Genomic DNA, 140762 nt, shown 5'->3' with positions numbered 1-140762 from the left:
GTCCACCATTTCACAGGCCCTCACCAGCCGCGGCGCCGTCGTCTGCTTCAAAGCCTCAAATTAATGGCCAACAAAATAGTGTGTCTCTGACCGTCCCATGCGGGGCCCGACCCACCAAGAGTTATCATTAAAGTCAAGCAATAATGAAAAAATGAAGGAAGGGGGGAAAAGAAGAAGGGCAGAGGAAGCGTGGAAGTGGAGGGTGCTGGGTGTGGGGTGGGGGGGTTTAAATCCCAGGCAGTTTGACAACAAACCTCATCTGGTAATGACCCTCAGTGATTGTGTTTTCACCCAAAGTGCACAGTGTGTGTGTGTGTGTGTGTGCGCGTGTGTCTGCCTGCATGTGCAGCCTACCTATGTGCTGATGTGCTCTCTTCTCTTTCTCTCCTGCACTTCTCCCTCCTCCTCTCTATCTCTCCTGCCACCTTTTCTCCTCCTCCCTGTCCTCCCCTCCCTCCTCCTTCCCTCCCCTCCCTCCCAGCCTGTCAGATGAGCGGAGCGGTAGCTAGCGAGTGAGCGGTGGAAGGCAGCGTGGCGGCGGCTTCTATTTGAAGTTGTAATGGTGTCAAAAAGTCAGGGCTGACTGACAGACGTCAGTCCCACAGGGCCTCATTAAAAACAGACCCACTTGACAAGGAAATAATTGAGCGCCGGCGACAACTCGGGGGCCCCTCCGTGTTTTTAGATGTTTTTATTTTCTTTTCATTATTAGCACCGAGCTATTATGTTCATTAAGAAATGGCATTAAAACAAGTTTTTTAAAAAAAAAAAAAAAACGGGAGAGGGAGGGAGCAGAGAGGCAGGATGCATGGAGGTGGGAGATAACGATTTGTTTAGAGCCCCGGTTCTGTTTTATTATTTAAACATGTGATACCTTGGCAGACGTTGGCTATCATCTCTCCCTTCTTTCTCCTTTCCTCCCTTTTTCCCTCCTTCTCTCCTCTGTACTCATCCCTCACTTTCCCCCAAGCTTTTATCTTCCCCTCCTCTGTCTCTCTCTCGCACTCTTTCTCCACCTGCTTGTCTCTCTCTATCCCTTTTCTTTCTCTCCCTGTGAGCGGCGGGTGTCATTGGAATATGAACTAGATTATTCATCAGTCCCCCCCCCAAATGCCCCACGCCCCACTACCACTCCCTCCAATCGCTGATTTGGTTTTCGACAAGCGTCTCACCGCAGAAGGCTGAGGATGAAAACTTGTCAAAAATAGGTTATATCTTATTCCAAGGGGCAACAATAGCAGCAGGTACAGACACCATTTAATATTTAATTTAGACGGGTGTTAACCCTCCTTAAGTGACTGGAGCTGCGTCTTCCATACAGACGCCAGGAGAGAAAACGCGAGAGGGGAGCAAGAGGGGGAGAGCAATTAATTATTTGATGTCTGAAAAGTGATTTTGAAGCTCCTGTTCTCCTGTTTGCCAGAAAAAGGATCGAGTCTTTGGGTGTCCCGGTTCGTTTTCTACACACGTCCTCATCTTGGCCGCCCTTCGAGAGCCGAAACATTTCCACTTGAATCATGTTTAGATCCTCGTGCTGCGTCGCATCATACAGGAATGATAATTGTTCATATAGTAAAGGTTTTGGTCTCTTGTGCTATCTGTGGAAATGATTTTTTTACCGCGCTATCTTTGCGTCAACTCTGTCTCTCCAACTTCCCTCGTGCGCCCGCCTCAGCAGTCATTCCTATCCTCCCCAGTCCTCTCTATCCTCTCTACATGGTTTACATAAAAGTTATAAAAGGAGGGTTCCTCAACAAGGAACCTGTGTGATGCACCACCATTACAAAAAGCCCGATGTTTGTCAGCCATTTAAGACGACAAGGGATTGTGACAAGCCTCGTTTGAGCTGTCTGTCCCCCAGCGAAGGGCGGGCCTTAAACGGTATAAACAGCGCCAGTGGTGGGATCGCAACGGGAGGGTGGGCGCTTCATCTTCAGGAGTGTCCACGATGCTGTCACCGACCACACACACACACACACAAACACATCTACACATGCATTCGTGTATGTTAAGAGAGGCCCAGCAAGAACAGCTACCCAAGAAAAAGCAGAAAATCACAATGGCACTGTTTGAGGACTACAATGAATATTCTTCTGTTTGATTCAGCAGGCACGCACGCACGAGTGCACACACACACTGCCGCACGTACCGTCCCACTAAAGAGAGACACACACACGCTCTAGTGTGGAGCTGTTAGAAGAGGAGCCATGGTCTCCATTTGTACACGCCACCAGTTCCAGCAGAATGGCTTTCTTTCTCTCATCAGCCCATTATCTATCCTTTTTCGCCCCATCAGCGCTGTCAACCATTTTATTAGTGTTTGTGCTCACAATGAAATGACAAAGGCCCCCATTATTTGAGGAAGTCGCAGGGGCTGCGGCCATACATGCATACGTACATGGATGTCTGTGTGCTTGTGGCTGCTGTAAGAGGTGATGCTGAATTGTCCACATGCACAAGTGTCTGTCTCGAGTTCGTGTTCCCTTCAGTTCAACCAATCAGACTCCAAGCTGATCCCGTCTTGTAAAGCCGACGTTTGTGATCTCTGTCAGTGTCTGTGTTTGACATCTGTGATTAAAGCGGTTCTGAATCTTTGTAACCAAGACGCTGTGTCGTAACTTGCACACAAACACTTAGTGGGGTCCCCGACTGACTCCACAGGAACGAGTACGGAGGTGCACCAAAAAAAAAAACAAGAGCTGACATTTACAAACCGAATGCAGCGCCGTGTGCTTCCTTTCATATTTTAAAGGCGAACCAAGCCGTGTGCTGAAAATCCTCTAAGACGTTCTGCCGTGGAGACAACAGAAACGCAGAGAGCCAGGTCAGGGCTATGCAGAGCCAGACCAGCCCCCCCCCCCATCCTTTCCTCCTTACTCTTCCTTTCCTCTATCTCCATCACATCTCTCCTGGTAGAGACAACCTTTGAACTGAAATTAACACTTTCCACTACAAAGACAGCTGTAATCTTCAGTGTCATTTGCATGAAAATGAGGTTATGTAGAAAATGGAGCTGTCAGTGGCCTTTTTTCCCCCACTTTTTATGCTTTTTGCCCCTTTAACATCCTTACAGTGACTGCCAGTATGTTACAGTGTGTCCAAGTAGATATTTTATGACATGCTTGAGATGATTTATTTTTTCCTTTTGTTACATGGATTTCTATGTTTGCACTTAAGCAGTATGAATGAGCACATTCTGTGACTGCTGTGCTTTTGTCTTGTGTAGTTTCTCTTGTGTTGCTGTCCATTTTAAAAGACAAATCATAGAAAGAGAAAAGAACATAAAAGAAAAGTGGGAATGAGTGCAAAGGAGCCCAGGTTGCCTGGGAGGCACTCAGTGGCCTGGACGTTCTGAGAGAGGAGGGTTTAGTTGAGCTCGCCCTTGTACAGTAATTTACTTTGCATATGGTGTCTTAGCAGACACGATTCTAAATTTCCAACTGGGAGGCATCAGTGGAGGAATCACTGTCTTCAAAAGACGGCCTGCCAGTCACGCTCCTCCTGTAGCTAGAGATCTGAGCATGCGGTGATAACCCGCGACATCTTTCTGGAAAAACGGGGAGTCGATCAGCTTTGATGGAGCACATCCGCCATGACAGGCTACTGAGGAGCTCGCTAATGAACTGGGGAAGGGGGGTGGGCATCGCTTAGGGTAAGAGCACAGAGGAGAAGGGTGGTTGAGTGGGGGATGGATGGATGGATGGATGGATGGATAGATTGAGAAGGTGTACTTGATAGTTATGAGGCAGACTCTGCTTTAAGATATTCAAGTGGATGGAAGAGTGCCCAGGTGAGAGAAAACTAGAATTGTGTTTGTTTAGAAGAAACAACCCCCCCCTCCAATACATCAACCCATTACCCACCCCTCCAGCACCAAGGGTGGGGAGGTTTATATGTCTGTTTTGGGGGGGTAAATATTCATAAGAAGGAGCCCAATCCCAGAACTCTCCAGCCAGTTTTCTCCACAAAAACCAGGAAGTAGAATTTGGTTCTTTGAAACGGGGACTACCACAGATTCGTGTGCTGGGGTCAACTGCATTAGAAGTCCAGTGGTAACTCAGAAAATGATGACACATTACTGTAATCACATTATATCTAACATATTAGTTCCTGAATTATCAAATTACAGTTTACACAAATTACTCAGTTTGTGTGAAAAAGAGGACAAAAATAATATACCTGGATAGAAGAACACATTATGGAACACTTATCAGTCATAGATTGGCTTCCCTGGAGCTCAGACCTGAACGTTATTGACATGTGGGACATTCGACATCCAAAGAAGAGGTTTGAATATCCTTCAAGAAGCCTGGAGAACTATGCCTGAAGACTACTTAAAGAAATGACAAGAAAGCTGCCAAAGAGAGTTCAGGATGTGTTGAAGAATAAAGGTGGTCATACCAAATATTGACTTTCAAGCTTGCTAGAATTGTACAAACTCTATTTTTGCCTTATATACTACATTTCCATGTTTATTTGCACATTTCAATAAATTACTGAACCTATTTTCCATTTTACTAGCAAAATACAAAGAAATGAGGGGTGACTCAAGACTTTTGCACAGCACTGCATGTGATAACAGTGCAGGTTGCCTCACCTGAGTACAGCCTGTATATTATGAGCCAGGCCTTCCCTCAAATACCTCATGCACATGCTGTTCTCAACACAAACAGCCTTGCAGACAGGCTTCCTCTTCTCACACAGACACACACACTCAGTTTTACACACAAACATACACCTCTCTATTGAGACATATGGATGTGGCAACAAAATGCACAACTTTTTGTTCATCTCAAGGACTTGTGAGGGCCCAAGTGAACTGAGAGGCCATATTGATTTTCCCTCTTTTCATGCTGTGACTCGGGGATTACCCATTTTCTCATTCATTTTTAAAGACAACTCGTGAGAGTCTTCCTTCCCTTTTCCCTCTCTATTTTTTCCTTTTTCCATCACTTCCCCCTTCCCAACGTACACACACATACACACTCTTCCCCCACCTGCGCAGCCACTCGTACCCACCCCTTTTCCACAACCACAAGTCCCTCCTTGACCCTGAAAATTGTAATTCAGCCATAGATCACAGCTGCTGAATATTAGGGCTTACAAAAGCAGTTAAATAAAATATGTTGAAATCATCCAATCCCAGAGGCCACGGCAGAAATTCTAATCAGGTGAGAGAAAGGGGAAGGAATCAGCGAGGGGATTATGGGTAAGGAGAATCGTCTGGATCTACCAAAGAGCAGACGGAGAGTCGGGGTTGAACTAAAATCATAGCAATCATAACGTTATGTCATGAAAGTTTTTTGCAGGCATGTGAACTCTATCCTAATTGTAATTCTCTAAAACAAAGAAATCGCACAAAAGGAATAAAAATCAGTCCTACAGATGGTCCAAACTTAACAACCTGAGTTAGTTTTAGGCCTGATTTCCTTCTTTTTTTTTTTATTAGAACTAAAAAACAAAACAAAACATGAAGATACAAAATTTCTTTCTGTGTGTTAAGTTACCCCAAAGACAGCATTTTGAATGCACATGTAACTTCTACTCATCCATGCCATACTGTTGTCCATAATTAGTGCCAAAGACAGCACTGCCTCAAGCTAAAGGTCTTCAAAGTTGGCAGCTTCTCGTAACCTGCAGTGTCAACCAAACTATTTGTAAAATAATTGAGTCTCCCGGTATTAATGCACTCATTTTATGCTAAACAGGCCAACAGCACTTTTGGCCTATAGGCCTTCCTTTGACCAGGCGTAGGAGGGGGGGGGGGGGGGGGGGCAAAACATATTAATTATTCTGTTGGTGTGCTTGTTAAAGTGAACCACAAAGGTTAATCCAACTGAGAGCAATGCATGGGACAGTGCTGCTTGAGATGGTCAGATTTCAGAGCAGTTTGAGTGAATTGTGAAAAATTCTCGTATAAACTGCTTGGTGTTTTCTGTTTTTCTTTTTTTTTTAAGGTACACATGCAATAAATTTCCCTTTAAGTAAATGTCGTGCCACGTTGGGTGTGATGAGAAAATCATAAACCAGCCTCAAACACGAGCTTGTCACGAGCCGAAAAACCTTCTCTTCATCTTTCCCACCGTCGAGCGGCTCAGACTCAGCCGCACGTAAAATGACCGGACGGTCCGGAGAGAGGTCTGATTGATGGCGCTTCAATCCCTCGGCGGTTCTCCAAACAAGGAGACGCTCAATTACGTTCCAGGATCAAAATGCTGAATTCACACACTCCACTCCAGAGAAGGAGAACTGAAAGGTCCAGAGACCTTCACGAGGCAGATTCTGCACACCACTTTGTGCTTTATCTCTCGTGACCAAGTAATGCATTCACTTTCCCTGAGTTGGTACAAAACAGCAGGAAAGCACACCAGGCCCTTATATTGCAAGTAAAACAAACGCAAATGAGCATTTACTTTCCTCAACACCTATCGTCAGTTGTGTTTGCATAGATAAAGGATTGTGAGTACTTCTCCATCTGTCTACGAGGGAGCTGACCACTTTCAAATGAGGCCAGTCGTGGTAGTTTCAGGTAGAGGAAACTGCACAAAGCAAGACACCACCTCTTCTTCTTCTTCTGAACATTTGGTGTACAGAATGATTGACAACAATCAGTTTTCTTCTGGAACACCTACACGGACTTGCATCAAGATAAGAGTAAGAACTACTGGATGGCATGCCTCAGCTAAAGGGCTGATGTAAAGCAGTGTTAAATGTTAAGAGTGTACATTTCACTTACATTATGTATTTATTTATTTAGAATATTTCATGTGCTATCAGTGGTTCAGAGGCTTTTTTTTTTCATGCATGTCATAACTGCCTTTTAAGGTAGATTTAAAGATCAATCAAATGTTTGGCCAGACGTTTTAACGACATGAATTTATCTTTTGTTTCTTAGATATTGTGAACTGATTAAGGAACAAAAGCTTTTCAAGCCAAGTCAAACGCTTTCTGTGATGTCTCTTAAGAAAGGATTTTTACTTAGACTTTGATGGTCGAACAAACCAAATACAGACTGTTTCTTCCTGGCTGTTGAATTCTAATTTGGTCCTGCTGTGGAAAACTTTAAATGTCATGCTGGAAAATCATTAAATCCCATAAGAATAATTTAAAAAAAATCAAAATATTTGTATAATCTATAGGTCATAAATCTTTAATGTTGGATTTCTATGGAGGTTTTGTCAGGGGCTTAGTGTGGATATGGGGACTCATGGGTCATGGGGGGGGTATTCATCCCTGTGGATGCAATAGTAGCACAAGTGGTCAATGCAGAAGCACTGCAGTGTTTTTGAAATGCACAGCTCAAAGAAATAATACCACTGGATACAAATAAAATATCTCTTCATGGTTTGAATAAGGCAAGCTACTTATTCAACCCTGCTGCTGCTTCCACCCATTGAAATCTAATGTAATCGTCTTGTATTTGAGCTGATGGCACTGGTTGAAGGACAAGCCATTTAGAAAAAAGAAGGATCTTATAGTTGCACATGAGTAGTGCCTTAGAATGAACGCTCAGAATTGTGCTCATTCAAAGACAGAATGCTTTCTCAAGTGGTTCATCTTCTGCTAAAATGGGACAGAAGTAAGTAAAAGGAGAACATGGCACAACTAAGATCTTATTGTATTCGGAAGTCAATAAAAGATTCGGGAAGGTCAGCAGCTTGGAGACACGCATCTTCAGAGGAGTGTAGTGCTTTGTGATTGCGCTTTGACCTTGCATTCCTATTGGCGCAGAGTCTTGACCTACTATCAGGTAGCATCATTTCCCCATCTCTCTTACAGAAACACGTTGGCCCGTGCTGTCATCAGCAACTAAAAAAAAAGTAAAACCTGTAACAGTGCTGCTTGTTGTCATTTAGGCACGTTAAAACGATGTCATGAGGGTCTGCTTCCTCTTATTTTCATTTAACATAATAGATCTTTTCTGTTAAAATGCAGTTGTGCGCTGAACCTTGTTCCTGTCGCTGAAGGGTTTGCTAGACTGAACCTAGACACCATTGTGAAGTAGTCTGGCTTGTCTGGGCCTCGCTAAGGCTACAGTTGAAAGACGTTATTAGAACGTGACCCTCCTTTTGCGACCTAGAAATCTCAGGATAATTGGAAGGCCCATAAAATAAAATCCTTCTTTTCTAAAATCCATTTTAGTGCTCCTCCCCTGATCTTGCTTTTGTCATTTTGTCATAACTAAAATGAATGAGCTCACATACATATTTTCTCTGATCTGGAAACACAGCAAAAATCATTAAAAGTCCATCAGGGCAAAAAGTGCGAGTAGACCAGCAGATAGAGTGTTAATATGCAATAGATTAGCCAGAATAAAATAACTTTATTGGAAGGTAAAACCAAAACTATAATATTTTATTGTGCAATTCCTCATCGGACAGTGAGGAAAGGCCTCCATTTAGCTATAATAAGAGGCCTTTGATTTCTCTACTATGTAGCCAAGTGGGAATATTGCTTAAAAATGAATAACTAAATATATTCCCAAATTTCAGCCATTAATTTAGAGATATTTAACTGTCCAACTCGCTTAACTGTTTCTTTCTGCTCTGTGCCAAGTTAGCATTCAAAACGATGCAATTTTATTCAAATTTTTGGTAGAGCCACAGCAAATGGATACCTTCATCACCATCCAGGTTAAGGTCATATGACTGACTGTTGTTCAAAAATACTGTGTGTGTTCTCTCTGAATGTACCAAAAGAGCCTATATAGGTATTAAAAAAAATTCTGATTTTACCTGTTGCATTTATCAAAACTTCTGTGAATGTGTTTTTGACAGAAGATGAAGGTAGCAGTACTGATGAAACATACAGCATCCTTCTTCATCCTTACTGAAGAGATAGTGAAATTCAAAAAAAGGGAAGCTTAGAAGGCATCAAAATGGTAGCAGCTTCCTCCAACGGGAATGTGCGCACTGGCATCCAGTGATAAGTAGGTTGCTATGAAGTATAGACAATTACTGGCTACTTTGCTCATTGGCACATCTGTTTAATTGCTCATTAATGCAAATATATAATCAGCCCATCACATGGCAGCAACTCAGTGCATTTAGGCATGCAGACATGGTCAAGATGACCTGCTGGTGAATATCAGAATGAGAGGAGAAAGGTGATTTATGAAACTCTAAATCTAGCATGGTTGTTGGAGTATTATTTCAGAAAAGTATTTCTGAAACTGCTGACCTCCTGGGATTTTCCCACATGCCCATCTCTAGGGTTTAGAAGACTGGGAAAACGTGGCCTGGTCTGATGAGTCGATTTCTGCAAAAGGAGGTCCACCTCTGTATTAGTAAGGTGTACCTAACAAAGTGGCTGGTGAGTGTATTTTACTGTTTGGTATAGCACTATGGCATTCTGGCATTTTGAAATTTTTAAAAGAAGCAATTAAATGGTTGACGTAGCAAGCTAAACATGTGGCTAACATATGAAATTGTTAGCTAATAGGTGAACAAAATTGTGATAAACAGTTGAAATTGTTACCTAAATGTATGCATTAAGAAATACAGTAGTTAGATGCATATTATAAATAAACTCTTGAAATAGCTACAGATTAATTAGCTAAAAGTAGCCTAATTAACAGTTAAATAGTTAGCTAACAGTACTTAAATCAGATAGCTAAACAATAGAAGCCGGACGCTAAGTGCAATGTATTGAATAGCTAATAAATGTAGTAGCAGGGTTTCAAGATATCTGAAAATACTGTGTTGTAGCAATAAATTAATAAAATAAGCATCTGTACATTCATATTATCTTTCATTTATCTGAAATTGTGTCATGTTGGTGATAAAATAATCAAGTAAAACATTATTTTAAATTCATGTTACTGATGTTTCTCCCCCAGACATCAGGAATATTAGTGTTCTTTAATAACAAAAGATGCGTGTTAGTTGAGGGTTGTGTGAGTAAGCAGAGAAAAATGGCCAGGGGAGGTCAGTTTTAGTTTAGCTGTCAGGATGTCTCCATAGGTGTCTGTCAGATGTATAACTCCACAGGTTATGACATACAGGCTGATGGGTGAGGGCTAGTCACCAGAGTAGACACCATCCAAGGAATACCAGAGATATGGACAAAGACAAGCAGAGCATGGTCATGGTCTGAAGAATTTGCTTCAAAGAACAAGAAAGAGGAAATCATCTGAACTCCGAGAAGGTAAAAGGTCAGTGAAAATCTGCAATGCACAGTTTTTAATTCTTTACTGAGATGCATCATCTTGTAGTCTTTGATTCTTAGGTATCAAGTCCATCCAATCAGGCTTGGCAGGACAGGTTGTTTTAGAGTTCCTTTAGCCTAAAATAAATCCTTTACAAAGTGGAGGTCTCGTAATATTCAGTTGAATGGTGACATGAAACTGATTTTTGTCATAACCAAATGATGGTGGACACAAAAACATGCAAGTCACTTTGTTTAGAGACCGTGTGTTACATGCTGGTCAGGCTGGTTCAGCACCATGGACAGATTCAGCAAGTTTCAGAGTGAAGTCAGTCAATTATTCAGGTTTGATGCCTAAATAATTATAATAATCAGTGGCTTAATGATTATTGCTAAAGAAAATCTGTTGTCTCTTACTGTATACTGCGAACTCGTCATCACTACAGCTTCTTGATGAATTTCCTCCTATGCTGAGATGCAGAGGGAGCTAGAGACTGAGCTTCTTCATTGTAACACTTATGAGCAGAAATATGGCCATATAACTGCCAAATTCATAAAGAATGAATCCAAAACCTGGATGTTCTAAATCTTGTGTTAACAGTGTAGGTAATTTTGATCAGACTGGATGTTTGTCACAAAAAACCCCCCTCTTAGACATGCTTCTACCTTTACATTGTTATGTACACAGACTTCCTCCTATGACTTATTGATCAAAGAATCCAATTTTTTTGAAACATGACTGCTCGAGTTTTTCAGTGATAATTGAACTTGTAAAGTTTGGTGTTCTTCATTTTTTTGTGAACAGAGAGGACAGAAGGTATCAAATCAGCTGTAAAGGGTACAGAAAAGTGCTCCATTATCATTGAGAAACCAAAGTAATACAATGTTTCATGGCCAGAGATGAAATAGTTGTTTTACATGTGACGCACACTGATAGAGACAGGGTGGTGATGAAGCAGAGGCCCTCCCGGTTACACTGCGTCTCCTTAAAAACAAAAATCCCCCGGCGTAGCTTCAGCTTCAAACTGATGTGCTATAGGGAGCTGAGGTCACTGGTTCATCCGTCAGAGAGGCTCCTCGCTGATGGATGGCACTCAGAGCAACGCGCGCCCAATCCGCTGTAGCCCTAACCGCCGAGAAAAGGCCTTTGCAGGCAGAGAAATAAATAAATAAACAGCAACATCAAAGGGATGTTCAAAAGAAAAACAAAGCCTGCACACGTTCGTTTGCAAACACAAACACACACACACACAGGCGTGCATTGGCTCTCTCGCACACATCCGGCGAGAGAGAAAAGGGAGGCGGAGGGAAAAAAAATACAAAGGACTGAAAGCATACACATAGTTTACTCTCCAATGACACTCGGCTTGAAGAAAATCCAGACAAAACAAGGCAGAGTGGTGAAAATTGGAGCGTTTGATGGTTCGATATTCATTCTGAACAGACTCAAAACAAATATCAGGCCAAAAACTGTATACAGCTTCACATTTGTTTGTTTGTTTGTTTTTTCTATAAAATCTACAAACACCTTCAGTGATCTGTATGCTGAGTTTTCTGGTGTCTTGTTGAGGGGATTAACTGATACCTTCACCTAGTGGACATCCAGCTGAGGCTCACCGGTCATCAGTAAAACATATCTGTGGGATGTATAGTCTAGAAAACCTTTTTATACATTCTCCTAATGACTGTTAAAGAATACAGTTGTAATGTTTTTCTCATTGTCAGAAAAGCCCAAGAAAAGATAAGTTGTTCCTACTAACATGTACTCTCTGTGAAGCCTGATACTGTAGCTCATTCCTCTACACCATGGAGCACAATTTTGCTATGATTACACAAGTATTTTTGAATTGGGCAACATTCAGCACTGAAAAATGAAGTCAAAGTGGAAGTGCCAAAAACTGTAGTTCCTCAAATAGCCAAGTGAATCTTGCTACAAAAGCAAATCAATCCCCATAAAATGCCCACTTTACAGGTTTTTGTCTCTATAGCTAAAATAAGCCATCATAACAATTGCACGGGTGTTTTATAACTGGTCAGCGACCCCCAGCCAATCTTCATCACTAGGGAAAAATGTGTATTCCCAGACTGGTTGGTGAGTGGTTGCTGGAGGTTTCTGGCTGATGCTGGGTGTCGCAAATAGGGTACTGTGCCAAAAACCTCCCTGTGATTGCTTCGATTGCCAGTGTGCATAGTTTGCATGGCAGATGGCAACTTGTCTGCAAACACTTGGCAACTGCTTGCTAAACAATAAGGAAACTGTAAAGAGTGCAATGCAAACTGGAAACTGTGAATTTCAAAGTAAAAGTAGTGCCGTACCCCTGAAGCTGACATGTTTCAAAAAGACGCAACTTTTATTTTGAAGGTGAAGCAATCACAACGAGCTTTTCAGTGCAGTACTGTACACTTCTTTGTGACCAGTTTCTCCTAGCAACAGCAAGCTACTTCCCAAAACTGATGTCAATAAAGTTGAGGTTATTCAGTGTCATGGAGTAATGTTTTTTGTTTTTTTTTAAGTGGCAGAGGGAAAACACTCCCAGAGATAGAGAAAGATGTAAGAAGCAGAGAACATAATTTTTTTTTTAATTTATCCTTTATTTAAACAGGTAGTCCCATTGAGACTCAGTGGCTCATTTGCAAGAGAGACCTGTTTCGAGAAACAGGTGCAACTGGTTAGTTTGCAGCATTGTGGTGAAGTTTACAGTAACGGTGCAGAGCTGGCTGTGGGGTTCATAGTCAATGTTAGGTTACATCAAATGTTACTGACATCAGTTTATATTTAAGCTGATTATACTCATTAAAGTCACTCACTGAATTCCCCCTTTTATACCAACTTCATATTGTCTAGACATATAGCGTGTGTAACATCTGCTTATATCTTGCTGTATTCCGATGGCTAAATCCACAAAGCTCAGTGAATATCGGAGTAGCAGCAGTATACACAAAGAAAAATGTGCTGGAGCTCACAAAACAAATTGGTATGTGACTTATTTCTAAGTCATTCTTTACCCCATGCTCCACCCGCCAAATCCCACTTTAACCCCTGCCTATGGCTGAGAGTAACATTTGCCTGACAGTAACACAAAACAGAATATCATCAGCTATATCCTTTAAGCAAGAAAGAAATATCTGCCATTTGGTGAGTCCCAGTTAGGATCATCTCCAGTTGCTCAGGTGGTTGTGCCGTCCTCTACCATTGCAACCCGCACAGAATCTGAAAAATGTAAGAGCCTTTTGTTTGAATGTGTCAGATGTTCTACTCAAGCTCTGTTTCTGGACAGAAATCTGTCTGCCAGGATTTTAGAGGAGCACAAACAGGTCAGAATGGAGGCAACAAAACTCCCCCCAAAAAGTTGAAGAATCCTGTATGAGGTAACTTAAAGCAATCATTTGAAAAACAAGTTTGAATTTGGGAACTTTTACCTCTTTAAGAGCCTTAGGGTGCTTTTAAAGATGTGGCTACTTATTGTATTCCAAGTCAGCCTTTGAAAATGTGTTGATGTTGCTTTGTGATACCGGTTAACACATTTTCCTTCGCTTCTTTTCATTTAGAGACACTCTCAAAAGCGATAACATTTACATTTATAGCACTCATCACAGATGCACTGTGTTCTTTGTCTTCTTGAACCAATTCCTGGGAACTGGAGCTAAATGTTATTGTTTCCACAATTGTGAATATTGGCAACCGGGAACCTCAGCAGATTGTGAGCGCTTTGGTCGGTTAGGGAGCCTTGCTTGCATGGCCTTGAGTTAGTCAGCATGGGCTCATCCCATGAAATATTGAGGAAGCTGGAAGGGCTGGGCTGGGGCCTCACGTTGGGTGTGTGTGTGTGTACGCACGTGTGTGTCTGTGTGTGTGTGTTTTTGTGTGATGGGGAATGCCTGACGGTGGAAACAGTGGATGTTGTGTCAGTTCCCCCAAACCAAAACAAACTCCTATAGCCCCCCAGTGTACTAAAATCAGAAAAGTGGATTGCAATATACGTTCCATTGAAAATATACCACTCTCTCTCTTGTTTTCGCACCCGACTCCCCCTCCTGCTCATCCCCTCCCTCCTTTCTGTCTTACACACTCACACACCAGCCTGACTCTCCCCCTAGATTTAATCTCATCCTTATTCCTGTACCCTTAATCTTTTTGTTTCTTTACATCTCCATTTCCTCATGCAAATCAGCACCTCTCATCTCTCAGATTATCCTCCTTCAGTTTCTGCTCTTTCTCTTTCTCTCTGTTTTCCAATCAGCCCAGAGTTGCTGCTCTATGTGTGCGTGTGTGTGTGCGCGCGCGCGCACATATGCGTGTGTCTAGTCAGTCAGTGAGCTGAGCTACTGTACAGACAGTTTAGTACAGTTGAAAGAGCACATCAGACTTCTGCCCTGCTCTCTCTGAGGGCTGATAATATGGGCCCTTCTTACCTGTTAGGAGCTAGTGAGCCGCTGCTCCTCCCTTTAAATGAACTTCAGAGGGGGAATCAGATTGACAGGAACACAGAGAGGGCTGCCTCGTTTGACTGGCGGTCCTGTCAAGGTGAACCCAAGGTGCTGTCTCGGGCCCATATTGCTTTCCACAAGGCTGCTCTGGTGAGCTGATTGGGTCTTAATGGTACAGTAATGACCCAAACAAGCTCTCACACACTTATGCACACACACCGCCTCACTATTGTCTCGGCCAAGGGCACGTTATCGCAAAAGATTTTTGGAAACTTAAAGGTCCAAGCCAGCTAATTTAGCAAGTTAACATCAGTTGAGCTTCCCTATTAATCTTTGTTTCAAAGTATGCGAGAGAATTTAAGGCTGAGAGTAGTAAGTGTTTGAGAAACCATTAAGAGTGCGTGGTCTCGTTTTTCTCCCCTGACAGATTCTGCATAGTAATAAAGGCGAGGGGAAGCCTCTCTTTAAGCCTCAGCACCTTAATAGCCTGTATGATGACACTTTATCTATAGTTTGTGCATATAATCACCAAACTAAAGGGGGTGACCTCAGGGCGTGGGTTCACCTGCTGACATTTGACATCTTTATAATTAACTGGGAAGGTCTAATCTCTGCCTTCAAATGACGCATGGCCACATTCCATTTAATATGCTTATAAGCACTATGTATTATTCAAATATGCTGATGAGGCTCCGTTACAAAACAGACTTTTTGACACAGGTTTTTCTCTCCCGTCGTGGTGGGGTACGGGGCCACTAATGGACGTGCGGGGATCGGAGAGCAACAGCCCTTCTGAAATTTTCATTCCCCGAGAATGGCGACAAAGTTTTCTTCTAAATCTTCTTTGTGTAGGCTCATGTTTGAATTTAAGCAACTCCAGAGCCACAGAAGTGAAATGAATGGTTTTGCAATGCTCTTTTTTTTTTTTAAAGGTGCAAACAAACCAAAAACTTCTTAAAAGCGAATTCTTTCTGCAGCATTAAGCCCTCATTAGTATTAGGACAGGGACTGCTTGTGCGAATTTATCTGAAGAGTTTTAATAGTTTTGGCCAGAGATGTTTGGAAGAATCAGCCATCTTTAGACTGAGTGAACCAGCAGAGCTTTTTATGGATGCAGGCTCTAACAGGGCTGGAAGAAAGAGCCTCTTATGTTCACTTTTGGCTTGAGTTACTTTTGAGAGGTTGGTGGTCGCTGGGTCAGAGGCTTCAGTGAGCCGGTAACCACTACACGAAGCCCTCAGTCCTCACCGGAGCTTTTCAGCTGCAGCAGAGCCTCACCACATTCCCAACCTTCCATCCTCTCAGTGTAAGGAAGGAATGAAGCTAGACTCATTGGCAGTGTATCTTAAATGCTATCAATGTTTTTGCCTTTTTCCCTTCAATCCATATTCATGAATCTCTTAGAAATTAAAAAATCAATATTAGACCACAATTAGACTGTGTTGAGGTCATGCGGTCCTGTTTTTTGGAAATCATACAAGCAACCACACAATAGATACTATAAAACCAATGCAAAATTATTTTAATGAATGCACTGCAATAGAAGGTCATTACAAACTAGAATATTAATTACATCTTTTGTCTTTTGAAACCTAATTTTTGCACTAAATGTTGGCGATCTACAAATTTAAGCGTGCTTATGATGTTTACGAAGTCTTTTAACTTTAAATTCATGGCAGATTCGGAGTAATTAAGAAAACGAGGCAAACCACTTTTTTCATTAATTTCACCATTATATTTGCTGAAGCAGATATACAGTCCCCGGATGCAGCAACTGCAACCTTTTTGTAGCTGTGCATCATCTCCAAGTTTTTGTTTCTATGATCTGGTCTTCTCAGTCTGAGTGGTTGGGGAGGTTCAATAAAATATCCCCCTTTTTTAAGAGGCTGTGTTATTTAAACGACATAGGGGACATTTTTTATGCTTTTATATGCTTAATTGTTCACGTCTTCAAAAATTTGATATCCAAAAAATGTGAAAAATCAGTTTGTTTAAAAACAAAAAGCCCACGTCTGGTGCATATTCCCTCTGTTTCAGGTTTATTCCCAGTCTGCTCTTTGGTTGTTACAGGGTTGATATTGAACAGCATCGAATCACCTACTTTTTTTTTTTTTGTTCCTTAAAGGTTTGTAAAAATTTGTAAATGAGTGCTTGCATTTGTTGAAGGCATATTTTCTCCCCGGTGTCCATGGGGGGTTTATTGAGTGTGCTGTTGTTGATCCTGGGCCATGAATCCTTCCCTGCCCTCTCCTCTGCCTGGAGCCTGCCCCCAGCCTCCCCACAACCTCCCACCGAGCTCCCTCCGTTTCAGGCTTCAGCTCTGACTCTTCCGTCTACGCAGCTCACCATCGCACCTCCCGCCTCCTGTCTCGTGTCCCTTTTAACTAAACTGTTTTCTCTCTTCTTTCTGAGTCTTACGTCGCGTGTGTACCTGAGTTTTATGACCCGCAAACTAGTCCCTTTTAAAACCCTCGCAGGTGTTTTTCACCTTCTCTCAGCCCACGTGTACACTTCACCTGCCTGGGTCTCTTTCAGAAACGACTAAACAACAAAATGCTTGAAGCTTAATTTGACTTTGGGTTTACGTAACAGCTGCTGTGTTAATTGGAGACACAGTGTTGCAGATCCAATGTTTCTTTAACTTGTTGGTAAGAAATCACACCTTTGCAGTTATACAGCTGTAAAAAGTAATAAGCTGAACACTTTTGAGTGGATGATAATGATTTTGGCCTGGTTGTAAATTACCGATTAACATAGTATATGTGGTTTGTTTGTTTGGCGCTGAAGAACAGTCAAAAAAGTCACCATAGAAAAGCATAAAATACAATAAAAGAAGTTTTTTGTTAGCTTTAGAAAGAGCCAGACTGTACTGTGAGAACTCTGTCAAACTACAGTACTGTCAGCTAGATTTGCCAGCACTAAAATGGCATTGTACTGTAAAGCATATCAGGCAGACAGATAGTATAATGCTGTCAGCTGTTTAGCTGCTATTTTACTCTTATTTTAGTGCTCTCTATTCTGCCTTATAGCTGCATGTCCACACCCTGAATTCAGTTTGTTGTCATTGTTGACGGGGTATCATCTTTGTGACGATTCCCTACTTCTAGGATTACTGGAATGCTGCTACATATAACATTTTTACAAAGGTCTTGGTTGATGATTTAAATCTGAGCATTTACAGTCACATGACCTTGTATATAGAACCCTATCACATCCGCCTGATCACGTGCCTGTGTGTGCCAATCACAGTTGGGGGACCAATTTAGAATCAACAACTAACCTAACCCCACTAAGTGCATGGCTTTGGACTGTGGGAGGAAACCGGAGTACCCGGAGAAACCCCACAGAAACACGGGGATAACATGCAGACTTCACACAGGAAGGCCCCGGACGAGTTGGAATCAAACCAGGACCTTCTTGCTGTGAGGCGGCAGTGCTAACCACCACAACACCGTGCTGCATCATCTGTTGTTTGGAAATACTTTGGACTTAGGACAAGTGACGTTAACCAACAGCAACTAACAAAATATTTGCAAGCAATGCTTTAAAATTGTATCTGCTCTGCAAAGAAACACAACTCACTTATTTAGCTGCCTGAAAACACACTACGAACGGCAGTATAATTAATGCATGAAGGCCAAGGAAAACTATGTTTATGGGGTTTTTTCCCCCAAGGGATCATTTTAGCCATAATCATGCAGCCCTAAGTCTGTCACAGGGCTAACATGGACCCGGCACTCCCACATCCACACCTAGATTAAATTGCCAATTTATTGCTGTCTTTGAACTTTCACCACGCCACCATTTTTAAAAGGTAGATTTTGTGTTTCGTAATTTAAATGTTACCAGCACGCTTGTGTTTTTCTCGCTCTTCTTTATCGCCGAACGCTTTCATTTTGTAAGGGAAGGCTTAAAGAAGGCACATTTCTCATTACCTACCTGTGTTCAGATATCCCATAGCATATAACATGAGCCAAGCCTCGTGCCAAAGGTGCAGTATAGACATGAGCAGCATCTATGAGAATTTTATAAAGAAATTCCAGACAGAAAATGATGCGCTGCACAAATATGCGTGGGATGCACATAACATCTTGTGCATCTGTTCAGAGTGCATGTCCGCCAACGATTCTTTGCAGACGCATTAAAAAAAAAAACAGTGAAGGCAACTGGCCTGTTGGCAGCCATATTGGCTGACTGATTTATTACTTTTCTCACATCCACCTGTTGTTTTTCATAGGGCCTAATTAGAAGCCTACTGTGTGTGTCATATTGCATCGCCTGTCAAACAAACACGGAGGCAGTTGTGCAAAATTTGCTTATGCCCAAAATAAACATGGTAAGAAATATTTGCTGTCTTCGGCCGTGTGAGGTCAAAGTGCCAAAAGGCTTCAGCTATTTTAGCATCGCAGGACTGCATCGCACAACAAAGATAAAAGGCTTATTCTCGCTTTTTAATGTCCTAAATTTACCAAGCAAGATACTTCCCTTTTTTTCCCCCTCTTTTCTCCCACTGTCCTCCATCTCGAACAACCTATCTTTATCGTTTCAACACATCTCTCTTCCTTTCCTTCTCTCCTTCTCTAGGCCCCGCAGATTGTCACTGTTATTTACCAAATATAGTCTGACAAAGAAGAAGTGGGATTTTTTACTGATTGAAGATCAAAGTAGCAAAGTCTCCTCCTCGAAGCCCGCCCCTTCTATTAGCCGCCCTTAAGAACAGAGGAAAACATCAATTTCTCGCACATCAATGGCGGCTTCATAATCAATTGAAAAAGACACTTGTATGGGGATGCAAATCTTATCTTTGTCTTATTAGAGCTTTTAGAAGATGCATGTCGGGATTTAATGTTATGAAATAAAAGGGGGTCGCTTTTTTTAATCTAAAGATGCAGAGGCGTTAGTAATGGTCGAAATCAAAGCCTGGAGACTGTGGTAATTACTGGAGGAGTTTGGCTATCCTTATTAATATTGATCAAATATTACTGTGATCTGATCTCTGGGCTTATGATGAATTTGGAAGGTGGTTAACGAGCACAAAAAGGAACGTGGCACAACAACCAAGAGCAGATGTCCATTTTTTTTTTTTTTTTTTTTTTTGGGGGGGGTTGAGATTTTGACCGTAAAAAGTAGAAAGACCAACAGGAAAAAGCTTGTTTTTATTTTTTGTTGTTGTTGCTGGGTTTTTTTTTTTAAGTGAAATTATTCTCACTCACATCTTTCTCTCATTCCTCTGTTTCTCCATTTTTGCCTTAAGTTGTAACAAGGTGATGCACGCTCAGGCTGGTTTGAAAACTGGAAAAAGACAGTTGTGTCAAAGGGAATTCAAGGTTGCTTTTTCATTGACCTGATGATGATGTGCAGAGTTTTCAAATGGCCCTAAATAAGCTGATGTCCTCTAGGCAAACAGGATGCACAAAACACACTGATTCATCCACCAGCGATGAACGCAGATGATCACAGAATGTTAAAAGATCCTCATTTTGAAGTGTAAATAAGGCCGGCTCAAAAGTGTTGCCGGTAAGGGCACAGTTTCTACCAAATATATCCCAATTTTAGTAAGCTTTTTAGCGTTAAGTCATACTTAAGTGGAAACCAAAGACATGATTTCATGCCCTGGAATATACATTGTATCTCGCAGGGGACTGCAAAAGGTGGAAAACTCATTAATGTTTATTTCATTTAAATTCATATATCGAAATCCTCCAGCTATGAACACATAAACAAAAGAGTGAAGGGGCTTTGGAGCCACCCATGTGGAAAGCATTGATTGCTGCCCGCTTGAAGCCTTCAGGAGTCTATTGGACATAAAACTTGAGGCCAATTGATTTTTCTGCATAATTTCTCAATTAGGATCTTCGAAGAAGACCACGAGGGCTGCAGCCAAAACACTCCAGTTGAGGGCTGCAGCGCGAAGCTTTGGGGCCTTGTTGTTGTGGATGTGTGTGTGTGTTGTGTGTGTTGACACTGTATCTAATGTACCTACCACAGAACTATCTGTGTGATTATGAAGGATTTGGGGAATCAATTTTCAGGAAAAATGAATACCTGAGAGGTAATCAATATTTGAACCAACTGTGCCCTCAAACATCATACACTCACATCCCTCCATCAGAGTCAAACGTTAAAACAAAAAGACCGACAGACCTTTAAGAGCAGCTGTGAGCGTACAGTATGTGTCATATTGACAACAAGAGCATTTAAACAAAGAGAGAAATATGTATTTTGGTGTATTTGGTTGCCCTCGTTTCTTTTTTACCTTCTGCTGTCTGCAAACTAACAAACTGTTGAATTATGTGTAGGGCTTAACAATCAGGGATTTTGTAAAGCATCCCTTTTGACTAATACAATGAGGTCATGGTAAGTTAACAAACAAACAAGAAATCAGAGAGATGTAGAACGTGAGGGGTTTTTCTAAATGTACTTGTGTCCTTTGCAATTAATTTGAGATTTTTTAGATTTTACTTATGTGTGTTTAAAGCTGAGAACCAGATGGTTCCTGCTTTAACCACAGCAGTGTTAAACTGAACCTGCGGGAGCTGGTACTCGAGTACTGTACTTTGAAGCACAAAAGTGTTGAACTGACCCTCATTTCTTTATATTTTGGTGGGAATGTGGGAAATAGGTGTGTCAGTTGTTGAAACGTGTGCAAACATAGATGGAAATCTCGTATATAAGGGGGGAAAACAGTTGACACAGTTCTGATGAGTCGATGGTACTTTTCTGTGTTCATGATTCCATCGATTTTGACAAGATCCCCGACACCACTGGCTGAAATGCAGCCCCAGACCTCACAACTCTCTCCTGAGGAGGTCAGAAGAGAGTTGTACCTGTTTGATAATGATTTTTACCAGAAATTTCAGATTTGGATTCATCACTTCATAAGACCTGTTGCCACTGATTTTCAGCCCAGTTATTGTGTAATTTGGCATACCTTTTCACCCTGTTTCCCTTCCTTAAGAATGGCTCTTGACAGCCACCCTTCCACTGAGAGCATTTCTGATGAGGCTTCAGTGAACAGTAGATGGATCAACTGAAGAGCCAGATGCAGCTCTCAGGTCCCGCGTCAGGGCTTTGCTGGATTTTCTCTATTTCTTAAGGACACGACTTTTCAGATACTGTTCATCTGCTTGGTAGATAGTTTTAGACCTGCCACTCCTTCGTCTGTCCTCTGCTATTCCCGTTTCCTCAGATTTTGCAGAGACACGCCAAGTTTTCGACTAATAGCTCTTTGGCAATCACGTTGTTGGTGCAAAATACATTTTTTAGGCCTGTCAAACTGTGTTATCTTGGCATTTTTCATAGATTCACCGACAGGACATGGGAACAAATGATGTTTTTTGGAAGGCTGCTAGTAACACAGTGCCTAAAGATAAAGCCTAAAGCCTTTTTTTTTTTAATCCTTGAAAGATTCATGTGTCAGGGTTAAATGGCTTAGCAAAAAACCTTCCTCTTGAAAATGTTCAGGTAAAAGGAGTGGACTCAAACTTTGATATACCTCCCAGAAAGCCTGGAGAACTGTTGCTCAGCACCATTTAAAAAAAAAAATTAGAAGAAAGTCTGGCTCCTTGGAAGCAAAAACTAAAGAAATGAGGGGTGACTCCAGACTTTTGAACAGTACTGTATCTGTTATCTAAATAAAGATATTTTGTGACAGCGTAGTGGTGCCAGCGGTAAGCACTGACGCCTCACATTAAGAAGGTTTCTTGATTTGAAGCTGCTGGACAGCTGGGGGCTTTCTGTGTGGACCTGGTGGCTACATGGTTTTTTTCCTCAGGCGCTCCGGTTTCCTCCCGTGTAACCTGTCTCTGGCAGTTGGGCAGCTGCCCTACAACTCTTGCTGGATAAGCAGTTAAGAAAATGGGTGGAAAAAATGAGTCTTTAATCCAATTTTATGACAATTTACAAATATATATGACAGCAGTAGTTTCTATGCAGATAAAGACAAACACAATATATGGTAATGATCAGTTTACTAATTCAAAATATTAACATTATAATATGGCAAACCCCCTGAAAAGTTTTGCATAATGAGTGCTTTTACTTTTTAATTGCTCAGATGCTCATAAAAAACAGTTTTACATTATGCTACTTATAATCCCCCAGAGTAAGGGCCTAAATGCTTAATGCCATTGTCTGGCTTATGTCTTTAGGCACCGGCATACATAATATAAGGCTCTAAAGTGCTGTTTGTGTATATAAGATATAAATTAAAGAAGGATTCTTATAAATCAGACTGAAAAAAATGTTGTTCCAGTTGTTAAATAGGGCAGAAAGTTTTCCAGTGTAATTATATACAGACTAGTTTTAAAATGGTAGTAGTCTGTACAACAGGTTGCTGATTACATTCCCACCCTCTACTTATCATTTACTTACAATTGTAAACAATCTAATAAAGGCACATATATTTTACAAAGGAGATCCAACCTTAAGTGAACAAAAGGGTTTGTATACACGGCGGACAGAATTTTGGCTCCCCCTTTTACGTGATATCGTTATAGTTCTCCTTTTTGCGTAGATATCGACAGCAATATCAACAGACACACACACAAAAAAGATATAAGCCTCTGCATCAGCTATAACCTGCTCACAACTTAACCTTGGATGATGTTTAGCTTTCTTTTTGACTTGTATTGCACAAAGAATGCAGACTGATGTCTCATTAAGCAGCTCATCTTCCACTCTGTTAATGAAAACATAGCCAAATGAACAAGACGCAGCTCTGATTTATACTGAGAGGCGACTCATTTCACACAAGGTCATGTCTCCATTGTGTCGCTCGTTAATAACTGCGCACGTTAAAGATGCAATTGGTTCTCTGTACTAAAGCTTTTTCCAAGAATTTATAGCAGTGAAAGAAAAACCGCCGCTTCTTCATAACTCGGCAAATGAGCAGTAATGTCAAGTTCAAATGAGCCCTCTTTATGTTTGAAACGATTTCTCAGATTCCTTTCTGTGGTTTGGTTTTCTGTAAAGACAATTAGGTAATGTGCGCAAGAGCACTTGCTACCAAAACTTTTTCTTCAATAAGCATAAATGCCTTGGATATCTTAAAAATAGCAGGTAGACACAAGACAACAAAAGCACACAAAACTTTGCTGAAAACCTGCGCACTGTCTCACAAAGCCAACCTGCTTCCATCATTTACATAATGACTTTATTCAGACCCCAAAAGGTCAACTTGCCCTTACTGTGATTTTAATTAACGTCCCATTGTAGGGAACACGAAGAAGGCAGAGTTCCTTCTTTTTGCGCCTCTTACAATAAGGCCCTGTGCTTCCGGTTTGAGGAAGCACCTTGTATGAGATGCTCCCTCTTTTAACTAACAATCAGAAAGCGTTTCTACTCAAAAACAAAAAAAAAGTGCAGAGATGTCGAAGGTCCTGCTTACAGTGCCGTTAAAGAAGAGGGAGAGTTCCAGTTTTCTTCACAGGCAACAAAGCAGGGCTCAGCAGGAAGATCCCTTCTCCACGTTTGTCCTGCTTTACTTTTTCTTCTGTGGTGAAAAACATGAAGGTCGGAGGTTAAATTTTCAGGCTGACTTTTGCTATTGTAGCTCATCAGCTGACGAACTGAGCACCTCAAATTCATCAGGATTTTGCCATCCTGACTGTTTATATGTATCTCTTCAAGGAGGGCCATGCTTTTAAGAAGCGTGCCAATGGGGTTTATCCAGCTCTGATTCCTTTTTGCTGTCTGCCTGTGATTGTCTCTGTGATAAAGCCTGCTATATCTTTAATCATGCAGGAATACAGACAACTGGACTTTGCTTTGCATTGCGTCTAAACTGAATTCACAGGATATCTAATAGCAAACACATGAATCAACCTTTGGCTACCTTGATGCTTGATGTGTTCACCATATATCCAGTGTGAAAATATTACTAAACCACCAACATATTGGCTTAAGCACTGCTGACCTTTAAGTAACATTTACCAGCCAGCAGAGGCTTGGCTTGCCTCTTCCTGTGAGATGCTGCCCTGACGGACAGGTGACCGTGTGTGTGTGTGTGTGTGTGTGTGTGTGTGTGTGTGTGTGTGTGTGTGTGTGTGTGTGCGCGCGTGCGTGTGCTGTGCTCTGTAGATCTGCAGCAGTAGAGTACATAAGTTACCTCGTCTCCCGGGTGGATTCCATGTTTAGAGAGTTCAGGACCTGCCTCAGACCTTGATTAATGGCTATCGCGTCCATTTCTGAAAATCGCTTGGCTGTTTGTTTTGGAGGCGACGGGAGACAGCTCACGTAGCCGGCCTGATATGGTTCCCACGATGCTGCACAGATGAGTTCTGGAGACACTCAGCCCCTGCTTGAGTCCAGTTCCTCCAGTGATATGAAAAGCAGTGTGCCTACATTCATCACATGTGTCCAGACTGTTTGCAAGAAACTCCTCATCCAAATTTTTTTTTTTTTTTTTCTGGCTAAAAAAAACATAAGACTTTGTATCCTGAGATTTGATCTGTTCTGATTATTGGTTCACAAACTTTTAACCCAATGAAAGGCTCGTTGAGCTGTTTGTTTTATTAGTCTCGTTTGGGGTAATATTGATTTAGATGAGTGCAGAGTCACAGGCAACTTCATTATGCTATTATTCTTATTCTCCGCTGTCATCATTGAGATTTGTATTTTGAATTGTAAACACAGACAGAAATTGAATGCATTAAAAAAATGTATAATTTTTAGCCATTGCGCTTTTAATACTAAATGCTCCTGCAAAATAAGTCTCTCAGACATGGTTGACCTTCAGTGAGCAGACACACTGGATTTCGTCTTTCTATATTGAAACAGGTCTCTCTGTGGAAAAGACAAACAAATCAGTGCTTAAAGCTTTGGTCAATAGAACTCTGAGCATTTTCCTTCTTAAAATAATTTCTGAAGGCTTCATGAATGGAATTCCTGTATACACAGCTTTTATTTTCAAATGAATTGTCCCATTGTGTCAAATGATTAGAGTGCTGAGGGGCAAGGGAGCAGAGAAACTCCTTTTGTACACGTACAATAAGAGAGAAAATAAATAAATATATATATACTGTATATGCATTGTACACATGAAATGACTTTGTTTTCAAGAAAGCAGCTCTTTCTCATCATTTGCCACGTTTTGATGTATAGAATATAAACCCCCCCCATCCAGTGAGTAATTGAAAGACACAGAAATGCTTAGACAACAGGGATGTGCTCAATCTGGTGAGCACAATGAGAAGAATGCTGCTCAAGAAAGCGGGCTTAACCATTTACACACAAATGCAAGCACAAACTAGATATTTGTTGTCTGATTTGGCTTTTAGCCTAAAATAATATACAGCATTAGACATGCTTTTCATAATCAGGTAAAACAGACATCTATTTCTCCATCCTGTCCATTCTTAAAAAAAAAAAAATGATTAGGACTATTAGTGTAGATGTAATTACGGCTAACTGGGGTATTATCCTGGTGAAAGAATTTGTGAGGCAAATGCCAAAATGTTCAGCAGCATCACTCCCAACAATAGAGGAAATTTGCAAATGCAACTGAAGTTAAATGTTAAGTTTCGCCTATTAACAAGTAAACAAACCTTTGTTGCAGGAATAAATAAGTTACCATAAAAACAGGCCCCCTTTTTTGTGCAGAGAAAGGGAGAAAATGTCCAGCAGTAATATGTTAATCAGCAGCGAGAGACCTTTTAGTGGCTGCGGTGGCAAAGAATGCATGCATGACGGGAAATTAACTGTTTGAGGGCACGGAGCGTATTCGCCGCACGTTGCTCGAAAGCAGGTGACTTTTTTTGTCTTTGTGTCTGAGGATTCGAGCACTCTGAATTTATTTAACCCTCCTTCCATTGTGTTTTTTTTTTAAGGCAGCTGTAGACAAATTTATTTAGCTGCGTACCTGCGAACACAAAATCTGTGGGATATTTTTGTCTATGCAGGCTGTACATAAACTAGTACAGCCTAAACATATGTCAGCTTACTTGTGCGCTTTGTTTGCTTACACAAGCATAAAGCATATGTGTGATGGTGGTGGTGGTGGTGGTGGTGGGCTTTGAGTAGAATTATGAGATTATATTAAACAGTAACTCTCTTCATGAAAGCTGTCGTCACCACAAGAGTGTTTGACTGGATAGCCATTTAATTATTCAGACCTTATATGAAAACAAAAGACAATTAAATCCAGAATGTGTACTATGTAAAGGCTCTTGCATGTGTATAATAAATATTGCTACATGCATGTATATTTCAAAGCAAATGGATTTTACAGTTTATGTTTTGTTTCTGATCTTGCATTAAATAGGTAGGATAGAGCTAAAAAGAGCAAATAAATGAATGTAGGGGTAAAAAAAAATTAAGCATGTATTTAATATTTATTCTATTAATATATATATATATATATTATATATAAAGCTGAAAGCTTTTATTTTACATTTAATTATCTTAAATTTGTATGAGGGAGAATCAGTGTAATTAAATCTGGTCCAAGTTTCATTTCCAAAAATGGCAATTCAAGGTAAGGTCAGCGTCAGTGGGGCTGATGAGGACTAAAGTGGTCATGTGATTAGGCACAGGTGACGCTTCTGACTTCCTCCGCGCACTCAGCCAAAGGAGGATGGCAGTCTCGCCCTGTACCACAACCACGCGGAGAGCGGTGAACATGTAAAAGCCACAACGAAAAAATAACGCCAACACAACACCGGGGCGTGCTCCCGCTCCATCATTCAAAGCACAGCGGCGGCCAGCAGCAGCATAGCCTATCATTATGATATTAAAGGGTCCTGTAGATTAGAATCACCAGGGCGGCATCAGAGGCAGGTGTCCCCACGGCACGCAGCGATAACATGCCAGCCCCCAGTAAAACATCTCAGGTACCGCTGAGGCAATCCGGGGAGAGGCCAGCTTGGATCTCTCGCTTTGGTCTGGTCTGTGTGGGCTCGGGTTTGGAGGGCCCCGAGCGGCGGGGTGCCTCTTCTTCCACCGGCTGCCTAAACACAGACACTGGATGAGAACCAGAGACGACAGTGCCTTCCCCTTTCCTCATTGCTCCCTAACACTGCTGGCGGGGCTGCAGCCAGCTGACACAAAACAGCTTTCACCGCATTCAGATAAGGCACATCAGTGATCACCGAGCGCAATTGTCTGCTTTCATGGTGTTGCCTGGTCTAGGTGAGTTAGGTAGGCAGATTCACAGCACTGTGGTGCTACGCTCTGTGCACATATATTCCCCATCAGCTCCTTTTGACAACACTGCTGAGAGCAGATACAGAGGAATTAGCGTCATAATATTTGTTTTATATGTCTAATAGATGATGACAAGAAACATATTTTTTTTTAATCAGCAGTTCTGTGGCTTGTTTTTTTTTTTGATCTTACACTGCTTTATTTTGCCTGATAGGAGCCATGTTGCAACAGAGTGTAAGTGTCACCTGGATATATGCTTCAACTCTATTTCTTGCAGCTACATTTAAAAATTAATTGTTGGGTTTGTGTGTGTGTGTGTGTGTGTGTGTGTGTGTTGTGTGTCTGTGTGTGCGTGCGTGTGGGATTACTCCATCAAATATTGGCTGTAAGGGAAACTGCATTTCCTGCCTGATGAGATTCAACTATGATCAGTCTCTGACATATACACACTAATGTAACATCCCCCTTTTAAAGGGGGAAAAGCTTCAGGCTCTCCCCTCCTACTGATTTACTAATGTGCATTTTAGGAGAGCAACATTATAATTTTTTTTCTTTTTTTTTGCTTTCATGTAGATCCTTAATTAATCTGTTTTATTTAGATTGAATAAAATAAATAATTTACATTTTGGAATTTTTTCTTTGTTCCATTTAAAAAATGGATTTTAGATTCATTACAATTTTTTATTATATGTGGTAACATTATAAGCAATTCTCTCACCATTTTTTCCTATTAACTGTGAACCTAGAGTCTACAGTCATATATAGCTGATTTTCTACAAAATAAGACCCAGAATTGGAGCATCTAAATCTGCATCAGTTGTTTGTGTCCAGCCTGGCTGCTAAAAGAGAAGAGAGGAAAAAAAGAAATATATATATATAAAAATCCAAGTCAGTCTGTGCTGCCAGTGAGGAATTCAGGTTAGTCCCAAAGGACATCACACCTGTCAAGAAAGCAGGATGCAATAACACCCTCCATCCCAAAAAATAGATCTGAGGAAACATTATCTAATATGATGAAAAATAGATCTAAGGAACTGACAAAGCAGATAAAATAGGAAAACAAGGTCGGGGTAATAGCTTTTATTCTGCCTTGATAGGCCTCTGGTATTTAGTATGCAAACTAAGGACAGATCCAAAAGTAGGTTAGAGAATCTGAATGTGAAAGGATAGGATTTGAAAAAAATAAAATAAAATAAAACTTTAATTTCAGCTATAATGTTAACTTTATTTGGCCCTAGTGTGACAGACTGGTCGGGAACAGAGGAGTCAAACTGGTTGCAAACAGCCTGAGGAAGTACCTCTTTTCATTTTTTTCCTCTCTCATTCCTCTGGGAGACCGCCCATATGTGCGTTTAATCCACATTTGCAAGCAACTCCTATCTTCCTCCTATTTTACCATCACTGTCCTGCTCCCAAACTGCCTTTTTCCTCCTCACATGCTTTTCACCGCAGTCGTCCGCCGGCTTCCTCCAGCCTCCCTCTCTCTTTCTCTCTCTCTCCCCCCTCTCTCTCTCTCTCCTTTTCTTTTTCCTCCTATTTATGAAAACGTCACTTCAAGTCCCTCCCTGTTTGAATCTCATTAGTTTCTTGTGTGTTTCTCCCTGTCAATAATCCTGAATCCAGACTCTCTCTATTTCCATCCCTCTCTATCTGTCAATCAGCGCCGCCTTTGAACTGAAAACCACTCCGACCAACTTCAACTCACTCAATCCGAGCGGCTCGGCTCCTTCTCCGGCTTCCTTTTTCTGCCAAGATTCCCTTCTTTTTTAGTTTTGTACCAACCGCCAGAGCTTTGGAAAACGCCAATACAGACCCCAAACTTAAACTCGGACTTTCTAGATCACCGAGATCAAGGGTTTAAAAACTTTGTGTTTTTTTTTTGCCCCCCTCTCTAAAAAAAGAAAGAAAAAAAAAAAAACAGAAAAGATTTTTGCTCGGGAAAAATGCCGCAGCTCAACGGCGGGAGGGGACGATCTGGGCGCAAACGATGAAATGATTTCCTTCAAAGACGAAGGGGAGCAGGAAGAGAAAATTTCGGAGAACTCCTCGGCAGAAAGGGATTTAGCAGATGTCAAATCTTCTCTTGTAAACGAGTCGGAAACAAATCAGAACAGCTCGTCGGATTCAGAGGTAAGTTTGATTTTTTCGGGGGGTGGTGGCATGCTAAAAAAATACGGGGATCGATCGTCCCCGGCGCTGTTTTAAGTTTAGGGGCCTACATTTACTTATACTGTAACAGCGGTAGACTTGGAAAGAAAGTTAACTATCGCCCTTCATCGTCCGCTGTGTTAACTTTAACGCAATTGTTGTGTTTCATTGCATTTCAAGGCGGAAAGACGGCCTGCGCCTAGATCTGAAACTTTCAGAGACAAAACAAGGGAAAGTTTAGAGGAGGGTGAGTTTCTGCTTTATTGTTCACTTGTTTTTTTTTTTCATGCAGCATGACATTATGTGTGCCTGACGGAGGCGACCTCCTCCGCTTTGTTACTCAAATGCAATTTTGAGGCAAAAAAAAAAAAAACTTCTCAAGGCCACTTTATAAAAAAAAGTTTTCTTCTTTCCCACCCCCCCCCTCCTCCCCCCCGCCATGTTAGCTGCGAAAAGGCAAGATGGAGGGCTGTTCAAGAGCCCACCGTACCCGGGCTATCCATTTATAATGATCCCCGATCTCACAAGCCCCTACCTTCCCAATGGATCACTTTCTCCAACAGCACGCACAGCAGTAAGTTCATTTATTTACAGCTTTGTATGTGCACACACACGCGCACGCACACACTCCTCACACACACGCGTACACACACGGACTCCCCGGGTAGGCACGGAGGCGAGGCAGGAGCGGAGTGTTGTCACCCAGAAGTGCAGCCGATAAAAGTGCAAAGCCAAGTTTTGCAACTCCCCATGAAGTGTACAGTACAATGGCACGCACGCACGCACGCATGCATGCATGCGGCTCCTAGCCTTTGCCATGGACTGAAGCTAGCATGCTAACAGTGCTAAGCGCTGCAGTGGAAAAAGGACATTATGGTTATATGGCTGCTTCATGTGCACGGCATTTTATATATATATATATATATATATATGTATAAACTTTAAATGAATGCATGAGCCTTATGAAAGTTATTTTAATTATTTAAATATTAATTAGGATTATGACATTATTACTACCAGGGGTCTGCATATTCCAGGCTACAAGACATGTTTTTAATCTCCTGAATAATGCAATGGCTTGTGTTTGCACAGCCTCATCAAAAATGACCTTTTTTTCTAAAGCAACATGCATGAGCATTCAGACCTTTTATAGCGGCTTCTGTACACCCTGTAAGCAGGGGAAAGCAATGTAAACCACACAAATAAAATCAGCATGCACATTCGTTTCTTTTTCAAAGTGATTTGCATGTGTCAAACGTGTAAAAACACTATGTGAAACGGTGCATGCTTGATGATTTTTTTTTTCCCCCTGAAACATAAGCAATGCAGATTTTTAAAATTTTTTAGTCTTGCTAATTATTAAGTAATATACACACAGACATACACACACACCACACACACACACACACCACATATATATGTATGGTGTGATTTATTGATAGGAAATGTGAGACGTGTGCTGTTTTTGCATGTGCACCGTCCTTTGCTCCACCAGCGAGGAATCCATGGCAAACATGTGCATGCAGTAAACCCATTTATAAATAAATTCATGTTATTTATTTAAACACAATCAGGCATGCTTAATTATGCCCACTACTCATTTGCTCAGCACCTCGCCGGTCCCACGGGCAATGGCAATCCTTAAGCAGCATAATTTTCTCAACCACGGGTTGTTGTTTTTTTTTTTCTTGCCCCCCTATTTTAAACGGTTGCAATTAAAGTCTGTGCTTTAGGACCTGTAATCTCATTTTACAAGGTTAAGGCAAGACCAGGCATTGGAAATGTGACCCTACCCGCAACCACCACCACCACCACCACCTCAGCTCTGCCTAACGAAAACTGATATTTGTTACCTCTTTTTTCATTTTCTTTTTTTTTTTTTTTTTTGTGCTGTGCGCACACCTTGGAAATAAACGCACATCTGACACATAATCCTTCTTTTGTGTTTGACACATTTCTGCTTTTGAGTTCAACATGATCACCCATGGTTTCACGTGAAATATTTTCTTTATTTTGCTGCTTACACAAGTTCTTTCTATGTGTGTGTTTTTGCACATAGGAGAACATTTTGCCATTTCATTCCCTCTTAGTAGCCAGCCTTGTTACCGTGCTGGCTGGTATGGAATTAGTCACTCATTATTCTCATCAGCACTGACACAAACACACATTCACAGCAACACGCATGATTTGAACTGAAGCACTTCCTTGTTTCGGTGGCAGAGTTTTGTAGTTTTTCTATCACAGCACTGTGTCCTGGAGTGTGTGGTGTGTGTGTGTGTGTGTGGAGCGCTCATTTCCTTGTGCTATGCAGCAGTTAGGAAAGCAGTTAAATTGTGTGGTTGTGGTTCTGGAGGATGCTTGCGGCGAGATGGTATTGACCTTTGCTCCCTTAATGATGCCCCTTAAATGCTATTCTCAGACATAATTGAGAAAGGAAGAGTTTTACATTTTTTTTTATAATATATGCTCCTATATATATTTTTTTTCTCCTTTTAAGTTAAAGGCATTACAAAGTCTAAAAGGATGTTGCTGTCGTTAGGAGATGTGAGCAAACCGTTATTACAGCTTAACCCACTGATTGCACCTGAACTGGTTTTTGACTTATTGGTGGTCTTCCTACGTACTGCCATCGGCCCCCTCTTGTTGCAGCGAGCTGTGTTGTCAGCCATTAGGCTTTGAAGTCAGCGGTCGCTGTAATATAAATCTATTAGACTTAAAGCTGGCATAAATAATTCAGTGGACATTGATTAGCTGTCTTGCTCCCTAACATGTCTGTAAGGCCCTGAATATGACTGCTAGTATTATTAGAATGAGACTTTCTCCCGTTCATGGCATGAAAGGCTTGATTCTCGCTGCTTTTTCCCTCCTATCTTTTTCTCCTCTCACTTTCTGGTGATGCTCGTGTATATTATTTGGCTGTGTTTTCTTTTTCCTTTTTTTTTTTTCTCTTTGTATTGTGTATAATTATTTAAATAATTTTCAATTGATTTGAAATCGTTCAGGCTAAATTCTGATGGGTTTAAATGTTTCCCATCAGCTGGCGCTGATTCTGATCTCTCTGGACATCTTAACTTGCTTCACTTATTTAGTGTTTGCATGACTTAAGGAGGGGTGGGGGTGGGGGGGTTTCTTGCATGTGGCTATTACGATAGTTTGTCTGACCTCTGGGAGTCATAACCAGTGAGAATTTGTTTTTCCTACCACCTAACCCCAAGGAGGCTCACAATTTAGTATCATTTAGCAATTTGACATGACGCTGTGCCCGGGTTTTAAAAGCCTTCTTGCCCTTGTCTCCTCCTTTCCTCTCCCTGCCGTCTCCCTCCTCCCTAAACCTCACACAAAGGCCTGCTGGATCACTCGGTGCAGGTTGAATTGCAGAAGTGGCCTGGCTAGTTCACCCTGGGTTTTCTATCTCCTTTCCCCCTTCTCCTTTTGCTCTCTCCCTTTCTCCCTCTCTCCCTTTTGTTTCCTGCCGATGCTAACACTGGGCTTTTTAAAAAAGGCGGCGGGTTAACTCCGGTGCTGTGTGCTAACATCACACCTCAACAGGTCTGGAGATGCTGAGGGAGGGAGAATGGGATCTGGGCGGCCAGTTCCCCTGCATCGGGGCTGCTGGGCCGTAAATCCACTGGCTTTATTTACTGCCTCGCGGACTTATGAATGTTAAGATATTTGACGCCACCCCTGGCCCCATAATTCTCCAGGCCTGGAGACTTTTGGCGGAGGTTTTGAGTTTCGACGTATAATTACGAGCTGTTTTAAAAAAGGACGAGAAAGTGCAAGGGGTGGGGAGCAAACGGGGGGGGGGGGGGAAGACACAACACTGTGCATCCAATACTGTGTTTAGAGTGAGGGGGAGAAAAAAAGAAAAAAAAAAGACGCTCAGAGAACCCATGATGATTCTACTACAAGGCGGTGAAAAGGCTTTGTGTGCTTGAAACAATAGTTTTTCTCCCCTTTTCCCTCTTTGTTTCAGTCGTCTAGTCAGGCCAGGACTGCTCGTGTTGCCGCACATTCACCTTTCTTAAAAAATAAATCCACTTTGATACGGGGCCGACTCAGTCCTTTGTCATTTTTTTTTTGGGAAGAAATAATGGAGGATTTTCTGGTAAGATTATTATAATCAACATGCATAAGTGAACACCACCTCCTTTGTGCTCACGTGCACACATTGCTGTGGCCTGTTATCTGTTATAAATGACACAGACAGTATCTTTCCTAAACATGGCAGCGGCATACGCATAACAATGGTATTTCATATGGATTATGTGTGTTCGGCTGCTGTAAATGGATTTTTGGCTGTGACAAGGGGGAAGATAGTTTAATGCGGATTTAAGGGATAGGGCCCACACCTTATCAAATTGGCTTTACATGTTAATAGGGCCTAATTGGTGTCCGCGGGGGGTTTCGTGGCACGACGTGGCCACATTTTGTGCCTCAAGCTGCAAAATGCACTCCGAATTTAGTTGTAAGGTTGCGCTCCTTTTGTCTTGCAAATCACTTTTGTTTACAAAGTATGGCGGAAGCGGCTCCCGCTCTCTCTCCTCTCTCTCTTCCTCACTGCCTCTTACTCCCTCTTTTCCTCTCTCTCTCTCTCTGCTGTTTCTCTCATCGTAGGCTAGGAGAGGGGAAAGAAAAAGGTCCTTATTTTTCTTCGACTCAATAAACACTCATAAAAAAGTACAATCTGCTTTGGATTTGAGGAGCTAAGTTAGAGAATGGGGGGGGGGGGGGGGGGGGGGGGGGGGGGGGGGGGGGGGGGGGGGGGGGGGGGGGGGGGGGTGGGAAGCAAAGTTTTGGCACCATTAAACTAAAATTGGGGTCTGCTAGACATTAGCGGTGCACAGCACATTCTCAGAGCTTAATTAGTCCGAACTGTAATTGTTCATGGTCTGCCAATAGGAGTAATGCTCAGAAAAAGTGGAGTTGCACTAAATCGGCCCAGGGTTTTTAAAACAATAAATCACTCGCATATTTGTGCCGTGATTCAGATGGAGGCTCGACCTCTCCCATCTCGACATGTGGTAAATTGTAAAGTCAATGAATCGCAGATGTAGGGGTGGGGTGGTGGTGTTGGTGCTGAGGACTCAGAAAGAGAGAGAGCGAGAGGGAGTACAGTAAGGTTTTGTTAGTGCCTGGTGAATGAATGGAAAAGATTTGTGCAGTAAATATTTACATATATATAATATATATATATATATATATATATATAATATACATACACTTACCAGCTAGCAGGGCTTAATTGTCTAATGCTGATGATGTTGGCAGGCTGAGCCGTGTGAGAGCTTACGCACTCGTCGATCTGTCACTGCTTGAAACACCGCAGAGGCAGAAAAAAAAAATCAGTCAGTTTGTGGGGTGTGTTTCTAATCAGATTTTAAACTAGTGCGAAGGGAGTAGTGGTTCCCTGGTGGCAGTGTGAGCTGGGTTTGGGTGTAGCAGCTGCAGTAAAGTCTGGTTTGGAGCTGAACCTTTTTTTTTTTTTTAATTAAATCATCCACTTTATTGCTTTTAATGTAATAACAGCTAATCTGAGTCCTAATTTTGACTTCGATGTGACATATTATGCCTGTTAATCATTAAGTCATAGTGCAATTTGGTGATTTATATATATATATATTCTTAAAGTGAATTATTCCATTTATCCTTTACTAGTTTCTGTCAGTGAGTCACTGCACTCTGCTTTTCTGTGTCTGAGCAAAGAAAAAAAAGGCATTAGTTAAGCAGCTGTGCACTGGGGTCCCTCTTACCCCAGCCCCCTGGTGTAACCCCCTTCCTCTCCCAGTATACCCCCCTGCCCCAAATCCAGCCCCACCTCTTTCTCCAGTGCATTTCTATAGAGCTGAACACAAAGACTACTGTACATCTGGAATGAAACTTGTGTCATCTGTTTAAATATAGGCTAGCTTTACTCCTGGCCCACAGGGCTTGGGGCTCCCTCAAACATGGAAATTAAATTATTCTTTGTGTGCGTGTGTGTTAAAGCTCTTATCTGTATATGTTACCTTATTTTATTTAATGTTTTCCCTCGGTGAGCAGCTCATCTTTCACATCCCGGCATTGTGGGCAAGTTCATGTTTAATATCAAAAAGCGGTGCAGAAATCTGCTTCGAAGCCAGTATTCATTTGATTTCGACTATTTTTCCTTATTTTACTTCTTGTTCTTAAGAAAATATTTGAATCTTGGAATATGTTAACATCATTATGCACCAAGTTCCTTAAAAAAACAAAAAAAACCCAAAGAAAAAACACCAAAACACTTTTGAATTTTAAATGACTGAGGAGCAGGGCACAGATGCAGGTGTTCCTGGGGCTGAATGTGGAGTTTCCGCTCTCTGACTCGTGAACTTATATGGAAATGTTTGTACTGACTTAACTGAAGTCTGTAGTGGTGATAAGATAACTTAAAGTGGTTGCTGAAAATTTTATTGGCAGTGTTACTTGTTTGCTGCATCCAGCAAAAGAAGATAAGGTTAAATGACTATTGATCGCATCTTTCAGATATGAAGGTTATGGGTAGGGCTGGGATTAGCTACTTTTAAGAGATGATTACCTAGAATTGTTTGTTTTTTTTTAAAGCATCATAATTACAAAATTGAATTTTCTCACAAGGCAGCCTGAGAGTTGATGCTGTATATGTGTACATGTAAGAAGGAACCCACAGATTGTTTGTCATATTCCTGTTCTGTAAGTTCATTCATAATGGGACCAGAGTGCTCCAGTAGTCAAATGAGTTCACCAGTAGCAGCGGAGTGGGAGGGGGCAGAGAAAAGCGGGAAATGTGTGTAAGGCCTCCGCCTGCGCGTATGTGTGTGTGTGTGTGAGCGTGAGTGAATTGGGACGGTGGGGGGGCCTGGGGGGGGTCGCACAAAAGCTGTCTGAATAGAGCGCATAATTGCTGTTAATGCCAGGGCAATGAGAGCAGCGACAGTTCCTGGCTAGATGTCCAAACAATAGTGCCCCTCGGCTTCACATTTATCTTCCCGTTTGGAGGAATGAAAAAAAAAAAAGGAAACGAGAGGAACACAGATTGGAACAGGAGAGTTTCGGTTTTCATTCACGCCTGACGAGCAGGCATGTGTTCATGTGTGTGGTTCGCGTCTCTGAATAAGCCCCCCCCCCCCGCCCACCCTCTGCTCCACGTTTTCCCTTCGTGCTTCCCACTCTCACCGTCATCAAAAAATATTTGCCTTAAAAGCTCTGGGTGAGAAGGCCGCCGTGACGCTGGGAGGAATTCGTGGTGCTGTCGACCTCCTGTTTGGATTGCGTCGTGTGTTTGGGAAGGGTCAAAGTGCACTGGCGCTGACATGCTTTTCACTGAGGAAGGCGCTTCCCCTCTCACCCACTTTTGTTTTTTTTGTTTTTTTTTTAACAAGTGCTTGAGTATCCATTGGAGTTTTTTTTTAATTCCAATGTGTGTGTGTGTGTGTGTGTGTGAGAGAGAGAGTGAGAGAGAGAGTGTGTGTGAATGCAGGGAGGAGGTGCCACACTGCCATCACAGCTCCTAATGATCATGTTGGGCCAGATAATGACTAGCCTTGCCAGTGTGCAGTGAGCACCTGTGGTACACCAGCCTTTTATGGATGTGGTACAATGTCTGGAACGTACCACAGAAGAAGAATTTCATTCATGCTAATATTTATTTTCTTTTAATACTTTCTCCACTTTTTCCTCAGACAGCAGTCGGAGCAATATTTAAATATTCATATCCAGATATTAAAGATTAATTATACAAAACTCTTTGTCCAGTATTCATCCAGCCACATGTAATAATTATGCAGATGGTGTTTTACAGCAGTTTGTTTTTCTATCCGGTTTGTATCTGCAGCCTTAATGTAGGCAAGGGAATTTCAGTATGCAGATAATCTGTTCAAAATGGCTCAGATGGAAAGGAGGCACTTGTGTGTGCTAAACACATAATAGAGGAGTTTAAGGTGATAAAACTCCAGTCAATGTATTTTTAATCTACTAATTAAACTTTTAATTGTAGCGGGATAAGCTCCAAGGAGTGTGTGTGTGTGTGTGTGTGTGTGTGTGTGTGTGTGTGTGTGTGTGTGTGTGTGTGTGTGTGTGTGTTTTGGAAGCGAAGCCGGTCTGCTAATGAGGTGATCGTCTGCTCGTTTTTGTCGTCAGGAGGTGGTGGATTCATAACTCCCTGCAAAAGGTGAGGGAGGGTTTAAAAGTGCGAGCAAAATAAATTCATCTACTAATCTGCGGATTATGGTCGGATTTGAAAAAAAAAAAAATATTGTTGGCAAGATTATTTTAAAATGCACAAGGCTAATAAAATGTAACCTCTATACCCTGTGATGTGGAGCAACGTTAGAGTCTTTTTTTTCCTCCCTTTTTTTTTTTTTTACTTAGTTGATGAACCAATTCCAGTGGAAAACAGATTAAGAGTAAATTCCCGTGTTAGCTCTTTAACCAGCTGTTAGAAACCTATTTACACACAATAATAATAATACGCCTCTTATAAAGAGACAGCTGTCAACTTGTGTACAGCACTAGATAACATTTCATGAGAACAGCTTGTCACATCCACACATGGCCTACACATGCTGAATTGCCAGTCATTGTGCGGCTGATGGTGTTTGGAGTGCATATATAAACTTCAGTTTTCTGTCTGTTTCTAATTCTTTCTTAATTGATTACATTTTAGACCAACTTTTAAATAATATTGTTTTTTTTTTCCCAAAGTGGATTTCTTTGTATAGCATAGCATTCGAAGTCACACCATGTGTGGTCCTCAGTTTTTTTTTTTTGTTTTTTTTTTGAATGTCTTCAGCTTTCAAAAAATACCCCCCCCCCCCCCTTGGTATTCTCAGTATTATGTATTCATCCGGCTCCAGTGAGAGGCCAGTGTGTCACCAGTGTTCAGGGTCAATTCCAAAAGTGCACAAATTGACTCGTGGAAGTGAATTGTCAATTGTCTTCCTCCCTTGAGGGGTCAGAGTGAATGGAGAGGCTTGTTTGGACAACTGTCCCGAGGTGAGATGTGTGGCCCTCTCTGTCCAGCCAGAGGGGATGGACTGATGAACAGACAAGATGTGGGAGCCAGATGAACAGATAGGCAAGAAGGGATGTGGCCCTGTCGAGGTTTAAAACAGTGCAATCTAGTCACCCTGAAATCACCATTTGATTGAAGGGATTTGGTTGGCAACTCTTGATGGTATCCAGTGGTGAGGCACTGACACAATGGGGAAGTAATTATTATAGTCTTCCTATAATGAAACCAACACCGAATGACACCTGGCCTATCTGGTTTCTGTGTTAAAAAATTAAATATGTTCCCGTAACTTAAACACCCCACAGAGTTAGTCTTTGGTATATAAACACGCCAGGAAAAGTAGGCCTCTAACTTTATTAAACTTGGATTTGGGCTTTAACTTTAATTTACTATCCATTGGCATGGGAACCAAAGGTTAATTTGCTAACTTTGAACCTTGAAACCTGCAGTTCAGTTATAATGAAAGTTAAGATTGGAGGCTGGCTTTACTTAGCAGGTTTGGCCTTTGTGTCATGTGATGCATGTCACAGTGTACTTTAGAACTGGGAGGTGTTTTATCTTTACTTTACTGCCACTTCTATCTTTACTGGCTGCCACACTTTGCATATTTTGTGCATCAATAAAGATAAATTTACTGCTTTATCATTACAGATGGCGTCAAGTGGTTGAGGTTTGGTTTGGTGATGTTATGATTTTACTCTTCTGTGGGGGGGGGGGACTGTAGCAGTCAGTAGCACAGGGAGCATTTCTAGGAGATGCAACCTGCTTTGCATGTTTATAAAAGCCCTTTGTCTGTTGTGGATGACCCTTACTGTTGTAAGGCCTGTATCTGTCTCTGCTCAGGCAGGCAGGCAGGCCTGCAGTGAGGATGCAGCAGCTGGCCTGGGCCCAGGCACAGGAATGCTGTGTGCGCTGTTTAAACAGTGGCTTGTCTCAGTGCAGGCCTAGAGGACTGGAGGGAAGGAAGTTGCAGCATGTTTACATAGCTGAATTGTCTGTTGGGTCCCCCCAATGTCTGATGCACTTCTGTTCAAACATCCACAAGTGTGGAGATGACCTCCACTGATGCCGGTGTTCACAGCTCTGCCTTAACACTACCTCTTTCTTTCTGAATGTGTGTGTGTGTGAACAATGAAGACTCATAGCCGGTACCTTCCTACCCTGCTGTGGGTGTTTTCTGTTTTAACCTGGAGGCTTGGATAATAGATAAAAAGCGTCATAAGGGAGAATTTATCACGCTGAGAATGGCAACAAGAAGCGATATACAGACAGATGAAGCGATAGAAGGCACCTCATTGCTTCAACCAAGGTCCTGTCCAACAAGGAGACAGACACTGACATATGGTGGAATTGTCAGCTAATTGTTGTTTGAATTACCTGTTATGATCCAGTGACAAATCTCTCACACTCTTGCCATCAGAGCGGAAAATGTATCCGGGGATTGGCATGATCTTTGTGAGTGTGTAAACCTGGCTTCAACAAGATGGATAAATGCAATTACTGGACAGACCTGGAGAGGAGAAAATCCATTTAAAGCCCGTAAAGCTAAGCAGGGGCCGTGGTTTAATTCATTTGGCCAATTTACGGGTGATGTACGAGTGTCAGGGCACATTAGTCAGGCGGGGGGAGAGGTGAGTGAATGCTGGCTCAGTGGGTTGGGTGTATTTTCTTCTTTTTTTTTTGGAGGAGGAGGGTGAGGATGCACTTTGGTTGCAGAGCAGTCTCCTTGAGACCTGGTTCCTTACTTTCCTCCACGCTGCAGAGCTTGCCATTTCAGCAGACAAAACCAGTGGAGCCTGGACATGGAAACGACAAAAAGATCCACTGAGTGGGAGGGAAGAGGGATTGCTTTGCAAATGAGGTGGGGAAATGTTGCTTTGGTCCGCTGGGCAGCAGAGTGAGCACTGCCGTGCTTTGCCATACCACAAGCTCAGTCAGGTGCTGTCAGCAGTCCTGCATCCTGCAAGTTAAATGACTGATTTTTATACAGAGGTGCAAACACAAGTGTGACCAGTGTGATCACCCCATCCCTAATTTTTATTTTTTTTTTTTTACTGACTGTTTATTAAGTAGTTTCTGTAAACAGTAAAGCAGACTAAAGCGTTAGAGGGCCCAGTTCATTTTGATCCCTGCTGACTTTGATACGCTCTCTGAACTTTTTACTTTTAAAATGAGTTATAATTACATTGTGTATATTGACTGTGACTGGTTCACCTGAGAAATCTTTGCCCTTGGTCTGTGCAGTGTTTGCCTCGACTGCTGACAGTCTCATCTGTGCTGCTGTTATTATTTTATCCTGCAGGCACTTTAATTTCGCAGTGCTTACATTTTTATTTCGTCTGTGCTTCTTGTATAGCGTAGACCGATTTCTGTTTATCAACTCTTCCAGTGCATTGACATTAGACGTCTTTACTCTGCTTAGTCTGTTACACAGCCATTGTCTTGGTGGAGCAAAACCACTCAACGGTTACACAAGCTGAGTGGTATGCAAAAACAGTGGTTAGAGCCTCGCAGGGCGGGTGAGAGGCGTTGAGGGAAGCTTCGGTTTACGGCTTCAAGCCACAGCCTGAATCAGGGCAGGGTTAGCTATCAGACAGAGAGAGAGACACATGAGGCTAAGACCTCTCTCACTATGATGCAGATGCTTTTTAAGTGGTTGGGATCACACTTAAGTGCCTCTTGGGTTAGTAGATTTGGATTGCCGGAGTGTATGTGTGTGCACTCGGTGTCAGAGAAAGTGTGCGTTTGCATATGTCACCTGACTGTCAGGCAGCCGGCCTCGGGAAACCAGAGTCAGTGTGTGTATGCCGGGATTTGTCAAAGACAGGTGCCACCACTGTGGCCCATGCCTGCCATATAGCAGCTGGGAAAAGACTGCAAGGCCCACGGTCAAGTGTGGACCATTGGGAGATCGCATCAGGCTAGAATTTCCTCTCAGTGGGGGGTGAAATGGGCAGGCCTCCCTGCAGTACTGTGGCTTAAGGGTGATGTATGTATGTATGGTGTATATGCTTTTCCATATACCTTCTGCAGCCAATGGTTATACCATACATATCTTATGTGCTCCTGTCCATTAGGGGAAATATTACATACTCTATGTTGCATTGCTTATGCTGAAAATCAAACACCAGAAGTCATGAGGTGGGCATTTGGTGTATCTGCATTGTTTTAAATTTTGAGTTGGCCATCACTGGTGATGTGAGACCACAAGAGGCATGTACTGGCTCTCCATGTTAAATATGTTGGACTGTGTAACATCTGTTGCTTAATTCCAAGTCCCAGAAAACCAGTGAAATAAAAAGATTTGGTTCATTAAAGTTTGGTACTGTGGTTTAGCTCTGCGTGTGTCATTGTCAGATTCAGTCTTTCCCAGTTCAAAAGCTATCATGAGCTATCCCCTCAGCCCCTTTTTGTAAATGTCTCTGACTTACTATAGTACTGAGAGCATTGTGGTGTTCGGCAGTGTGCAGCCTCTCTCCCAAGCATGACAACTGAAAGTGGAACAGGAAGTATCTCCAATCCTCTCAGGGTAGTGAGGTTGTGGATATGCCTGGGAGTCATCACTCTAAGTCCTCTGAGCCTTCTAGGAGAAGTTTCACGGCCTTTTTCTTCTCATTTTCAACACTCGCTTCTGGGATGACTTTGAGTCCCGAAGACTGAAAATCCAGTGCTGTAAATATGCAGATCTAGTCATCGTTTTCGCCTGATCCGCATGCTCACTTCTTCCCCAGTGCCCCCCCATGGGAGAACAACTGCTGGCTGCCATCTATAGGTCAGTGGAATTCCTCACCCTGACTCAGAAATTTAAAAAAGAAAAAAAAAACATGGAAGTTTTCTATATGCTCCCACAGATCATTTTACATCAGTGCCTCTCAGCACAACTGTTCCTAGTTAGTGGCAAGTTTCCAGGCCTATTACAGTCACCAGCAGGGCAAATTTCTTCACTACAACAGCATGTCGTTTCATGCTAGGTGGCTTGGGGGTGACGTTATTAGAGCCAGTGGGCCAGCCTGTCCTTGTATGCGATCTTAAATTTAGAATCAAATACTCAGCTGTAAATTATGTAGTCTCCTGGCATGATTAATAGTTTTGCTTTAATCTGACACTCATAGGCGTAAGCGGGAGGTACCCCAACTAGGCTGGAGAATTTATTATCATGCTGGCCAAAGCCGTACCTTTTTTTTTGGTTTGCCCCAGAACCAGGTTTTGGCCACTGCGTTTACATCAGTGGTTGCCATTGCATATTCAGAAATGAGCTCAGTGAAAGCATTTTATGCCTGATGTTAATGAGGCCAGTCAGCACAGTTAATTTGCTGTTATTCAGCTCTGTGGTCATGTTAAATCATAAACAGGTTGAGAGGGGCCTCACTGCTAGCAGTAAGTGTTGAATAAGGAGTAAAAACTCAGGCTTGAACTTAGAGGAATCTTGATTCTTGGCTAGGGTAGGCTCAGTTATTGGAACTTCCTGGCCAGAAATGGAGATTCTGTGGTTTCAGGCGCTGGGGAAAGTTAACCTCTTAATTGTTTGCAGAAGCTATTGGCAGGAAGAGTTAAGTAATGATGAGTGAGGCATCAACGGATCAACGGGGGAACATGGGTTGGATACTGAGATGAGAAGGCTCACACTTGCTGGTCAGGGGGCTTTTTTTTTTCTTTTTAAGGAATGAACTTGAGCCCAATGGGATTCTTCCCAATGACAAAATGGTTGGGTCCTAATGGGAAAAAACTAAGAAAAACCCAGCTCTTCCTTTCTTGGCTCTGTTTTAATAGACAGACAGCTTTGTTCATGTTTTAAATTGGCCTTGTCATGCGGTTCCTCCTCCACTGGGCTGCTGGAGCTGACTGTTTCCACATAGGCCGATGTTCTGTACCAGTTTTGGTTTCGAGAAAAGAAGGGTCTGTTTTTCGTGGCACTGATCGCTGTCATATTAAACTTCAGGTTTTTTTTTTTTTTTCCCAAAAGCTAACACAGCCATAATTGTATTCTTCACGCCTTTTTTTTAATCTCAGTGTAGTTGCTTGGCAAGCGGCGCATCAACCTCTGTCCTAACACAGCCACGACCCTGTAACCCTCCCCCTGTCCCTGTTTCTCACTTGTACCACGAATCTACTTTTTGTAGTGTTTTTCTGCGTGCCATATTTTCACAAATAACATCAGTAATGATTCAATTGGGCATAAAGTAATTGAGAGGCGGCCTGCTTGCCATCTGTCTAGTGAGATTACTACTTTCTGTGTAATTAAACGTGTGACCTTGCGGCCATGGAGGGAGGTGCCAGCGGGCAGCCACTGCCAAAGAGCCAGGCTGTCTTATTTGAAGTCAGGGGAGGCTGACTGGGCGGGGGGGGGGGGGGGGGGGGGGGGGGGGGGGGTTGTGCGGTTTTAAAAGTTTATCCCAGCTGCTAAAGATAGCACAGGTTGATGTAAGTTGAGCTTAAGTGGCAGCCTTTACATGGCTGCATCCTGCGTGTGTCGTAGCCCAAGCCTCAGTCAATTTTGCAATTCTAGAGGTTCCCTGTTGAAGTCTGCATGATCCCTGTGTGCATACAGTGTAACCAAGAGAGGATAGAAAAGCAGGGGTCAAAAACTTGCATGTGTGTATGTGTGTGTGTGTGTGTGTGTGTGTGTGCGCTTGTGGGGTCATGATGGGCTGAATAGAGTCTGCTGTTTTAACTCTGATTTTATGTGTGGTTTTGTTTGGACTCCTGAGGTTTGGTTTCCTTTGGACAGTGTCCAGAGACTACAAGGCCTGCTTCTCCTCAGCTTTCTTGTGAGGCCGACGTGAAGGGCCCTGCAAAGCCCTGTGATTGGATTTCAGCACTGATCTGGTTGATTTGCGTTGTAAACAGGACATTAAAGACAGGGGAGATGGTGAGCTAATGAGTCTTTGTGTCAGTGTGTGTACTGGAAGGGGTGCTTGTGTGGTTTTTTTTTTTTTTTTTTAGGCTTTATCCTCTGCATCCTCCATAGTGGTGTCACACGCCCATTTAAGAAGAGGAACTAAAACCCCCGTAGATCCCTGATGACATTCAGTACACACACACACACACACATATAAACACAGAATACGCAACTGAAAGAGACGTCGGCGTGGTTTAGTCAGTGTGGGCTGGATGGTGTCTTGCAATACTTCCGCCCAGATCTGGAAAAAAGTCTCTCTTGTTCCCCCAAACAAAAATAACCATTTTAATTACTATGGTCGTGCTATGGTGCAGCCACAGCATGGCTGGTAGGACCCAGCTGAGGTGGCCCTGGCCACTGGGGATGGGGACAAGGTCTGGGCCGTCCTCCAGGGAAATTACAGGGTGGTGTGGAGGATTGGGGGGGAACTGTATCTGTCCTCCAGTCCCTGCTGTCAGCCCAGAGAGCTCCTGTTTGCAGCTAGCGAGACTCTCTCCGTTTCATCTTCACCCTCTGGAGATAATTGGAGTTGTACTCTGTGTAAACATGTTTTTGGTTTCAAAGATAAGTTTCAGTCTGAAGACCTGTGTATCTGCCCAACATGCAGGGGGAAAAAAAATCAGTTTTTAGTTTTAATTTAAAAGAAATGGCAACATTTTTAAACTGAACTTTATTTTTATTTTCTGTTTCTTAGATTATTATTCTCCTGTTCTCCTTTTTCTCTTTCTCCACCCCCCCACCCACCCTCCACCCAGCAATCCCTCCCCTCCCCTCCCCTCTCCTCTCTCAGTATGTGCTCTGATTACCTCTCCAAACTGGCAATAAGTTGATTGCTTTACAGAGATGATGTAAGCCTCTGCCCTAGGGTACATCAGGTTGGATTTCTCCCGCTTTATCTTGTAAAGCCTAAATTAACAGCTGGTTTGGTTGGAGTTCTCCTGGATCTGACTAAAGGATTAGGCTTGGTTCTCATGCGAGTCAATCCGGTTTGATTTATTGCAGGTCTATCAAAAAAGATCAATGGGAGTCCTTTGAAAGTAAAAATCCTTAATCGCTCTTTGCACTTACGTGTCATCATTGTGAATTTTTTTCCTCCCCTCTGTTTCTTGCCCCTTCTTTCTCCATTTCTCACTCCCTAATTCTTATTCTTTCCTTACACCACTGCCTTGTCTGTTTTTTATTTTTTATCTCCTATACGCCACCCAACCCAATCTGTGATAGCATTTTGCCCTGTCGATGTATCATGGTGAATTGCTGGATAGATTTTTCTCTGTTCTCATTAGTTTTTCCGTCGGGGGCAAAGTATCTCGCAACGCTTGCTTTAGAAGCCTCTGGTTGCGAACCGAAATAAGAACGTGCCGCCTGGTCTTCACCCAAACTTGCCCCAGCTTTTTCTGCATAAAGACCTGTCAGTCACCTTTTGCCGTAAGTAACAAGGAAGTGCAGAATTCAGTGTTTGGTTTTCATAGCCTCTGACTTCCCATTTTGAGCTAAAATGGCCACAGATAGAAACGCGTATAAGAGGTGGTTTGGAAATTGAAGCTCTCTTGTTGTATTAATCTCATTTGCAAGTTATGTCTGCTTTAAATCACAGAATTAACTGAGCGGCTTTGGTTTTTCCAGATTTCAGTGCTTTTCTGTTTGGTTTTGGCAGTTTTATTATAGCTGGCGTTGCTGGCTGGTTTCAGCTTATCATTGATGCTTTATTTTGGCTCATTAGTAACGAGGAACTGAAGATCAGAAACAACTGAAACATTTTTAACTCAAATAATGACTTATCGTCCTTCAGTTCCCTCTTGGTTGAAACACTTTCTAAATGAACAAACTAACTTAATCCTGACTCTCATACTGGAGCACTGAATGTGCGTTTCTTGCATATTCACATATGTCCGTGTTCACAAAATGATATGACTGAAACAGCACCCTGCAGCATGCAGCATATTTTCTTCCAGACTTACGTAAATGGACATGACAGCTTCTGCCCCCCCCAATCTCTCCCACTTCTTCACTTTCTCTTATTTCCTTATTAACAGGGCTCATTATGTGTATCCTCCTCCTCCACTAGGCTAATTTTCCTCTGCTCCACCTCCATCAATGCCTTGGCTCTCTAGGAATCTCTGTCTTGAAGGATACAACCAGTATCACTGACAGGAAGACCAGATGGATTGGCAGACCTCTTTGATGGTGCCACTGATATGTAGGCCTTCTCCTGACCAGCATTCACGTTTATCTTGAGGATTTTCCATGTCTTTAAATACTTTTTTGCTCTAAAGTGTGACTGATGTGATGTGTGTCAAATTCAGGTGTGTCTTCTTGGCATGCTCTGTGGCCTGGTTGGCTGTCAGACCTGGGGATGGAGGTGTGGGAGGGGCTCTAGATAAGGAAAGGGGTGGGGGTGGGGTGGGGTGAGATCGACGGGATACGTGGGAAGGAAGGGCTTGCTGTCAGCCAGCTGGACCTCTTAATCCTACAGCCTTGGGGAAAGGGTGTGTGAGTGTGTGTGTCTGGGTATGTGTGTGTGTGGATTGTGTTTGTCTCGCACAGATTTGTCAATTTTAGCACACCTCTGCTCGACTCTTTGGCCCAGCTGAGCCCACGATATGTGTGTTTGTGTGTGTGTGCGTGCGCTAGTGTGGTGTGCGAGTGTCTCTGCTCCAGTGAGACACAACCAGGATTTCATGCGCACTGTGTTTACTGTAGTCTTCGCTTTAACAGCACACTGTATATTTATGTCAAGACGACACAGTCTCTCACCCCCTTGATGTTGGAGAGGAGCTGGGGGTTGTTGCAGGGTGGAAGTGTGTGTGTGTGTGTGATTTTGTACCGTGTTGCTGGTTGAGGGTAGAGGAGGAATGGGGTGTGGGGGGTGTGTGTGGGGGGCTTGTGAGGACAACAAACACTGCCAGCGCCACTTGCTCCATGCTGTCCCAACCCATCCCATTCCCCTCTTTTATGCCCAGCCCTGTGAGTGCGAGGCTTCTCTGAAACTTGTGTGCGTGCGCTTGATCCCGTACTACATCATTTTGTAGCTCACTGGCTGATTGCGTCACCCCCTTGTCATTCATTAGACACAAACACCGCTATTTAACCAAATTCCATGCAAGCTTCCTCTTTCCTGAGCACCCTCTCCTGCTCTTTCTGTCTCACTCTCTCTGCCCCGCTCTCTCTCTCTTTTGGCGTAGACTTTTGCATATATAACAGGCTGGCAGGCTAAGAGCTTGGGACTTCCCCACGCCACACTCCAAGCCCTTTGATCCTTTGCTTTGGAGGTAACATCAAAAGGAGAGGCATAGAAAAGGCAGCTACTAACTGTGAAGTTCAATGTTCAACTTGATGCTTGGCTGAGGGCTTTTTTTCCCTCTCTCCTCCTCCTCCTCCTCTCCCCTCCCTCACCTCCCTCCTCCCACCGCTCCCCTCGATCCCTTCGCTGCATCCCTCAGCTGACAAAAACACACAGTTTGTAGCCAAGGTTTTTTTATTTTATTTTTTTTATTTTAGTGCCTCTGACCTCACCTCCATAGAACCAGAATCTGACATAAAACAAGATCTCATCCCCATAAAAAAAAAAAAGAACTCAGCTATACAGATGGTGTACACAAAGATTCAGATGTTTCCTTTTTGACGCTGTGGTAAAAGGTACTTTTCCAGCGCCTGGCCCTTCTTTTTCTCTCGGCTTCTCCCACTCTGTGTGGGTAACATGCAGCAGCATCCCTATATTGCACCTTGTTGCATCAATGCCAAGCCAGGCTCTTTGCTGTGGTAGTTAGGTTAGCAGGAGGATAACGGCAACGTGCCATATTGTTTTCTACTCACCCTCTCTGTATGGATGCATCCTCAAGCTGGATTTAGGGTCAGTCCAAACCACTCCCCCACAACTATAAACTAGGGAACACTGGTTGTCAGTCGCCTATTATGTGCAATTTCTGAAACTGACATTCCAGCATCCATCATTGGCTTGCTGTCTGGACAGGAGAGACCACTCGGGCATTGCACTTTTATTTCTAGCTTTTTTTTTTTTTTTTTTTTTTTCCTCCATTGTTATGTAAAGATTTGTGGCACTTGTACACAACTTACTCAACACTATCTGCTTTTCCCTCTTACAGCTGTTTCTTTTTACCCTGCCTTTGCATGCGTTTGCCCAGAATGACTATAAACACATTTGATTTCCTACAGCACGCCTTGAAAACTTGCTCTGACCCTTACTCTCTACCTCACTTTTTTCTGACTCTGAGAAAAGGCAAGTGTCAGGAAAAGCTCAGAGGAGGAGAAAGATCTTCTTTCTGCATTTTCTTTTGCATATATTGTTGACACATGAAGCCTGCAATCAGTGGCTCACAGGACAACAAACGATTTTCATAATGAACGCCTTAACCGAGTTTCTTATGCAAACTCTGTAAATTAAGGAAGAATCAGATGAAGCCTTGGCCTTCGAGGTCAAAAGCAGGTTTTCCTATGGTGTCTGCAACTGTATTTAAATGACACAGACTTGATAAGGTGATCTAGAAAGCTGAGATGCTTCGCTAAATGCTTTTTCGTCTTTTATGAGCTTCCTTGTCTGACTGTGCCAATTAGCAAAGGCGTGTGGCCTGCTTTCCCTCTCCCCTTTTTCCCCTTTTTTTTTGTGCTCCAACTCTCTTTCTAGATAGACACTTTCTCTATCCTGCTCCTGCACACGCACACATTTGGTGTATCATTAGCTTAGTGTGCGGGGAGGCGTGCGAGCCTGGGCTCTCTCCTGCCTTATCTCCATGTCAATCACAGCGTGTGTGTGAACATCAGTTGTAATGATCTCCATCCAGCCTGTCGGTGCGTGTTAGCGCCTGGCTTCCCTCGCCCCCGGAGCAAGCCATTCCCTAGCTAATAGATGCAAAATTAAGCTGATCAATAGATGGCCTCAGCTCATTATTGACATGTTATCATGGTGTGGGATTTTTTCTTTTTTTTTTTTTTGGTTCGGGGCTTTATATACAGCTAGAGATGCAAGACAGGAGAAGCAAAAAAAAAAAAAGAAGAAAAAAAAGTTTGCTTTCTTCTCCAAATGGCTCAGACCACTTTATCTCAGGCCTGCAATGATACTGCATTAAGCTAATTTATTCTTACTCAGTTTTATGCATGTTGGATGCTAAAGCCTCTACTCAAAATGTAATCATCAGCTCAGTGGTAGGAAATGAGATGGAGACTTTGTAAAGCGCCATATTAAAGATTCATCAATAATTGGCATGTGTGCTGCCGTTTGTGTTGCGGGGGAGGAAGGTGGAGGGGCTCTTATGGACAGATCACCACGTGATTGAGCTAAGTGGTAATTAACCATGAGAGAGGTGTGTATGTGTGTGCATATCCAGGAAGATGCATGTGCTGTTGTGTGTCAGCGAAGGTGGGGATGCTGAGGGTAAGGTTGGCTGACAGAATTGATTTGGAGGTGAGCGTTTGGGGCCGCGTGGTCAGGTCATTGAGGGATGGGGTGTATGGAGGTGGTGGTGGTGGTGGTGGTTGGAGGGGGGTGACACTAGCCCTAGTCACACACCCGCCTCCCCTGACCCTCTTCAGGTCTTATTGTCTTGGAAGCATCCCCCATTTTAATGAGCTCCAATAACCAAGTCCTTATTACTTATTTATTCATTAAGCCACCGTGGCAAAGCGGCAGTACCCCACTGTGTGAGTGTGCATGTAATTGCTTGCGTGCATTTTTTTTTCCCTGTCTCCTGTACACAGTATCATAGTAAATACCATGTTTCAACAGCAATAATAAGTTTGATTAAAGCTAATTGAACCTAAAATAAATTAGATTAAAGCTAATGAATTTCTCTGCTTGTTTGGGTTACAAATCTATAACCTGAAACCATATTTGAGATTTGAGTTGAAACCTTAAAATCCTGGGCTTTAGCTCTGCTGAGGGAGTATGTCTCATGAATATGGAGGCTGAACCGCTTCAAGGTGTGCAAGTGTGAAAGAGACATGAAACAGACTAAATGTTTGTTAGTTTCAGATGATTCTTTTGTGAGGATTAATTGCCTGTTGGTATGTGTGTGTGATGCCTTCGACATAATGCTTTGTGATTGATGAATGTGCGTAGGTGGAATTGTGTGATAGCGTGTAGTGTTTTCAGAATATCGGAAGTCTTTGTGAAGCCTGAGAGTGTACACATTCTCTCCCTCTGAGGCATGTTTCATAGCTTCCTTATATCCAGTCTGCCGTTTAACTAATTCATAGTGAACTCTCGCAGAACAAAACCAGACACCCAACATCAAGGGCAGCGTTCAGCTCTCCTCCAGCACAATACCAAATACAGCATTCTCCAGCAGAACGTGGGCGCCGCAATCAGCTTACTTTTCTCCCTTAGCAGAGCTCAGCTGCTGTTCACCTTTTTAACTCTCCCCTCCGCAACCTTAAGCCTGCTTCCTGCAAAGGTACCATATGAGTTGCCCAACCTCTTCTCCTCCTAGCCCCTGGCCCGACCTTGCATAAGGGGCTCAAACACACCCAGGCCAGTAGATGTGCCTGTTCACCTCCATGTGTATGAGACTCTTCATCTTGTCGGGTCTTCAGAAATGATGCTAATATAATTACAGACACAATCAGGATCCCAGTTACTGTGGATATCTAGACTCAGTTATTATTTCAAGTGGATGTTTACATGGGTTTCAGTAAGCTTATGTTGCCTTATACTTAAGTGTATCCGTGGAGTTATAAGATATTTCACCCATTGTAAACAGATGGAATTAGCCATCACTTGTTGGGTTGTGAAGTCCAGTTTTGTATGAATCTCACCCTGTTGGCCTTCTGTAGCCAGAAGTGACCAAATCTATACAACAGCCAGCGCCAGGCTATTAAAAAAAAGCGGCTTTCAGCTTGTCACCACAGCACGTAGCTTCACAGGTTTGGTTTGGCACAAGGGGATTTGTATCTCCAGCTTTAATCAAACCCGCATCCTTTGCTTGCTAAGCAAATGTGTTAACCACTACTTTAAGGAGTCTGAATATTTCTGCTGTAAATTTGAGCATTTTAACTTGGGAGTCTGTGGCGACTGGATCCAGCCTCGAGTAGCTATTTCAAGGAACTGCAGTTTGTCCCACTTGCGTGCTAGCTTCGTTTTCCAGCCCAGGAGGAGTTTCACCATGCATCCAAGATTATTTGATTATTAGCTCTCAGGAGAACACAAACCAGAAATTCCAGTTACCGTTGACGTTGCATATCTGATAACGTATTACATTGTTGGCTGTTGTAGAGTGACTTGTTTATCGTGTTGATTTGATAGGACACCCAACCACAAATGTGCTGTTTGTCATCGAGACACAAAAAATATGCTTCATACATGCTGCTTAACTTGTGATTATTTCAGATTAAATGGTGTGAACACTGGAAGATTAGACTAAAAAGAACTGATGAGAAATCCCACTCTGTTAATTGATTAATTTAGCAACCCTAATAGGAGCAAGTAAAACAAATCAATTAAGATTCATTTACTACCTTTGCATAATCAGAGCTTCCAGGCTCATAACAGTTTGTTACCCTAGTGAGTGTGGAAGTCAGTGAAAGCACCCTAAAGCCTATTTGTGTCCAAGCAAAGGAAACAGGAGGATGTGGAAGAGTCACTGAAAAAGAGCAGCAGCCGGAGGAGCACCTGGGAAAAAAACGGCATTCTGTCGCAAAGCTGGATGCTAAAGGTGCCAGAGTGCCGGTTCATTAGCTGGCCCGATGGAAGACTAGCCATCTCCTGCTGGTCTTCACCCTTCCTGCCACTATTTATAGAGTAGCCAAGAGAGATACTCTTAATGACACAGGACAGTGTTAACCGGGGGGGTGCAAAAGTCAGAAATGGAACGGTGTTTACTTTCTGAGATGAGCTGAGAAGTTGGCGTATTTTGGAATGCGGTAACATCATCCTCACACCTCCTTTGAAAACTTTATATCTACATACAGGTAGTGTTTGTGGCATGCTGTCCCCCATATTGTTTTTTTTTTTTTTTAATAGTTATTTTCCTATTTTGTGTCTTTGTTATTGCTGTAGGAAAAATATGTCATATATGGCTTGTGCAATCCTTTGAAACTTTCTGGTCAGTCATCTGGTGTTTGAACAGCATATTTGTCCACACCTGCTAAGCAAACAGTGACGGAGCATAGCCATACTTATCTCATGACCCAGTGTTTAAAGGAGTGAAACAAACTTCCAGAACAGACCTGATAAAAATGATAAAATAAAAAGAAGTGTTCATGGAAATAAAGAGAGTAAAAGCTAAACAAGTCTCCTTTTTCTGTCAAAGACTGCAATGCTTTCTGAAATATTCGGAACAATAGTAGTTTCACAAACCCGTTTCTACAGCCTCATTTTAAACGGTGAGCAAAGTCTGAGTTGGGTGGAGAGACAGGAGAGGTCATGTGCACATTCTCCCCCCTGTGGGAAAAAAAAAAGGCTTGTATGAAAGTGTCAGGGTGAGTTTTTCTGCAAGAAGGAGAGAGAGAGAGAGGAGGGGAGTTTGAGGTTTAGGTGGAGATTGTTGGCAAAGGGGGTAGGAGGTGAGGAGGGGAGGTTTGGATCAGGTCAGCAGCCCCTGTGCTGTCAGGGCCAGTGGAACCCCCAAGCGGTTCTGGCTTTGGAGTAAATATGGCCCAGTGGACCCCTTTCCCCGCCCCAGGGCACACAAACCCCAGGCCTTCCCACATTTCACTTTTATTTTCCTGGTTGCAAAATGCCTCTGGCTATCAGAGCAGGTGGGGCGGGTTTTTTTTTTCCTTTTTTTCTTTAATATTTACTCATAAAATGTGCATTAGTAGAACCAAAGCAGCCATGATGGGCCCTCTTGTGTTGGCTAACTTTCTTTCAATTTTGTCAAGGAACTCTTGCGCTGATTCTCTTACAATAAACACATCCCTCCAAAGACTTCTACTGTATGCAGAAGCAGACACAACGATGCATCATGTAACAGCACAGGCTGGTGTTTTTTTATTTTTATTTTTTTTAACCAAAAAAGTTTCAAAGGGTCTGTGTTAAGCTTTCCCTCCCTCAATTACAGAGAATCACTTTCTCCTCCCTTAATAAATTAGTGTTTGCATAAGCACGTGTTTGCTTCTTCTCCTGCACCTGTGAGCGAAGACAAAGACTGCCAGCTTTATCCGCAACAGATCAAGACAATATGCTCAACTCTCGTTTTTAAAGGGATAAAATTGTAGTCAAACTGGATGGACTAATCTTTTAAGCTCTGCGCAGTTTACTCTGTGCAGCTTTGAATGGGCTCCTCTTACTAGCCTTGATCATTTCAGACTTAAATAAAGCTCTTTATAGTAAGGGGTCTGATTGGTGTAATCTGCAAGCTGTCAATCCCATCTCTGAGCGCCCTCCCCGAGGAGCTGCCGGCCCAGTCGACCGTGGCATGTTCAAATATGGGCGAGCATTGTTTTTCAGGTGTGAATCAGTGAATAAGCATGTACAGTATGTTGGGATTGGGGGGCAGTGGTGGTGGGGGAGTCATTTATATGCATTATCTCTATATGTTCCCCCAGTGCCTGTGTAGAGCTGTCATATTTGTGAAATGAGATGGCCACAGATGGTCTGAATATCTGCTGGACTCTAGAGCAACACCCAGCATCCATATGCTGACACTAAAACCCAGGCTGCTATCTGTCTGTCTTTCTGTCTCTTACATTGCTCACATGGCTGAAATGCTTTGTGGAGCCCCATTGGTTGTCATCATTCGTCTCCCGGTCCCCTACTGGAAAGTAGACCAGTGTTCGGGAGCCACATTGGCACATAAGGAGCTCTGTTTGTTTGATTGGTCTCAAGCCCTCTGCTCTTAATCCAAAACAAAACGAACAAGCCGTGCAGTGGCATGTGATAAAAACATCAGATGGGGGGGGGCTTTATAGAAAAGAGGCTGGTTGTTGACGAGAAACAGACAGAACAATCCTGCTCGTTCGCACTAAAAAATTATGAGCAAGACTTCCTTTTCTTCTTTGTCAATATCTCACATTGGCGTTTGTTAAAGTTTGATAGGCTGTAGGGAAAAAAAAAAAGGTTTATTTTTGGGTGTCTGGTACGGGGTGCTGGGGAGTGGTGTTTGAGGCCAAATTGCTTCTGTGCCAGCTTGTTGAATTGGTAATGACAGTGGTGGAAGCTGGTGTGAGCTCAGGATGCCCGTTCATTTGTCTCTAGGCTGCTTTCCTTCCCCTCTGCCATGAGCTGTGACACGGTACCACGGCCCTGGCTTGTTTTCACTTCGATGACAGTCAGATCTGGGTTAACACTCTGTAGCTCATAACATGTCAAACCTTGGTATAGTTGCAGTCAGTCACACGTATGGGTGAGTGGTTCAACATGCAAGTAGAAAACACCCACTCAGACATAGTGTAGCAACAAAACACAGCTAAAACAAGTAAAAGATTATAGAATTAATCATAAGAAATATGGTCTTCCTCGGGGTAAGGATATTTCAGTATACTCAAAAATGATTATTTCCTTTTAGAGTAATTTATATTTGGCAGCATGACTGTTTTTACACCAGCCTACCCTTGCACACACATACTTGGTAGGGACCCCAGTAGAGAATACAGGGATCATAGATTAAAACAGACGTGATGCTGAGTAAGCCAGGAATGTCATGAAAAGGAAGCGTTGGGGATCAGGTGGTTTGCAAAGAGGCTTGCAGATGCACAAGGTAACACAGCTTAAAAAGCATGTTCTATGTGGATGTGAAGGGTATCAGCTGATGTTGGCTGGCATTGGGATTGCTACTCACTCACAGACATCAAGTAATTTCAGGACATCAGTTTAGGATTGGATCTTGGATTTACAAATTCTGGCAATCACATTTTGCTGTGCTCTGCCACCCTTTATAAGACTAAACCTATACATTTATAAGCATGTGTAATAATCAATAATGACATTAATTGTAAGTTGTAGCCCTTGTCACCACCCCCATCACCATTTCCCTCCTTGTGCTTGGGAAAGCAGCAGACGACAGGAAAATCAGGACAGCGAGGGTGAGTTCATCCCTCTGTTAGGATTTAGAGGAGTCCCTTGTCTTTCACTTCATCAGAGACAATTGAGTCATTCAGATCCCATTGTGGGGCCGGCCAGGCGAGGAGGGGTGCAGGGTAGTGGGACGAGAACAAGAGGGATGTTGGGTGGGAAGACTGAAAGGGAGAGTGGAGAAGGAGAAGCTGTCTGCTGCATAACCCAGAGCAGGAGCACAACCACTAGGATGGCTCTTTACAGGGTGGGGGTCTGTCAAGGGGACTGGCTAGTGTTTGTATGTGTGGGAGGGGGGGAGGGAAGGAGAGACAGACGAGAGGAGAGAGTTATCCTGGAATGGAGCAATTTGTCACATTGGAATGGCTCTTGAGTTACATGGGGGGCCCCCTCATAGCAGGAGAGTTTTTAGGTCGCAGAGTTGGGAACAGGGAGGGGCTCGGAGTAGCAGAGAGGGGTCAGAGGTCACAGCCTACTCAAGCCCAGGCCGCGTGCCCGTTAGCAGTGCAGACGGGCCTGCGGAGAGAGAGAGGCAGGAGGCCAAGAAGGGGGGTGGTCGGAAAGTCTGGTTCTTGCCAAGGCTCCGTTTTCCTCAGCATGCTTATAAAATCTGCAGGAGAGATTAGTGTGTGAGAACATTGCAATAGCAGAGCTGAAGTGGAGCCACTTGTCAGGGCATGCACTCCAACACCCTCTCCTCTCTCTCTCTTTTAGACTTTTGGTGTCTCGCTACCCCATTGCCACACTCTGGGGTGTCACCTTCACGCTCCTTACCCACCTCCTCAGAATGTCCTCTTGTTTAACCTCCCCTGGCTGCAGCTGTGTTTGAAAATTTGGATGTGTGAGCATGTGTACACTTGATGGCAGGACTTTCCCACGCCTGGATTCACAATTCCTCCGATTTTCTCCACCACTGCCCTGTCCTCTCGCCCCTCTGGCACCACTGGATGCTGTCTTGAATTACCTCATACATGACAGCAGGCCCGTCACTCTCCTCCTCCTTGTCTTTTTACTGTTACAACACACCGCCCTTCTCTCCTACTCTCTCTCCTTCATGCAATTAATACCCAGTGTAGGGGGTGCATAAAAACCCACAAGACTTCAGCTCTGGGGTTTTTACAACCATTCCCTTTTCCACTCTAAGGACATACAAACAAGCATAAACAACCCAGCTTTTTAGCAGTAAAAGTCGTCTTTGGGTCATAAATGAGTGTTAGCTGTGGAGAAAAACCAGGCAGCAAACAGTTTTTTTTCCCCCAGCACGGGCTGTAACCGAGGACATGGAGTCAATAACTCCCTCCAGCGTCTATCACTGGCAGACACCCCACAGTGAACCCTTCGCTAATTACCACTGATTTAGACACAGTCTCAGTAAGGGTCGCGGCACACTCACTTTTACCAGCACTGCCACACTCACACACACACATACACACACATTCTCAGACATGCAGAACCGTCACTTTTGCGAGACGGCAACACAAAGAAACTGAATATGCACCTTCGTCTCTGTGCAGGCGCTACCACACAGTTAAGCTTAGTCTCCTCTGCACTGCATAGATTGTTCTAGAGGGATTGACAATGGTTTGAATTTACAAAACAGCAACGCAAACTTTTTGTCACCACGTGCAAACATGTGATCGTGGGTGCAATAATTATATTATTACGGTGAAGGGACTGTGCCCTTACTGGGAAGAAGCACATGCTCTCGCTAACTTATGAAGTGTGATTTAAGACAATGGGAAGAGAAGAAAGGCACTCTGGTGTCTGGATTGTTTCATCGTGTAAACGTTTTATTTGCCGATAACATTATAGACCCATGTTGACGCCAAGCTCACATGTCAGAATTTTTAATGATTATCTGTGGCACTGAGGTTACAGTATAGGGCTATTACCCACCAATGATCGCTCCTCTTCCTTCATACAGTTCCTCAAAAGAAGCCTGTTTGGAATTTAGTGCCTGGACCTTTATCAGACCTCATCAGTAACTGCTTTTTTTTTTTTTTTATTTGATGTTTATATTTTAAATTAAGCCTATTTTGGTTATTATGCTATGTGTATCCCCTGTTGCCCCGGTGTCCATTGCTCAAAATGCTTAGGGCCTCCACCTCACAGCTGAAACAGCTGCGGTGACCTCTTTCCCTCAAGCTAGGTGGCTGTGACATTGATAAGCAGAGTCAACACTCGGCAGTCAGTGGCTGAATGAGATTAAGATTTTGCTGTGTGGTCAACAAGAATCTTTACATTTCATACTGATCTTTTTTAATAACAGCAGATTTGAGCATTTTGCGATGTTTGTGATGATTAAATATGCACATATCCAGAAATTTTCCTGGTCATTTTAGGAACAGGTACAAGCCAGTCCTTTTAAGGTCGACGCAACCGATGTCATCAAATCACAAAGAAAGCCACCCAGTTTATTACACAGACAGATGTTTCTCTTGACCTGTGCTTATCTGTTTGTGTGTGTGGGTTTGTGTGTGTGTGTGTGTGTATGTGTGCATGCCAGAGAGAGAGAGAGAGGGTGTGAGAAAGACAGACGTCTGATAGAGGCCAAGTCAATCATTTATGGGCACAGTCAGGAGGTTTAGCCTTAGAGGAGCGTGGTGAGACGCCATGCTCTATTCTCTTTATGGGTTCCAATAAAATGTCTGACAACAGTCACATTTATGACATTAGGTCATCTTAAAGCCATAAGCTGTGTACAGTACCAGCCCTAACTCGACCTTAACTCCAAAAATGTGGCGCTAAATCACATCTGCTGCCTAGATAACATAAAAAAATAGATTTTTGTTTGAGAAAAAAAAATCTGAAACTGCGAAGGAGCCTGGTTACTACAGTTGTGCTTTATGTTTCTGATTATTATTTGGTTTGCACAACTTCTTCCTGCCGCTGCTGCTGCTGCTGTGGACTCTCACACGCATGCGTAAACCATCCTCACCCCTTCTACCATCCGCCTTAAAATCTTTATTTGCGTTTCCATGTTTTTCAGTTTCCACACCCATACACTCGTCAAGAAATGTCGTCTCCCTTTTGTTTTTTTTGTCTTATTTTTTTTAATTTGGTCTTTTGGTTTTTGCTTTCTGCATTGTTAACATGTTTTGTTTCTTTCTTTCCATTCTGTTTCCTTTCTGCCATTCAGTACCTACAGATGAAATGGCCCCTGCTAGATGTTCAACCAGGAGGTCTTCAAAGTAGACAAGCACTTAAAGATGCCAGGTCCCCTTCACCGGCACACATCGTTGTAAGTAATACGCCGCTCGGTCCTTTATCTCTTTCTTCCCTCATTCACGACTGACGGAACTGAACAGAAACAAACCCTGGACTGAATACGCATCGGTGTTGGCGTTCACCCTCAAATCACAGTCGCTAACCATCCGGTCAGTTTCATATAAACTTTTTCTTTTGTGTGTGCTCGCTTTAACAAGTGCAGTTTCGTGGATCCCCAGAAAGCAGTGTTTTTGTGAGTGTGATCAGGAGGCGAGCAGCACTGGGGGCGGCCACTGTGGCAGGTGCTGTAATCTCAAGGAAAAATGATAACTCGCAGGCCAGGCTGAGCTGGATGATTGTGGGAAAACTGGTCTCATGTTGACAACTTTTTCATGAGAATAGGCTAATGCTGGGCTGCTAATATAATGCCTTTGAGAGAAGTGTGGGCGTTCCTTCAGCATTGATTACCCTACCCATGTAGTTGGAGGAGTACTCTGGCAGGAGAGTTGGCTGGACAGCCATAGGGGCATATTCAGTACATGCACATAACAGAGCATCTATCCCAGGCATGTCAATATCTAAGAGGCTAGCAGCTCTAGATTGAACAGTTGAATGTGAACTTCATAGTTAGCCAAAGGCTCAAAGTTTTCAGGAGGTCAGCGGAAAGGTTGAACACGGGGAGGTGTACGTCACAGGGTTAGCAAGCCAAGAAAATCAATGAGAGAAGGGATTGAGCAGAATTAGTGAGGTGGCCATCAACGCCCTGGGCCGTTATTGGCACAGTTGTTACTTTTGTTTGGAGTCGTGCTTCAACATACTGTTATGAAAAGAAATTTGAGAAGGAGAAACCTTCCAAGTTTGTATCCCCATGAATATAATATCTCCTGTGGTAACAGCTATAAAGTCTCACCACCACCCCCTTTTTTTTTTTTTGGTTTGCTGCACAGTTGTCATCATGTCTCTGGAGCTCACACCAAACTCAGTAAGGCTTTTTGTCACACAGATTACACTGTCAAGACACAGTGTCCCTTTGAGTCACATGTGACATTTGATCAGTCAGTTACGTTTATGGTGTGTAATAAATACCGTCTCAAACACTTACTCAAAAGTTGGCAAACCGAGGCCTCCTTAGTTTTGTGACCATTTAAGTTAAGCACATAACATAGCTTAAAATAGCAGGACTTGACAAGGCTTTTTATTTGAAACAGAAACCCTGTCAAAAGCGGTCTTTAAGACAAAGAGCCAGTGATGACAGTGTTATTCTGAACAAAACAAGCCCAGCTAAGGCCCTCCTTATCTTCGCCTTCGATGCTAGTGTTATTTTTATACCAGAGAGTTCAGGGGCCTCTTCTTACTCTGTTATTTTGGGAGACGCTGAGGAAAAAAAGAGTCCCAACTTCTGTGAAGTCATTAAACTGGTTGTAGGCAGCAAATGCTGCAGGTAAATACTTGAGGTTTTATCCTGATGAGTCATATGGCTGTAAATACCACCTCACATACACATAAACTCGTGCAGCCCAATTCACGTTACTTCCCCGCACGAAGACGTGTGAGAGCAAGAAAAAGTGCAGCAGCTCTAACTTTGTAGAATCTGGAGTGACGTCATCCTGCGTTTCTGCTGTGATAGACGGTTTTAATTAGAGCTCGTTTAGCTTCTAAAATGATCTATAATTGCAATTAAAGCACATTTTATAAATGTAAACATCAGATTTATTTTTATTTTTTTAGAACATATAGAGCGTATGCTCCATTACAACTCCATGCAGTCAGTCAAGCATGCAACAATAATTGGCTTGGAACAAAAAGGCAACACCAGCTCAGAAACAGAAATTGGCTATGGGCAAAAACAAACATGAAACAAGAAAGATGGACAACCAGACTGATGGAAGAAATAAGCTCGCTGAAGTACAGACCGATTCATAACAGTGTAAAGTAGAAACCGTACCTACTGAGTTGCACCAAAAGATAAGAGACATAAAGACATAAATTGGTCATAAGTGATAGATTTGGGAGATGTAAAACAAAATGCATGAAGGGAAGAGAAGCCGTAGCCAGTTTTCTCCCAAGTTAAATAAAATACTGAATCGCTTTATGCCAAACGACACTTTAGTAAAGTGGGATTAAATGTAACAGAAAATTTCTGCTTTAAAAAAAAAAAATTCTTGTATGAGTTATGTTAAATATGGGGATGTAGCAGTTGTGAAATTCTGACACAGACTATATTTTGTTTTCTTGTTGTCTTGTTTTAGTTTTTTTATTTTTTTGGTAGGGAATTAAATGAATCGGCATTATAAAATACAACAACTCTATCGCACTATATGCATACTACTATACAGATACTGCAGGTCGTCTTGTTTGCCGATATAAACAACCAATACATATGCTCATCCAACATATAGATGAATCCCAATTAAAAAAGGAACAGTTAAGATAAGCGTTTGGCTGTGAGTGAGACTTTAAGGTGATTTTTGGCCAAAAATAATACCTTTTTCAAATCCAGTTTTCTAAATGGGTCTTTACAGGACCGTAAGTTGAATTTGATAATTAATAACTTATCTGAATCCTATATAAACCTTTTGGTGTGCTTTTTCCTTCCTTTGGGCTTTACTTGTAAGGCGAAAACCAAAGAAATATCACGTTGCAATAGCGGGAGCACAGTTAAACGTATATCATGATTAGTACTGACAGTGATCAATATGGGAGAATATATTGTAATATCTGTGGTCATATTGCCCAACCCCAGTGTGATCTGTTTGAGAGAGTACACAGGCTGGTAAGATCAGAGGCATTGCAGCATGGCTGCATAGGCACACAACTGGCTGTTAGTACAAGTGATGAAATTGAATGTGAACCGCAGCTTGTATTGTTGCCACTCCTTCCATCCTGCTCCAGCATCCACCTCTGACTGAGAAGGAAGTGTGATCGAATGTTTCCCTGGTTTGCATCATATCGGCTGTCATACATATAGAAAAGACAGATAACTGTGTACAGCATAGTGAATTCCAATGATAACTCCATGCGGACTTCCGCAGGTATCACTCATCGGTCAAGGCTTTTTTTTTTTGGTTTTCTTTCTTTCTTTTTTTAATAAATTTACAAGATGTAGGTCTGCGCGATCCAGTACGTGATCCTCTTATCAATCAACCGGGCTGTTAATGCTAGTTTATTTTTGTTTACACTTGCACAAAAATTATTCAAGCACTTTGACCTCTTCCTGCCTGGAGCGCTACAAGGCTGCATCGGCAGTGATAAGAAGCTCTTGATTGGCCTGTCGATAACGGCAGTCTGAAGCCTGAGTGACCCAGAGACAGTTAAAACAAGAATAGAAAGACAGAGAAAGAAAGAAAGAAAGACGTCGATGGATGCAGATAAAGCCTCTGAGAAAGTGGAGGCATAGCGAGGATGGGCAGGGACAGAGATGCAGACAGATGGTGTCATTTCTGTCTGGAAGGCTCGTTCGAGGTGGAGTGCCGGAGGATCAGCCGAGAAAAGAGGAAGTGACCTCACGCTGGCTGGTCTTTCTGAGGGGCACGGTGTATGCCCCTGTTTACCATGCCCTCAAAGGGGGCCACGTAGGACTTTTTGAAGTGGCTGACCACCCCGCAGGCAGCCTCAAAACCTGCCGCTGCTGAACTTTCATGCCATTGGCTGAAAGTTATTCAATATTTATCTGCCTATTGATGTGTATTTCTAGAGGGAGAGACTCCAAGAAACATTTTTATGCCTCACACAGCTCCTGAGGGAATGATCATAAACAGTCCTTACTTTGTCAGCTTGGCTTTTATTGTGAGGGTTTAATTTGACACGGTGGACTTGAGGACTCTTTGTGCATATTCAGCTACAGGAAGTAGCCTGAAGCTGGTTGATAAGTTTTGGAATATAGACATGACAGTCTTACACTTTTATTTTATATAGTAATTACTGCATTAACCAGTAACTCAACATATGAGATTGTTTTGGAAAAACACATCTTACACAGCATGTGTAGATGGCATCAATAGGATTGCCATAGCAGAAACCCAGGCTCATGTTGGTAATGTCACGTCATTGTTTGTCTACTTTAAGAAAGTTTTAGATAACACAATACCTCTAAAGTGAGATACGAAAGCATGTCATACACAAGTCATTCTAATTGAATCACATTTCCTAATTTGCTATTCTGGGGATGGTGGGTGGGCATGCCCATGTTAAGTGGATACACACACACACACAGTCTACTTTCTTACATCCATGTGCACACACATGCACGCGCATACACAATCCTAGAGTCTAGAGTCTAGTCCTGGACGAACAATGTCTCCATTGTTTTGTGGGCTTTCACGGGCAGCAGGGGATGGCTGGAGTGTTAACCATTTCCCGACTGCACCTCGCTGTGTGTCATTGTGTGCGTGTGTGTGTGTCAGAGGAAGTGAAGCATGGGCTCAGGGATGAAGAGAAGGAGGGCACTTGCTCCAAGTGTATGGTAATTAGTGTGGAGGAAGTGATGGAATCTGGCCATTTTTATGGCATGCAAGACCTCCCACCTGAGGCTTTGCAAGTGCTCAACATACGTATTTTATTCCCATTCATTCTCACCAGTTCCAAAAAAAAATAATTCTGGAAGGAGGCTGGGAAGAGTGTGAAATTAACTGACAAGTTTTTGATATCAAGTTAAAAAAACAAAACAAAACAGCTTTAGCCATGCATTCAGAAAAGACACACCACAATGACTCTGTGGATCCCTATTCTAGTCCTGCGACTGCTACTCTAGGTCAGTATTAGAGATGGGATCGCATTCAACCTCCTTGACCACTTCTCTGACCATTTTGTGGGAAGAGGGATAAAAAGGGGCTTCCTCTGGTCTGAATGGGCCGTGCACCTGGGCTGTCCAGACAATCGTCCAGGCCTCTGGGAGGCCTAGCCTTCTCTCTTGTTAATTAGCGACCCCGTGGTCAGCAGCCACCACCCACACACTGTCCATAGGCTTTACCTCGAACGCTTTCTCTATCCTGATTTATGCCAACCTTAAGCTGCTGTATTTAAGCCTCTTTTTAAATAACCTACCTCCACTCCACCTTTTGTCGTCTTTCTGTTCAAGTGTCCCTCTGTCCATCCTTGCCCTGCGCTGCAAGAGAAATCTCACATCTCAAACATAGAACTACATTACCATCTGGTTCTTTCATGCACAAGTTGTTTCTCAATTGAATTTTGCAAAAATACTGTATTTTGTCATTCGATACACGATATATAAATCCAAATTTGCATATAGCATGATTGAAGAGTTTATCCATATCAGCCTGTCCTTTTTAGCGGTGCAGTCCAGCTCTCAGATGAGAGACAGCTGTGCCTGTCCGCTGTCTCTCACTGTCTTCTCCAGACAAGGCGTTCGTTCAAGGGGTCACGCTTACATCATCAGCTCGGGCCAAAATCTGAGGCAGTCGAGACATGGCGTCAGGCCTGGGAACTGTGACAATGAAAATGAGAGCACCTCAGTCATTGTATCTGTCCAACAGTCTGGACGGTGGCTTGTTCCCACAGACAATCCACTCAGTGTTGGCTTAGTCAGCAACAATACCACAACAAAGCTTGAAGAGTCTCCTTGGATTTGGAACATAATACCTTAACGTGTTAAAACACCTGATAAATTGTTAACGGGCCACCCACTGAGAATACAAATTGTTAAAATTTTAATTTTTTGTCAAGTGTGCATATCAAACTTAAGGACATTGTTAAGAGGCCTCTCTGTGCACTTCTCTCTGTGAACTCTAGTGCAGTTTTTTAAATTTCTTGACATGTTTGACTCTTACATAACCCCCGTGAACTTCAGTCACCTGAGGAATGTGTGACTATGTTAGACAAATACATCTGAAATATATATTTATATCTTTAAGTATCATTCGTTGTCCAGCTGTTATGAAAAATTATCTAGCTGGCCCCTGGGGTCAAGCACAAGCACAAATAGCTCCCAGGAACTAGAGCTCTTCAGTAAACTAAAGGCCATGTTGCTTTTCTCTACACCCTTGGAAACATGCACTAGTATGTCCTTTCTTCCACAGGAAATCAAAGTTTCCTGGCCCCTATTTTCTTTTCCTCCTGTATTCTGTAATCTCAGAGTTTTAGGGACATTAGATAAAAATGTGCCAGTTTAACCTCCAAATGTCTCCTAAAGAAAAAAAAAAAAAGAAACAGGTATTTCATAAAGCTGATAAGACAGTTCACAATTTTAATGCATGTAGCAAACATCCAAAAAATTCTGCTCTGGGGACTCAAAGTCAGCATCATTTTATTTCTGGCTTAATTTATAATTACAATCCCAGCAGTTCTAACATCAGTAAAAGCATGACTAGTGACACACTTCATCCTGTAGCCTGTTTGCAGTTCAAATATTTTGAGCTTTTGCCAAAACGGTGGTGACACTAGATCCCTAGATCAGCTGACTGCTGCTGAACATATGTGAAGGTGTGCATGCTGAGGAGATAAAAATGTTCTACCAAAGTGAAATACTGTTTGAACAACCAGCCAGCCAGTACCAACAACTGTGTAACCCCCGTGCCGAGCCAGTGTTCTCCCATTCTCTCTGAGTAAAATTAGCCATAACGGGGCCGAACGTGCACCCAGGAGAAAGCTGAGCCAGCAGAGATGAGGTAGTAGCTTAAATAACTAAAAGGCCAGGGGGTTGCGTTCTTTCCAGGGAGAACATGTTGCTTTCTGCATAAAACCTGGTCGGCTGGGATTGTGTGCAGATATCTGTGTGCGCGTGTGTGCGTGTGTGTGTGTGCGTGTGTGTGTGTGTGTGTGTGTGTGTGTGTATGTGTGTGTGTGTGTGTATGTGTGAGAGAGAGAGAGTGTATGAGTGAGAGAAAGAATAGACGAGAGATGGAGAGCTGATATAATTGTGTGACTTGGGAACGTCCATCTTTGCCTTTCAGGGGCCCTTCTGCTGGGAATTCCCTGGACAGTCAGATCTGAGCCTTCACCAATTTCATTTGGTGAGAGACCTTTGAATTCCAAAAATATCTTCTTGGATTTTTCCTTTCTTTTTTTTTTTTTTTCTTTTTGGTTGATTCCACACACAAATTAACAGCTGATAACTGATGATTTCAAACAAACAAAAATGAATGAAAAATGAAATCCTGGTGATGATGATGATGATTATGCTTTGCTGCTCATTGCATTAATTCAATGCTGCTGCTCTAATGCTAATGTGCTTTTTAATGTCTAAAATGCCTTCATCCAGGGGATGGTGTATAAGGGGGTCTCAGACTTGATTCTTTTATATCTATTTAACTTCATGGATTGGATTTTTTTTTTTTAATGTTCAGCTTTATTTGGCTTTGAAAATGTCTGTGTATGCCTAACTGTTTTTACTGTCTGGATCTTTCTGGTTTAACACTTTTAAAAAAGAGTCACAAAAATATGACTGTATGTTGGTTTTAATGGGTGGCTTTCTGTTTAGATGTCCTTGTGCACAGTGGCAGGGTTAGACCAGTTTAAGACTACACTTAAATTGGGATATCAAAGAAATCTGGAAGGGCTACATACTTTTAAAAAAAAGATTATTGTTTCAGATGCTTATTATAAGATTATAGCAGTTTAAAATATCAAATGGCTGTTACTCCAGTTCTGTAAGTATGTGCAAAAGCCCTTAACCAGCTTCACAATTGCTAACGTGTGTTGGCTAAACTTTATTCAGTGGGGGCAGTGGGCACCCCGGCCACCCTTGGCTCTGCCGCTGTCTGTGCAGCATTTGGGTCCAAATTTGATCATAAAGCAGTAATCCGTTTAAGAAAAAAAAAATCCCCAGAAAAGTAGAGCCCAATGGTAACGTTAGTACTGTTTCTGCTGCAGTGCTGACATTCTGAGGACATCAGTAAGCCTTGTTTTGATTTGCTTCAGTCGGGCATTGGGAAGTCAGAAAGAGGCTGGCATTATGAAGCCCATCAGAGACGTCTTAATCTCCTCTGAGACATCCGTGGCTCTCTGGATTGCTTACTTGTATTATTTGACTAATCAATTGCTTGTTGATTTTGCACACTCTGAACGGCCTTTGTTGTTAGAGGGTGGGGGGGCAAACATAGCCCCTTGAAAACAGGCCGAAGGGAAATCAGCTGTTAATATGATGGTTAACATTCCTCTGCCGATGTCTACGTGATTACCCCACCACCACCACCACCTTCCTCTCGCTTGCCTTTGCTAGAACTTGTTTGACAAGGTTGTAAGGATCACTGTTGGGTGTGCCTGTCTGTCTTTCTCTGTGTGTATGCTTGTGTCTTACAAACAAATCTTTGTCTACACCTGTGTGTGCACAGTGTCCTTGTGTCTAAGGTGTGACTTGGGATTTAGATGGTTGGCAGTCAGGTTATGTTATAACTTTTATGTGTTTGCGTACAGAAGTTTGGCGCCATTCAACCTTGATCGCTGACTTTTAGACTTTCTAGGAGTAGCTCGAAAACCCCTAACATATGACGAAGAGTCAGAGTTTATTTGCACAAAGAAACAGGATCAAGGTTCAGTAGTAATATTAATGAATAATCTTAATTTATGATGAACCACTCCTCACAGGCTGGCAGTCGGGCATGCTAGAGTTTGAGAAATATCCTCAGATAGCACAATCCCTGGTTGCATTTCTGTGGTCAGCCTCGTGAGTGACAACAGACTCAGCAGTTCGGTACGCTACTGTATTAACACTGGAGGCCGTTTCACAGGGAAACTTGTTTTGACAGAGCTCCAGGTGTCTCATTGTTAGGGATGGCATGGTTCAACAGATTTACCAATTAGCACCGGGTTGAGTGCGCAGGATGGGTGGGAGTGAAGAAGATGGGAGGGAAGAAATGAAACTCGGTGGGGGTGGAGGGAGAGTTGGACGAGGCCGATTTGGCCACAGTGATGGAATGAGGTTTTATGCGTGTGTGTTTGTGTGTGTGTGAGTGGGGGTGGGGGGAGCGTAACAATAGGGAGGCAGGCCCGAGTAAGGCGATCCTTGACCTCATTTTTTCACCAGCAGTAGTAAGGACAGGCCTAAGGTTTGAGCTGAGCCACAAAGAGGGGGGAGCCGCTTCTAGAGAGCAGAGGCAGTAGGAGGGTAGCAGTGGCTTAAGGCAACTTTTTAGTAGTTTGTAGCATTTCTGTTGCAGACAAACTCCTGACACGTAATTCTTCTGTCATGCGCTGCTAACACAGGTCCACCTGCAGGAGTGGCAGTCTCCCCCCACTCCCCCGGACTTGCTTGTTCTCACTCTGGTACGAGGCAGAATTGTGTGGGATTAAACAAAATGTTATTACTCCGTGCCGTTATTACTCTCACTAACCCTCTTTGTTTTTCCTCAGAAAATTCTGCTCCTTTTTTTCCAGGAAGTTTGGAAGTGAACTTTTGAGAAGGGGTGAAGAGATTTAGCGAATATATCCCAGGGGTGGGCTGCAGAATTTAGTGTTTTTGGCTCTTGACTATTAGGACATGCGCACACACAAATTTTTTGTAGCATGCATGTTGTTTTGCAGGTATCACTGCCCTTTATTTACTTAAAAAAGGGTGTATTTATATATATTTATATATATAAATACACCCTTTTTTAAGTAAATAAAGGGTGTATTTATATATATATATATATATATATATATATATATATATATATATATATATATATATATATATATATATATATATATATATATATATATATAAACTAGTGTAGGTGTGTTTGCAGTATTCTGCTTCTTTCAAAATGACAGCCTTCTGTAGTTGAGAAAAATTCACTTTTCAGAGGAGCATGCCTTTTTTCGAGCCACAACAAAGAGAAGTCAGGCTTTTTCTTTATGTAGGAAACTGTCAGTTTACAACAACAACCAGACTACAACAGGGGCAGGTAGCAAAGTTGAGGAGCAGCCGTTTGTCTGATCCTTTAGTCAGCAAAGGGTATGGCGTTTAGTATAGGTTACTGTTTAATATCAAGGACTTGAGTTAACAATATATATGTGATTTAACTGGACCTATTATCTTTTCCCTTATATTCTCTCATTAAGCCAGTGTATGTGCTTCAGGCTGCTCTAAAGGCTGGGTTTTAGACAGTTTTTTTACATTCTTATCTGTTGCTGATGTCAGTGAGAGCAGATATTCCTGATGTGGTCATCTGAGGCACCCAGCTCTAGTTTGTTCAGACGTTTGGGGGGGGGACCAAGGTAGTAAAGCCTTAATCATTCAAAGTAACTGTAGTAGAACCTACACATAAAAATATGACTAAGATCTAGAACTGATAATAGGTCCTTTTTTAATTGATCTCACAATAGCAAAAACAGTGGTAGGTTGTGTTTTTTTTTTTTATTGTCCTAGATGGCTGAGATTTAATTTCATAATCAAGTCTTAAAGTAAATTGTAAAAAACTTTGGGAGTTTTGACAGTTTTTTCCCCCCCAAATATTTAAACCCTTTATTACGAATGCTGCTGCACATTATTTGTGGGCTACGGGCAGAGAGAGAAATGAGGCATCTGAGACAAGCCACATGTACTTCAAAGATTTAATAAACGCAAACACTAATCAGAAAGCAATCAATGATCCAACTACAGAAGGTGTTTCAAGGACATAGCCAGTGAGTTATTGTTGCCTCCTTCTTTATAAACTCTGGATCACTATGTGGCCTCACAGATATTTCTGGTTTTATAATGATTTAGTACGGACTGATCCCACAATTGCTTTGGCAACTGTCTGGTCTTTACATATGAGCAAGCAGCTTGTGATTGAGAGTGATGGAGACAGTTTTTTGGAAAGGCCAAGGATACAGGGACTATAGTGGGGAAAGATGGAAGGGGAGGGGGAGGCATGGAGGGGAGGGGGTGTATGAAGCCCCGCCAAATTCCCCAAAGAACAATTTACAGTTATGGATGAATACACTGTCGCAGTCAAATTTTGCCTCCGTGAATGTGTATGTGTCGGAGGCGGTGGAATGCTGAGTGATTCCAGAGAGCACTTAAGCTGCCTTGAATTCAGTTTTCTGTTCCCACCCGCGTTATAACAGGAGAGGAGGCTTTTCTTTTGGAGTTTGCAGGGGTAAACACGGGGTATCTGCTTTCTGAGTCATTTAGCATCGTCCTCCGTCACCTTGCTCATATATTCTAAACTGTGTTTTCTGGTTTGTCGGGGCAGCCTGAACGAGACGAACCCCCCAATTTATTTGATTTGTTCCTCTCTGCGTTTCCAATGAAGACCTATCTGAACTTTTCTTGGATTTGTTTGGCTCTGGTTTTGATGTGCGTGTTGTTATTTTTTTTCCCTCCATCTTCCAAGTGTGTGTAGTCGACAGTGTCTGAGTACCAGGCCTTGCTTTTGTCTCGGCCCGGGGAGGGAATTTGATGTGATGCTTATTTTCCTACTCAGTCACTTTCTTTGAGCATTTTTTTCCCCCTCTGCTCCTGTTTTTCTTTTTGTTTGTTTTGTTTATGTTTTTTCTAATAGTCCTCGAAGTTTGGGACACTTCTTTGAGGCAGGTGATGCAGCGATAGGACTGCTTTTGCATACCTATGCAGGTGTGCGCACGCTTTTGTATTTATTCATCCAGCCTTTCTGAAACGTCTGCTCTAATTGAACGGCCTGTTAAAAAACGTCAGTGAAATCAGTCAAGTAATAGCAGGAGGGAATGTTGATGGGGTGAAAAGGAGAGCTGCATTGTGGGAGATTAAGGAGGATCATCATCCTAGAGGTTTTGGATGAAGCGAGAGATGGCTCAATACTCACAGTATTGGCTGCTTTTCATGGGAGAGAAGTCTAAACTAATGTGTCAGACCACTTTTTCTCATCAGCAAGATGTGCTATAGACGCCCAACACTGGCTAGACACTGCCTTCGAAAGATGCAGAGAAATGCATGCTGGGAAAAGAATAAACAAGCTTGTCACCAAAGTTGGGAAGAATCCTTAGTGCAGCGCTACTGTCAAAAAGCAGCTTCCAATTCATACATTATTAACATTACCTAAACGCATTATTTGTGTATTTATTCATTCATTTGTCTTGTTAACATCCTCCTGGAGTAAGATAAACAGCGCGGCCAGACTGGCTGTGTGACAGTTGTGTGTGAGATTTGAATAAAAAGCCCAGCAGCGTGATTGGAGCGAGACAGGAGCCGATTCTGTGGACACCAGACTTCCTCTCCAGGCTCATTAAGGGACAGTAAGGCGATGATGTCGAATCGGCGCGCACTTTACCGGCCTGCCTTTTTCTTTGAACAGCGTCGCCCTCTTATCTGCAACATGCTCTGTTCCTCCATAACAAGAAGCTCGTACTCCCATGCACGCACACGCTCAGTCTGTCTCTCTGTCTCCCCCGCACACGCATTCTGCCTACATACACACTCTTCATACTTATTTAGTTTGTGTAGACAGAAAACTCTTAAGTATGTGGCTTGTCCACAGTATTTTGGCAGCTTTTGTTGTATTTTCTCCTACGCTATCGAAAAAGCCCGGTCCTTGTTTTTTTTTTTTTTCTTTCCTTTTTTTTTTTCTGCACAGACATCACAAATGGATATTTTAATTGGAACTTTTGGCACTGTCTCCATCTTGTGTTGGAATGGCAGACAAGTGAGTGGCTGGCGAGGCCGGGGCTGGGCTGATTGGTGTGTAGCGAGGCGTGCCTAAATCAACTGGCAGCATGAATAGCTTGCTTGATTCTCACTGGCATTCACTGCAATCCATGCCCCCTTTTTTTTTTTTTTTTTTTTTTTTTTTTTAAACAAGATTCTTTCTTTAGGGAAAAAAAAGTGTGGAATAACCAACAAGGGAGAGAGAATACCTCCTGCTTCCTTGAAGCATGACTTCCCTTTTGTTTTGTTGGTGCAATTTACTTGCCTTTATGCCAACTCACTCCTTGGTTCTTTTGTGCTTTTGTCAGATTGAAATGGCTAACCCATGTTGTTGCTGCACCCCAGCCATAGATTCAGTGACTTCACAGCTACATGGGAAGTTTTTGAAATGTACGATAATGAAAACAAACACGGTACCGCAATGAAATATCACTTTAGTCTTAATGGTTTTTATTTTTGAAGTATATAACTCAAAGGAAGTGGTAAGCCTGCTGGGATTAGTGCAGTTGGCGGCCCTGATGATGATTAAAAATATCTGTTTTTTCAAGTGGTTTTCATTCTTCAGACTGTTGCAGAGTTACTTATGACTCCGTTATGTAGCGTTGTTTTTGGATGTCTTAAGCTGTTACACAGCTTTGCAAAACCATGACGTCACACTTCGATCTCTGTGCACCTTTGGGTTCAACCGCGAGGATTAAAGCAGTTGAATAAAACAGATAAACGCTTTCAGTGTGGTTAATTGTGTTTTATGTCTTTCCTTGAGGAGCACTAAACCCATTATTTCCACGCATGACTTCAATTGCAACAATTCAGAAATAATTAAAGCAAGTCTACTCACAATTCTAGATTATGCCGGAGATTAAATAAGCATATGTTGCCTGTGACTCATTTATTCATTTATTTTGGAATTTGAGGAAGTGTCCACTTCCCGAATTCATGGAAAGTGAATAGATCACCAACCCCAAGTGACAAGCTGGGCTCGACTCCTGTTCCAGCTTTGGCTTCACTGCGGCAGCTTAATGCAGACCACATGCTTGAGCCTTGCATCTGCATAAGTGTACACCTGTTTAAACTGTGGACAGTCTTTTACCCCAAACAGTAAATTGAGGGAGACTCACGCCAGAGGTAGAGCGGCTGCAGAGCCGGGTCAGGTTGGAGTCATTGTAATCCTCCTTGACATAATGTAGTCTTTGTATTTGGCAGGGCCTGTGTGCGTGTGTGCATGCGGGCACGTGTGTGCGTGTGAGAGAGAGAGAGAAGAGGAGGAGGAAAGAGAGAGAGAGAATGCAAGAAAGATTATGTGTGTGTGTGCAGGTGGGGTTGTGTGAGCTGTATACTTTGGGCATGCAAATAAGTGTTTTTGTGTATGTGTGTACGGTAGTGGGCCTTTCTCTTCGGGCTGGTAGTCAGTGCTGTGTAATTACCTGGCTGTCTGCCACCGAGCCCCACTGGAGCAAAGACAGAAGTGAGGCTGTGTCTTACACAACGTAACGCAGCAGCTGGCCTCAACCACAGGCTCCGAGTTTGTTCAGTTTGGGGTCTGGACACATTCAATCTTTTGACACACAGATGATGAGTTGGGGGCGATTTTGAAAGAGTTGACTTCAAATCAAAGCTTCCATATTTGCATAGATTGTTTCGAAATGAGAACCGATTTGAAGAGTTTTTAAAATTTCTGTAAAATATTTTATCTCGGAAAAATCTCCACCAGAACTTCCCGTAGCCAAGGGTGGCACCTGCAGATTGCCTGTTGTTGGCTGTTTACCCAAAAGTTACTCAATTTGAATTAATGCAAAACAGAAAGGCTGCAGATTCTTACATTGAAGATAAAAAGAAGAAAACCCAACCCTGGGGGGGGGGGGGGGGGGGGGCATTTTTGCTTTATAAATTACTTTTGAATAATGAGAGTTCTTAATTAGTTTTAGCTGACTGAAACAAATACAAGGCCACAGGCCAAAAAAAGGTCATGAAATGTTGCCACAGGGTAAAAAAAAAAAAAAACCCTAACTGACAGACACAGACAGAAATGATGCCAGCCAATCAGAAGCCACAGGACAGATATATAGCCTTGGCAATCCAAAAAACAAACAAAAAAAAAAAAATATCTGAACTTGCATGTGACTTCTCATTGCTTCAGCACTTCTAATGCTGAGGTGCACCCTCTGCTTGCAAAGGCCAGTGTCCTATGTGCACAGGCGGGCGCACGCCTGTGCAAGCACATACTGCGATGTCAACCTGCCTATCCCGCCATTTTTAATTGTTATATCTCCTCAGCCTTGATATGAGCAAAAAGGGAGGCCTCTGCAAAACCTGGCACATCAAAGGCTACCTCCCCTAGTCTTACAAGTTGCCTGTCTCTTTGGAGGAGCCCGGGCTTCGGAGAATCAGAAAGGGGTATTGGAGAGGCGGTGTGGATTCCCGGCTTGAATGAGTTTGATGGACTAATTGTAGCCCCCAGTGGACACAGGCACACATCACAGAGGGCTGGCTGAGTAGGGGAGCAGAAGCTGCTGCTGGAAAATATTCCTGCTAGCTTTGCCCTCCATATCTGGATCTTTGCACATGTCCCCGTGCTACCTTTGATTGCGGTATCCTGTCTTAAGTAGATGGATGTCATGAATATTCTTGCTGCTCTTTTTCTCGACCGTTCCTCCATTCATTATATCGGACATTTCAGCCCTCTTTTCCTTGGCTTGCTGTAAGCTTAGATACTCTGTGTTTTCCCACAAAGCTGCAGTGTTTTGGTGTTTTTTGTGTTTGTTTGTTTTTTCTGAGAGAGATTTGTCTGCTTACTTTTACATTCTCCCTTGGAATTAGAGCCTTTTCTCTATGATTGCATCCATCAGTGATGCAGGCACTGATAACAGTGCACGCTGGCCTCTACATTTAATAAGCCTTCTGGCTGAACTGTAACACAATGCACAACAAAGCAAACATTGCACACACAATGCCTTACTACCAACAACATTACCAACTGGCTCGACTGTAGTGGTGATCAAAAAAAAAGGCCTCTCTGTAGCTTTGAACAGTTTTCTTTATTCCCTATCTGCATCAAAAAGAAATCAATAGCCAAAACTTTTGAGTGCATTTATCGGCTTTTCCTCCCATTGCTCTTCACTCCCTATCACCAGTTTGGCAGTTGTATATTATGCCAAGAGTAAAGCACAGTTAAAAGGAGAAAGGCACAAGGAGATGACACCAGCAAGGAAACAGCTTGTGTTGGGTAGGGCCTTGGCTGGGAGAAAATCAATGAGAGGGAACACTTCCATACACGGAAATGGCACAATGGGAGGGAGAGGAGGGAGTAAAGATTCTTTTTTTTTTTTTTTTTTTAACTGAAAAATGATGCATTTGTTTTTCCCAGGGAGAGAAAAAGCAAAGACGAGGAGAGGAGAAAAAAAAACAAAAAAAACACTCTTCTGAACATCTTTTGAAAAAAAGCCAGTTCTTTGGTGAGGTTGAGTTGTGTGGTTAAGGTTTGTTTTATCCAACTGTGCGGAAGCGTGTGTAGCTGTCTTTCAGGTTTCTTTTTAGTTGAGGCGCAGAAAGACTACTCATGGCATGTTCAAGGGCACTCAGTGGACACGGATGCCCTGCAGGAGGCGGAATTATGAATACAACATGAGTAAACAGACACCTACATATACTATTAAAAATAGTAAGGCTAGCACTTGGCAAGAGACCATCTTTAAGAAGTAATTTGAGCCGGTCCGTAGCAGTTCAGCCTTACTCTACTGAGGGTCATTGATAAAGACTTGTAAAAAAAATCAGCTCTAATTTGCCTGATAGTGGTATGATTTGCACATTGGCGGTAATGTATTCCTGTGTGCATTCCTCCAGTACAACCGTTTTAGTATTCAGTTTAGTGATAAAGGATTTTTTTTTTTTTTTTTTTACACAGCAGCTGTGAACAAAGAATACAATAGCACACAAACTTGAAACACAATTCCAAGCCTGAGCCTTGAATGCCATTCAGACTTCACTGTGACTGAGCAAACCCATTCAGTGGGAGTACGCGGCGGTTGAAGAGATGGTATCAAGTTGCCTGCAGATGGAGGTCAGTGTGACTGGCACAGTTGGCACCTTGGCACAGCAGCAGCGCGCTGCAGCACTCAGCTTCGCAAAGGATGCGTCGACTGAAGGGGGGGGGACTGGGGAGCGGAGCGTTCTTCTCACTTCTCCCTTTTTTTTTTATTGTCTGCGCTTCCTGTTTTGAAAGCCATTAAGGAGCAAATTTCCTCACAGCGAGAAGGGAGATGAAAAGGCCCGGTCTTTTGAAACATGTCCAAGCACAAATGTGAAAAAGAGGGGGAATGATAGCTATCTGTAAACATCTCTGTCGAGGGGTCGACGGAAAAGGAATTGTGAGGGGGGAAAATGATACATTCATTTGCGTTCTTCTTTTTTTCTTTTTTTTTTTTTGATTTGCTGATGAAAGCGATGCTGCAGTTTTTGTTCCAAGCCAGCTGTATTGCTCTTTTCACTACCACACTAATGTATCAGGGCAGAATCGCATAACTACACTGCCACCACCCTCTAACCCCCTTCCGAAAATGCTTTGTGACATCTGCATCCACACATGTCTGCATTCACTGTAGCCAGTGAGTATTTATAGATGAGTTGGTTTTGTCATCCATTGATCCTTGCAGGTTCTCTGATCACAAAATTGTACTTCTAAGCAGCGTTTATGTGCCATCATAAAGGTAATCTCTATGCATTTGAACAGAGAACACAGAGGTTGCCTGCAGAAGCAGACTCGATTGGGTGCTTGGCCATTCTTTGTTTTTTTAAAGTCCGACGTGGGTTAGTCATAACTGCCACAGCTGTCCTGTTTAGTTGGCATACAGTATATTTACACTAGTTTCCTCTCAGTAGTGCTTGCCTAGTTTCTCAAGAGCAGCAATAGCTTGGTACTGCAGACTCTCCTCCTCCCTCTCCTTGTCCTCCTCCTCATCCTCCTCCTCCACCCCCCTCTACCCCCTCACTGCCCCCGAGCCTGGCCAGTCTGTGCCTCTTAATAAAACCGACAGGCTCTAATTGGGCTTAATTGCACCCTTCGGGCGTCGTCAAAAGGAGTGTTGCTAAACAAACTGCAGGGTCTGCAAGCAGGCCAGCCAGTCCTAGGCTGCACGTTGGCCGCTGAGCTCATGCCTCCATGTACGCGTACCAATCGCCAAAGCTCGCTGCATAAATGCACGGCATATGTGAGCGTTTAATGGCACATTAGGAATGTGCATGAGTAAGCGTCAGATTTAATTGCGTGGGCATACGTGTGTGTGTGTGTGTGTGTGTGTGAGAGTTTGGAGCAATGCAGCAAGCCGTTCATTCCTCTCAGTGAGCCAACTGAACAAGAGATCACAAGTCTGAGAATCTTATGCATTCAAGTATGCAGCATCACCTGACTCTGAACCTCTCAGCGCTCTCTGCCGCTAAATCGGCATCGACTGTAAAACAGAGTACGTCTGTGTCTTTGAGGAAGTGTCTCCAACTCCAGGTGCCAGAAAAGCCTTTTAAATCCCCACTATTATGAAAACCCCTACCAAACAAATCCCTGTCTGCCTTTCAGCTATGTAAGCAAAAAGATGAAGTAGTGCTCTACATCCCAGTAGCACCACCTCCTGGTTAATGGACAGGGGCGGCCATGATACTGATTTCCTTTCTGAATGTGGTCTGATTCAGAGAGGTGGAGCAGGAGCTCCCCACATGGGCCTTTGATGGGTCACTGGCCACAATCGATGGAGAGCTCCAAATGCGATTGAGTCATTGAAACGGCAAAGCCTAACCTGTGTGTGTGTATGAGGTGGCAGCGACCCTAAAGCTGCAACCCACAAGGAAAGAAAAGATAAATCAGTGAGCACAGCACAGCACTAAAATCCTTCTGGCTATTTTTTTCCCCCTTCTATCCTTTGAGCTATTTACTCATTACAGCCTTTCAGAGCCTGTAGTCTTCCCGAAAAGTTTCGGAGTTCCAGTTTGTTTTGAAGGCGTGCAGCTTGAGACGAAAAATGCCATAAACAGGATCGTTTGTATTATGCAGCGTTATGCCAGGAAAGATACGGGGAACAAGGCATCCACTGTGTTTTTGTCCAGAGCTTAAAAGTCATGTAATGATGCAGTGGCTGAGCTGGAGGCCCCATAAAGACTGGAAGGGCCTCATTTCAGTGGCCTGCTGCTGCTCCAGTGCCTGACTGGCAGACTCCATCACCGCTTCTTTTAGGAAAAGAGGTAGAGCACATAATTAAGATATACAGCCCAGGGTGGACTGAATATATAGACTGAAAATATAGAGGAGCAGGCCAGTCTGCCTCAATCACACCCTGTGGTTTAGTGTTTGGCTATAGACGGTGCCCAGACCTGTATGAGTGTGTGTGTGTCTGTGAGCAGTGTGAGCAGCATGCTATAAAAGCCTGGTGAGCTGAGCCATAGCCTCTCTGTGTGTCGGGGTCACCGTGAGCCAAACTGTTTGTGTGTGCATGTGAACACGTACACATACTCCGTGTGGGTATTCTGTGTATTCATTTGTGTGTGTGTGTGTGTGTGTGTGTGTGTGTGTGTGTGTGTGTGTGTGTGTGTGTGTGTGTGTGTGTGTGTGTGTGAGAAGGATGCAACCCTGCTCCCTGACCCAAAGTTCTTCACCATCCCATCTCTCTGTATTCATTCCTGTTGTAATATATAATCCTGCTGTCTGGGGCAGCAGTGTGTATCTGAGAGGACACATCATCCACTGCCAGTGTACACACAAATGCACACGGACATACACACACTTTGCAGCTCACGCCTCAGTTGTTTCAGTGCTTTGTCACTCTCTAATGATAACTATCCATCAATGGTAGGGGCGTTGCTCTTGGAAATGAAGATGGATTGAATTAGCGCTGAGTGTGCTGGCCGCTGCGTTGTGGCGGCAACCCGTAATTACACTGTCAGGACCATTGAACCCCCCTCAACGAGACACTGAACTTAACACATTTACACCAGGGTTGATTACAAGGTCTTTTAGTCTGGGCAGATTCAGATCATGTAGTTCCTAATAGCAAGTGAAAGGCCCAGTCATTTGCGGAAGATTAGTGAATCGGTGTGATGTGTGTGCAGCAGTTCCCTGAAGTGAAGGCGGGTGGCTGCAAATTTGCCCTTATGGTTTGAGAAGTTATAACAATTGCAGAAGCGTCGTGCAGTTTCATTGTCCCGTAATGAACAAGCACATGTGGGAGCAATCATGATTGGAGCTAGCTTGCATACTAGAGCAAAAGAATTTAAAGAAACGCATGCAGCTGGGACTCAAATTGAAACTGCTGCGTACGTTGAGGGCATCTTACTTGATGTATACATGCCAGAGATGCGTATGGGCCAAAGGCTGATATTGGAACCGTTGACATATTTACCAACAGCATGCTTTTGTATCTTATCAATTACATGCTGGCTAAATACTTAAAGATAGTGTTTCTGCTGGCACAAATGAAGGAATAAATAACAAGAAAATAAACCCAATAAACTAATCAAAAAACATCAGTACTGGATTCTGCCGAACGTTGCCCAAACTTTTTGTTTTAAACACTGGCATCGATGCAAACTTGACAAATGCACAAGGTTCAGTTTCTTTCTGAATCACAGTTAAGTCTGAACGCCAGACTTTGAAATTGTTTACAGTTCCTCATACAGTTTATGGTTGCAAATATTGAGATATGCAAGCATGCAGTGTATACTTAGATGTTGTGTTAATGATAATAGGGAATTTACCTTTCTGATAAATGCACAATTAGCTTAGAGGACTGATGAAAGATAACTTAATTTTGCTCTTCTTACACTCTGTTGGAGAACAGAAAACCAAGCAACACTAACTGTGGTCTATACGACATGCGACCGCAGTGAATAAATACTGTGCGCAACTTCATAAGATTTCAGAATTAAAAAACAAAAAGCCACAGAATAATATTTTGCTGGTACTTAGCTTTTAGGGATCTGTGAAATACACAGCAGTAATTGCATTCATAAAGTTACACAACTGGTCTCAGAAGAAACATAAACACAGTTGATAGTATAGGCAAGTAACACAAGTAAAAACAACCAGCCTCCCCTCCCCACCTTCACCACCCTTCACTATATTTTCCCCTCTCTCTGGAAAATGAAAATTGGGCTGAAGTGTTTGTTATTAAACACGTCCGGGGGAAACTCCAGGAAATGGACTTCATTTCATATAGAGGCACATGACTCAGAGGATCTTAGTGAACCAATTAACCTTACCTCAGCTCATTAAAAACTCTCCTTTCATGGCCAGAAGCAGCAACTCATCTGCTAACACGGGACATGAAAGCACAAATTTGTCCATCCAAAACTCTTAAAAGTAATTGGAAAGGTAGATACGAAGGGCCAGTAATCTAGTGACACAGCCTAACTTGAGTGAAGTGAAAATAGAGGTGATTATAGGGTGAGCAGAAAGCTAACGCGCATGATCTCATAAAAATCTGAATATAATTATCAGCTCTGGAAGTGTGCAATAGATCTTAAAATTACCCTTCAGGATTAAGACTGTTTCACTCAAGGTCACTGCGAGGTAGAGGGGCATCCTGAGTGCAGCAGAGGCTGGAAGGACAAAAACGTCCTCTTCACACAATGAAAATCAGTAGTGCCTCAATTATGATAGTGCCAAGAGAGCTGTTCTGCAGCAGCTTTAACTTTAGATATAACATCATTACTGACTGACAATATTACACATTTACCAGCTGTTTTTCTGGAAGATGTATTTCTATGAAAGCACATAGTCTGCTTTGATTTTTTATTTTTTTTTAATCAGTAGAGGGACAAGTAAATATTTTTACTAAGGTAAGGCAGTGTTTTTACCACAGCGGTTACATGTCTAAGCTTAGCTCAACACACTCCATTGTTGTCCGAGGTTTTCACTTTCAATCTCATTGAAAGTCCATTTGTGTTGCCCAGCAAGAACATTAATATTAGCAACAACTTAGGGATTATGACACAGTAATTGAATGTGCGCAGTGCTCCAACATTTTTTCCCCTGCACATAAAACATTATTCTCAGGCCTTTGTTGAAATTATCTAATGGGTTAATGGCATTGAGAGGGCCCATTCAGCTCTTTCCATGCTCGCGTGCCTGTCTGCGAGTGTGTATGCATGCCTTGGCTCACACTGTGCACACTCATCTAACCACATGCAAACAACCAATCTCTGTCATCTGCATCAAAATAATTACAGAGAGATAAACACACCATTTGACCATTTTCACAGTGATCTAATCTGAAGCCGGGCTGTGAAAGCGCACGGGGGAGATGATCAAATCCCTGCTTAATGGAACTGATCACTACTGTGTGTTCAACATTCAGCCGACAGCCGTATTACAGATGCATCTCCCCGTCTTTCTCTGCATTTAGCATGCCGCCTTTGTCTCTTCAGCCATGTCTATTTAGAACAGAAATTAAGATAAAAATGGCATTTGGAATGAATTAAAATTTTGACTGTCACCCATTTTACTTGGCCATACATACCAGTTTAAGTGTGAGAAAACAAATGCAGGCCTTTCGTGTTGAGGTCAGGATTGCGATGAACTCTAAGTGTATTGGTTACAGCCCTATTGCTCCGAGCGTTTCCATCTCCTTTTAGCTAGGAGGCAAACGGCATCCGAAATCTGATTAGCCTCCATTACAAAGAGTGATATTTTCATCCCGCCGATTCTCGGCACTGTGTCAGAGCATTCGGTCGCTTTAATGCCGGGAAAAGCCTGCTCTTTTGACAGATAGTAGATATTCCCAACATCACTTGTTTGGACATTTATGTCTTTTATGACATGGAATAAAAGACGGGCAAGAAAATAAAAAGCTACTAAATAATGTCAAAAGATCAGAAATCAATGGGCCGGAGGAACGTGATACGCACGTCTCCGTAAGCGACCGGCCCGCTCCCCCCCTTGCATTACGAGTGTCTTTCCACAGCCACTAAAGTTGCTTTTGTTCACCCCCTCGGAGATGTAACTCAAGCATGAGGAAGCCGTCTGACAATGTTTGGATATCGGCAAAAAATAGCCTTTTACTTAAAGGTTACCGGCCGAGGTTTATTGAGTTACACATTCATCAGTGATGGGAGGCAGAGGAGTTGAGCCATGAGAGAGCTTCTTCATTAATGTGTAGGTTTGTATTTCACATTTTGATGTAACTGTGCTGTGGAGTAGCAGGAAATGATCAATGAGGCTGTGGATAAAATGGTTATTTAATTTTTTTGTTTGTTTTTGTTGTAGTTTTTTTTTTTTTAATTGAAAAGAGCAATCTTTGCTCCATAATAAATGTAAGTCTATTTTTAAAATGTAGGTTAAAAAAAAATTTGACTGTAACTTACATAATTATGAATATTTTATTACAAATGTATTTTACACTATTCATTTTTTATGAAAAATTCTTTTTTTTATTATTAGTAAACGCCAATTTTTATAGAAAAAGATATACTTTAAAATGGTTTTCTAATCGTTTTATGTCCTGGATAAATACAAAATATTTTACAAATATAAATTTTTTATTTGCATAGGCGAATATAACTGATTAGCAGAATATTCTTGTGACAATATTGCTGCAGGACAAACAAAATGTAGCAGTTTATTTTAAACGGTGCTGTGTACATTAAATGATAAATGCTCGTGTGAAGATTGATTTTGAGAACTGATAAACAAAAGAAAAGACACAACATTTTTCCTGTAAAGCGTTTTATTTCTTTAATCTGATAATAGCTCCCCTTGTAGGGTAAAAAAAAAATAGGTACCGCATTTATCGTCTAGTATTTTTGTTGAAACCGTAGGTCACCGGCAGGCTACTTTATCGCCTTCTTTTCTTCCTAAAGAAATGTTGGACTCCTTTTAAAGTAATTTCTACGGGTTACTCTAGAGGTTACAGTATAGGGTTTCAACTTCTGTGGGAGTTGTGATCTGTTCTAATGAGAAAAAGAAAATGTGGCACCACAATGCTTTGTGTCACCCACTGAGGCTGAGAGATAGACACAGGATTAAAAAAAAAAAGAAAGAGAGGAGAAAAAAACAATTTCTGGACATTTCTAGGAGATAAATTTAATTTCTTTGCTATTTGGAGGTCTTCTTTGAAAACGCAATTGTAATGAACACATTCAAAACTGGAGAATAGATTTACCCTCGGCTTCAAATAAGGCTGCGTTATCGGACTCTGTCATTCGCTCCTACCCATTTTCGAGCTGCTAATTGATGTTTTTGATGTTGGCGAGAAAATTGAAGAAAATGTCATGAGTGAACCGGCGCGGAAGTTAATAAGATTGACTTCGTTGACTGAATTCACAATGAGCGAAGGAGAGGCGTGTAATGGGGACTGCTGCGAATTCGCCCGTCCATCTGCCGAGGGATGAAATTGACACCGAGCGCGAATGGGCCCGTAGAGGTCGATATGGAGGGAGGTAGCATTTGGGATGCCCCATCCATCAAAAAAAAAAAAAATGTTTTCTTTCCCTCCGTTCGTAGCAGTTGGGTTTTGGTTTTGTTTTCCTACTGATTGGAGTGCATAAGCAGCTGTTTTTCCAGAGGGCTCCTGCCCCAGCTTTTCTGTGGCGTCGTCTCCCAGGGCTGCTTCTTTCCTCGCACCAAACAATGCTAGTTCTTTATGCTGTTTTGAGTCTGAAAAGCCGCACAGCTTTATAAAGGTTAGATTAAGATGTGGCTAAAAGATGCACCAATATCAGTTAGGGTCATTGCATATGCTTGGCCAATGTGTAGCCGAGCCTGAACTTAAATCCCCTTAAATAAAAGGATAGAAGCACCACTGGGGTCGCGCCATCTTGAGCCATTTATCGAGTACTGGCTGAAAGCCAAACGGAGAAGGCTTATTTCTCATGTTTACCCTCTTAAAGTGAATTTCCTCTAATACTCCAAATATTTGTCAGAATTTGGCAAAGTTTAATTAATCTATCACTAATTTTAAGGTATTTATTTGTCGATCCACGCTAATGTTCGGTGTAATGGGTTCGCCGTTTTTAATTGGAGTACGGATTAGTTGAGTCTGGTTCAGTGCTTCTGATTATTTTTCCCAGCCTGAAGGGGACTGAGCTAAACCCCTAATACGGCCAGTACCCCTAAGCGCTCGTCTTTTTGAAGATACCAAACAAAAAAAAAAAGTGGCCTCTGCTAGCGTTCGGCCCTCCGAGAATCGTGGTTAAGGGACATTATTCTCAGAATAGGCAATTAATTCCGCTGGCAACGATCGGTTCGAGCTACTTCCCCCACCGCCCCTCCAAATGCCCTCCTCTCCACCCTCCACTCGCCATTTGAAATGCTAACACAATGAAATATTTTTCTATTGGTCCATGTCCCTCGGCTAAGCCACCGCCGCGGGCAAAGAATTTCATCGACTGATGAGACCACAGGCATGCCCGATAAAAAGGTTAACTGTACGTGACATGCACTCCAAGTAGCCGGCGCTACCTTGAACTCTCAAGTTCTGTAACTTTTATTTGACTTTTTTATTGTTAGCGAGTCCGGGCTTGTTTGGCCGCCGAAGCAGTTTTTGTTGCCATGTTACTGAAAAACGGGGATAACGTGACGTTTTTCAACAAAGTACTTTTCTCATTTTTGATTGTGCTTTTTCTGGGTCAGCATTTTACAGACGAGCTTCCATTGTCTGCTCATTCTTAGATTGTTGGTTTTTTTTTTATGAAACAGAAACGAGCTTTAATCGGAAACTGGATAGCTGTACTGTTAGCGTCGTGTTTCATACAGTACAACTGAGGAATATATTTGTTGGACACTGCAATTAATCCCTGTGAAGATTAAAAATACATTATTATTATTATTATTATTATTATTGTTATTATTATTATTATTATTATTATTATTATTATTGTCTTCCATTGTCTTGGGTTTTACCTCAGCTTGGCTTTGCTGTGTGTGAGAATAAAGAAAGATCCAAGATGGCACATTTCTTCCACCTTCAGGGGTAGGCAAGGTAGACTGCCAGAGAGTGGGAGGAGGATTCCAGGCTGTTTTCAAATTGTTAGTAAAAGATATATGGGCACAGAATAGGCATGGCTGCTGAAATACCCCCCAAATCCATCTTTCATGCACATAAACACACATGCATACGTACACACACACACGCGCGCGCACATACACACCGAGTGCTGTGCGAGGACTGAGGCAGGTGGCTCCCCATGGCTGCAGCTTCATGACAACATGCCATTAGAAATAGCAGGCCTGTTGATCAATCCTGCCGACATGACAGCTTCGCCGCGAGGCCTGGCTCTTTGAGTGCCGACGCCGCGGCAGCTCCCTCTCCCGTTTCTCCCCACTAATTGGTGAAGGTTTCTCTTATATATGCTTTTGGCACAGTGCTTTTTTTTTCTCCTCCACCTCCTCCTTTTCTTCTTTTTCTCTCCCTTTTTTGCTTTTTTAGATTTCCGTTCTTCCCCCCCATCCCTTCTATCCATTTTTATCTCTTTCTCTCTTTCCCTCTTTCCATACTGTGATAAACAGACACTATATATTATATAAATACACACACATTATAGATAGTGTATATTATATATAGATATAATAGTTTTTGTTTTTCAGTTTAACATTGTCACAGTGGAAACGATAACTTTGGGTGAGATATTGCAAGTGGGTTGAGTAAAAGGAATGTGTGCGCCGCGGGCACTGTTCGTTCTGTATTTTTTGCGGGACTTTTGGAGCTGGGATTTGACATTGACTCTAGGCAATGTGCATCAGTGTGAGATACACAATGGGGATCAACCAGGGGGGGAAAAAAAAAAATTAAATCTTTGTCAGGTGAAATGAAGGAGAAACTAGGCCTTTGATACAGTCACATTTTTTAATTGCATGGTTTGTGTTGACAATTTAGGCAATGATGCCAAAAATACTTTATCCATAATAAAGTGACACTGTCATTTACATTGAAAGTCCTCTTTTTTTTTTTTGCTTTTTTTTTTTTTTTTTTGCTTTTCAGAAACAGCTGTGTAGCAGAATCCATATTTGTGCTTATTTGATTCATTACCTAATCCCTTTCTTTCCCATCAAACAGAATTAAATTGCAAAACGTCAAAACAATTGTCAGGAAATGGCTGCGTGTTGCTCGCTGACTTCTCGTGGCGCACGGGGCTACGTTCTGATTCCGCCAGCGTTTCGCCGGCACATCACTCTTAAACGCCACCCACTCTGAATCTCTCCCAACTAAATAAATGAGGGGGGAGATAAGCACACATTAAATGTTTAACTGTCTCGCATTTGTCATCTGTTTTACCCCTCTTAATTAAACAGACGCAGCTTAGCCCCGGCACTCCAAGTGCAGACACACTCGCGCACAAGCGCACATACACGCTCTGCCTTTGAGCACTGGAGCCTGAGTGCAAACACTGTCCTGCCGATGATTAATTTAGCCGTTAATATTTATTTTACTCAGTCCCGCTAAGTTAGCAGCTCAGTGGAGGGCAGACCTGAGATTTTGTTTCGAATTTCTGCAGGCTGTTTTGTTGCAAAATGATGGGGGAAAAAAAATCATTTTATTTAGTTGTTGCTTTCTTGTGTATTTATTTCTTAAATTTGTCCTGTAATGTTTTTTAGTTGTTGGAGAGGAGAAGTGTTCTGTGGGCCGGCTGTGGTTTTGTGTCTGCTTCAGTATATTGTAGTGATAAGAGTGCATGTTGAAAACATTAACTACTACCTCCACCCAGTGGCACAAAATGAAAAAAAAGGCAGGTGTGATTGGCAGCACACAATATTTAATGTAGTGGGAAGACTTGCCTTAAGCGAAGAGGGGGATGTATTCACCACACAATAGTACTGCTATCTTCCACTCTGCATTGTCTCTCTCATCGCCGACCTTATTACATGCCGTATTTGGCACAAAGAATCCCCTTCTTATTGACACTGAATTTTAATGCCATTGCGCTTAGATGGCCGCCTTATTCTAGTTGTTGTTTTGACATCATATTGCATTTCTTGGTGTGTGTGTGTGTGCGCACGCGTTTGCGTTGCTTTATTATTTCTCGGTGAATCAGAAAAGAGATCCGTCTGCACCACTGTGCACTACTGTGTTCTCGATTGGCGCGATTGAACGCTGTGTGCCAGCGGTGCTTTGCCGGTTCTTGGGGCATCAACAGATGTGGAAAGGGAAAGAGAGAGCCGCAGCCTGGGCCCGGGATGAGTGGGAGAAGAGAGGAGAGTAGAACTGGGGGTTCCTCTGAAGCCCCCTCTCCAGATCCGAGGAGCGGAGCGGGGATCAAAGTGGCTTGTTTTATGTGGCTGGTGCAAGACTTTGAAGTCCCAGAGTCACCTACAGCACTCACTTCATCAAGTTCACTAGTGTCTTAATAGCAGATCAATAAATTTCAAAGTCAGCGAGTTAATTTGATACTAGCGCTGATGTGATCACGCTGGGCCACAGAGCTGGCTGCTCTGCTCACTTTCGTCTCTCTCTTCCCTTCTCTCCTCCTCACCTAGATTGGACCTGTTTTAGGCTCTCAACTTGAATTAATTCGTGGTGTTTGGTGCCTGTTTTCATAGACAGCCTTTTGTGAACACTTAATCAGTGCCTGTGCCCGTGTCACAACAATTAAAAGATTGTTTGTTTCAATTGGAATTTTCATTTTAATCATTCCCTGCAGTTATTTGAATTTAAAGAGGTGTATTTTTTACATCTGTATTTCTTATGTTTTTTATAAAAAATTATCAGGGTGAGGTATTGTCGATTTGAAATTTTAGCATTATGTTTTTAACTGAGCTAATTATATAAACGCAAACACAATTAAAGCTAAATTTCTAAATCTAATTTCATCGCATTTATCATTTTTGACTGCTGAAATCAAGCATTAAAATGATCTTTCAAATTTAAAGTTTCACATTTTAATACTAAATTAATGATGCACATTTAGGTAACATTTTAACATTTAGGTAAGTAAACTGGTAAAAAAAAGAAATATTACAAAATGATTTCTCAAGTTTTAAAAGTGGCGTAATTAAAAAATTAAAAAATAAAGCGATGCCGACGGCTTTTAGAGAACGGACCGTTCAGGATAAAGCGGCGCTTTCTTAGGCGTGCTATTCATTTCAGACAGATCCAGCACCATCTGCATTCGGTGCCGTGATACCAGCGAGTTGGTGAGGCCGGATCGGCTCCTGGAGAACAAAAGGCCAATTTAGTATGTTCATCTAAGGGTTACTAATGGTATTAGGTGGCCGGCAGGGTGGTCGGCAGGGGCTCGGCGCTCCAAGGTGAGCCCGCAGCTTGACCCCTACACTCACACCAATTCAGTGGGCTTGCTGGCATTAGTGCCCCACATCTGCCATTTATTTTTTCTTTTTTTGTGTGTGTGCAACTGTGTCAGTGATTTTCGCTTTATTTTATGGTGTGTTATTCAGACAACAGAAAGTTAACATAAAATAAGTTTTAATTGGACTCCGGTAAGAATTCGTCCGTTCCCCCGACAGGAATCACTGATGAGAGAAAAGTAATCAGATAATTGTGGAGAAGCAAAGGATGCTGCTGGCAAAGCCTGGCATAGTGTTGTTCAGAATTTACAATATCTAAGAAAAGTGTTTGGCTTTTAAAATCATGCAAAAGGTACTTTGGGTACAGAGGAGTGAAGAAGATATGTCATCTGCCTAATTTTTCTAGACAGGTGCTGGTAGCAGTGATTTTGTTGAGGTAAATATTTCAGCGAGAGCTTTAAATTTACTAAACAATTCCGATGAGAATTTTCAGTAGAGAAATTTAACTGACATTATTACTCAGATGATAATATAAATTGTCACACATTTGACGAAGGTTTGGAAAATTGTGCAGAGAGCCGTGTTTGACAGAGCCATAGTTGCTGGTGCGAAGCTGTTTCCGTGGAAAAGCGGGTGGCGGAGCAGGGGAGAAAGCTCCTGGATGGAGCTGAAGCGGTGCAGCGGGTGGTGCTGATGCAGGCTGCCTGTGTGGTCCTCAGCGGTCGGTGATCCGTCAGGCTCTGCCGAGAGAGCTGGAGGTCCCAGGTTTTAATTATTGTTTCATGTTAAATTCAGCTCCAGCGATGCTGACGCGGTAGCGCGTGTACATCTTATTTTTTTTCTCTATGATTAGAAAAAAAAAGAGGTGAAATCCAGCTTTTATGTATGAAAAATATAACAGAGAATAAATGTGTTTTAATTAAAAAAAAAATAAAAATCTTTGAGTTAAAATTTTGTCTCCTGTCATCAAAATTAGTTGTAATTTATAAATCCAGTGCTTAAAAGATTGTAGAAATTGAGTCAAAATATTTCTATATTCCTCTCCCTTTTTTCTCGAGGTTCCTGCTGTTCATGCACCATGAAATCTTGCTTCATTAAAAGTGTATTAATCTTGTCTCGTCTCATGGGAGGTACCTTAAGATGATGTTGTGTCTTTTTCTTTAAATTGTTGGAGGGGAAAAAAAAATCTTCCAGATTTGGTCCCTGTCAGTCAGAAATAATTGTGTGCTTAATCTTGTCCCTGATGGATGACTTGGAGTTCAGCAATGGGCCAGCTCCAATGACAAATACAATATTAATATTCATTAACTGCTTTGACAATGCTAATTTTGATGCAGTAGTAAAGGGCCTTCCAAAGTTAGCGGCCAAAGCATCAGAGCTGAGCAAGGTGGCAAGATAATTTGTGCTGCTTTACTGAGCTGAAGGCTTTTAAAGTCTTAAGCAGGGGGAAAAAAAGGCTAGGTACCACAAACAAAATAAAAGAGAAAGGGAAAAAGTTCAGACGCATTGGAAACCAGGGCTGTGGAAGTAATACGATCAAGAGACGGCTACAAAAATTTGACACCTCCAATGCTGCATCTTTGAGCAAATATTTTTTTTTTATTTAAACAAAATCTTACAACAAAAAAGGAGCACAACATGGTAAGTCAGCACATTCTCGATTTTTTTTTTTTTTTTTTTGTTTAATCTTTTTGATCTTTTCAATTATCGCCATTTGAAGATCAATAGTAATTTTTTTTCTGCTGTGGTTAAAAGGCTCACAGCGGTGGTATAGCGGATGGTCGGATCACGGCTTTAAGAGTGGGCTTCCTCTCTTCAAGCCACCAGTTGGCCAGGTTGAATTTTCTATTGCCAGCTCTCCTGAAAACCATCCGCAGCTTGTATCCATTTATTTGTATTTTTGGTATTGTTTTAACTGCTGTTGTTGCCTTGTTGTCTGGCAGGTTTGACTTTGGAGTTGGGGCTCCTTTTCCCCCCTCAGTTGTCTTAAGAGAGTTCAGGCAGGAGAGTTGGAGGTGCAAAAGCTGCACTACAGTGACAGGCTCTTTTGGTGATAAATGTCTGTTTTTTGTCTTTTGTGTGGCTGTTTTTTTTTTTTTTTTTCCCGGGGCTTGCTACATCAAAAATTGGGGCTACCGACGGGCAGGACTTGGGGGCAACGTGGCTGCAACACCACACACCCTTTGCCCTGGATCGGAATGCTTTCTCTAGCCTTTTTTCTGACACTTCTTCTGCCCAGCGTTTGTGTTTTTGATTTTGCATTTAATTTAGTGTGACTAGCGGTGAATGGAGCGTGGCTAGTTTTGGGGATTAATGACATGACGAGAGACACCCCGCTGCTTGAGTTTAGCCAAGTTAGGGCAACTCCTATAGACCGCACTCCACTACCTTTATGTCTGCCAAGCCGCTGAATGAAAGCTTTTCTTTCTCTCCCTCTTTTTGTTGTTCTTTCAACTTATCAAAGAAAGAGAGATGGACACAAAAGAGCTTATTAGGGGGGATATGAAGATGGGCAAGGGGTAAAGAGGGAGTCCCGGACAGACGCGGAGAAGAGCAGCGCAGCCTGAGCGTGCGTTTGAATGAATGAGGTGGCTGAGAGTGAACAGCCAGCTCTGGCTGATTGCTCGCGGTCCTTCCCCGTTCTGGGACCCAAAGGGCTGCCGTCCTAAGTCGCTCCAGCATACCTTGGCTCTCGCCCGGTCCTCCGGCCGCTGTCTTATCGGCTTAACCCATCGGGCTTTAGCGAGGGGCTGCCGTAGATGAGGTGCTGCCCCCCAGTGGATTAGTGGCTGACATGGTGGTGGGAGTCTGCTTGGAGTCTGTGCACTACCATGAGTGCCAGCATGCTTGTTTTAACCAGGAACCGAGCAGCATCTCAAATACAGCTCTTTTAAATGGTAAGACTTTTCAACATTTTAATTACAGCTGTGTTTAATTTTCTGGTGCTTGTTTGACTTTAAATATTATGTTTTGATTGAATCTATCCGTGGATATTTTTCTGTGCTCCGTTTGGCAATTTATAACACTTATGTTGCTAAGTGACAGATTGACAATTTGGATAATGAAAGGCACTGTTTGATTGCTTTGTCCTGACAGCCTGACAGGGGTGCATTATTCTAACACATCAAACTAAATATGATTGGTATTTATTGTGTGCAAAAAACTACCATTATTTTAAGTTAAATTAATGCATGCCATTATTCATATCAAATCCGTTTTTAAAAATATATTTTATTAACATTTTAAATTAAGTAAATCTGATCGTTGGTCACATCTGCTCTTCCTGTTCTTCTGGTAATATTTAAAATAATCAGAGTTAATATTTAATTTGGATTTATGTCTTTAAAAGGATTTCTATTTTTTTACTCAAATATAATTTTATATCATCACTTACTGTAATTATTATAATAATTGCTAAAACAGGAGCACTCAGAAGTTAGACTCGAGAATTTTGTCTCCGATTGTCCTGATTTATCAGAGAAAACAATGAACTGGTAAGGTCATAGGTTGTTCCATTTCCTTGTTTTGTAAAACTTTTTGTCCGTCCTTTTTTTTCCCCCTTTTTTTTCCCCTTCTCGCACACTTTTGGGTCTCGTGCGAACATCTCAGACAGTGGAGTGTAAAAAGTTTTTTTTTCCCCTTTTTTTTTTATCCTCCCTCTGCTCTCTTGTGTTGTGGCGTTGATGCCATTGTGGCTGGATGATTGGGAGCTGTCCATCACTCGCTGGCAAACTGGCAGTTTACTTAAGAAAGTGCACGTGGGACAAAAGGAGATGGCAGGAGTGTAGCAGGGCGGCTGAATGGAGGGAGGGCAGGCAATTAGCCACCGCCTTGTCGGAGCTCTTTTACTTGTCAAGCTGGAGCCCCGGCGCTATTGTTCAAGTTGTGTAAAGGACATTCCCAGGGCTTTGTTTTGGCTTTAAGGGCCTCAGGACTGCCTGCTGCAGGCCAAGGGAAGAGCAGGGTCCTAACAGCGGCAGAGAGGCTGTGCGAGTGCAGGAGAAAGCGACAGCGTATTAAAAGAAAAACAAAGTCTCTGTTGTATTAAGAAAAAACTTTGTAGTTGTTTCTGTTGCCAACTTTTAAAATGCTCTAATGTAGCTGAGACACAGTCATGTTTTCATTTCATTGACCTCACTTCTAAAAATATTCCTTGGTCCTGCATTTCCTAAATGTTTTCACTGTAGTTAAATTTTATTATTTTTACTTTTTTTTAATTAATATACTTATTTAGGTCATGTTAAAAAATAGATTAAATGTGGCTGTGCTTGAGTGGAAATTGTTTATTCAATAAATGTTTAATTTTTCATGGTCCTTATTCAGGTTCAGGTAGTTAGACATTTAAAGAAAGGAAAGACTTATTAATTATAGAATGTAAAATTTAAAATCTCTTCAAAAAGCCTCACATTTGGACTGCTTATTCTGTCTCATTCTGTTATATTATAATTAAGTAGTCACTTAATTATAAGTGAAAAATACATTTTCCTCAACATATAGCTTTTTAAAGTTTTGTTTTCTGTTTATGAAATATCTTAATATTTCCTCTATATTTTCTCTCCTTTTTTTTGCTCAGTCATGTCAGGATGAAAAAAAAATTATTATTTTTTTGAATGTTTCATTTATTTCTTTTTCATTGCTACACCCACATCTAAATAAATAAATGAAACGAATAAACAACATTGCAAAATTCTATTTTTTTAATATTAAATGAAAAGTCTTATTTGAAAGATGTCGCTTTTAATGCATCTTGTCTATTTCTGCAGTGGATGGCACGATCTTTTGAATTGCCGGGGAAAATTTTTTTTTTTTTTTGACCACACAAAGCTTATTGTTTGATTTTAGTATTCAGAAGAATAATAATGGTCTTGAAGGTGAAGTAGTTGCAAAGAAGAGGAGAACAGGGAGAAGAGGGCAGCGAGGAGGGGCTTGAGGCCTTGTTCACATGAACCTTGAATTGAGTTGGAAGGCACGCGGGGGGGGGGATTGTTCTCCATTCTAAGGCATTGTTTAGAAAAAGGTAGAACGGGGTGAAAGAAAAGCAAAACAAAAAAAAAAAGATTGCAACGAAAGGTGTCACATCCGTGTCAAAGTGAAGACTTTTTCTCCCTCTCCTTGGTTTCTCCCCTGGAAAGTGGGCATGAAGAAGGGACTGTCAGCATCACACATAAAGTGACTGTTGGCCACACTTTGCTGAGCCTGCCCTCCCTTTGTGGATGTTGTTGTGTCTTGTTCCCTTTTTTTTTTTTTCCTTCCACTTTCTATCTCTCTCTCTCTCTCCTGCTCTCTCCTCTTTGTCTCCATCTCTCGCTTTGCTCGCTTTACCTTGTAGCCAAAGCTTTTCAAGCTGCCAGTTCGTCTCTGGGCATCCTGGAGGCACAGCAGAGCCCACACACATACACACATACTCTTAAGAAACACATACACAGACCCAACATACAACAGGGATTTGGGTAATAACTGATTTTGTGTGTGCGTGTCTGTGTGTGTTTGTGAGTATTTTTTTTTTTCTGGAGTATAGCTAGTGGGAAGACTACTGCAGTGCTGAACAACTGCTCACAGTAATTTTTCCTTCTCTCTGTCCACATTCTGGCTTCACTTCTTATACTTCTTGTCACCGGCATCAAAACTTTCACTGACAAAGAAGAGGAGACTGCTGGCCGCAACGAGCAAGTGCTTCTGTGGTTAGAGTGAAGAATTTTGGGAGATTTTTTTTTTTTTTTCACAGGCAGATGTGGGTGGGTGGGGAGGATTTGGTGACTGTGTGTTTATGGGGAAACTAGGCCTCAGACCCTGAGCCTGCTCTAGACACGTCAAGACTCGCACACTCTCTAATGTCAAAACCTGGGGGAACAATGGTCAGCTGGCTGCGACACCAAAAGCAACACAAGGGGGGACGATAAACACATATGCACACACGCGCCACACATGCCCCGCAATACACTCGCACACAGTGAAGGAAGGAGTCAAGACAGAAACAGACAAAGGAGGAAGAGAAGAAGTGAAGGAAAGGAGCGGCCAAGAAAAGCAAGAGGGCTTCTCCCTGGCATAGACAGGGAAGGAAGAGCTGGAGGGGGGGCAGGTGGAAGAAGGAGGAGGAGGAGGAGACGGGGGTGGGGGTGGGACTGAGGGGGTCATGTACCCGCGGGATGGAGCTCCAGCCGGGCCGGAGGAGATGGGAGCCAAGGCAGGAGTCCTAGGCCCCGGGCTCTCTCTCCTCCAGCAGGTGGGCTGCTGGCATCTCAATCTGAGCAGCTGGGTGAGTAACGCAGCACTGCTCCCCTGCTTCTTCACTGTCTCTGCTTTTTCTTACCACTGAAGGGTTTTAGCATTGTTTTGACTGGCTGTTGTGGGGCGGGTTGGTTGTAGATAGGTGAGGGGAAAGGGAGGGGAGTGGGGTTTTTTTTGGGCTGAGAAAGTGGTGGTCACTTGATTTTTAAGCCTGTTAGAAATAATCTGAAATTGAAAACTTGTGTGTGTGTGTGTGTGTGTGTGTGTGTGTGTGTCTGAGCTTAAATCAAAGATTAATGTCCCAAAGATTCTTTTTTTTTTTTGCCACACACTTATAAGCATAATTTTAAAGCCTATGTAATAAACAATGTGTTTAAATTAATTAAAAAGGCAATCGACATGATTCTCTCAAGAGGAGAATTATTTACTTGATAAAACAGCATTTGATCAAATGTCTTAACTGTGAAATGTAAAATAAGACTTGGGGTAACCTCACAGATTAACATATTCTTTTGTTAATGTTGCCATTCAATTCAGATTCCTAATTGCTCGTCTTTCTGCTGAAATTCTTAGGGACTGATTGCATTTCAAAAGGCACAGTTCAGTCTGGCTCTTAACGCTGTCATACAATATCACCTCTCAGAGAAGCCCCTTTAACTCAGGTATGGGAGTTCAAGAGGCTGTTTACACTGAAAAGGAAAAAGCTTGAACACACGTGTGTCTAAGAGGATGATTTGTCTTCACAGAATACAACAGTTCTACCAAATACCACTTCATATTTAAGCTATTTGTGCGCAGTTTTATTTATCTGTGACATATCAGAACATGTCCTTTCTGCGATTCTATTTGATGTGCCGACTATCAAAGATGGGAAGCAAAAAAATAAATGATGACGAATGACTTGAGTGTTAGTGAAGAGAGCAGGAGGAAGGGGAGCAAAGGCTCTGGCCCACATAATATTTTTGTTCAGCGCTCTGATCAAGCAGTCAGCATGTCACTGCAGCAAAGTGAATAGATTAACTTTTAAATATACTGTGGTCTCGGGAGCCTCTTGCCCTCAGAGACGCATCTTCTCTGCAAGAGAAAACTGATCAACACCTCCATATCTGCTTTTTCACCCCCACAATCCCCAGGTTCTTAATATTGTGGGGAGTTTTTTTCTTCTTCTTCTTCTTGTGATTAACCAAAAAAAAATTATTATTTCTGAAATGTAGCAGACTTTTAATCAGCATGCTGTGCTGGAAGGTCATGGCTTTGATAAGCCTGTAATTTGTCAGAGCATTTCATATTCCATCGCTGCTAATCTCTAAGTATTCCTTTAGATTGTCTGCTTGAATCTGTGGATTGATTTGACTGAGAGCTACAAGGACTGTGTGTGTGTGTGTGTGTGTGTGTGTGTGTGTGTGTTTGAACATTCATTGGTGTGATATGGCGTTTGCTTAGAGATTAATATCTGTAGCCTGGAGGGGGCACTCTGTGCTTCCCAAAGGAAAGCTAATTGTGTGTAAACAGATTTCAGCAGGGCAGCATCGATTGATACCAGATGATTAGATTAGTGGCAGTGCCGTTTGCACTTTTTGTTGTGCTTCACATCAAATCGTGCACACACTCGTGACACTTTCCCCCCAGCTTCCCACTATTGCTGTTGTGTGTTTTCCGTGTGGTGTCACTCCATGTGCCTTGGATTTGGGTCACTTGCATGTTCTGAGAGAGGCAGTGTGGTGTGCTCTGGCAGCTTTTTCTGCTTGCTTTGGAATTTGGAAGACCCCGATCCATCACACCACTGTCATCCCCACATCGCTCACCCCTCTCTTCCTGGCCTCCCTTCCCTGCCCCTTCCTCACCACAGCTCATTAGCGCCCCGCAAGCTGTTGTGACAACTCATCATATCATGACATGAAGCAGAGAGACAGAGGCTCCAGCCCCCTGCCCAGCCACCCACTGGGCCCACAAGGTCGCCACCTTCACATTTAGGGCTCAAATTGGCCCTGCAAGGTGCCACCAGGCGGAAATGCAAGGCCAACAGCTTTTTCCTGTCTAGCCTCCACCTCTCTGTCCCCCTCCCTTTGTCTTACTCTATCCTGCTGTCACTCCCCCCCCTCTGATTTATCCTGTACCTCTTCTCCCTTCCCAGAGGTCTGACTTAAACCTCTTTCATTTGTCCACTTTTGAAAGGCTTTTCACTGGTGGTAGTCACCAGCTAGTATAGTTTTTATTTATGTACATGTTGGGATGAATTCAATTTACAGAAAGACGATGATCACACTCAATATATTATGACCTCATTAAAACATATAGACTCCATGTGAGCATTTTAACCTCAGAACTGGAAGAAGAGGAACAGATCAGACTAAAAAAAAAAAAATCCAAGGCAATATCAGCAACACAATCAAAACCAACAACTGCTGCTTCTGTTTGTGTCTGCTGTGTGGATTTCCCAGCACTGGCCTTCTTCAGCAGCAGGTGCCATATATGTGTCCTGGATGTGGAAAGAGTAAACGTGCTCATTGATGTTTGCACAAGAGGGTGCCCTTAAATTTTTCTTCAGGGTGTTTTGAATGCGAAATCTCTTTCTCGAGCTCATGAATCCGCTCGTCATATCCGCAGAGCAGCCCGTCTGTCTTCCACTATATTTGTTTGTTGTAACGACAAGGTGGTGGGAAGGATGCGAGTCAGCGGGGGTGTAGGGGCCAGGAAATGTTCTTTTCTTTTCCCCTGGCTTTTGTGGAGCAGGGAGAGTAGAGCCTCCCACGTTGCCTGCTTTTGTTTCTCTGTGCTCTGTGAGCCCTGTGCGGCTGAAGCACCCAGCAGCCTGCCAGACGTGTCCCAGGCCTGTATTGTCCCACTGTAGGCCACAGGGCAGGTGCTGGGCCTCTTTTCCGTAAGGGACCACCGGGTACTGCCTTGGCGTCAGCAGGAGACGAAGTGGATGGTACTGTGTATATGATGATCACATAAAATGTCAAGTGTGTGTGTTAGCTGATGGAAGCAGGTCCATATCAGCTGACTCACTAATGTAAGCAGTGTGTAGATAACACTGTGTGGGCAAGTTTGACTAATTCTTGAGTTCCCAGCCTTCTCAGCAGATAGAAACTGTAAAGACGTCTTTAAACAGCCTACCTTTGCTTCAAATGCAATCAAATTGAGCAACAAACGTAATACCAAAACTTGAATTATATTACAGTGCCTTTTTTCTCCCTCACATGCTTCCACTGCCTATAATGGACTAAGCTGACTGGAGGCAGCAGTCAGTTCAGCCTATTGCTATTTGCATCACTCTGAGCTTTTCAGAAAAAAAAGAGGACACTCTTCTACCACAAGTGACTATGATGTAAATCGTCTGCCCTCTAGTTCTCTCCATCTCTCTCCCTCCCACTTAGTCCCATACACACCCTCTCTAACACCCTCTATCTAAATGTGGACTCAGTGGATGGGCATTTTGAACTGTCTTCTCAATGGCTGGGGTCCCTGGACAAAAGAACTCATTTAAATGGCCACTAAAGCTTTTTCAGCACAGAGAGTTGAAGAATTGACAACATTCTTTCACATCATTACCCGAGGGAGGAGCGGGGAGACGTGAAGGAGGAGGTTAGGAGGTGAGAGATGAGGTGGTGGGGGGACACAAAAAAGAGGGAGAGAGGGGGGGACACAGAGGCCATCTTCTAGCATTCAGCTGCCGACTCATCAGCTGCATTTGGCAGCTACCATAACCTCTATCACGATTGTTTTTCCACAACTTTTTCATCCCTCTCTTCTGGGTGTGCAGATCAGATAAGGATTCCCTACGCAACAATGAGCGTCTTCGTTTGTGTTTCTTTTTTTAACGAGTCCCATTCCATCTATACACCCCTCCAACCCTGACACACAAACACACACACACACACCCCCACCCCAAACCCTCTCTCCTTTTCCCCTCCCTAGCCTTTTCAGCTCAGGGCTGTGAATGAGTCCCAGGAGTCACCCTGCCTCCCTGGAGTTCTGCTGGGGTTCATTAATCTTTCATTGGGACCATGGCAATGGGGAATGCCCCCCCCCCCCCCAACACACACACACACTTCCCACTCCCCCATCACTGCCATTATAGAATAGAGGTCTAGATGGCCATGCTTGTACCAACCATAGAGGTAGACAGCTTTAACTACCCAGTGAAAATTTAGCGCAGGGCTCTGAATGAATGAGCTGTTGGTGCATCAGGCTCTCACACAGATGTGATATTAACTTCAGCCTCAAACAGACTGGGTGGATGATTGGTTTGCAGCATTAATCTCTTCTCACATTTGTCTTGCCCTGGGCCTGTAGCTTTGCATTTGTATTGTCAATGAGCATTGGGCAGCTGAGTATCTTATGCATGTATCCCACCCCCCCACCCCACCCCCCGCCAACATCTAGTCCCATTAATGTTTTTCAAAGTCTTTTGGAAACGTGCCACTGTGGAGCTTTTTTTTTTTTTTTTTCTCTTGCATGGGTTAAAGTCACTAATGAGGGTGTGTGGCCTATGAGAGAGCAGACTGAACACATGCATACGCATGCAAGCAGCTTGGTGTCTCACTCCTCTCCCCCTGAACATATCATCCATGTTATGATAAGCCTGATTAGTGCTGCTTCTTTGACTGCTGAGGGCAGGATAAGGATGTGTGGGTAAAGAGGCGAGAGCAGCCTCTGCCACCAGTCTAATCTACAGCAGAGCTCTAATCTGGTTATCTTGTGGTTGGGGACTATGTGTATTAGTCTCTGTCCCAGCCTCGGCCTGATGAGAGGGGCTGAGCTCCAGTTAACACAGGGGCCTACGGCAGCACACCCCTAAAGCTCAACTGTAATCTTTGGGTAATTGAAAAAAAGGGGGCCTACACCACTTAGGAGCACAAAGAGAAGATTACATAGCTAAAACTAATTTGGCAAAAATGCAGAAATGGATTTACAGCCCCACCTCTTCTCTACCAACCCTTTTATTGCTGTACACCCATACCCTCCATGAACCGGGCCCTGGGGGAAATAGATGGCAAGAAGGGGAGAATAGAGGGAGGCTGAGCAGAGAGCTGACTGGAGCTGCTAATGTCTGTGGATATACACGCACGCGCTGCCTTGATTTTGTGGTTTACAGATGATCGATTACTTCACTACAACCGTGGTTAAAAGTGCCTCATCACACATCAAACTCAAATGTGAACAGGCAACCCCACAAGCCTCTTAGATTGTGTTACTGAATTCCAGAGTGACACCACAGAAGTGTTTTTAATTACAAACCACGCTATTTTCAATGTGGTTTGGTGGTTTGGCGCCTCGAGTGTACCCAGAGTTTGATAGCTCTTCTCTGGAGAACTTTCAAGTTGTAATTCTGTGGCAGGCGCCTGCAATCTTCATCTCGTATCCCAAATATTAACATCCTGCCCCCCCCCCCCCCCCCCCTTCCCCCGCTTTTTTTTCTCCTTTATCACTGTCCATCTATCTTTCTCTGTATCCCTCTTCTTGCTCTCTCTGTCTCTCAGTCTAATAAGGTTCCAGTGGTACAGCACCCCCACCATGTGCACCCTCTCACGCCTCTGATCACCTACAGCAATGAACACTTCACACCGGGGAACCCCCCACCTCACCTACAGACAGACGTGGATCCCAAAACAGGTACAGTCCAGAGTATCTTCATGCAAGTTTAACTGCCAATGTAGAGACTTGTAATCGAAATAGAGACATACTGTTTGATTTCTGCTCCAACCACCTTTAGAATTAAGTGCATTTGTTTTCCTAAAGCGTCAGGATGAACCCCCTGAAAACCAAATTATGTTCCGACCAAATTAAGGATAAGTTTCAAGGGGTGAAAAAACACAGAAGCTTCCCTTCTTTGATAAGGCACCTCGGCTCTTTGAACAGTATCTAGTAATTCTTGTCATACGTTCAATGCAGGTAATGTGAAAACAAATGAAATCATGTTTTTTAAAAAAGCTTATTTTATCCATTAATTACTCATTTGATGACTATAAACATGACTAGCACTGTTTACGAGATGGTTAATGTAGGACAAGGTCACCTCAAGTGCTTCTTATTGAAAACTGCTGCTCTGATCTATTTCTGATTGATTTAGCTATCATGCTCACTAAAATTCTTTAGTTTTGATGGGGAAAAAAACAAACAAAAATGGCCTTACATTTTGGAACAAGAACCAAGCAGAGTGGCTCATAAACTTCTCATTAAACACAGAATTTGGTGAACAGCCACCACTCTAATTGCCAGTACTCAAAATAATACTGCCACTGTAGTGGGAGCTCTTTACTTTTAAAGACCAGCAAGCACACAGTTTTCAACTAAGTACACAAAACTCCTGCTTAGTATGAAAGACTCACACAGGCCTATACAGGTTTTCTCCGTGCCTGCTTTATAGCCTGTTGATCCTGCAGTCAGTGTCCGTGTTTAGCAGTCAGATTGTACTCACAATTCCATCTCCTACATCCATTCAGCGCACTTCTTTTTTTAGGTAATTTCATTCATTTCCACGAGCATCTTGACCCAGCACTTAATTTTGCTAACTGTCATTCAGCCCGTCCTTTCAGGTTAATGCATTTTCAGTGTGGTGAATAATTTCATGCTTTTCAGAGGTCTCTGGTGGATTCACTTAGTGTTTTAGGTAATAATGTTCCCTTATTATGATGGCCCTTACAAAGGGGAAATAATGTGCCAGCTGCTGTTTAATGTAGTGCTTAATGGGGCTGCTTAATTGGGCACAGTGTTTAATTAATTAATGAGCTATATTAGGTCTTGAGCGCTGGGTGGCGATGGGATAATTTTCCACTGGCTTTTTTTTTTTAAATAGAACTCGCTTTTGTTATAGCGGTATTCCAAGAAAAGTTTTCTGCTTGGACAAAGTGTCCATAAGTACCCAAATTCCTAAAGATTCATGGATGACCTGAATTAACTGGGAGCGAACACTAACAGAAGCCAACGTCTCTAATCTGTGAAGATTCATCTGGGCTTACTTGGGCTTTGTTACCACTGGCCAAAATACCTGAAGCAACAGCTGCATGGGCAGGCAAGCTGAGTGGAAGAAATGCACATCAGCCAACAAAAAATGTCCCCCAGTTCCTGGTCTACTGCACACAAACCCCTCCCTGCCATACTTTTACACTTGTCTAGTGTTCCCTGTTTCAAGTTTGTCATGAGAGAGAAAGTTATTTTTACACCCGGCTGTGTACAAGACCTTTTCAAGGCATTCATTCAGGGCAGCTTGTCGATGCAGCTTCTTCGCCTGTCAGCTGCCAGAGAAAGTAAAGGCAACACCGTGGATGCTGTGATTGCTCGGCGATGCCCTCAAAAAGAGCTGTCCTTAAATTGGACATCTTTGTCACTGTTGGTGGGGGGAAAACAAACATGTTGTTTTTTTGTTTTTTTTTTAATGTTAAATCTGAGGATCACTTGAACGAATGGAGACCGATGACCCAGTATTGTGGTTCGATTGTCTTTGTGTTGTGCTTCTGGTAGCACTCAATGTAGAGCTACTGATGTAATCAACCATTCATCCGATTCAAATCCATAAATACTGAGGTAAACTAAAAGAAATAACTTCAAACTGCTTGGTTTATTCATGTATGTATTACCATCTCTGCCCATACAGCCAGTGTAAATCAGCAGGCAGATTCAACTGCTAGCCCCATATTGGCAGCTCTTTGATCACATAGAAAGCTTTAATTATGATACTATGTTTTGTTAACTTCTAAACCTCAGTCATTTTATATCATTAATCTTCTGATTCACTAGACAAATGTGACAAGAATCGTGTTGGTGTTTTCTCCTCACCTCTCTTCCCCTCTGCCTCATCCAACACACTGTGCTGCCGTGCCGCCTCAAAGGCCTTTGATCAGGAAGTGTGATTTAGCACTGTGTACATTCGATGCAACAAGCCCTCTTCCTCCTCCTCTTCCTCCCATCTGCACTCCTGTGATGTCTGCCCCGTTCATATGTGAAACTGAACAAAGAAAAGATCTCAGCACTGACAAAGATTTGGTTCTCCTCTCTCTGTCATCGTCTCGTCCTGTCCACCTCCTCTCTCCTCCTGTCATCCTTTTTTTTTTCTTCCACAGGAATTCCAAGGCCTCCACATCCTCCAGATATATCTCCTTATTACCCACTGTCACCTGGCACTGTCGGCCAGATCCCCCATCCGCTAGGATGGTTAGTACCACAGTAAGCAAATCCTTTTTTTATTACTCTTTCATCTTTATTCTCTTGTGAGTTGTGTGAAAAGACTAGAGAAATCTTCATGCTGTAATGATTGCTAAGCATAAAGGTGTGCATCAAGCTAAATCATTAAAGAGAGAAACTGTAAACATGCAAAGTGGATATTACCTTTGGTGCGTTTCATTTATGGATTCATGGGCACAGTTTTAGAAGCTTTCTCTGTCTCTCTCTGGTCCTTGAGAGTCTCTGTAACGCTGACTTGGTCCCCAAACTTCTACACTCACTACTTAACCACACCACCCTACTGGAGCTTCTTTAAGCCCTCGCCAACCTCAACTTGCTATTTTGTGTCAAATACTATTTTGCATGTCTGTGTATGGTTCAATTAGATTAATGAACTGTGATTGCCCGTATTTTACCCACAATTCCACATAGGGGCTCTCCCCTGGTAACTCTTGTCAACACTTGTTAATATGACAAAAGGCTACAAATTAAGCTCTGTTAATTTAATGTTTTCTCACCGCGATCTAAATACCGAGAGAGGCCTTGAGCGCAGCCATGGCGCCCTTTGATTTGCTGCACTTTATTTTGGTATAAATTTACATTCATTATTGTTTGTCTTTGGATGTGTAGACCTCAATTAGTGTGATGGCTCCATTAAAGAGACCCGCGCTTCGTCTTTAATTATCACAACAAAACACCTAGTTCCAGCTTGGGGAGGAACAGGGCCCCACTCTGTCGACACAGAGCGAAGGGTTATGAAATTTAATTAGCCATTGCTATCAAGATTTGTGGCATTCAAATTGTTCAGAGTTTTCCTCCCTTTGATCTGCGCTCTGCAATCCCCTAGATTTTTGTCCTGATCAAATGAGAATAAAGAGGCCCACGGTGGGGAGAAGTGAGAGACAGAGGGCTTTAGCTTCTCCTCTTCCATCAACTATGTTCCTTTACCTTTTCGTCTTTCTTCTTTTCTTCCCTCTTCCTAGGCAAGGTCAACCTGTTTATCCAATCACAACAGGGGGTTTTAGACACCCCTACCCAACTGCGCTCACTGTCAACGCATCCATGTCAAGGTGAGTTAAGCCCTAAGAGCTAAACACACACACTTGTTCTCATTTACTTGTACCTTCACTAGTGTGTGTGTTTGTGTTGGCTGTGAGGGCAATGCACAAGCAACACACACGCACGCGCATGTGCACAGAGAGTGAGCAGAAACTTCTCCCTTAAGGAGAGCTCGCACTCCCCATCTCTGTTCAAAAGGCCAATTCTCCAGTGTGGGGCTCCAGCTAGCATGCTCAAATATTAATTATATTTATCATTTTCTAATGAGGCCCCTGAAGAACATTTACCCCCGCTGCATGTCAGGCTGATCTGAAATGAGCTGGGGCATGTCCTTGCTGTGAGTTTAAGCAGGCAGACAGATAAACAAACAGCAACACTTTGAAGGGGACTACGTAATATAAGCTGGGGTCTGACACTTGGCCAGTGCTTTGGTCCAACCCATTACGGTTCAGTTCATTTGCTGCTGTGGACCTTAGTGCACCCATGGGGCAAGGGGGGTATGTGTATTTGTTGCCATCTTTTATACATATATGTGTCTATTTGTCAGTCAGCGTTTAGTTACTTATTGTTCCCTTGAGGAACGCATGTCTTCTGCATTGTGTGGGAAGTGACCATAATTAATTTAGGATGCCTAAAAACCCATGATTTGTGGGTCTGGATGAGTCAAAAAAGCACCAACACAAAAAAAACACAAACAGCCTCCCACTCTCTCCGCTCCCGCTGCTCCTCCCTCTTCCCTCTACATGCCCCTACAGCAGGGGACTTTGGACGGCACTGGTTTGGAGTCTAGGGATGAAGCCAAGCTTTAGTTTAATTACAGCCTGATTGGAAAAGCAGCTCCTGAGGGCGGCTTGTTTAGACCTCTGTGACATTGATGGATCATGTAGATGCAGGAAAGGAGCCGTTTCAAAAGGGAATGATATTTTTTGAAGCAAAACCCTGAGAATAAAGGGTTGCTTCATTTATAAGCTAACCTAGACAGTTTACTTCAGTTTTTTGCATTAGATTTTTTCGAATATTTAAACACTGTCATGCACCAATTTTACTTTCTTGTGGGAATGGTGTCTGGATTGGAGTCAGATTTGGCCCCACTCAGCCCATCCCCAGCAAATATCAAGTGCAAAGGGTCAGATGGTGGGTCTATCCAGACATTGGCATCTGGCAACAGTACCCAGCCAACTTGGGCTTTAAGTGACTGCTAATTTGGTCCCTTAATGACAGCCTCTACATTGTGATCATCTTATTTCCAGTGCGGCTAATTGAATATACTGGCTGGGGTGTGGGGGGACTGGCCATGGGGAAGAGCTAATGCCCTGTGATGAGGCCCCTAATTGAATTAGTATAACTGAATAGATGGAGGGCTCTGGGAGTTCTCTGGAGAATGGGAGGGTTTAGTACATCACCCCCCCTCAAAATTAAAAAAAAAAAAGATCTAGTGGCTGACAAAATCTAGTAACAATTTGTCTAATTGTGTCAGCAGCATAGCAGAATCCCTTCATCACAGCCTTCAGCTTGTTGGTTTTGTTTAAAGATCAGGCCATACTGCTGTGATAGCTCAAACGATTTGTAGCGTGCGGGCTGGCTGGAGAAAATCTGAGAGAAAAGACATCCTGGCTTGTACTCTTGTCAGGAGTTAGGTCTTTGCAGGAGAGCGCTGCTTCATATCAGTCCCCGGTGCCTTAGCCTAAACTGAATTAGGATTCAGGGAATGAATCTGGTGCCTTGTAGTCCCCCAATGAGAACCTTACACCTAGGTCCTGTTAAAAAATACATTCTTGTAGAAAGGGAGGATAAAGAGCCAAGGAGGGTAGAGACAGTCAGCGGAGCAAATGAAAGACATTATTTTGATAATAGGGTTGGAGCCAGTGCAGGTCCCCCATATTGTCTGTGTGCATGTGAATGTATGTGTGACAGGTGGGTGGATGTGAAGGCCCCTTTGCCCCTTATGCTTAAGCCTGCCCTTTGATATGTTCCCCCATCATCCCGCTCCCTCTCTTTCCTGGTTAACGGGAGAAGCGCACCGGCCGGATCATTATACATTAAACAGGCACGGGGGCTATTGCTTCACACTGGCAATTAAATGGCACTGGCTGACACTGGGCTTGCTGCGCCAGTGACCCCCCCACCAACCATTCTTACCTTTCAGATTGAGACGTAGGAGCCTCGGGGTTGGGGTGGGTGGATGGGTGGAGGTCTCCAATGCATCTCCCTCTCTGTGTTGGCTAAATTGGTCCAAGGCGCTGCTTGCTGCTGATGAGCCCGATGATGATGACGATGCCCCCATGCTTCAAAGGGATGGCCGTCATGTTTAAACCATAACCTGGGCCGTGCAGCAGCAGCAGGAGGAGGGGTGGAGAGAGGAAACGAAGGAGCATGGAGGTGGTGAGGGGACAGGGAGGAGTAGAGAAGAAGAAGAGAGTAGAGAAAAATAGATCTTGGAACAGAGGAAATTTTAACAAGTGCACAGAGAGAAAAGGAGGGAGGGTGAACAGGGAGAGAGGAAACGGGGTGAGTGAAGAAAATGCAGCAGCCTTAATGATGGGCGATATGCAGCCACTGCTGCCGAGCTCCCCATCATCGGATGACATGGCACAAACACCAATGTGTCAGTGATGAAGGGAGAAGAGGGGAAAGGAGAAAAAGAGGGAAAGAGTTTGAGGGGGAGCACTGGCACTCCCCTGAGATGGCCTCCAACAGAAACTAGTTGTTCCTGGCGAGTTTATCCTCATCATTATATTCTGGCTCGAAGCCATGCAGCCAGACACTGCCGGATAATGAGCTGCTTTAAAAAAAGAATTATTTCTCCTTTTTCTTCTCCTTCATCATCCTCTCTTCTCTTGAATTTGTGTGTGGTCACGTGGAACTGAGACACCATGCTGTAAACGTAAACACGAATGTACGTGTTCAAATAATCTCACACAAATAATTAGTGTCATACATACGCTGGTGCATACAGAACAGTGGAGTCTTATGGCTGTTCCAGCCAGTGTGAACGATTTTATAAATAAGAGTTTTTGGCCTCGATATGTGGCACAGTTGGAGATGATGAAATCATGATAGGAGTGCAGAGGGATGAAGATAAAAATGTCAGTGCTGCTGACAGTGCTGAATTGGCAGAAACGAATAGGAAGAAGTAAATACAGACCCCAATACCTGAGTGTATGATAGAACATTTTCATCTAGTTTGCAGAATTCCTTGATAGGAGATAACGCTTCAAGCTTTACCTCTTCCAAATCTGGCATTTTCATATCTGTTTAACTGCCAAAATGCAGTTTTCTCAAATGGTGCAATAAACTGAAATCTTTGATCGCCTTTTGTTATCTACAGTTGAAAGATGGAAATAGCAATTGTCAGTAAAATCTTATTTGGAAACCATCTGCACACCCATTGTAGATGCCATTATTATATAGATGGCATGATGTGGGCATGTTATTTTATATCTGAGAAGTTCTCAGCTGTGATTAAAGCTATGGAAGGCACTTTCATTAAACCATAAATATAGGGCTTCAAGGAGCCCCTGAACCATGGATGAACAAGTTAAATTGGTAGCTTAGCATACTTGACTTAAAATAGCTGTCTAAAAGTAAAAGTTGGACATTATTAGCTAAACTTATGGCTAATCATTAAAATTGTTAGCATAAATAAGTAGATAAAACAATTAGCTAACTGTATTGATACACAAGATGTTAGCAATGAACAAAATTGTTAGTTAACAACATTGATAAACACATTATATGTTAGCTAAATGTATTTATAAAGAAATAAAATTGCCAGTTAATAGTATTGGTAATCATTTTTTCTAACAGTGAAAATAAACAAAATTGTTAATTAACAGCAAGAATAGGCGATTTATTTTACCAAGGGGTCACAGGGGAAACTGGGACTGTTGTTGAGGGCCACACAATACGCTTATAAATAGATAAAATTAGCTAGCTTATTTAGCTAACTGTATTGATAAACAAATATATTTGTTAGCTGGCAGTACTGGTAAACATATAAGATGTTAGCTAACAGCAAGGATAAACAAACAGTATTGTTAAATGATAAACTAAAACTGGTCATTAAACAGAATCTTAAAGAAGTGAACAGATGCTTTATAAAACATGTCACTAGTTTTGGATAAATGATTGAGAAGGTTTGCTAACATAGCTGATGAATGCCAAGCTAAATGTAACGTCTGGGCCTTAAGCCTGTGTTCTTTCTATTGACCAGCAGGGGGATTACAAAAATAAAAATTTTTTGACAGCCTCATCCACAGCCTTGATCTGTGGCCTCAATAAACATTTTAATAATGACTTTAAGTCCTGGCTTCATGTTTTACTGAATTCAGGATATTTATCTTGTGATGTTTATCCCAGGAGAGTCAAAGAAGCACGATAAAGCAGGGTTCACTTTAGGACGGGCCTACCTTGTGATTTATAAGTTGCCACCCTGTAAGCGTGCAGTGGTCCCTCAAAAAAAAAAATAGACTAGGTGATTGTAGTGTTGAAGTTATTTGGGGTTGGTCAAATATGACATTCAAAAGAATTTTCTGTAAAAATGATCCCAATTTAATATGACTTTTCTTACTATTTTTAAGGTTTGGTGACTGTTGGTTTTTACCTTTGAGTAAAATGTGTAATTGTCCACTAGCACTCATTTTGAGTAGATAAATCTATTCTAACTAGTTAATAATACAGGACATTTTTAGCTTAGGACATTTTCATATGAATGTTTATATTTACTGTAAGACTAAAGGTCAATTCTATTTCTGTGAAAGAAACTGCAAATACATAATGTGCTTTGACATGTGTAGTCTTGTGTGTACATGTGCTCCATTTTCTCATTTCACCTGTGTTCATTCTGACGATTTACACAGTCTTCTGTCCTCTAGGTTCCCCCCACACATGGTGCCCCCTCACCACAGTTTGCACACCACGGGCATCCCTCACCCAGCCATCGTAACACCCAACGTCAAGCAGGAATCCTCACACAGTGACATCAGCTCTCTCGACAGCTCGTGAGTAAACTTTTTCCTATCCTAAATTTTTAGTGACCACTTAGAGATCGATTGTGCTCATCTCACTGTGCTCTGCCCCACCACAGGAAACAGACAGATGGTAAAAAGGTAGAAGAGAAAAAGAAAGAGGTCCACATAAAGAAGCCTCTGAATGCCTTCATGCTCTACATGAAGGAGATGCGGGCCAAAGTGGTGGCTGAGTGCACACTCAAGGAAAGTGCTGCCATCAACCAGATCCTGGGGCGGAGGGTAAGTCCTAACAGCTTACATTCAGCCCTGCTGATTTCAATCTCAGCATGGCTGTAAAGGGCTTGATGGGATGGAAGAAAAGAGTAGTAGTAACTGAAGTCCAACTTTGGGATTCACAGACCCGTATTGTCTATTTAAGTACACAACATGCACACATTATTTTTTTTCTCTGTTCAGGGTGAAAATCTTCCACTGTCTTTTCTCTGTGCCTGCCTTTTCATTTTACAGTGGCACGCCCTATCGCGGGAGGAGCAGGCCAAGTACTACGAGCTGGCCAGGAAAGAACGACAGCTCCACATGCAGCTGTACCCAGGCTGGTCAGCACGAGACAACTATGTAAGTTTTTAAGTTTACAAGTCGTAATAGCCTCTTCTTTCCCCTCTTTCAATAGGTCACATATTCAGGGCCGTTTATTCTTTTCTTTTTATGTTTTTTTTTTCTCACTTTGCCCCAGAGGTCAAATTCTGCTCACATGTATTTCTAAGACTGCAAAAAAAATGCTTTGGTCTTAAACCCACCTTGTTATGCCGTTGATAAATAAAGTCCAGTTAGAAATAAATAATGGATGCTAAGTATTAAGTCTCAGTATTAATTTGAGTGGGTTTATCAGTATAGAAAGCCCTTGGTTGCTGTGATGTCTCTTTGCCTTTTCAGTCCAGTCTTCAGCAAGTGGAATTAAGCCCAGTGTGATTAAGATCATATTACTGACCTGGCCATTCCAGGGTAGTTAACCTCTTCACTCTGAAGAGCTCTGGGGTTGCTTTGGTTGTATGTTTAGGATTATTCTGAACAGGTTTTGAGGCATTTCGGGGAATCTTACCATACTAAAGGCTTTTGTATACCTCCAGTTGCTTCCATCAGGGGTGAAATCATCGGTAAATGCCAGTGGCCAGATTGATTGTTCCACAAAACTTGGTTGCGCAACTCCACCTGTTTCTTTTTGCATGTGTTTACAAACCATAAACTTTGTGAATTACCCGGGGGTTTGAATGTTGTGATGAAACCTCTGAGGTTCTGGCAATTCAAAAAAAAATTTTCGTGATTGTTGCAAAGAATGATTTGGAGGTGCATCCTGGAGAGCATTCTTATTTTGGAAAGACCTTAAATATCACTTCACTCCTCGCGTGGACAGCTCACACCACCTTTAATAAATGGGAATGCTCAGTCAGCTTTGAGCCACACATGTAGCCTTTATGAACAACATAGCTGCCAAAGAAATTCAGTATATTCTACACAGTTCTTGTTATATCATTGTAAACCTACTCAAATTAAAGCTGAGACTTGAAGTAGCCAAATGCTTAAAGTCTGAAATGTTTTGTAGCCTCGACAGTTTGCTCTGACCCACGCGTCCCCGATTCTCATCTTGACTTCATTTTGACCATTGCATTCTTCCATGAGCAGCCTTGAGAAATCCATCTTCCAAACAAGAAGTGTGTCGAGACGTCTCGATGTTCACAAAACAGAGGAAAATGAAACAAAAGATTAGAGAACAAGAAGAAAAAGAGCCCAAAAAAAAAGACTGGTCTGGCCTGCAGTGGCTGTTACAAACCGGAGGGCAAAGATAGAAAAAAGGCAGAGAAAGAATGAATGAATAAATAAGTAAACACGAAGATGAGTCCTATTCTCTGTTTCATGTTTTGGGCATTCTGCAATATAATAACTAAGGTTCCTGTCTGTGTCTATTTTTTTCTTTCTATATTTTGGCGGCTAACCAACAGGGGAAAAGGAAGAAGAGAAAAAGGGAAAAGCAGCAAGCAGAGAGCAATGGTAAGTGAGCTGCAATTATCTCTCATATTAGAAGAGCCCCATCATGTGTCAGGCAGATGTGACATCTTGCAAGATAAAAGTGTAGCTAGGTTTTTTTTTTTTTGATGTTTTTCTTTTTTGTAATTTTTTTTTTTTATTGTGTGTGTATGTGTGTTATTTTGCCTGGCTTTCTCTCTTTTTTGGTATAGTTATGCTACCCAGTGCGGTATTTAAATAGTAGAGTTGCTTGTAAATACCCCCCCCCCCCCCCCCCCCCCCAAATCCCTCCCCTTTTCCAGTTTTCTCTTACTCTCCCTAGCTAATATCAACTGAATATGCATGACCCCCCACAGTACTTCTCACCTCCCCTCTCACCCCCCACCCCCCTCTGGCCCATAGCCTTCTGGTATTGTGATATGTGTTACGAGAATGTGAGGTCGAAGCATCGTGAGAGCCATTAACTTTGACAGTGTTGTGTGCGTGGCCCTGTTTTATACTTGCCTGTGCCCTGCAGATTGACTGCACGACTGTACTCTGTGTGTGTGTGTGTGTGTGTGTGTGCGCGTGTGTGTGTGCGTGCGCGTGTGTGCGTTTGACTGTGCATGCGTGTGCATGTTGGGCCTATCCCCCCCCTCCCCCTTGCTTGCTTCCATGCATGCTTTTATACCAACACAAGAAAACAAAACAATCACTTATATCTTAAAATTAAGGAGGTTTGCTAAACCTGTGATTTTCATTCATTTTTTTGAAAAATTCTGATGATGTAAGGAGCAATGCCGACTTGTTCTCATGTATTTTGCGCTCGTTTTGGTGACGGATTTCTTCTTGAAGGCCTCTCTATCTGTTCTTTTTTTTTTCCAGAACGCAGAGAATATTTTCCAAACCCTTGCCTTTCACTCCCTCCGATTACAGGTGCTAATGTCATTTTGAGTATTAAATCACTAACTGTTTTATTTTTCTTCCTTTTAAAATTTATGTATATATATATATATATATTCATTCATGAATGTGCCGTAAAGCAAGTTTAAGCTTAAATCCTTTATTTTGAAATATGCTCTTTTCGCTTTGTTTACTGCTTTCTTTTCTTCAAAATTGTTGCTATTGTTTATTTGACTTCCAGCTAGCTTATATTGAGTTCATTTTACACTCATTTACTCTTGCTATTTAGCTGAAATCACTATGCAGTATGCTTGAGGACCTGATGATATATAAAGCTAGAATATCATTATGAAGTATGACCTGAAGGCTGTAATGTCAGGGTAAACCTCCTTAATCTATAAGCTTCAGTAGCTGCACTTTCCTATAGGCCGGCATGAGTTTGGCCTTCCCCCTCATGAATAAGTCTCTGCTCAGACAAAGCCTGGACTCAAACACTACACCACAGTGTTTTGCTGTCACTCTGCTCTATTTCTGATAATGACATGATTACTGGGTAGAGCTTGCAAGTGACTGGCAGCTGTTCTGCAACAGACCGTCAGTGCTGATGGAAAATAATCAACTGTTTGATGCCAGGTCTAAAGAGTAGATTCCCTCTTCAGGTTCCAGCCTTTTTAATCCTTCCCCTGGCTAGGGCTAACTCACGACTGTGCTGTTCTAGCAATCTGCTACTTCTTCCTAGTTCTACCACCTCGACCTCGCCTCTTTGAAACCGTAGTGCGCTGATAACATCTAACAGTAAATTAATCCAGCCTGTGTTTTGCTCCGTTTATACCCTCTCAGCCAAATCAGTCTTATCTTCAGCTTTAACTCCAGAATTTAGATTACGCCACAGAAAGTTTCCACCGTTAACATCCTGATTTGATAATATGCATGCATTTTGATTTTTACTTATGTTTGAAACTTACTAATCGAGTTTAGTCCTATCTTTAAAGGCACACTTGATAATGGCTTTAAGGGGATTTCGGGAGCGGGGTTTGATTTCTTGCAAAATGAGCCACTGCCAAGCTTCATAGATTCACTGTTTTTTCTCCTTATTTCTCTCCTCTTTTTAATTTCTGTTCTTTATTTTTTATTTTTATTTTTTTTATTGGTTTCGGTTCTATTGCTCCTCTCTGCTGGCTTCCCTTCCTTGTTGCGGCATCAGACCTGAGCGCTCCTAAGAAGTGTCGAGCGCGCTTTGGGCTCGACCAACAGAATAACTGGTGTGGCCCGTGCAGGTGTGTATGGTGTGTGCTTGCACTGGCCAGGGCCAGGTGAAGGCTGGGTCACTCTACGCTGGGACTTCCTCCTCTCTTTTATGCTGCTGCCTTTCCTTTCTCTTCGCTTTCCTCCCTCCCTCCCTGTCCCGCCAGGCTATTATGACCTCTCAGCTTCCTCCAGCCACACCCTGCCGGTCTATCTCTGGGTTCACCCTATTTGATTTTTACCTCCTGTTTGGGGAAAAATGGGTTTGCGGATGAGTGCTTGTATGAGTGGTGTCTGTGTGTATGTGTTTAAGTTACAAATTTGCAGGATGCACAGTATAATAAGCCTTACTGAGATTAATCAGAAGTCCTAAACTGGCAGGTCGGGGCTTGGAGGTTCTGGAGCCTGATGGCTTGGTCAATATGGAGGACATCCCAGTGTTGCCAGCCTAAATCTAAGCCCTGGCTACATGTTTTTGTCTGTGCAATGACGTGTCCATTTTCTTTTTTGTTTCTGTCTTTTTTTCTTTTTTTTTTTTTTGTGTGTGTCTCTGTGTGTGTTTGTGTCTACCTCTTTGGCTAACAGATGCAAATACCCCAAAGAAGTGTCGTGCCTTGTTCGGGCTTGACCAGCTGAGTTTATGGTGCAAACCATGCAGGTATAACTCCTGTAGTAGCAATGGGAGGAAAGACATCCACAATGAGCATCTTCTCCTTGATTACTGGCTCAGATGTCTTGCTAAAACATGTTTCCATCACTGTGGTAACAGATGGAAAACTTCTCAGCTCCTTTTCCTTACTGAGAAGTTTCCTACTCCTCTAAATTCCCGCTCAACTATTTTTTCCTCACTGAAGTCAGTTCAAGCCCAGTGGCAGAAAATGGATTTCTAAATAAATATTATTTATTTAGAAATATTTGATCTGAACACATGTCGTTGAAGGATCACAGCTTCTGATGCAATTTAGATTGACATTTGTGACTGTCTAAACTGCAGTGATTGAAATCCATTTTCTCTCCAGGCAGTGGATAATTCCCTCCCATCTTAACTGTCATGTATGTCCTAATTGGCACCCTTTGAATAACACTGTTATGCTTACAAATTTAGCCCTGCTTTCTCTGAGGGCCTGCTCAGTGACACTCTTTTCTGTGCCCTCTTCCTCCTCCTTCTCCACCTCTTCTTCCTCCAAACTCCTCTTCAATAACCCTTACTTAGTCCCTACCTGTTGTCTTTCTGTTCTGACACAAGCAGTCTTTGAATTGGGAATATTTTCATGGTAGGTATTTGTTTCTGCTAAGTAATACCCTTCATTGTGTCTGGCTTGCACCACACCTTGCCCCCCCCACTCTTTCTCAACACAACTTTTCATCTCAGCACATTGTCTGTTTAACGCTGTTTAATGTTTCATTTACACCGTTTTTTAAACACAGAATCCCAGATTTTGCGGCAGTTTTGCTACAATATTGAAAGGTTATTCCTGTGGGGTTTTTTTCTTTTTCATAATCTCCACGCAATCCGCCCCGTTAGTTTCCAGCCAGCCCGCTTTTTCCACTTCACAGCTGACACACACGTTATCAGAAACATGGCTTTATTTCTAATAACAGCATATCGTGAGATCAGGAGACTGAAAAGTGCAGCAAATCAGTCCTCATTTTAAGAGCAGAGAGGTTAAAAGTTCTCTCTGGGCTCCATTTCCTAAAAGATGCATCTGCTGTAATTTCCCCCGAGACAGAGAAATCAATATCATACACGGGCACATACCATAAATCAATATGTCTGTTAAAAAATGGATATTAGCTCATTTGTTGCAGTTTGACAGACAGTTATCGAGAGCAGGATTTGTATGTAGTAGCTAAATGATACCTTTTTACGCCCGATCGATGCGCCGCGCCATCCAAAAGCTACAGTATCGGTGCAGAATGTACTTAACAGCCTCATCTTCACTCTTTTCTGCAGTCCTGGTGTTTTGTGCTTGCGCTGTGTTGACTTCATCAGAAATGCATGCCTTTTTTTTTTTTTTTTTTTCTTTTCCCACCTAGCATGCGATTGTGGGCCTTTATATGTAATCTGTCGATGTCCCTCCTTCTTTTCATTCTCAGTAATCTGCTCTCTGTTTGCATTTATCTAGCTCAGAGTTACAGGAAGAAAGGTTTGATTTCACAACCCTAATTAAACATCAAGTCAGTGTAAAATGTTCCAAAAGCCTCAGTCGCCTCGTCTATTTTTTACCCACTGCAAGTCCCTGTAAGTCTTAAATACTAATACTCCTTGGCCTTCAGGCATTTGTGTGATAACATAGAGAGCTGAGAGAGAGTGGGGTCACCACCAGGGTCAGGGTAAAGATGAGGTGGGCAGAGATTCCCCCTTAACCAAATCTGAGCACAGCCTTCACAGCAGAGTCACCACAGAAAAATGCAGCAATCCCCTACTCTCCTAATTCCCCCTCCCTCCCGTGTTTCGTTCACCGGGTTCGACAAGCGCAACGGGCCTGGCCTCGGGACGCAGCAGGCAGGGGGGAGGGTCCCAACCTCAGGCAGGAATGCAAACATGGTGCCTTGACCCCTCATGCACACACACTTGTGTCTGTGGGGCACAAGCAGGGCAGTTTGGATCTTGTTGACTTTTTCGCCTCGTATCCAAACTCTGTTCCCTCAGGAGAGGAGAGAGTAGAGTCTGATGTAGATGTAGAGGAGAGAGATGGGTCCAATAACAGTCGTGCTAGAGACAACAGGCTGCAGCTCTTCCTATAAGAAACATCATCCAGAGAGCAAACATTACCACAGCTTATCTCCTACATTCTTCACCGTCCTCTTGTCATCATATCTGTGTGCTTTTCATTTCCCTTTCTGCTTCCTGTCCAGGTGCTCCACCTGTGGTCTTTCCTCAGTGTATGTCCTGCCTAATGAATTAGAAATTGACTGTAATTTCTACCACCTTTCTCCTTTACAAAGTTACTTAAATGCACCTCCACATGTTATTCATCAAGTAATATATATATTTTAAATAAAAAAGGCAGAGGTGCATTTAAGTCAACAACAGTGCTAAGATGGTATTTAGTGTAAAGATGTGACACTAAGAGACACTCTCTTTCTCTCACTTTGTCCTTTAGGAGAAAAAAAAAGTGCATTCGCTACATCCAAGGTGAAGGCAGCTGTGCCAGTCCTCCCTCTACGGACGGAAGCTTACTAGACTCCCCCCCATCCTCCCCCTCCTCAGTGGTTCCTTCCCCCTCCTCAAAAGAGTCCAAACCTCAGACTGAACAAATGCAACCTCTCTCACTGACTATGAAACCGGCCCACCAGCCACTCCACCACCCGCACCTCCTGGCTGGGCCTCCACCGCCATCTTTGGTTCAGCTGGAAAACTCTGCTGCAGCAGCAAGCAAAACGCCCGCCGCCTCCTCCCACAATGGAGCTCTGGAGCACGGTGACGTCTCGTCCTCGCGGCAGCCGGGCTCCTCTGTGGCATCCTCGATGGCCCGGCCCTCGGCATCGCTGTGTCATTCCCACTCGCTCCTCCCCTCCACAGCCCCTCAGCCTCTGTCGCTAGTGACCAAGTCTATAGAATAGTCTATCCTATTCTCCTCCTCTTTTTTTAGCTCTGCACACACACACACAAACACCTTTCTAGGCCCTCTCTTTGCTCTATTTCACTTGCCGTCAGTTCTTTTTCTCTTTGTTTCTGTGCCATAAAGGCTTTGGAATTTTAGGTTTTGTTTTATTAAAGTTCATTGGTCAATATTTGACCCGTCATTATCAAACAAATCTAATTATTATAAAGAAATGATACAATGAGCTGTAGTATAGCTTTGTGAATCTGCCAAAATTTTTATGAATTTTGTTTTTGTCTTTTTTGTAGTATTGAACAGTGCAAACAGAAATTATCTAGTTCAACATCAAAATGTTTAAAAGACGGATATAAAAAGGTAGGCTAGATTATTCAACGAGCCCTTTTCTTGACAGAGTTGGTTCTCCTTCTTTATTTGTATTAAATACGAGCTCGCGAACCAATCATTTGACATCTGTTCAAAACTCTAGGAGGGCATGAGGCTAGCGGTGACACCTCTCTGAGGAACAACTTTAATTGTGATGTTACTTGTTCTTGTTTAAATGTACAGAATAACGGGGAGGGGGGGGTTACTGTGTTAAATATGCATTCTTCCCACTGCGTTGTCTTTTTTCTTTGTCGTTTACCTTCGGGGTGGAGTCAGGCAAGTTCGGGTGGGCTTTGAGGGGAGGTTGGGTGGGAGGGGTTGTGGGTTATTAAATTCAAAATGTCACAACGCTAGGACCAGTAGTATTTATTGCTTTAGAGATTGCTTGTTGTATCTTGTATGTGTCTCTTTTTGACTTTTTTTGTTTCGTTCTTTCTGAATACATTGTACAAATATTTTTTCTTAAGGTAAGCAACTATATGAATGATCCATTTTTACACGGAGGTTTTAAAAAGGCAAATCTTTTGTTATCTTTCCTCGCTGAAAACCTGGATTTCCGCTCAGTGTACTGTGTAGGTCTCATGAACAGAAGTATGCACAACTTCATTTCAAGAAATGCGTCTATAAGCCATTTTACAAAAAGAAGAAAAGAAACACGAGACAGTGGGTACCGTGTGTTCAGTAGTTGGAAACGTGTCTAAAGCCCTTCTTTTTTATTGCACAGTCACATCTCTCGGACTGTAGATTCGTGTACAGATTTTCCGTGCCAAATTTTGTGATAATTTTCTCTGCCCCCCCCCACCCCTCCCCCAACCATGCTGTAGGGATCTTTTGTTTTGTTTTGTTGTTGTTTGTTTGTTTTTTGTTTTGTTGTTTTCATTTCGATACCATTTTTTTTTCTTTTCTTTTTTTTTTTTTGCTGTGACGTTACATAGATTGCTATGTATGTAGTATAAATGTTGCTATAACAAATGTGTTTGGTAGCAAATTGTCAAATATTAAAATTTAAACTTAATAAAAAGACGGACATCATACTGTATAAACCCACAAGGGCCAAATTATGTATATTAGGAAGTTCATAAAAAAACTATTAAATACAAAAAAATACACAAACTGCCACTTTTAAGTACACTACTACATATAGGTAGATAGAAAAAATAGGCATGTTGATGTTGCAAGAGGCTGTAAAAAAAAGCTACAAGAGAATCATCCACTCGGTGCCATTGTAGTTGACATGACGCGACTGTAATCTGTCGATTTCTTCTCTGGTTTATTAAGATGCTAATGATAAATAGTTTGAATGTTTCCTTAACGGCTGTGATGTTCCTGTTCTATTTTATGCTCTTATATTTTTGTTTGTTTTTTCCTGTTATTTTAAATGGTTCTAAAACCATGTTTTTTGTAATGAATAAATGTTTATGCTGTACAGTCTCTGTAGCATGCAGTTCTGTATTAATAAAAGCAACTTAGTATGTGCACTTCTGCGTTTTGCTTTTATTCTGAAACTCCCTGAACCAGCAGCTCAGGACGTGGATGTCGTTCAGCGGCAGTTTTCTTAGTTCAAACAAAATCTATATGTTGAGAGTCTAGGATAAAATCTACAAAATCCCAGTGCATTTATTTTCCAGAAAAGGTCAGCTTTTTAAAAACTGAGTTGATCACTTAGACCAATTGAACTGCAGCTCCTAAAACAACAAAAACTCATGTTTCTTAAGCGATCTTTCAGTTGTATCAACTAAAACAGTTTACTGTGACGTTTTTAGGGTGGCATTTCAGGACCGAATATCTCTGGCTGTATAAGTTGTTATATTCGTGGTCTGCAGGGTAATTCATCCAGAAAGCAAGGAAAACACAGAACATGGCTGGAGCTGGAGAAATGATGCAGTAGGTGTGTCCAAAATCAAAACAACATGAAAAGTAATCATGTTACCACATTGCCACCTCCTACAGGACAACTGCCCATGCTTTCCACTCTTCCGTAGCTTTTAAGTAGCGCGCTGTGTTCTGTTTTTCCTCGATGCCTAACATAATCAGTTTGACAGAGTCTTGATTCTGTGTACCACTCATCTCGACTTTTTATTACATATGCAAAGTCTTGGACTCACCATTGCATTCTTTATGATTTAGTGGGTTGGCCATCACTGACCACTTGTGGAACTGAACAGCGTTTGGTATGTTTTTCTTTGTAAAAATGATACTAGGGAAACTTCCAGTTTCTCTGTCCCAGAACCAACAGCCGCCAGCGATGCTCCTCTCAGTGGTTGCTTTTTGATGTGAGTTCTGGAGTTCAAAAGAGCAGTGTTTTCCTCCTACACACCTCAGGTGTGGAAAGACCTAAACTTAAACGTGCCTATATCTGCTGGTGAATTTAAAAGCATAGTAAGGAATGCAGTGAAAAACACCTGTGGATGTTTTAGAGGCCACTAAAGTTTTATGTTACAGATATTTGCAGATGTTGTAGATTTTGTATTTCATGTTGTATTTGTAGCATTTTTGTTTTGAGTTTGTATGGCTGCTCCCTTGGCCAGGTCTCCTTTGTAGAAGAGATCTGATCTTAATGGGACTGCCTGATTAAATAATAATAATAATAAACACTCCCCACAGTGGCTCCCTTACCTGCAATGTGTTCACTAGTAAATAGTTTTATTAATATTTGTTGCCATTTAAAAAAAAAAGATTTTTCCTTAAACTCTTTGCACAAGCAGCGATTTCGTCACATCAATTAATTGAGGGGTCAGGGTAGTTGTGCCTCATATCCAGGCATTAATACCGACCAGATTGTTTCTCAAACACAATAACTGCTGCTAAAGGGGAAAATGACACATCTGTACAAGGTCATACATTCAACCTGATAAGAGGATATTTTCAAGTAGTCCATATTCTTCATCAAGTCCAGGCTAAGATTATCAACAGGTTATTATTTCTCAGTATGTGGACGCTATTTAGGTTCACATTTTAATACCATTAGACACCGACCGTCTCTGTATTTCCAACACCAACGATGCATTTTCCTTTCAAGTATCGAACCGAGTTAAAAGTAGACCACTTTGTGCACAGGTTTAAATGTGTGAGAGGACTGGAGAACTATTCTGGAACTTGGTAGGAAAGGAAAGAACTACTGTGCTTTAATTCTTGACACTTTGTCTGACCACATTCAGCCACACACGTCTCATGCAAATGGAGCTCTTGCACTAAATTAATAATAAGGTGAAACTTCTCTTATTCCCACAGGGAAATTCTCCATTCCCAAGCCTCCATCTAACATAGATGCCAGAGTTCAGGATGAGCTGAGAGCAGCAGGACCTCTGGAGCTGCAGATTCAGTGACATGTGGAAGAACATTTAAATAAGACTTTCTTGGTGACAAAGGGGCTTGTACATTGTACTGGGGTTGTATCTGTGCTCAATAATGAAGTATTCTGACATTAAGATGGATTAACATAGGGTGGTCCCTGAACACATATAGCATTTCAAACTTGTTTTTTGGCTTTTAGAAATTTTCATTTCATCTGTTCCACTGGAGTTGCATGCGAGGAACAAAGTTTCTGTAGTGCATCCAGTGTTTTTTGGACTTGGTCTTCACTTATGAGGCATTCTCAAGATATCAACAACCACTTTATAAGAGTTTCTCTGTATATGCTCGTGTTTTTTTTTTTTCCACTCCTTACTCTGAGGGACTTATTGCTGATTTCTCATTCATTCCAAGTTTGCACGAATGTACAAAGTAGCCAAGCAAACAACACAAAAGTATTAAAGCTGTCATGCAGGCTTGAAAGCCAGACAAAGGAGAGCTGGAAAAGAACAGGTTTTCAGCTGTGAGCAAGGAAATTCAGGACTTTTCTTTGTTCCCTTTGAATGTCTACAGTCTGTGCATTTAATGCATTTGCGCAGTATATACCCTTGAACCCTGAACCAGTGAGCTACGTATAACATGGAAGTGTCCGTGATGGTTCTATTACATTTTGAGAAGGAGGAGAGGCTTTGTATACCTGAGCAGAGAAATTAAGTGTTTTGATGTGAGTGTGGCATGGAGGAACAATGTTGAAGGCCATCGCCGCAGGCAAGCATACAAATCAGACAACACTGCAAAACATTAAATATGTCCCCTATGTTACAACAAACAAGATACAAAGACATATTGTTTTGGATGTTATTAAAAAAAGGAAGGGGGGGGGGGGTTCCTGTGACCCTGATCATGGCAGCAGGACAAAATTGAAAGGTTGCAGAAATGGCTGCAGCATAGCATAAACAACTACAATCTCTTCTATTGAGATTAAAATGATTTTCATATAGCTTCATATTAGCAAATTAATGTTGTACTTCATGATGATAATCTGTTTTTCATGTCAGATTTAATACAAAGTTTGAAGATCAGGGGACAGGGGGTCAGTTTCCAGTTTCACTGTGCAAGACGTGCATTTCAAAGATGCTCTTTAGTTTGGAGCCACCGTTATCTGTGAAAGGAGTTCTCAAAACACTCTGGAAAAAGTAAATAAATAAATAAAATAAAAAAGCTTGAATTGCATAGTTAGTTCAAAAGAACATATTGAAACCAATTCCAATGCACTGTGGTCCTTGCTGTGACCTTCACGGGGCAGAAACAAAGCATTCATTGCTCATGCTCTTGAGTATACTACTCCCTGAAGAGGACCACTGCACAGCCATCAGATTTCATAGGTTCAAAAAGCACTTGAGTAATTGGGAATTGGAATACTGAGCCAGTGCCCTGGTGAACTGTTCTTGACTGTATCTCATGGAATAAGATTTAAGTCATGAGGATGAACTGAAATCTATTGATTTTTGCAGGATTGTAGAGAAAAAAAAAAATACAGAAGTAAAGGATTCCGAGGTCAAGTCAATACTTATTACGAGTTTGCACTCTACAGTATGTGTGAAGAAGGTGAGGAAGAAGAGGGCAATAAAAGAAGAGCTGCAGTCCTGTCTGTGTGTGAAACAGTGGACTGGGGGAAAAAAGCTAATGCCTCTTGCAGTTACACTTACGAGGTCTTTTTGGAAATGCAAAGTGAATTCTTGAAAACAGTGCAGCCTCCACCGTCAACGTCAGAGCCAGAAACATCAAAATAAATAAACAAAATGGCATCTTAAATATTGACAGAAGATGCACAATTGTCTTTTAAATGAAATATAATGCTATGTTTTATTTTTGTTTTTTTAAAATATATTAGCTGTGCCTTTTTTCCTCATTGTGCATTTTTGTAGGTAAAAGGAAAAAAAAAAAGAGTAAATAATTAAAAGACCTCCTGGGATAGAGGAGCCAAAAAGGTAAAAGCACAAATTTTAGAAATGCTGGTAATTACTTCTACATATATGTCATTATCTTTTGATGCTGAGACCACCTTGTTTTCATAAATTCTAACACACACTGAGTCACTTGTAGACTTAACATCTTCTTCTACCTCCAAACTATTTTTGCAAGAATCAGCCTGCTCTTTATTCACTAACAACTGTCCCATAACCTTGAAGACTAAAATGATGCACATGAAAGGTATTTCAAGAGATTTTCTCTTTCTTACAATATGAAAGAGTCTCTTTTATCAAATAAATAAATAGGGGCTACTGGGCAAGGGAAGATTTGGTACAATTTGGTGCACGCTGCTTTTCCTAAAAAGGACTGTCCCGTAGTGTGCCAGGAGCAAGGCCAAATTTAATCACAAAGATTCTGGATCCATAAAGGTGTTAATGTGTGTATTGCACAACAAATAGGTTCTGATGAAAAGGGGAAAATAAAAGCACCGATCAAGTACACAGACATAAGCAACAGGGAGAGCAAATAAAAAATAAAAAATTCTTTCCCGTGATCTTGCGGTCCTCCTTTAAAAATTAAATTCTGCAACATCTAATAAACAAAACCAAAGGTCAGAGTCGGGCAGCAACAGAGAACTGAATGAAGAAACTCATTTGAATGCACATTATGCATATTATGCATTCGAATCAGGACAATCTGTTGTTTTAGCGAATCCTCACATCTTTGAGTAACAAAACAACAATAATAGCGTTGTTTAAAACACACATGCTCAAACCACTGCGAGCCAGCGTGACACAGCAAGTCAAAGGTGTACCACGGTTTTCCAGAAGTTCGTTTAATTGAGTGAAAATAGGGCGATGGCAGTTCTAACAATTACTGGGCTGAGTCATTTATTATGCAAAAGTGCTAAACTTTGCAGATTATAGCTTACCAAATGTTAGGAGAATGAATGTGACTGCAGCAGATGGGAAACTGTTTGATTACATGTCGTTTCAGCTCTGTGAGGTTCAAGATGTGCTTTCTGCATGTTTCTGCTCAACTCAAGTGATCAAAAATATTAGATTAGAACAGCTATTATTGGTCTGCTGAGAGCATGTGTTTTAAAATCCAACTCTGTTTAAAAGTCATCATTAGGTCACTTGTATTGGCTAAGAACCCTGACTGATTCTTTGCTTGAATACACAGCGGTTACACCGCCTTTAAACATCTCAGTCACCTTTTAAAGTTTACTTACAGCTTGATCACGCCTAAGTGTTTGTTACAAAGGGCTTCATACGGGGACTCGAGTAGAAATACCTTGAGACCAAGTGTGAGACAGGCGGAGTTGCAGAGGAGAAGCGTAGCGTATTTACAGGTGTTACGTGTATGTGCTGCTGTCTGAATGTAGGCTTGTGTTTCACCTTCCCAAGCACAAGTGCCCTAGTCCCTAATGATGGCGGTGTGCAGTAAGCTAACTACCCTCACAGTGGAGCGAGCCCCCAGGCTAGTGCCACATCTCTCCATCAAGGCTTGCCTTCATCCCACTTTACACTGGGCCCTTTCCAAAGACACACACATACACACACAGAGCCAATGACAAATAATTCATATTATGGCCTGCCTGAAAGTTTGCCACACTACCTCATTAAGCAGCCTATTGTAACTGGCTGACATTCTCTCAGCATAATAACATTCCTTGGTCGGGTTGTTTTTGAAGTGACATCTCACTAGAGGGAAACAGAAATAAATAAAGAAATAATAATAATAATAAAAAAAAAATACCCAGTTGTGCTATGCTGTTTTTCACCTTTGGAACTCTCAAGGTGATGCAACTTTAGCTGCTAGATATCAATAATGGATTCCTGTTGTTTCTTGATATGGTACAAGGTCCAGCAATGACATATCAAATGAAGACAGAAATATGGTTACTTATGTCATTCGCATGGAAAAGCAGCTTTTTCTATGCCAATAAATTACAGCTACCAAAGATAGAGTGTGACAAGGACGGGGATAAAGTTGCACACACACACACACACACACACTCGCACACGCACAGTTTTAGATGTCTTTGCATTAATTTTAATTACTAGATTATAAAGGCAATATTTTCACAAGCTGTCAGCTTATGAGACAGATAATGACCAAGGTGAGGAGGTTTGCTGTCATATGTGGCATCGTATATTTAGACATGAAAAGCGTAACTTATATTCTGTGTTAGGCATGGCACAAAACAACACAAATACCTCAGCCTTCACCTTTTAGACGAGGTGAGCAAAGAACTAAGGCGGCTCAGAATAAATAAAAATTTGCAGAGAGGACATTTCATTCTATATACGTGTCAAGCCAAGGAAACAAACAAAACCTCCTTAGCTTTGTGCCCATGTGGGCTTCTCACACACACACATGCACACACGCAAACATGCACATGCACACAGCAGAAATAGATTTATTTGGTGTAATAAAGACACTATGGCTCAGTCCAAACCTACATATTGAGTTTGATCTCCCACTTAGGGCTGCATTGATTTTTCCTCTTAGCCGCATGGTCCAGTGCACTGCTTCTGATACACAGTGAAAATTAGTCTGTTTGATGTCATTTGCAAAATTTACAATGGGTAAAGGGAGAGGCAGGCTGGGTAGGGAGGGAGGAGGAGGAGGAGGAGGAGGAGTGCAGGGGTGCATTCGGGGAATGGGGTGTATGGCTTGATGAGGATGCAGAGTGGGGGTAAGTGAATATGCTCCTTTGATGTGCTCCATGTTTGTGCGTGTGGCAGCAAATGGCAGAATGGCAACAGTGTGGGAGTTTTTTTTTTTTGTCTGAGTGGCAATCAGTCAGTTCAGAGGCGCTGAGCTCCTGGCGAGCCTACAAGGCATGTGGCTAGGTGCTCTCTGTCCTGGGGGCGAGACAGGGAGAGCTCTGACTTAGCTCTGACTTTTCCGGGGCAACAACGAGGCATGGGAGAGGAAGAAGAAACTTTCTCAGCAAAGTGAAAGGGAGAACAGGAGGGAATCATCCAAGTAAGGCAGACTTGAAGTTAAAGTACTGACGTGCACTTCAATCTTCACTTCAGTCTCGACAAGTATGCCAAACATGGATTTTGCATAAACACACAGCACTTCAGAGGCACTCGAAGAGATAAAGATGAAGTTATTCGAATAACAAAAGGGAAAATGAGAGGAAGATGGAAGGCGAAGCCCCAAACATGAGGAAAGATAGAAGACAACCCCTGCTAAGTTGGAATCTGCATCTGTTCCATCTCCCTTAGCAGATATAGCAGGAATGATAGCGGTGCATTTTCCAGTATCCTGTAATGAAGTCCAGATGTATCAAGTCAGCTATGCTCCTCATCATCACAGTCAGTGACCTTGGGAAAACTGTCTCAGCCGTGGGCCTTTTGTCGTACTTTGAGAATACAACAGTAACACCGCAGCCAAACTTGCTGCTTTGGGATAAGGAACAGAAGATTCCAGAGAAACAAACATCTTTCCAAATGCCATGTGGTTACATCTCCCTCTGTTAGTCTTGAATTAATGGAGTGGTTTGCAGCTACCTTTCCGCCACAGTTTATTCAGTCTCTGTTAGATGCAAGGCTATTCATCTGATTCCAGCCTAACCTGTTTAATAACAAAGAGGCTTCTGTCAGTGTGACGGAAGATCTTTTACACTTTGTCCACACAAACAATCTACTGCAGTTTGTTAAAGGTCACAGCAAGAGGGCAAGGGTGCCATGCATAACTATCCAAAATGAAACCGTGATCCATAATTTTAAAATTTCACAAGTCATTCTGTTAAGCCAAAACACGCTGAGCAAAGGCAGGAGCATCGTGATTTAACATGGCTTGTAAATCAATTAATTGCAATCAAAATCTGATTATACTGTGAGCAAAAAATGAAGTGGTCTGTATGGCCCTGCAAAAAAAAAAAAAAAAAAAGACGCTTTCCAACGAGAAAAAGAAACAACACGATGAGAGTGCCAGCTGAACAATGACAAGGAGAGTGAATGTACTGGATCCACTGGATGGAAAACTTCACTGTAATCAGTTAAAAGTGGCACCAGTCCCTCTCCTTTTTATTTGCAAAGAAAAATGTGAGCACTCTTAAAATAAAACCTCAAATCTAGCTCCAAATCTCCCTACAAGGTCCTGAATATGAGCCCTGGAGAAGAGGCACTCCTACACCCTTGTGAAATTCAACAGTCTCAATAGCTTTCCCCTCAGTATATGCTCAAGAAGTTGGTTTTATCCCAAGGCTGACAATGGGAGAAGATTGTGTTTTTGTACTGCATATTACTTCTTATTACCTCTTTTAGTGATGGAAGATTAGAAAGCACAAGACATGGCTGAGAATAGCAGGTAAAAACATTCCACTGAATTTCGACTCCTCAGTCAAGTGCAATGTATCAGAACTTCAGTGGCGCGCGCTCACTGTATGAAACAAAAGTGGCGTAAAAGTGGGACAGGAAGTCTCATCGAGTAGACACAATTACAGTGTTGAGGATATGCTGTGAGCATCGGATGTAAGACAAGAGAGCCATTTTAAAGGAGATTAGTGCTGACACCTCCCTGTGTCTCAGCATGCAGTGATCACACTGCGCCAGCTACTGTGTGTGGGAGGCCTTTTGTCACTTGTACCATTCAAAGTGGGAGAGGGAAAACAAGCGATGGGATGACACCCAGCCGCCTCCGATAGATCAAAACCAAATTAATAAGCCAGGATGCTCAAATTAACAATGAGGCCTCTTGTTTAACTCGGCTGCTTGACTTCCTCAGACGAGGCACATCAACTACACAGGCACGTTTAAATCCATACGAGGAGCAGACTTTGGAAATAATGACTGCACTCAGCGTCATTGGAAAAATAATTTGGGGTGAAAAAGAAGATCTTCTGTCAACAAACCTTTATTTTAAACTCTAAAGAGGACGTGCATGGGACATAATCACAACGGAAACTCTGACAAGCGACAACTTGTAACAAAAGCAGCGCACTGGAAGTTCGGCTGAGGTGGAGGCACATTGAGAGGCCAGCCATCCACTTAGTGAAGCTACAGCACACGGGGCCCTCTCTTTGCAATAGTAATCCATCTCCATTGTTCCCCTGAAGAGGCTTGTTGAAAATTAATTTGAGCTGGTCAACAGTCAATAACACGCTCCCCAGAGACACGCAGTTTAACCCCTATAGTGCTCGATGTATTAGAGCACACACGAGCACTCAAATACGCATTCCTCTCAATAGTGAGAGGAAGGGATTATTGACCAATTTCTGAGCTTAATGTACCTACATTTCCCCCCCTCCAGGCGATCCGCTCACACCTCCTCCACCCACTTTTACCTTGTTATGTTATGCTATCGTCTTGTCGTGTGGTCTTTTATTCATTGTGCCTCTAGATGAGAAAATCCCAGTGACACAAGACTGATAAAGACTGTGCCAAGGTATCACAGAAACCAACGTGATCATTTTAAAATGAGCTATCACATGTCAAAGAGACATTTTCTGGAGATATTAATTCTCCTTTTCTTTTTGTGTACTTCACTGTGAGAATTAATGTTTCAGGTGATTATTAAACTGATTCAAAGTGATATACAACATTTGAAGTGGATTAAAGATGAGCCGTACCGAGTTTCAGAATGAGATGATGAGTTTTTTTTGTTGAGGACAACTGTTGCTTGCAGAAATACAACCTGAGGAAAAAGAGAAACAAAAAGAAAACTGACCAGAACCCCAGAAGGCCACTTGTTTTACTGCTGTATTTTCATTTTAGATCACACAAAATACCTGACACTGCTGCTGTCAGCTTTGTACTGCAGACCGTGTTCGACATTACAGACTTTTTCACATCTTTTGCTGAAGAGTGCACCACATGTGTTTTAGAGTAGTCAGCTGTTTTCAGTGCTCAAGTTCTGTGCGTGTAGAGACACAGGCATGAGGCAATTCTGCAAAGGAGAAACATAATAGTTTATACTGCCCAGTGTGTATTTACTCCTCCATAAAATAGACATTGTGATTCATCCCTTAGGGTGACCCTATAAAAAACACATTGCGTGTCTCGCGACAGACTGAGGCAACAGTCAGCAAAAGTGGTGCAACTCCCTTGAAGAAATTTAGGATACTTACATCAGGACATTTTATTCAACTATTATCTCTTTCAGAAGTGAAAACAATGAGAAAAGGCTCGTCTGTCTTTTTAAATGTAAGAACAGAATACAGTTAATTTGTATAGATTAAGAAGTAAGAGCGGGGGCTTCTCAGTTCTGATGACTGAGTGCCAGTTTAAGAGCTGTGCAGGAAAAATGCATCAAAACAGAACTTTTATTTGTAATGTGACTGTTCAGAGAATGGCGCTTTAGCTGATTTCACGCTGGCTGTTGTATTTCTATGACAATTTGAAAGGTTTAGTCTGCTAGAAGAGAAGAGTGCAAATTAAAGAGAAATTCTTCAAGTCAGTGTTTTAATACAACACGTGAGGAGATCCGGGGTGGCTTAGTGGTTGGTGCTGTCACCGCATAGAAAGACTGGGTCCTGGTTTGAACCTGCTGGGACTCTTCGGTGTGGATTTTGCATGTTTTCCGCATGCTTGCATGGGTTCTCTTTCCCCCCACGGTCCAAAAACATGCTTGTTAGGTTAATTAGTGGCTCTAAATTGGCTGTATGCATGAATGGCTGTCTCTCTCTCTCCCTGTGATGGCAACCTGTCCGGGGTGTAACCGCCCCCAGTGCAACCCTGAATTGGAAAGTTGGCCTAATAAAATGTTTCAGAGGCCCACTGAGAACTCTGGATTTAGGGAAAGAATAGATAAAGCTTTGGTGGATATTAAGGAAGAAAAGGGTTATTCTGTCATGAAATCACCATGCAGCTATATATCACTTCATATTTCCTGAGAACTGGGCACAGCATGCTTTATTGTTCAGATAGTAACATAAGAAATCAAACGAATGACTCACAGAGCAGTTCCTTTCTTATTGTACCTTGTGGAAATGATTAAAACAGAACTGAAACCTTTTTTCAAAGTGCAAACTTCACCTGTGTGTCTCAGCGTTGTGGAGGAAAATAAAGGCTTTTCTCTAACACTTTTTGGTGCCAGCTACGCATAACCAGTCCAGCACCCTGCATCTATTGATAAGAAAACTCTTGTTCTCCAACTCTCACCTCCTCAGAGAGAGAAACTACAAGCCCCTGAACGTTGAGCCATTTTGTCAGAGCAAGTGGTGAAGGTTTGGCGGTGAGAGAAGACACCAGAGGAGAAGCGCCTGTATTGAGGTTGCAAAAGAGTGAGAGAGAAAAGAGAGAATGGGGCTCAACCCCCCCACATCAAAGCTTTCCCCTCCAGCGGTGTCTTGTGATATTTATTTATTGAGATGATTTTGCCAGAAACCCAGTGGCCTGGCTGTGCCCCCCCACTCTTTGATATGTTGCTTGGTTCTTAGCTGGCTGTCCTCAGAGAAGAAGAGGTCACGGGGTCAGCCAAAGAGACCCCCACAGGAAAAAAACATGGCTCACAGAGTACACCTAGAAACACCACACACCATACCATATACACATACACACACAAACAGCTCACCAGATGATGCACAGGGAAAATGGAGGGGTGGTGCTGGGTGGGGGAATAGGCATTGATTATTATTAAAGGGCCAATGATTTGTTTCCTCCACCATTTGGAGGAACATGGCTCACATCTAAATTAATATCCGATTAAAACCTTGAAGTTATTACAGCGGACTCTTGTCATGTTCAGTCCGAGCAACACAGCAAAACAAATGCTGGGAAAACAAGCTGACGTGAGACGCAGCTCAGGAGATTTTTTTTTTTTCTGTAGCGGAAATACACACACACACACACACACACATACACACAGCCTCAGGGTTCATTTCTCTCATTAAATGCGCAAATAAAAAACAATTTGACACCTTGTAATGAGACAACCACACACACATATGTACACATGCTGCGCACACGCATTGCAGCACTGCAGCCATGTCTCGTATAACCAGAGATTCCTTTATGGCAAAAAGAAAATGGTCACATGTGTCTCGGAAAGCTAAGATTAGCTGCAGTGCAGAGCCAGAAAGGACGATCCTGATCCGACAGGCCAAGGTGGAAGCCATTTGTTAGCACTATGTTGCCTCCCAGAAGAAAATAGCCTTTGGATGGAGCTGGAGTGGAGTACTTATAGACTAAATAATTTCCATGTAATAGTAAACCACAGTACATTAGAAGATTGTGAACTCTTTAGAGCATCAGCTGTCATCATAAGTCATCATAATATAAAAGGTTTGGATCACATAATAGTTTCTGTTGTAATCAACTCATTTTATCTCCAAGATCATATACTGGCAGTGGTCGGGACTCACAGGCTTTACATTTTAATGTGGTGGGTATCATTTTAGTGTCATTTTGACATTATAAGGTGGTCTGATAGGGTCCAATAGGAGTCCCTCAATATCAGAAATGGCAGGTGAAGCTGATCTTCTGCTGCTGTCACCATCAGACAGGACTCCTCTCTTCTAGTTAGCTGTGTGATTGTGCCATCTGCCATCTCCACGTTCTCCAAATACAGACTTTTGTTGGTTTTTGCTCTTGATTGCACCGTGCACATCAGAAAAAAACATACCAAGGGGTAAAATGCAACGAGAATGAGTTCATGACCAACTATCTATATGTGACCTGCTGGGAGTAACTCAGTGTACACATTTTTTGCCTCTATGTGCAGGCCTGTAAGCCCATTGCTACAGTACTGTGCAATAGTCATTTCTCATTTCTTTATATTGTGACGCCAAGGAGCCAGACTGTAATTTTTTACTGTGGTCTTGAGCAATAGTTCTCCAGGCTTTCTGAAGGTCTTTCAAAGTTTTTCTTTGGACATTGGCTGCTTTTTCATTAATTTTCAGTCCAGCCCTTGTATCTGACCATTTTTAGAGGAATGATTTATTTGTTTATTAAGCCACTTAACACTGATCTATGAATCATTCAATCGTTCATTAAAAAAAAGGCACCTTATTCAAGGGATGAATTAGTGTTATGTCTACAAATAATAACCAATTTTAAATTGTATCTTCAGGCACTTGTTACTAGCAACAAAAATACATAATTTGTTCTCATTTCTTTAGTTGAATGTATAAAAATTTTCAAAGAAAACAGTTTGCCCTTAAAAAAAAGGATGAAACTGGACAAGTGGAGAACAAATGAAGAAGTGTCAGGCTTTAAAAAAACAAACCAAAAAAAACAACCTATCTACAGCAGACAAACGGTTTCTGAAAAAAATCCAGCAAAACCTGACACAGGACCTGAGAGACGCAGTACATCTGGACCTTCAGCTGATCTATCTACTGTTTGCTGAAGCCTCATCAGAAATGGTCTCAGTGGAAGGGTGTCTGTCAAGAAGGCATTCTTAAGGAAGGGAAACAGAGAGGAACGGCTGAAGTAGGCCAAATTACACAAGACCTGGAGTGAGAATCGGTGGTGACACGTCTTATGGAGTGATGAATCCAGTGATGGGATGATCCTGACAGAGAACGGAACAATAAGCAGCCAACATCCAAAGAAGAGCTTTGACTGTCCTTCAAGAGGCCTGGAGAGCTATTCCTGCAGACTACTTAAAGAAATGACGAGAAAGCTTACGTAAGAGAGTTCAGACTGAGCTGAAGAATAAAGGCGGTCATACCAAATATTGACTTTGAAGTTAGAATTGAACAAACTCAGTTTTTGCCTTATATACTGTATTTCCATGTATGATTGCAAGTATTTCAATAAACTGCAGCACCCATTCCCCATATTCTTTGGAAAATATAAAGAAATGACGGGTGGCTCAAGACTTCTGCTCAGTACTGTAGTTCATGTTCAAAAGCCATGTTTATGCAGTAAATAAATGCATGAAAAGTTAAGGTCCTGCTCAACAGTACATACAGTATAAATCAGAGACACAAAATGGTGGAATCCATGCATACTGATGCTTTTTATTATTTATTTTGGCACTTACTAACTGTGAATAAGTGAGGAGGGCCCTGGTCAGCGGGTCCTATGGTGGTCCACAGAGAATTGACAAAGTGGGAACCACTCCTCACTGCACCGCAGGTTGTAATTTCAGCCACACAGGGAGGGCATGCTCATCTTTTTTGCGTGACAGATCTCCAACATAATGCATTGTCAAATAATTCTTAATATGTCCAGTATGACACGATGGCCATTCTCTCAATATTCAGATTTGCTCTGGCTCATAAACTCAGACGCCACTGTGCGCCATTGGCCCATCAATCAAGACATCTCCACCCCCGCCCCCTCCTTCGACTCTTTTTCACCTGTCAGCCCATTTGAATATGAGGTGGCGCTTGGATGGCTTCCAGAAAATAAGCTTCTGGGAGAACAAGGCTTGGCAAAGCTGTTTACACGTGTAGGAATTTTGATTGAGGAATATGCACAGCTCTCCTGTGCCAAGAGATTTGACAGCCACTCTCACCCCAGTCACAGGTCTTTTCCAGACTTATTTACACGTTATAACATGCAGCACATCATCTCGTGGCATAAGTAAAGGCTTCAGAAATCAGTTTGAATATTTATCTCTGATGTTGACCATCATTGTTTGAACAGACATTTACAAAATTCCTTGGCAAACACATTGGCTAGAAATGAAACACTTGACAACTTTAGCTCCAGTTTGATGACGAGAACAAACATTGACAGAAATATCAAGGGCTGAAAATCGCTGCCCATCTTTCTTCATGTCCCCTTCAATAAGTTTCCATTTATACACCCCCTATAATTGAACTTGTGTAAACAATAATCCATCTAAAAGCAGAAGGGCCATTTAACACAGACTGATTGTCTGCATATGAAGGTAAACAAACAGAGTGCCACTGGATCTGTCATGTCTCGGACCCCTCTAGATAAAGATGGATGGAGGAGTCGGAAGGAGGGAGGGGGGGCGAGGGACCGGGACGGGCAGTAAAGAGCCACGTCAACTTCTCTCCCTCCTCATGCATTAAATTCAAAGGAGGCTGGTGTACAAAACTCCCACTGATCAATTGTAAGCAAAGGGGAGGGGAGGAAAAGCTGGCGGGTTGGGGGGGTGGAGTGAGCAAGCCTCTGGTTTGGCATACGTGATCAGCACATCGGGGCCAAATGATGTCATCCATCAGGATGGACACTGCAATTTGCCATCTATTTCCTCATCAATCAAACTTGGACGTTGGTACAAGGGGGTGGAATATGTGTTTCTATGTGTGTGTGTGTGTGTCGCTCGATGTGTGTCTTCTCAAGAAAGCGAGGAACCGGCAGACCTATCGTGAAGGGCATCAGATGGCATTAATAGAGTGCAGAAAACCACTCCTCTGGTGTCTCATCTACATTAAGAAAGATTTCCAGTCTGTTTAATTTAAATTAGACACTATACATGAAATACTGCATCATTTACTCCAGCAAATTCCAAAAAGTGTTCAGGTGAAAGTCTTACAAAGCATGCCTTTATTTCCTCAGCAGTCAAACCTTGATAAAAAAAAAAGTCAAGAAGAATGATTTTTTCCCCAAATAGCCTATTTTGTGCATGCTCTCTCTCTTGGCTGTTGACCTGCTATCAGTAACTTCACAGCTGTTGGGCAGTTTTGAACTTGATGCTGCTCTAGCACTTAAAAATACTCTATCTCAAATAAGATCCTCTAACTGACCAACAGATGTTATCCCTGCTAAATTTCCCAAAGAGCCCCTTAAACGTGTTTAGTGCTAACTTTTCCTATCAACTATAAACAGCTTTTTACCCAGTGGCACAATTCCCTAAACTTTTTTTTTTTTTTTTAGCACTCAGTTTGAACAAACTCTGATTCAAGATTCAATCTTAAAATATTCCCCTAAAATCTTACAGAAATTGTCATGAAACTGGTATATACTGTACCAAAGAAATATTTGTGACAAATATGCAAGTTACAAGCTGGATCCTGGTTTATTGTCACATTAGGTCACCAATCAGCCAAAATCACCAGCAACATATTCTGTGATGCTACACTCACAATAGGGAAAACAGTGGCTGTAGACTGCAGTTGTGACCTTGTTGCCTCTGAAGCTGGGAACCAACCAACAAAAAGCAAATTGGTTGTTGTATACATACACAGAGTATGTAGAGTCCAGCCAGAATCTCATAGATCTGAGACAGAAATCCAGAAATTCCTCCACACATTGTGCTGTAGCTGCAGTAGGATGGCAATTTAACTGGTGCTTGGTGACCTTGCTTTTAAATAGGAATATAGCCAGAATACAACCAGTTGGCAGCCAGCTGACTTGAGTCCCCTATTGCAAAGACGTGTTGCAGACTAGTTGCGCTCATCGGCGAGGATCAACTCGGACTGCAACATGTTGTCAATCTGTTCGTGTTTACAAATTAGATGGCAGTTGTTTGCAAATCTTTGCCAATCTGTAAGTAATTGCAGTCGGTCTGAGATGGACCTGAACTTTTGGAGACAGATTGTCTCCCACCAGGAAACCTGTGCAATCACCTTACGATTGAAAGTGGTCACCCAGAGGTTGAGGGTGCATGCCAAACCTCTGGGTGACCACTCAGTCGCCGCAGCTACTTACAATTGGTCTCCAACTGCAAAAAAATAAAAAATTCTATTCAGTCATCAGGCAACCAGCTATTTTCCCTTGTCACAAGGAGGCTGCTGTCCTATTTTTACTCTAGTGTGACTGAACTGTAATAGCTCTGACCTGTAAGGGTGTGGACATGGGATCTCTGATTGTGTAGCACTGGAACTCTTTGGGTTCTGTGAGTTGCTTGGTAGGGATTGAGTATGTCCAGCTTGCTTTGGTGGATACTGTGGCTCATCAGTCTGATTTCACCCATCCCAGATGCGCTTCCCTGCAGTCCTCCAAGATCCTGACTGTGTGTCGCTGGAAGCGAATAACCTAAGTGTCTGCTGAATGTTGATTAGTGGGCTGGAATAGAGAAGGGAGTTCACTGGGAATGGGAGAAATAAAGTATGAAAAGCACAAACAGTGGACAAGCAGTGGACACGTCTTTGTTTTAACATCAGCTCTTTGTAGGTTATAACTTCACTCTTCTCTGTAGGTGGCTGAAGGACCAAGACCACCACAAGCAAGAGTGGCCCACAGACCGGTTGTACCACATACTTTGTACACTGCCTCCCTCCCAACAGAACTGACGGGTCATCCCCGGCCTGCCAGCAGACAGCAAATTTCCGTTTAAGGAGTGCTGGTGCTACAGGGTGAGAAGCTTGTTGCTTGGTGCTTTTGAGGCATGCGTTAGGTGTCAAAGTCTACCACATCTCAGTACTACACTGTACTGTAATTAAATGGTCTAAGTTAATAAGTATACTTGACAATCATTTTAAAACTGGCTGAATAATACATATTCACATATTTTCAGTCTTATCTAATGAAGAGGTTTTGAATAGTTGAGCCTGAGTGGTTCACAATTAATGTTTTAATGTCTGAGAAGTGCAAGGTGAACTCTGAGACCTTTTTGGTCATTCCTGAGTCTAGACCTAAGGTCGAGGATGTTAAAGGTCTTTTCTGTCAGGACCATTAAGCTTTGGAATAATGTGCCTGAGGGGATCAGGATCTGCTTTCCTAAATCCTACTTAGCACTATGCTCACCTTTGCCCACTGTCTTATGATTAAACCACACTGATCATGGCAGAAAAATCAACACCTCGCAGGAAATAATTAGGAGGACTTAATATCCCGATTAAAATAGTTTAAACTTGAATTGTCAGGTACAATATTTATACCTATAACACCAGTGGAAGTGCTGCTTTTTATTTACAGTAAGCAAGTGTGTACAGCTGCTGTGTGCACCCACTGTATTGCTTGTTAAGTGTGTCAAGTAGAAATAAAGGTTTGTGCTGAGGTATTGGAGAGTAAAAGCTAATTTTGGCATCAAAATATGGACATGCTGTAGAATGAGCAGCTTTGCATGAGTCAAAAATAGTCCAAAATAATCCTCATTTGCGGATTTGCATATGTGCTGACCTTATTATTTGAAACTTTGGCCATTTTTAGTATAAACATCAACCACTGATCAGTTGACCTTGCGGTCGTCCACTTAATATTGCCAGTACCACTATGGTTTTGACTACTGTTGCTATCATTACTAATAAACCATTTATCAGTAATCTCACTGCAAGCAGTTTAAAACCACCACCACTCTCTTACTCATCACTTTCCTCTTCTTACAATGCTGAGATAACGGTCTTCTTCTCATCTGGGGGGAAAGAGTGACTGGTTTTCTCTGGGACTGGAGAAGATCAAGTTCACCTCATTATTAACCTACACACCCCCTCTGACCTTTCCAGCTCCCACCCACCAGGCAGCAACATGTGCATCTCATTGCGGGAGGAATCATTGGCCCCATTTTTACCCTGGCCTTCCCCGACTGGCTTATGCGGCGATCCAGAGCTGATTTATGAGCCTAGCAGATTGGTCCCAAGTGAATTAGATGCTTTGCGAAATGTGACGCATGACTAAGGTTTGGCACAAGTGCTTCTTGCATGATTGTCAAACAGGCAGAGTTGGAATGATTTAGGAGTTCTCCCTTTTTAGAATCTGGATGTCATGATTTTAAAAATTGTGCAAAAAAACAACCAAAAACCAAAAAAAAGAACAACATTGTAATGTTGTAATCTTTATGTTACTAGTGCAGTACCAGCTGTGCTTATTTTTTAAATCCTATGTAGATAAATATCTTTAGATAAACAAACTTTTATTTACTAAAACTAAACCTTATTTTTTGTGTGCCTGTAAACCCTTGTGGCGCCTGGAGTCTGGAAAGCTCATATGATGTTGATCTATCAAATACACGACCTTAAATACAGCTAAGCCTGCACATTTCTTTTTTAAATGCATTTCCTCACTGACCCATTCATGCCTCGTCGGGTTTGCATGGGAGGGTTTTTTTTGCATATTAATTGATAATAATTACGAGGCAGATGGCGAATCCCTGCAAGGCCCAAGTGTGTGGTGAACTTATGTTTGCAATGATGGACTGTTTGAAATCTTTTTACTTCTCTCATCTGGGGTTAATCAATCAAGGGAATGAATATCAGCTATTACAACGTGTAAGCTCCTTTGATTCAGAATTTCATGGCATTGTAAACAAAGTAAACAGGACACACTTGTCTTTGCTCTTTTGTTTCTGTAACAAGTACCGCAAATGACTGTAGACTTCGACTGCATCCACTTTTTCCCCCTTTTACAGTCATTTCATTTTAAATGTTATAAACTGACACGCACAAATAACACAAAATGTGTGGACTGCAGGAAGGCATTTCTCAAAGTCCGACACACCTAGTGTTGAAGCTCAGCAGATGAGACGCACAACAGAAGGACAGAGGGCCAGCAGTTTTGTAAAAGAATAAATATGCAAAAAGAACAAATATGCAAAAAAGAACAAAAAGTAGAGGTACTGTACAAAACACACACAGACACACACATACGCACACCACACAAATCCTCTGTTTCTCACTTACTCTCTTTCTCACTCTCTTTTTCACTCTCTTTGTCATCCAGTCTCAGTGATAGTGAGTGTTGGCATCCACTCGGGCTGGGAGATGTTCTAAGACCTCTTCTCACTTTGTGCCAGCTCTGCTATACCCTAGTGGGTGTGCGTTTAAGTTTCCCCATCTGCTTCTGTTCACATTATCTAGCTCCAGGGCAGGCACCTTGCCTAAAATACACACATGCACACACATGCACTCGCGCAAAGACACACACATACTCAGAGTTTCATCTTTGTGCTGATGACGCAGTTTTAGAGTTGTGTGAAGCCCACACACACGGCTTAGCAGGGGTGTTTTTTTTTTTTTTTTTTTTTTATCTTTACCTTCCTTTTCTTTCTCGACAGAACAGGCGAAATCAAGAGGAAGTGCTGGCCTCTGGAGAGTGGAGGCCGCTAACTTCCTCTGAGCGTTGTGATCACTGGCTGCTCATCCCTGGAGGTTAAATCAGCGGTGGAGCACAGAGGACGTAAGGGAGCAAACATCACTGGCAGCTCTGCTGTGAACTAGGGGCCGAATTTGCATCAGAGTTCTTCTTTTTTTAAATGCTTCCCAGCTTCAGATCACATTCCTCACCACTGGGTTGTGACTTTCGAGGTACGAGCAAGCAAAAATAAAAGCTGCAGAAGCTTCAGACTATTAAAGAATGCTGATGATGAATTGGAAAAATAAAGGAAGAGAATAATATGTAAGGACAACGTGTAAATGCCCAAAGTGCTTTGCAATGTCACACTATTCATTTAAAGCCTAACACTGTGTCTGTGTGACTGAAGAAGGGTTACAATGAAAAAGGAGGAAGCTGCCAGTGTTTGTTTCCCTGGGACCATCTGAAGCTGCTGTGGTGTCTCTTTTCTTCGCTATGACTGGTGCCATAAAAAGTGGATTGAGCTGTCTGCTTGAGAGGTCAAAGGTCAAACTCATCCTGTCAGAAGGAGGTTGGTGGTGAGCCACAGGGAAGGGTTAGGGGGTTGTGACCTGTTGATTGTCCAAGGTATGATGGACTGGGAGAGGGCAGAGGGAGGTTGCCGTATGTGGCTCCCACTGACCTATGAGGAAAATCAGCGGCGACAAGAGGTGACACTGGGTGGCTGTGCAATTTTGTTACCACCTGGCACTCTTTTTGAAACCCGAGAAAGGAAAAGAGATGGTTGAGGAGGAAAAAGAGAGAGGAAAATATGTCCAGCGGAGAGCTGTTATTTTAAGGATATTTTAGTTCAAAGATTTAGGCGGACATCATTCAGAGTTATTTGAAACTACATCAGTGGAGGTTAAAAATAAAAGAACCATGAGGTACCTGGCACGATCACGTGGCTATTATGTAACTAAAATTCATGAAATGCCTCGGTCCATTTCTGGAAGCAGCATCTCCACAAATTTATGCATGAAGGCAATTTCTGCTCGTGCTAACAAACCTCAAGGGCAAGGGCCGATCGGCCTCTTTGCATCAGAGACCATCAGCGATGACACTTTCTTTACAGTATATCCACGTGAAAACTAAGAGCCCCTCACAGCCAAGCAGCGCCATCAAACAAACAATCCGCCCCCATTTATAAACGAATACTTTTACATGCCTCGTCTGGGAGGCGGACGATGCGTGCATGCCTGTCTGCTGGCCTCCCCTCTGCCTTATAGCTTTACGTTTGCTTATCTCTTTGCCTTTACTTATTCATATCTGCGTTTTGGGCACTCATTTCTTGCCTCTTGATATTTGTCAATATGGGCTTGACCTCAGCGGGCCAAGTCTCTCCTCTGAAGTGGGAGCTGGTGATAGCCTTGAAAACAGACCTTTAAATTAAACGAGGGAGAACACAGATTGTTGTATAATTCATCTAGACCCCCCGCCGAGGATCCTCTGTGCAGTCGTGTTACTGTCTAGATTAGAATTTCCTTTTGTTGCTGCCTGTTTGTGTAATACACAATGTGGATCCTGCCAGGGCCCAGTAAATTACCTCTTTAAACATTCATTTGCCTTAACCAAGAGGGGGGGAGTGGAGGGGAGAAAGGGGAAAAAAACCCTCTTGATTTCACATACAATGAATAAGTTAATAAAAAGATTTCTTCCCTCTACTGTGCATGCATTTTTCCCCCTCCACACTTGAAATCATCCTTACCAAATCAAAAAGTAAGAGAGAAAGAGAAAGGGAGGGAGGAAGAAAGAAAGACAGAGAACTACAGTGAGACAGAGAATGTCTGCGTATGCAGAAGTACAACAACAACAAGAAAGAGGAGAGGAGAGGAGTGAAGCCGATTGGAGAGGAGAGAGGAAGCAGGAGAGAGAGAGAGAGAGACAGAGAGAAAGAACCAGATGAGCTCTTGGAATGATGTGCCTCATAGTCCCCGCTTTCGTATCCCAAAATACCTGGTGCTGGAAATGTGAAAGCCAGGCGCACGACGGACGCCATTCCCCAGAGAGGCTCCGCTGGTATCATTAGCGAGGGAAACGGCGGGCTCAAGTGGCGTACAAACTTCAGCAAAACGTCAAGCGAGAGAAATGTGCACGCATTGCGCCTTCCCCCCCCCCCCCCCCCTCCTCCCCTCTTTCCCCCCTTTTTTCTCACTCTCACTCTCCCTCTCTCTTTTTTCTTTCTTTGTGTTGTGTTTCAGATACGACACCACTCTTCTACCAAATTAATATTTCTCAAAATAAAAGCCAGGACAACTTTAAAGTAGCGAGTGAAGAAAAGGGAGGGAAGAAAAGAGGAGAGATGGGGTGGAGAGAGAAAGAGAGAGAGAGAGGGAGAATTTGGTTCAGTTTGCGCGCTTCCTGTGAAGTGCAGTCTCTGTCTTCCTGCTCCTCTCATTTTGAGGTCTGCGGTTTTGTTGTCTCCGTCTTGGAGTCAGCTCCATCTAACTGATGAGGTCGTCACAACTGCTTATGAATGCCAAATGAAGGCGCGCAGCAAGCATCTGTGCTGGCAGGGGGACATTTCCATATAGTTTGTATGATAAGCAGAAAGCATCCTTGACCCGGACAAAGTATTTTCAAATTGCTGGACTCTGCTGGCATTTTGAAAACATTTTTTTTTTTTTTAAGCACAAAAACAGAATAATACTTCAACCAGCCTGAAACCATATTTCCTCTGGTGTGCTTCTGCGGCGTGTTTTCTTGTGTGCAAACTCAACATTTACCCATTTAACGGCAAAAAAAAAAATCAAAGTCTTCTTCTGTCATGTGAAATATTCCCTTATATTAACACATTCAGAACAGTGGAGTCACTTACAATTGCCTCTTAAGTGATATTCTGGTGGTTCTCTTCTCCCAAACCCATCGGGATGGCACGGCTACAATGCACAGCTGTAATCAAAAGGGACAGCGACCGCCCTTTGACGATTGGTTGGCGAGTGGAGCCAAATATGTCTTTTCTACGTGGTGCCGTCTGTCGAAGACGTAATTACACGTTAGATCTAAATAAACAAACAGCTGCAGCCTGACTGCCCCTCCAGGAGCTGTTTGGTGGCTGCTGCTGGAGATGCACGCCTGCTTTGCTGCAGCACAATCGCTCCATGTTCTATATGGAGTTCACTACACAGAGAGCAAGACCTGACATATACTGCATACCACCTAGTGACAATTCTAGTATGGGGATAAAAATATATAATGCATAGATTCAGACATACACAATGCATAATTTTGGCTGTGATGCCCTATAGAGTGGAGAGATTGGAGTTTTCATCCTGAAGAAAAAGAAGGCACAAACTAACAATTAGCCTTTATTTTAATTGGAGCATTTCAAAGTAAATCAGAGGCCTACTCAACCAAAAGTACAGAGTGGTGCTAAACTTGGAGTGTGCAGAGCTGTTTTTCACCTCTCCTCTT

At 42.4% G+C, this 140762-nt stretch overlaps 1 protein-coding gene across 1 annotated transcript; it reads left to right on the top strand.

Moving 5' to 3' along the window:
- The first annotated feature begins 29211 nt into the window (after positions 1-29211).
- tcf7l2 (transcription factor 7 like 2) lies at positions 29212-117686 on the top strand. Its single transcript, XM_030754774.1, has 15 exons — positions 29212-29847; positions 30046-30112; positions 30312-30436; positions 58877-58978; positions 65853-65912; positions 99419-99551; positions 101999-102101; positions 103082-103168; positions 108032-108157; positions 108244-108406; positions 108635-108742; positions 110125-110173; positions 111014-111064; positions 112236-112308; positions 115384-117686. Exons 1-15 carry the CDS (start codon positions 29710-29712, stop codon positions 115841-115843), a joined length of 1845 nt encoding a protein of 614 aa, XP_030610634.1. The 5' UTR covers positions 29212-29709; the 3' UTR covers positions 115844-117686.
- The last annotated feature ends 23076 nt before the right edge of the window (positions 117687-140762 follow it).

This window comes from Archocentrus centrarchus, chromosome 19 (assembly GCF_007364275.1).
Source record: "Archocentrus centrarchus isolate MPI-CPG fArcCen1 chromosome 19, fArcCen1, whole genome shotgun sequence".
Classification (NCBI taxonomy): domain Eukaryota; kingdom Metazoa; phylum Chordata; class Actinopteri; order Cichliformes; family Cichlidae; genus Archocentrus; species Archocentrus centrarchus.
The sequence above is the reverse complement of the archived record's forward strand: the minus strand, read 5'-3'. Positions and strand labels throughout refer to the sequence as shown.

Bases quoted from the DNA above. Each gene is read 5' to 3' on its own strand.
- tcf7l2 (XM_030754774.1), top strand. From the start codon at position 29,710: ATGATTTCCTTCAAAGACGAAGGGGAGCAGGAAGAGAAAATTTCGGAG. The intron at 108,743-110,124 runs GTAAGTTTTTAA...GCTAACCAACAG, and splicing joins GGTCAGCACGAGACAACTAT to GGGAAAAGGAAGAAGAGAAA. The intron at 110,174-111,013 runs GTAAGTGAGCTG...TTTTTTTTCCAG, and splicing joins GCAGCAAGCAGAGAGCAATG to AACGCAGAGAATATTTTCCA.